The following is a 140,790-nucleotide window of genomic DNA, read 5'->3' on the forward strand; positions in this document are numbered from 1 at the left end:
TAAAGACTTGTCAGCTTTAATAAACACTTACATAAAATGCATATCCCATTAAATGCAATTTTGGAGCATGTTGCCTGTTTATACTGAAAAGTCTCATCCCCTGTTATCCCCCTGGAATAAAAAATAAAAAAATCAATAACTTATCAATGTAAGGTATTGTTACACTCACTAACTGTGTAGGGCTATGCCTTATTAACATGAAGAATATGAACACCCAACTTGCCAACTGTTAGAGGGATTAAGGAGGAACATTTCTCCTTGTGGAGAGTGCAAAGCATGAGGAGACATATAGGCCATGTAACGCTCTTCTGGAAAATTGCATGACCTATAAGTCACCTTACACTAGCTTGTCACTCTCCATAAGGGGAAATGTTCCCCTTTAGATCCCAGTCAAAGGCCTTTCACTTAGCCATATCAAACCTCCTGCTTTGCACTGACAAGGGGCAAACACTCCAAAATGTTTGTCTAGATTTGCTTTTATCTTAATAACAAAAAACTATCTGTAATCTCCAAACAGAAACCAAGTTTGTACAGGTGCGAACTAAGAGTAGTGGAAGCGAACCCGGTAAAGCCACAGGTCCGCAATACCGCACTAAAGAGTGCAAGCAAGGAGTCAGCAAACACAACCCCAAGACTCAGGATTGAAGTCCGATGAGACCACTTGCTGACACAACACCGCAACTGGGTGTGTTAGGTAACTATTATTATTAGAGCACCGAAGTGCGAACTGTGCCGTGCTGGCAGACACCACTAAGCACCCAGACGTGGGTCAGGAAGCGCACTACTGGCGCGTGGCGCCGCACTGGCGGACACAGCAATAGACGCTGATACGTGTGTGACACATTGAGTGGTTAGTCGGGCGCTAGATAGCAGCCATACACCATACGCGAACAGTCATACAATAGGGTAGGGGTATTTAATGAACGACTTGCACTCACAACAAACACACGTATACAATTGTACACTAGCGCATGGCCATGCGGTCATGCGAAGCTTATATAGCTGTAGTACTTTCAGGACCTTCCAATAAAGGACCAATGGGCAGCTGCCACAGAAGTTAGCCCTTTCAGGACCTGCCAGGAGGACCAATGGGAACCACTGCAGCATCTGAGCATGTGACCCTTGATCTCCAACGGGAGATCTCACCCTGGGCATGCACAGAAGGGAAAAAGGAGGACTTAGTCCCAAAAGCGTCCGCTCGCTGCTGCCCAGCACTGGCTTTAATGGCAAAAGCTGGAGAAGCAACAGCAAGCCTAAGAACAGAGTGAGACTGAGCCAGACGCAAGGACCGACGTCTCCGCTGAGCAGGTTTACCTGCAGCAGGAGAAGAATGGGAGACCGCAGCAGAAGCGGCCCGAGATTCCCCCTGTGCAGAAGCGGGAACTCGACCCCTAACAGAAAGCCTATTAATTTTTTTTTTTTTTGGTTTCTAAATTCTCCCTGAAAAAATAAAAAAAAAAAATCAGTGGGAGATTAATATTGCCCTTTCTGCTTGTGTGCCACTTCCTGACTCCTGGGTGTGCCATCTCTCTCTCTCTCTCTCTCAAATAGTGGGCCATAGAAAGCTTTTTTTTTTTAATTGGGTTTCTATATTCTCCCTGAAAAAATAAAAAAAAATCAGTGGGAGATTAATATTGCCCTTTCTGCTTGTGTGACAGTCTTGACTCCTGGGTGTGCCATCTCTCTCTCTCAAATAGTGGGCCATAGAAAGCCTATTTTTTTTTTTATTGGGTTTCTAAATTCTCCCTGAAAAAATAAAAAAAAAAAATCAGTGGGAGATTAATATTGCCCTTTCTGCTTGTGTGCCAGTCTTGACTCCAGGGTGTGCCATCTCTCTCTCTCAAATAGTGGGCCATAGAAAGCCTATTTTTTTGTTTTTTATTTGGTTTCTAAATTCTCCCTGAAAAAAATCATTTTTTTTTATTTGGGTTCTAAATTCTTCCTGAAAAAAATCATTTTTTTTTAAATTTTGTTTCTAAAGTCTCCCTGAAAAAAAAAAAAATCAGTGGGAGATTAATATTGCCCTTTCTGCTTGTGTGCCAGTCTTGACTCCTGGGTGTGCCATCTCTCTCTCTCAAATAGTGGGCCATAGAAAGTCATTTTTTTTTATTGGGTTTCTAAATTCTCCCTGAAAAAATCATTTTGTATTAATTTTGTTTCTAAAGTCTCCCTGAAAAAATAAAAAAAAAAGTGGGAGATCAATATTGACATTTCTGCTTGAGTGACAGTCCTGCGTGTGTCGCATCTCTCTCATTTGGTGCCACCGAAAACAGAGTGTGTGACATTGTGCCTGATTTTCCTTGCGGTCTCACCCACCTGTAAAGGGATATCTAAATCATACTGTAAGTTGTTTGACAGCAACAAATACCGTTACTTTGGTTACGTTTTTAAAACAATGAGGAAGTCTGGTGGAAGAGGTCGTGGCCGTGGGCGTTCATTGTCAGCTGGTAATGATGGTAGTGGTAGTGGAGCATCAGGTGGTCGTGGTAAAAAAAATATTGCACCTAAGTCTGGAGCTGTGGAGCCAGGTTCGTCGTCTGGCTACACAAGGCCTCGAACGCTCCCTTTTCTGGGAGTAGGAAAACCGCTTTTAAAGCCGGAGCAGCAAGAGCAAGTTTTGGCTTACCTTGCTGACTCAGCCTCTAGCTCTTTTGCCTCCTCTTTTGAAACTGGTAAATGTAAAAGCAGCGCGTCGTTAGTGGATGTTCACGGTCAGGGACAAGTCGCTTCCTTGTCCTCTTCAGCAACAACAGAGAAGGATGCAGCAGGCGACACAACGGGTTACTCCATGGAGCTCTTTACACATACCGTCCCTGGCTTAGAAAGTGAAGCAGTTAACATGCCATGCCCATTACAAGTTGAATCTGACATGGAGTGCACAGATGCACAGCCACAGCCAGACTACTATGCTGGTCCTTTGACTCAGACCACAACATTGCCCTCGCAGGGTACTGATCAAGAATCAGACCCTGATGAGACTATGTTGCCCTGTCACGAACGCTCTACCACCGACTTACATGGTGACACAGACGAAGTTGCGCACGAGCTAGAAGAGGAGGTTATAGATGACCCAGTTGTTGACCCCGATTGGCAGCCATTTGGGGAACAGGGTGCAGGCGGCAGTAGTTCTGAAGCGGAGGAGGAGGGGCCGCAGCAGGCATCAACATCGCAACAGGTTCCATCTGCCGGGTCCGTAGATGGGACAAAACGCGTGGCAAAGCCAAAAACTGTTGGAGGACAGCGTGACCATCCGATTAAAGCTCAGTCTGCAATGCCTGAAAAGGGATCCGAGGCTCGAAAGAGTGCAGTCTGGCATTTTTTAAACAGCATCCAATTGATCCGCACAAAGTCATCTGTCAAAAATGTTCAACTACCTTAAGCAGAGGTCAGAATCTGAAAAGTCTCAATACAAGTTGAATGCATAGACATTTAACCATCATGCATTTGCAAGCCTGGACTAACTACCAAACGTCCCTTAAGGTTGTAGCACCCTCGGCCAATGAAGCTAGTCACCAACGCTACATCCCTGCCGTCACTGTAAGGCCACCATTTTCCGCACCACCTGCAGTATCTGTGCAGGTTTCTTTGCCAGGCCAAAGCAGTCAGGGTCAGGGAATCACCAGTTTCATAGTAGGAAACACTGCATCTAGGGCACAGGCGGAAACAATACCGTCTCCAACCGTCTCTCAGTCTGCCATGTCCACCGGCACACCCGCTAGTTCCACGATCTCCAGCTCTCCAGTCCAGCTCACCCTACATGAGACTCTGGTTAGAAAAAGGAAGTACTTATCCTCGCATCCGTGTACACAGGGTTTGAACGCCCACATAGCTAGACTAATCTCGTTAGAGATGATGCCCTACCGGTTAGTTGAAAGTGAAGCTTTCAAAGCCCTGATGGACTACGCTGTACCACGCAACGAGCTACCCAGTCGACACTTCTTTTCGAGAAAAGCCATCCCAGCCCTCCACCAGCATGTTAAAGAGCGCATCGTCCATGCACTCAGGCAATCTGTGAGTACAAAGGTGCACCTGACAACAGATGCATGGACCAGTAGGCATGGCCAGGGACGTTACGTGTCCATCACGGCACACTGGGTGAATGTGGTGGATGCAGGGTCCACAGGGGACATCAATTTCGGGACAGTTCTGCCTAGCCCACGGTCTAAGAAACAGTTGGCTATAGGCGTTCGCACCCCCTCCTCCTCCTCCTGCAGAAGCGAGAGCTCATCCACAGATCGCAGTCGCCCAACCACTCCATCCGCAGCTGCCACTGTTGCACACCAGTTGTCCCATTATGGGGCAGCTACTGGCAAGCGTCAGCAGGCTGTATTGGCTATGAAGTGTTTGGGCGACAACAGACACACCGCGGAAGTTCTGTCCGAGTTCTTGCAGAAAGAAACGCAGTCGTGGCTGGGCACAGTAGATCTTGAGGCAGGCAAGGTAGTGAGTGATAACGGAAGGAATTTCATGGCTGCCATCTCCCTTTCCCAACTGAAACACATTCCTTGCCTGGCTCACACCTTAAACCTGGTGGTGCAGTGCTTCCTGAAAACTTATCCGGGGTTATCCGACCTGCTCCTCAAAGTGCGCGGACTTTGCTCACATATCCGCCGTTCGCCCGTACACTCCAGCCGTATGCAGACCTATCAGCGGTCTTTGAACCTTCCCCAGCATCGCCTAATCATAGACGTTGCAACAAGGTGGAACTCAACACTGCACATGCTTCAGAGACTGTGCGAACAGAGGCGGGCTGTTATGTTTTTGTGGGAGGATACACATACACGGGCAGGCAGTAGGATGGCAGACATGGAGTTGTCAGGTGTGCAGTGGTCGAAGATACAAGACATGTGTCAAGTCCTTCAGTGTTTTGAGGAATGCACACGGCTGGTTAGTGCAGACAACGCCATAATAAGCATGAGCATCCCCCTAATGCGTCTGCTGATGCAAAGTTTGACGCACATAAAAAATCAGGCGTCTGCAGCAGAGGAAGAGGAAAGCCTTGATGACAGTCAGCCATTGTCTGGTCAGGGCAGTGTACAGGATGAGGTAGCGGGCGAAGAGGAGGAGGACGAGGAGGATGATGGGGATGAGTATATTTTTAATGAGGAAGCTTTTCCGGGGCCACTGGAAATTGGTGACGTGGCAAGGCCGGGTTCTAGTATTTTGAGGGACACAAGTGACGTAGATTTGCCTGAAACTGCCCCTCAATCAAGCACAACCGCAGATTTGACAACTGGAACTTTGGCCCACATAGCGGATTATGCCTTACTTATCCTCAAAAGGGACACACGCATTACTAAAATGATGAATGATGACGATTACTGGTTGGCCTGCCTCCTTGGTCCTCGCTATAAAGGCAAATTGCAAAATATTATGCCACATGACAACTTGGAACTAATATTAGCAACCAAACAATCAACTCTTGTTGACCGTTTGCTTCAGGCATTCCCAGCACACAGCGCCCGTGATCGTTCTCACACGAGCAGCAGGGGGCAGCAGAACAGAAGTGTTAGAGGTGCAGAAATCCGAAGTGGCGTTGGACAGAGGGGTTTTCTGACCAGGTTGTGGAGTGATTTTGCTATGACCGCAGACAGGACAGGTACTGCTGCATCAATTCAAAGTGACAGGAGACAACATTTGTCCAGTATGGTTACTAACTATTTTTCATCCCTTATCGATGTTCTACCTCAACCGTCATTCCCATTTGATTACTGGGCATCCAAATTAGACACCTGGCCAGAATTGGCAGAATATGCATTGCAGGAGCTTGCTTGCCCGGCAGCTAGTGTCCTATCAGAAAGAGTATTCAGTGCTGCAGGTTCAATATTAACCGAAAAAAGGACTCGTCTGGCCACCCAAAATGTTGATGATCTAACCTTCATTAAAATGAACCACAACTGGATTTCGAATTCTTTTGCCCCACCTTGCCCGGCTGACACCTAGCTTTCCTATGAAAAGGTATTGCCTGTGGACTACTCTGAATGACTTTACCAATCTCGTAATTTGCAGCAGCTGATTGTCCAGCATACGACATGTTTACACCTCCCTAAATGGCCAAACTCCCCACACGGGGCCGTGGTATCGCCACTTGGCGCAAGCACCCGTGAGAGTGCTGTTTGTCTGAAGAGGTGGGTGTGCCCGCTTTTGGTCTACGGCATTGCCACTGGGTCCCTCATAGTACAATAAAGTGTCTCTGGTGGTGGTGGTGCGCACCCAACGTCAGACACACTGTTGTAACATGAGGGGCCCTGGGCATGTACCGCCGGCCACAAGAGAGTTCACCCACCCCCAGCTCAAACATTGCTCTACCACGTGCACAATTATCTCTCACAGTTACACCTATGTTTAGTCTATGCGCTGACATCCGTAAATTACTGCCACTGACAATACCATTGTGTTGACATGTATGATGGTACTTAACATAGTCAGGGGCAGTATCCTATATTTACCCAAGTAAATACTTTGTGCCAAATTACTAGGTCTGAAACTACGCAGAGGAGCCCAACCCTGTACCTAATGATTGCACCCTTTTGGTTTTTCTTTTTGTTGTAATGCGAGACATTAAAATGTATTGATTTTTTGGGACTACTAACTGGCAGACACTCATTACAATCGGCCGCCGCTGACAACACCAATGGTGCCCACTGCCTGTGTACCCCTGCAAGAGAATTCAAAGTGCCTACAGCCCAATTTTATTATGTTAGGCCTTCGAAGCCTGTCTGCGGTCCCTCCTTCCACTAGGCCTCCACTGACCTGTCTACTGCTGCCCGTGTACCCCTGGAACCAATGTTAAAGTGCCTACAGCCCTAATTTTTTATGTTAGGCCTTCGAAGCCTGTCTGTGGTCCCTCCTTCCACTAGGCCTCCACTGACCAGACCAATGCTGCCCGTGTACCCCTGGAACCAATGTTAAAGTGCCTACAGCCCTAATTTATTATGTTAGGCCTTCGAAGCCTGTCTGCGGTCCCTCCTTCCACTAGGCATCCACTGACCAGTCTACTGCTGCCCGTGTACCCCTGGAACCAATGTTAGAGTACCTACAGCCCTAATTTATTATGTTAGGCCTTCGAAGCCTGTCTGCGGTCCCTCCTTCCACTAGGCCTCCACTGACCAGACCAATGCTGGCCGTGTACCCCTGGAACCAATGTTAAAGTGCCTACAGCCCTAATTTATTATGTTAGGCCTTCGAAGCCTGTCTGTGGTCCCTCCTTCCAATAGTTCTCCACTGACCAGACCAATGCTGGCCGTGTACCCCTGGAACCCAGCTGAAAGTGCATGGAGCCTCCTTTTTTTCTTTGTTTTATATTTAGAAAGCCCAGATGAACTACGCTGTACCACGGTTAAAGCTACCCAGTCGACATTTCTTTTGCGAGAAAAGCCATCCCAGCCCTCCACCGGCATGAAAAAGTCTGCATTGTCATAGCACTCAGGCAATCAAACAGTAGAAAGGTGCACCTGACAAGAGACGCATGGACCAGTAGGCATGTCCACAAAAAGTTACGTGTCCATTACGGCGCACTGGGTTAATGTGTTGGATGCATGGTCCACAGGGGACAGCCCACAAAGTCTGTCTGCAGTCCTTAATTCAAATTGTCCTCCGCTGACCACACCACTGCTGCACGTGTACCCCTGGAACCAATTTTAAAGTGCCTACAACCTAATTTTGTTATGTTAGGCCTACTACGCCTGTCTGCGGTCCCTCCTTCCAATACTCGTTCACGGACCACACCACTGCTGCCCGTGGACCCCTGGAACCTATTTTTAATTGCATAGAGCATCCTTGTTTTAATAGTAGGCGTACAAAGTCTGTCTGCGGTCCACTATTGAAATTGTCCTCCACTGACCAGAGCAATGCTGCCTGTGTACCCTTGTAACCTTTTTTAAACTGCAGTGAGCCACATTTTTGGTTTAAGGCCTACTACCTGTGTCTGTCTGCGCCACTCAATACAGCTGTCCTCCTTTGAAAAAAGCAGAGCGTCAATAGTCTTGTTTTCAGCCTCTAGGAATTTTAAAACTGCATTGGGGCTACTACTTTGGTAGGGCCTACTAACGGTGTCTGCCGCTCCAAGGTGTGCCCCAGGTTTCCTCTCCATTGCTTCGATCTTCCGACTCTCGTTTAGTAGTTGTTGAAAACTACACTGCATTAGGCCTACAAATTAGGTATGGGGTGTAGAGAGACGGTGTGTTACACTCCAAGGTGTTCCCCAGGTTTCGTCCACATTGCTTCGATCTTCCTACTCTCGTTTAGTAGTTGTTGAAAACTACACTGCATTAGGCCTACAAATTGGGTATGGGGTGTAGAGAGACGGTGTGTTACACTCCAAGGTGTTCCCCAGGTTTCCTCTCCATTGCTTGGGTCTTCCGACTCTCGTTTAGTAGTTGTTGAAAACTACACTGCATTAGGCCTACAAATTGGATATGGGGTGTAGAGACGGTGTCTTCCGCTCCAAGGTGTTCTCCAGGTTTCCTCTCCATTGCTTCAATCTTAAAGCTCTTGTTTAGTAGTTGTTGAAAACAACACTGCATTCGGCCTACAAGTTGGGTCTGGGTTGTAGAGACGGTGTCTTCCACTCCAAGGTGTTCTCCAGGTTTCCTCTCCATTGCTTCAATCTTCATGCTCGTCTTAAGTAGTTGTTGAAACAAAACTACATTAGGCCTACAAGTTGGGTCTGGGTCGTAGAGACGGTGTGTTCCACTCCAAGTTGTTCTCCAGGTTGCCACATAATCGAAGCTGCATAGAGCCTATTTTGTAATTTTACGCCTACAAAGTCTTTCTGCGGTCCCTCCTTCCAATTGTCCTCCACTGAGCACAACAATGCAGAACGTGTACCCATGTAACCTTTTTTAAACCAGCGTCGAGCCAACTTTGTGGTTTAAGGCCTACTTGTAGTGTCTGGCTGCGCCACTCAATACAGCTGTCCTCTTTACAAAAAATGACCTACAATTATCTGGTTTTCAGCCTATCGGAATTTTAAAACTGCAGTGGGCCTACTAGTTGGGTTGGGGCCTTCTATCTGTGTCTGCCGCTCCTTGCTGTTCTCCTACAGTGAACAAAGCTGTGCCGCCTGTTTACTACTCTTGCCAATTTTGAACTGCATTTAGACTACTTACAGATTTGGGCCTACTCTCTGTGTCAGCCTCTCATTCCAGTTGTCCTCCACTGAACAAAACAATGCCCCCTGGTTAGTCCTGTTACCAATTTTGAACTGCATTTAGCCCACTTTATTCTTTGGGCCTATATCTGTGTTTCCTCCTCATCCTGCCCATTGCCCAGCCAGTGATAGATGAGTCTGCTGGTACATTGACCCATAATGCAACATTCCCCGTGCACGCTACACTGCAAGATTGTGACCCTGCTGAAAGTCAGGTCCCCCTTCCTGCATACCATACCACCTTACACGGGGACAAAGAGGAAGGTGCAGATGAAGGTGCAGGTTCCTTCATCAGGTGGGGGGAGGAATACTCGTTGCTGGCGACGTCACTGGCACAGGGCCCCTCATAGTACGCAAAAGTGTTGCTGCCGGTGGGAGGCGCCCCCGCCGTGCAAACACACCGCTGTACTTTGAGGGGCCCTGTGCCAGTGCCAATGCCAACGAGTGGGCCACCCCTGCTTGCTCAGGATCACAGCACTTGCAAAGTTGAAATACTTACCTCTCCCTGCTCCACTGCCGTGACGTGGTCCAGATTTACTGGGCCCACTAATTACTTGAACCAGCCCTACCCCCCACAACTTTAGCCAAATGACCCCCAATTTCAAATGCCTTCCAATTATTATAAGCTAAATTACGATTGACAAGCTTCTGTAACAAGAATGGATGTTTTTGCCATTAAAATGGGCAGTGTAGGTGTTTTCCTGGCCTCCACTCACTGCCGACTATGCTCCCCCATTGACTTGCATTGGGTTTCGTGTTTCGGTCGATCCCCGACTTTTCGCGATAATCGGCCGATTCCACTCGACTCGACTTTTAAGATAGTCGGGTTTCGCGAAACACGGCTCGACTCTAAAAAGATCAAGGTCGCTCAACCCTAGTTGCGGATATCTGGTTGCTTGTGCACCTTTTTCGAACACACATTTTCCTTCCACTCAACTTTCCATTAATATGCTTGGATACAGCACTCTGTGAACAGCCAACTTCTTTATCAATGAGCTTTCGTGGCTTACCCTCCTTGTGGAGTGTGTCAATAACTGCCTTCTGGACATCTGTCAAGTCAGCAGTCTTCCCCATGATTGTGAAGCCTACTGAAACAGACTGAGGGACCTTTTTAAATGCTCAGGAAGCCTTTTCAGGCGGTTTTGTTAATTATTCTAATTTATTAAGATAATGACTTTGGGGTTTTCATTGCCTGGAAGCCATAATCATCAACATTAACAGAAAAAAACACTTGAAATAGATCACTCTGTAATGACTATATAATATATGAGTTTCACTTTTTGTATTGAAGAACCGAAATAAATTAACTTTTTGTTGATATTCTAATTTTGTGAGAAGCACCCGTATCATACATACACTGTGAGCTTATTATTACCCATCATAATGTCATTTTATGGATTTTAAGTTTTGTTTTAATAAAGTTAACTTTTTTTTACCAAAGTACAGTAACTTGCTTTGTATGTTTTCCTAGATATAGATATTGATACAGTACATAAAAAGTATATTCCCATGTGTGAGAATCAAACCTAGCACAATGATAGCCTATGCTGTTAATTAGAAATGAGCAGAATAATTATGGAGGCATCATCAGGTCCTCTTAAAGGAAACCTAACAGCTGATACATGCTGCCCGATCCTAAATGATTTCAGCCATGCACATTGGACATGGTTGTCCAGGCGAGTACCGTGTGCTTCTCTCTGCCCATAGCCAGTGACTAACAGGTCTCCAGGGAGCGGACAGGAAGAAATCCCAGCGGCTCTTAAAGTATGCATGTAAGAGTCAATATTACCGAGCTGGAATCATATTGCCCATGGATCGGCCAGCATGTATCAGCTGTCAGGTTCCCTTTAACATTGAATCGAATGTATTTTTTAGCGGTAACGTTGCTCTGTATCTTCGTGATTATTAATAATGCAGGTTTGGCTTAAAGCGCAAACATGATAATGTGACTGCTAAAAGGATGAAATATGCTGTAAACTATAGAAGCGAGTCAGATGCTACTTTTAATGTCTTACAACAAAGGAGAACATAAAAGCAATTCATTAATGTTAATAATTAGGAAGGTGCAGCGTGAAATACCCTGTGGTGCAACAGCTGTTAATACACTATATCTTACCAAGTGAAAAGTCAGTGTTATGATACGATCAATGTGATCGGTGACATACATTAATTGCTCATGTCATATAGGATGCTGTGGCTCATCCTTAATATAATGCTCCAAATATTTGCAATGTCAATTCCTGTTTCAAAATTAATAAGGTCAAATTAATCATTACTAGTAATGAGCGAGTATACTCTATGGCTGCTCATACTTCTTTTGGGGGTTATAAAAAATCTCATGAATTTGGCACATTACAAGTTGGTGAAAACTTTTTAGACAATGTTAAGATGCTCAAGTAACGATTTACAAGACATTGTCTTTGCAGCTCGGCTTCACTTGTTAATGCAGCTGTCATGGCTCGGTTTGGGGATTCTATCCAGTGACCTACTGCTTCATGTCTGGTCCTTCTGTCTGTTGAGCTATTGCTCCTTTCTTTCCCTATCCAAATGCTGATTGTTCTTTTGTCCTTATTCTCCCTTCTTGATTTGCTCCTTTACATATGTTTTCCATTTTCCCATTTTAGTTTACCCTATCACGTTCTGGGTGGAGCTTGATATATTATCCCTTCACTGCACTTCCTTGCTGGCTATACTTCAAGGTGGATTTGTCCTGAGGAGTTCCAACGAGGGATTTACCCTGCTAGACTTATACAGCTTATATTCTTGTTGTGTGTCTGTTTGTCTACCTTCCCAGCACCTTTTCCTTTTACTACTTTTAGGTTTTGTGGAGGTTATTCTAGTTTCATTTATTTTTTGGTTCTCCTTACCATTCCTTCACTTCCCTTTTATGAACATGCTTTAAAAGGGGTTGTGCCATGAATAAAAGTATACTTTAATCAAAAGATTAAAAAAATGTTTTTGTGCTGAGATAATCTTATAAACGTGCCCCTGTGTGATGGCTGTGTTTGACCGTGCCATGCTGGAACATAGTCGGATATACTACAGCTACTGACCAAGGGAAGGAGCAAAAGACTATACAGACAATACAGCATGGGATCACAGCCAATTCTTTCTTTGAGGTAAAATATTGCTTAAAAGCAGGTCTGGGTATGTTTTACACACAAAAAGAATTAGTTGTGATCCCATGCTGTAATGTGTGTATACTCTTTTGCTTCCTCCCCTGCCCAGGAGATGTGGTATGACCAGACCATATTCCTGCATGGTGAGACACAGCCATTACACAGTACACAGCAGGGGAACATTTATAAGATTATCTCAGCACAGGAAGATTTTTTTAAATTACATCCAATTGTGGAGTTTATTTTTATTCCAAGATTAGTTGATTAAAATAGACTTATGTTCGTGGCACAACCCCTTTAAGTTCCTCACCCTAAGTCCACCTGCACCCCTTACTTTTCCATTGTTAGCAGGGTGTTGTGGCCTCCCCTCTGGTTCCTCAGGAGGCATGAGAAGCTCCTTGATGGCCTTTTAAGAAGTCAGGTCCGGGGTGGTGTTTTTAGTTGTGCCTACAGGGATTGCCCAGAATGTTGGTTGTAGGTGTGGCTTCTCTCTATAGCAAGTCTCCTTTAACGCATGTGTGAGTGTGGTATGTACATAACAGCAGCCCTCCAAGATAAAGAAGCACTTGACCTCCTATACCAAACTACTCCCGAAGCTGTGGAGGGACTAACTGTTATCAGGGTTGTCCTTAACTATCTCACAAATTTATGTGGATAAAACGATTCTATTCAAAACAAATGTAGGTAGGTTGACTAGTATACTGCCAGTTATAATACCCACCCAAGTAGGACTTTTCCACTAGTAGAACAGTCTTGGTAATGGTGGATTGGATCCAAGATAAGGGAGATGCGGAGTCTTTTAGCCCGCGTGAGTGTAACTACTGAGTATTAGAGATGAGCGAACATCGTCTGCTCCCTCCTTATTCGGCAGGCTATAGCGCTTACCGAAGAAGCTGAATCGGTAAACTGGCTACCTGGGACGCTCCCGATAACCTACTGTCTGGGGCCGCAGCTGCTTGTGTCGTGGCTGTGTGGCAGTCACAACACAGGCTATCCTTGCATATGTTGTGACTGTCGTGCAGCTGTGGTGCCGAACAGCTGATTATCGGGAGCGCGCAAGGTAGCCGGGTTCCCGATGCAGCTTCTTCGGTAAGCGCTATAGCTTGCCGAATATGGAGGGAGCCGATGATGTTTGCTCATCTCTACTGAGTATACACTCAAGTTTTTTTTTTTTTATTTACCTCATTTAAGATAATCTATTTGAATGCATTCAGGTAGGGGATCATCAAGGAGAAATATGGACATAGGAATACACAACATCTGCAATATTTGCAAATTTAAGTATTCTGAAAAAGCATATCCTTAGATTTAACTAAGGAATAAATGTGACAATTACAGCTATTTTAATTATATATTTTGGCCCCAAAATACTTAAGAGTCTAATCAACCTATCGGGAAGATTAATCATCTTGGTTGTCTATAATATTGCACTTTGAAAGTTGGCCACCACAGCTCTCACATTTGCTGTTGAATAATTTATATGTTGTGCCTACAATTATGAATATGATTGATTGCAATAATTACAGTGAATTGAATAAGTATTGAACACATCACCAATTTTCTAAGTAAATATATTTCTAAAGGTGCTATTAACATGGAATTCTCACCAGATGTCAGTAACAACCCATCCAATCCACACAGGCAAAGAAATTAAACTATTATTATCAATAAATTCGGTTATGTGTAATAATGAGAAAAGACACAAGGAAAAATGTATTGAACACAAGGAAAGAGAGGTGCAAAAAGCCATAGAAAGTCATGACACCAGATGAAATCAATCAGTAATTAGAAGTCAATCCTACCACTTAGTGAAAATTAATATCTGCTGGTTCAATGGATGGCCTAAAAAAGTGTCTCATTACCAAGGTGCCAAACATAGTTATCTCATGATGCATAAAACCAGTGAGCTGTCTCAAGTCCTTCACAACCTTATTGTTGCAAAACATACTGATGGCATTGATTACAGAAAAATTTGTAAACTACTGAAGGTTCCATTGAGAACTGATGGGGCCATAATCCAAAAGTAGAAAAAACATTTAATTTCACCATAGACCGGTCACGACTAGGCGCTCCCCTAATTTCAAACAAAGGAGTGAAAAGAATTATCAGAAGAGTTGTACAAGAGCCAAGGACCACATGTGGAGAGCTACAGAAAGGAATCAGCAGGTAAAATTGTTTCAAAGTAAATGATAAGTACTACGCTCGACCTCCATGGCCTGTATGCACGCTCACTACGCAAGACGCCATTACTGAACAAAAATCATACTCAAGCATATTTAAACAAACCTGTGAAATACTGATAGAACATAGTCAGATCAGAGGAGACCCACATAAATGACAAACAGTGCAATTATTTATTGAATAGTACATGTAGACTGTGTTTTTCTATGCCGGTGACATAGGTGAAAATTAGGCTACATGTTACGAGCAACCAATACAGTAATATAGGGGTTCTGTGATGTAAATATGCAGGGCTGACAATGCACATCACCTTCTAGTGCTGATTTCACAAGCTGCACAGTTCGGGAGCGGATTGGCTAGACATCCAAAGGGCCGCACAGACTAGCTGGTTCCGTGAAAAGATTAGGGAAGTCATTCTCTTTAGTATATAATGCATCATACAAGCACTAATTATCTGGCATGTGCAATAATGCTCCACAGCTGTATACTTCCGGACTCTGTGTCGGACTGGGCTGCCAAGAGCCCCCCACTAACCAACTCCCATCTTTTCAGCTACATGCACATGTGGCATTATCCTCAATCACAAATGTATATAACAATGAACTGGGTAGATTGGTAATAAATAAGATGCTGCCTTTGTCTGTACATAGTGATTCAAGTATATTGTGCCAAGTACTGCTCACATAAGAGGGGGCCCACCGGAGGATTCTCCTGTTCTCCTGTGGGCCAGTCCAAGCAGTCAACTCCAAATTTCACATGACTGTCTGTTCTCCTGCTCATTTCCTTTCCCCAGCAATTATTTTTCTAAGCATCTTGTACTCTTTGCATACTTACCTGTAATGTTTATCAGCATATTATTTGATGTTTCTAGAATTTCATTGCACGTGCCTATTTAGATATTATCATCTCATTGGCGTCATTATTTAAAACAAATGTATTTTTTTGCTTTGGGTTTGACAATGTGCACCCCCAATGTGGATATATATACACTCAACATCGAAATTGCAAATGCGCCAAAATGGAAAAGTTATGAAGGTATTGAAATCTCAGGATGGAGAGATAGGTTAATGATGTGGAAATTCTGAAAAAATGGAAACAACATTTTAGAAATCTCTCGATATATTCAGTATCGAATGTGCAGAAATACAGGCATTTAAAGCCTTGCTATGCTATATATGAGATTATTAATGGCCGTCAGAGGGAGGTTCGGCCACGCTGAATGCATTTGGGCACGTAAATGTCTTTCGATCCTGACATTTCCATAACGTCACGACTTTTTCATCTTGGTGTTGCAATTTCAATATTGAGTATTGGAGTTGAATACTCATTCTGGGGCCAAAACATTTGATGCAGAAGTTAAAAAAAGGTAGCTCAGCCACTTAAAAAGACACTAGTACTAAAGGTAGCACATGGTAGGTGATCCCTCTTATTATATTTTCCATTGTATCATAGGAGCTTTATGTTACCCCATGTATTGTGTTTTTTTAAACTAATAATATTCTGTATTTTCAAACCCGTTTCCAAGCTTGACATGTCGTGAAACATCTACATTCGTAAACACCACCATCTAGCGACTTTCAGACACATCACAAGCTTTGCACATTTCTTGTATTAGATTACCATCTAGTGGTCAGTTTTCATTATACAATATAAAGTTACATGTTCGGGTCTTATTTTTAAAATCAAAAGGAGAAGTTATAGAAAGTACAAGTCAGAAGATTTCTACTTCTCCTTTTGTATCTATTCCTGCGTTTGACTGCATGAGATCCAGGCCATAGAATTGTAACTGAGAATCAAGTTGCAGTTTTTGTTTCTTTTTTTTTGTTTTGGCAGATAATGTCTACAGTAAGTCCCGTTGAGTTTTAAAATAGACAGCGCAAAGTTAAAGATTAGTGATGAGCGAATGTGCTCAGATAAGGTGTTATCGGAGCATACTAGTGTGCTAACCGAGTATCTTCAGCGTGCTCAAATAATAGGTTCGAGTCCCCGTGACTTCATGTCCTATTTCCTAGGCAATCCCGGTTGTCTAGCAGCCACAAGAAATGGAGCCGCGGGGACTCAACCATATTTTTCGAGCATGCCAAAGACACTCGGCTAGCACGCTCCGATAACACCTTACCAGAGCACCTTCACTCATTACTATTTACCCCCTTTGATGTGGGCTCCGGAGCTGAGCCCACATCTTTTCCCGCACATGTCAGCAGAGTTTGACAGCTGACATGTGCCCCTAACAGCCACAGGTGGAATCGCGATCTATTAACATGTCAAATGCCGCTGTCGACCTCTGTCAAGATTAGGTTTGCCCCATCATGGTATTAAGTGTAAAGTTAATGTTTGCTACACCTGTGTGCAAATATATAGCTAAAGTGAATGGCTGGCAATTAATAAGTTGGATAGCTTACACTAGAGGGTGAAGCATTGACTATGGACGCATTTGGCTCTTTCTGTTGTCGTTTATGGGAGTTACTCCTTTATTTTTCATTATCTACAATGGAGTACTGCCCAAATGCATGCGTTTCACGGTCAAACAAAACCTCCAACTATCAGAAATTTATGGCATATGCTGCCAATCTGGACAGTGTGATCATACAAAATTATAATCCCCACCTTAACGGCATTTGTACACAAAAATGTACCTGATAGTGATGGGCGAGCGTGCTCGGTACTGAACGATACTCGATTGAACATCAGGGCACTCAACCAAGTTTCAAGCAGTGCTGAGCATCGCGTGGTGCTTGGGTTCCCGTAAGCAGCTCATTTGAATCGCGCGCTGGGGTATTCCTCTATCAGCTGAACTCTTTGTGAGCTGTAAAATGAGAGATGCTGGCGTTTCACATTCACGTCCGTTATGCTCGCTACTCGAGTTGAGCATGTCCGAGCAGCCGACTTGCTGCATTAAAGTACCAATCATTTGAGCATTTCAGTGCTCGATCACAACTAGTACACATTTCTCACCTAGCTCAGTAATGCTTGTAAATATATGATTCAAGGGAGTCTGATGATGGGACTCCTACCGATCAAAAGAACAGTGGGAATGGAATTGTGGTAAGCATGCCTGGCACCATTCCATTTACCTCTATGAATCTTTTTGAAGGAGATCTCTTGGTCTTGTTGATAGGTGATAACAGGGGCGGAGATATCATTGGTGCAACTGGACAGGTTCTCATACCCAGAACTATTGGACTACAAGAGGTCCATATGCTGTTTTTGCACAATGGCCCTTTCCTGTATGTGACCGTCACTGGATAACAAATGTAGTTGTTGGGATAACATGTTTAAATATTATTAACCTGTTGCAAATTGTATCTTTCAGCAGAATCATGAGCATTCAGAAATTGTGTGAATTAAACATTTTACTTGAGATATAAAGCAACCATTATCTACATTATCTCAACACGGAGGATACAAAATAAACCAGAAAAGTCATAAAAAGGGAACCTAGAGTAACTACATGCACTAAAACAAGATCAAGTAGTATAAGCCTGCAGCTGTTGTATCCTCCAACAACTTCATAATTAGATGGCAGAGAGGTGATTGATTGTCAAAAGTAGTTATTAGCCCGTCATAATTACATAGAAGAACATTTGACACAAACGCTTAGGCCAGTTTACATATGTGAATTCATCAGATTTATTGGATGCAGGATTTATAAATTGACTACAGACAATGACAATCACTGTATGAAAAAGATATAAGACTAAAATATATCAGAACTTAAGATATTTGCTATAAACGTGTTTTTTTTGTTGTTAAGAAATTGGATGTAAGGAGATATTATATCCTGTCATCATTGCTACAAAAGATTTACTTTTAGCTGGCAGCAAAGAATAATTTTGGTTATGTTGCATAGCAAATGTATATAGAAAATGATGATCAGGTCATTGGAGTTGTGAGGAAAACTAAACACGGTCAACGGAGGAGTGGTTCATACTGAAAAAAGGCACATTGATACTAGAGCATCGAAATACAAAGCATATGGAGTCCACATTATAAATGATAAAGGGGTTGTCCGATGAAAATTTGCTGATCGGTGGAGGTCCAACCACGGACTACATTAATCAGCAAAATATGGAACAAAATGGAGCTGTTATATGGACGCCCCACTGTCGCCCCATTAATTCTTTAGGCCATGTTCACATCTCTTGATTCACACCTCTGTAGCGGCAAAGTCTCTAATGTAAAGGTATATGCCACCTTAACAGTGAAATTCGTGATACATTGGGCTTTATGTTAAAAATTGCGGCATACATTTTTTTTTCAGTGGTGGCAAACAGTATAGGACTTCGCTTAGCGATACAATTAAGAAGTATACCTACATATACTTGGTCCTCTGATTGCTACTTTCAGCCCTTCTGACACCGACTCCTAGGACCACCGGCACATGACATGGTGGTTAGTCCGCATGCATATCCTAGACATCAATAACATGTATGCGTGGTGTGTGGAGGGACAATGGAGGGAGGTGACAATTGAGCGGAGTACAATATTTAATGTTTTAACTCTGTAATGATTGTAAAAAAAATATTCAGCAAAATGACGAACAGGTGGCCACTATTGTGCTGTAATCATACTAAGTGAATGGCAAAAAAATAAAAAATATCCCATTTTGCCAATTTCGGTTTGAATACTTTGCAATGCGTAATGTAAACTCTTAATATTAGGGCAATATAGATATTGTCATCGCATGCTGAACAATACGCATGGGAGTATGTCTTAATATATGTCGACTGTACAGACAGAATGCTGTGAAATTTGCCCAATGCGGACCATTTTTCATCTGTGGTTTTGTTTTTACCTTCCGTGTGTTACACATTTTATTCCTAATCAAAAAAAGAAAAATTGGGTGGATGTTTAGTAAGTAGATATGAGCAAACCTAAACTGTTAGGATTCTGGTTCAAGTTTGGGTACAGTTCTGGTATCCGAACCGAACTTTGGAATAAAGATCGGGACAGATACAAGAAGAACCTGGACTTCCAAGCGGCAACTCAACCCTGTTCCTAAGCCCTCCTGAGCAACCGGTCAGTGAAAAATGGACACCACACAATACCCTTCCATGTGCTGTTTATTTTTACTCTTATTTGAATTGATGAGTTTTGCTGCAAAACAGACCAGAGTTGGACACACTATATATATTTATTTTATAATATAAGTATTTGATACTCTGCCAATTTTCCAAGTTTTCCCACCTACAAAGAATAGTGAGGTCTGTAATTTTTATCGTAGGTACACTTCACCTGTGAGAGACAGAATCTAAAAATAAAAAACAGAAAATCACATTGTATGATTTTTACATAATTAATTTGCATTTTATTGCATGAAATAAGAATTTGATCATCGACCAACCAGCAAGAATTCTGGAGCTCACAGACCTTTTAGTTTTCCTTTAAGAAGCCCCCCTACCCTGCACTTATTACCTGTATTAATTGCACCTGTTTGTACTCATTACCTGTATAAAAGACACCTGTCCACACACTCATTCAATCCCACTCCAACCTATCCACGATGGCTAAGACCAAAGAGCCGTCTAAGGACACCAGGGACAAAACTGTGACTTGCAAAAGGCTGGGATCGGCTACAGGACAATAGGCAAGTAGCTTGGTGAGAAGGCAACAACTGTTGGCACAATTAATAGAAAATGGAAGAAACACAAGATGACTGTCAATCTTCCTCGGTCTGGAGCTCCATGCATGATCTCCCTCTAAGGGCAAGGTAAATTCTGAGAAAGGTCAGGAATCAGCCCAGAACTACATGGGAGGACATGGTCAATGACCTGAATTGAGTTGGGACCACAGTCTCAAGCATTACCGTTAGTAACATTCTATGCCGTCATGGACTAAAATCCTGCAGGTCACACAAGGTCCCCCTGCTCACACCAGCACATGTCCAGGCCCATTTGAAGTTTGCCAATGACCATCTGGATGATCCATAGGAGACATGGAAGAAGGTCATGTGGTCAGATGAAACCAAAATACAACGTTTTGGTATCAACTCTACGCCCCGTGCTTGGAAGAAGTATGAGCACAACCCTAAGAACGCCATCTCTACCATGAAGCATGGTGGGGGAAACATCATACTTTGGGGGTACTTTTCTACAAATGGGACAGGATGACAGCACCGTATTGATGGGAGGATATATGAGGTCATGTATCGCAAGATTTGATGCAAAAACCTCCTCCACTCAGTAAGAGCATTGAAGATGGGCCGTGGCTGACAATGAACTGAAACACACAGCCAGGGCAACTAATGAGTGCTACCTTAAGATGCATTTCAAGGTCCTGCAGTTGTCTAGCCAGTCTCCAGATCTGAACCCAATAGAAAATCTTTGGAGGGAGCTGAAACTCAATGTTGTCCAGTGACAGCCCTCAAACCTGAAAGATCTGGAGAAGATCTGTATGGAGGAGTGGGCCAAAATCCCTTCTGCAGTGTGTGCAAACCTGGTCAAGAACTACAGGAAACGTCTGACCTCTGTAACTGCAAACAAAGGTTTCTGTACCAAATATTAAGGTCTGTTTTTCTATTGTATCAAATAATTTGCATTTTATTGCATAAAATATGTAAAAATAATACAATGTGATTTTCTAGATATTTTTTAAGATTCCACCTCTCACAGGTGAAGTGTATCTAAGAAAAAAATGACAGACCTCACCATTCTTTGTAGGTGGGAAACCTTGCAAAATCGGCAGTGTATCACATAGTTATTTAGTAATTTTTCCCAGAGTGTATATATATATATATATATATATATATATATATATATATATATATATATATATATATATATATATACACACACACACACTCATTTCTCAGGTTTGTCCAAAAAAAGACTGGTTTTATTAATTATCCACAGCAACCAATCAGAGCTCAGCTTTCATTTTGGAAACCGCTCTGATAAAATGGAAGCTTTACTGTGATTGGTTGCTATGGTCAATTTAGACATTTCTTCTTAGAGTCTGTGTCTGGATGGCGTTTGTGGAAATAAATGGATAGCACACAGATGACACTTCTATGTGAATAACACCTAAAGCGAGATGTTTTAAATGAGTCACACATCTCTCAAAGTTCACGACAGGTGACAAACACACTGCAGTAGGTATTAAAATTGGAGCTAAGAAAAAGTGAAGCTTTTGCCCATAACAACCAATTAGAATGCAGCTCTCACTTTCCAGGGGCCTATTTGAAAATGAAAGAAGTCATCTGATTGGAGGTTGCAGGAAACTGCTGCACTTACCGGCAAAATACAGTTCTTGATTTGTTAGCTTTTACATATTACACGTTGTCTTTATTGCATGTCAAGTATGGTCTACTGAATGCTCGGTTTTGCTTATTTTAACAGTCATGCAAAATAGGTTGTTGGTATACAGTTCACAATAATAGTCCATTATATACATATCGATAATTTAATATTTGCTGTTTTGTAATATAAATTAATTGCTTGACGTACTATGCGAGATTAAAAAAAACTAAAAAAAAAAAAGTGACCATTGCATACAACATAAGGTAAAAAATCAAATCACAAAAAATAGTGTATTTCACAAAAAAAAAAAAAATATATATATATATATATATATATAGGCTGTCAGCTGAATCCCAGAAACTTGGAAATTGGAGTTAGGCCTCATTCACATGTCCACTTTTTTCACGTATGAAAACGGGAGTTGTCCGCTTTTGTGGACGATTTATTTTTCCCCGTTAACTATATGGGAGGCAAACAGTGCAAAATTTTTAATGAAACCCAAATGAAAGAAATTTAATTAGCCCTATTTGCATGCACATAAGAAAAAAAATTGTCTCTAGAGGTGGACAACCCCTTTAAACAGCACAATAGATACTGTGCTTTTCGGCTAATAGTACCTAAAAGGGTTATAATGGACTCCTAAGTACATTTAGGAGGGCACCGATCCCCACTGCCCAGAAACCCCCCACTCTAGGGATGACAGACCTTCAGTCAATGGTAGGAGGAAGGGCAAAATGTAGGGGCAGTGCTACCCTCATGAATTCAGCCCATTTCTAAATCTGCTATGGCCATGCCCATGAGATAGATGTCAGCCAAACCTTTGTTCTGCAAACTCTTCCATTTCCCCAATGAACCTGGGCGTTGACGTGTTTTCGATGGTCAAGGAGGAGAACGCCACATCCAAACCCCTCGAAAATTAAAATTCCCACTGCCTGATCTTTCTCTCTCCCAACATCATCCGTCAGGGAGAGTAGGGAGGCCCTCAAACTCAACAGATTTTGGGCCAGTTGACCCAAAATTGGTTCATATGGCCAACTTTCATCTATCGAGTCAAGTGTATTCCTTTTTTTAGGTGCTATTGGCCAAAAGTACAACATATCGTTGCATTGTTTTATTGAATTTGGGATGTTTAGTTTACCTTGCATCAACCATTTTCATTCAGACCACACATAGAGGTAGTTTTTTTTTTTCTATCTTTTTATGTGAAGGTAATGAAACACCATCATGTATTTTTTTTTATTTTTTAAACCACTTTTTCATCCGTCCCAGCAAATACGTTACCGTACTAGTGACATCTAATTGTCAGAAATTTTGAATAAACATTTTGCAATTAAAAAAAGGAATTAATGTTGGCATTAAAGACATATGGGAAGGAGTCAGCTTCTCTTAGGCCGTTTGGATGGAAATTTGGATAGCAAAAAAACGGAGGCTTTCCCAGAGTAGCCTCATTGTCCATCATCTGTTTTCTATCCTATAGTCAGCCAATGTTTGAGCTGCAAGAAAGTACATACCGTCAATTAGGATGGATTCGTTCGTAATTTATTACTAATTTCTCAATTTCATAGCAAGCTGACATTTTTGATAAATGGTTCTACAAGAATTCAAAAGGGGAGTGCTTAGCAGAGAACTTTAAGAGGTTGTCCACTACTTTTTCATTGATGACCTACCCTTAGAATAGGTCATCAATGTCTGATCGACCGGGGTCCGACACCCGGCACCATCAGCGGTTATCGGTGGCGGCGGCCACAGGATGGAAATGCTCACTTGCGGAGCTGGTGGTCTTCTGATATCAGCCCCAACAGGATACTACACATTCACCTCCTATGGATTTGAATAGGAGGCGGATGTGTAATACCCGGCCGTGTCCTCTACAAGAAGACGACCAGCTACGAAAGTGAAGTACTTCCGGCTGGCGACCATCACCGATAACAGCTGATCAGCGAGAGTGCCGGGTGACGGACCCCGACCGATCAGACATTGATGACCTATCCTCAAGATAGGTCATCAATGAAAAAGTAGTGGACAACCTCTTTAAGCTCTGTTTTATAGAGATCAATGAGGCAGCACCCTTATCACTAGTCATCATAACTTCTGTCATTTTACTATAACATGTAATTAGCAACTGTAGTGAGATACTGTATGCCTTATGCCGATAGTGGCGTAAGGAGGCATGGAGCAGTCTGCTACTTCTTGTGGCCACAATTCTGTGATGGTTTGGAAAATTGGACAGGCAAGGGAAAGTAAAGCGCAGCTTAATTTTTAGAACAAACTGCAGCTCTAGGACAAGGGTTTTCCAAAACCAGAAAAGATCTTTAATTATTTTGTAGTCACCATTGCAATCTACTTTAGCTACCATGCAGATAATTTTTCTGGCCTCCGATCAATCTGCTTGATTGCATTTAAGAAATTGAAATGTGGAAAGGATAAAAACCTACCTTGAACTGCCTGATGTCTCCTTGAGCAACAAGATGATATTCATTTTCTGGGGTGATGCAGTATGCAAGTCTCTAAAAAATATTGAAGAACATATGATATCACTTATCGGTAACCTGTATGGGTACATATTCACATGCAATTCCGATAAAGATGGGTTCTTTATTCATGATCATCATCTCTTGGACAAAGTGAAGACCAGCTAGGAAGGCCTTTCTTGTCCCGCATTGCTCTAACAAGCCGTTAATTTTAATAGTACTTGTGTAATACTTGAAGTGCCACCAAATGAGAGACAGAGAGAGAGCGTGAGCGAGAAGACAGAGAGAGAGGGCGAGCGAGAGAGAGCGCGAGAGAGACAGAGAGAGCGAGAGAGAGAGACAGGCAGAGCGCGAGCGAGAGAGCCAGAGAGCAAGCGAGAGAGAGAGAGACAGAGAGAGCGAGACAGATAGAGAGCGAGCGAGAGAGCCAGAGTGCGAGCGAGACAGAGAGAGCGAGAGAAAGCACGAATGAGACAGAGAGAGCGCGAGCGAGACAGAGAGCGTGAGTGAGGCAGACAGAGAGAGCGCGAGAGAGACAGCACAAGCAAGAGAGACAGAGAGAGCACACGCAAGACAGAGGGAAAGCGTGAGTGAGACAGAGAGAGAGCGCGAGCAAAACAGAGAGAGCGCGAGTGAGGCGGACAGAGAGAGCGCAAGAGAGAGACACAGAGAACGTGAGACCGACAGAGGGAACGCAAGAGAGAGCCAGAGAGAGCAAAAGCTGAAGACAGAGAGAAAAAGACATAGAGAGAGACAAAGACACAGAGAGAGGGAGACACAGAGAGAGACAGAGACACAGAGAGAGAGAGGGAGACACAGAGAGAGGGAGACACAGAAAACAGAGGGATAAAAACATTGGGCAGAAGCATAATCCAATCAAACGCACTGAAAACTTTCCATTGATATTCATTGGTTGAGCGTAAACGAATGACAATAGTCACCCATCTAATCTAAAGCAGGCACAGGACTTAGCCTTTCATTTGTTTGGCTCAAAGTTCCTACGCAGGGGTCTTGTGCTGTTTCGAACCCTGACTGTGCTCCTTGTCTGAACCCTGGGTGATTATGTGACCCTCTGACCCAGGCTCGCAATCGATTCTCCTATCACTTAATGAACGAGATAGACCACCATTTTTCTAAGGCATTCTGTAATTGACGTTTATTATCACTTTGCTGAGACCATAAGAGGATTACAAAGTTACAAAAATGAAATCTAAACTAAATTCAAAATAAATAACATTTAAAAACACCAACATCTTTTTAGGTAACGCATCTTCTATACATAGTATTTAAAGGTTTACCTTTTTAAAAGACCCGCTCACTGTCAAAAATTTGTAGATAAAATAGATAGGCACTAATAACATTGATGACAAAGCAATGGCCCATCCAGTCCGATTAGCCCATGGAGGAAAGTGGTAATCTTCGTAGTTCAACGGTTTGTAGGTCACAATACTAGTAATCACGACAAACTTTCAGGAGAGATACAATAAGAGACATCGGTTAATGGAACTAAATTATTGGGAAACTAAAACCTCAGCATACTCTAAAAATGTACACTAAATTTAATCCGAGTAAATGAAACTACTTATCCCCTATAACATTCAGTATACCATTATATGTTGCACTTAATTAATTAAAAAATGTTAAGTAAGTATGCTATTATTTATAGTATATTATAGTATATTTTGTTGCAAATGAAGTGCACAAAAGAGAAATAATCAATTTTGCCTTGATCAATTCTTCTAGGTATATTTGCACACAGTTTTTGAAGGAACTTGGCAGCAAGGTTGTTCCAAATATCTTAGAGAGCTAACCACAGATATTCCGTGGATATACGGCAGGTTTGCTCAAATCCTTCTGTCTCTTCATGTAATCTCACACACACACACTCAATGATTTTGAGATGAGCTTTATGTTGTTAAAGTGGTTGTCCGCTACCAGGGCAACCCCTTTGCAATCTGAATGTTTGCCCCAATTAAAATAAAAACAATCATACTTGTCTTCTATGCCGTTCAAGCGGTGTTGGCACTCGCGTTCCTGGGGCTCAAGGGAGGTTGCTACTTCACATCTCCCCAAGGCTGCTGCCATTTCTGATGCTCAATATGTCCATATGTGGCGAGAGTGAAGCTGGGGCTAATTGGGTGCAAGGCTCACGTGACAATCTCACGAGAGCCCTTGGGACTCGAGTGTTGACACTGCCAGAATGGTGCTATCACTGGACATGTATACAAGGGTTTTTGTTTTAAAGGCGGTAACTTTTCAGATTGTGAAGAGGTTGTCCTAGTAGTAGACAACTCTTTTAAGAACTCTCTCTATTATAAAAACAGAGCAAGGATTCCTGTAAGTGATGATACAGTCACACATCATCCAGTCTGTCTGGGATTAGATGAAGAGACAGAAGGATCTGCACAAGCAACATCCACAGAAGATCTGTGGTTAGTTCTCCAAGATGTTTGGAACAATCTCCTTGCCGAGTTCCTTCAAAAATTGTGTTCAAGGTTACTTAGAAGAATTGATGAAGGAAAAGGGCAATCATACCAAATATTGATTTGATGTATATATTTATTTTATGAATTCCATTTGCATTTTGATAATTGATAAAAATAAACTATTAATACTTCTATTTTTTTTTATGCCACAAACACATTAAATTGGGCCCACAGTGTTAACTCCTATGTACTTAAAAGGTTAACAGAAGCAGTTTTACATATAAAATGTGTACCTTTTCCAACCTATTACTATTGCTTGTGGAAGATCACGAGGTTAAAAGCTACAATACTGAGCTCACGGTAGAATATATAGCTTTAGGCCACTCAACCTTGTATCGCTATGGAGCAAAATATCTGAATTAATTAAAAACAAAATAAGAGATGTCTAAGGCCACCCTGCAAGAATTGATAAGAAATTGTTAAAATATCAAAAATGCTAAATCTTTTCCGGCAGGTGACCACTCGTTGGTTGAGGTCATGGAAGGGACAATAATATGATGTATTTATCATTTTCTGTAAAACCTGCAGATGTATAGTTTAAAAGGAATCTTTTACCAGGTTTTTGTTTGTAATCGGAGAGCAACATAATGTAAGTTCAGGGACCCTGATTACAGTGATGTGTCACTTACTGGGCTGTGTTTTGCTGTTTCTATGAAATTAGTGTTTTATCAGAATGAGATTATCACTGGAGGACTAGGTGGCTCATGCCTCCTAGTCCGACCATGCCCTCATCACTGATTGGCAGCTTTCTCTGCATATTGAAAGAAAGCTGCCAATCAGTAGTGTGGGCGGATTTTGACACAAAGCTCTGCTAGATCTGCAGCAGAGCAAATAGGAATCTATCACAACTTCTGCACCCAGTGTACCAAGTGATACATCATTGGAATCAGGGTTTCAGCCCCTACATCATGCTGCTGTCAGATTACATAGCAAAAACAAGGAGACAAATTCCCTTTAAATCAAAAAAGTATTCCGTAGACCATGTTGTTTTTTTCCAGTGCAAATCAAAAATGCCAGATTTTTCTCCCCAGTGCTTTACACGGGAATCTCAATATTTGTAAACCTGTCATGACATCAACCATGGTCGTTTAACCCACTAGATGTTGCTGTCAATAGTGACATCGACATTAGATGGTTAAAAGAATGTGAGGGCTCCCTACTTAACCCCATCAGCACCCTGTGGTCTTGATGGTTGCAATGGAAATCCCAAAGCCAAGTGATGACCATAGAGTCTGCCAGCTACAGTGGCATGTTCAGATGTTAGCAACAGTTTAGGGGTGAAATTTACTTTTTCTTTCCAGTCATTCCATTTTGCGTTAATTCCTGAAAACGGTTAACAAACTACCTTACAGCAGTTTTAAATATGTTGAAGGGTGCCATTTCTGAAACTGCATCACTTTGGAGGGTTTTCCAATTTATTGATCCCCCAAAAGTCACTTTAAAACTGAACAGGAAAAAAAATTAGTTTTGAAAATTTCCTTGAAAAAAATGAAAAATTGCTGTTAAATTTTTAAAACTTCTAACATCCTAACAAAGTAAAAGAACATTTGACAAATGGTGATGATCAGGGCCGTATTTACCACTAGGCACTTGAGGGCACGTGCCTAGGGCGGGACGATGTGGGGGGGTGGCACCTGAGCAGGTTTTTTTTTTCATAAAGTCCGGGCCGGGGTCACCTTAAACCCCGCCCGCCCGCCCGCTTGCCTCCTTGAAGACATGTCGCATCATACAGTATGATTCATACTCACCTACTCCAGCGATGCCTGGTCTGCTCTCAGCGACGGCAGCTCGTCCTGTGTGAGCGGTCACGTGGTACCGCTCATTAAGGTGATGAAAATTGCTATTTTCCTTTACATTTTTGTCACAATTTTTGATCTTTTCATAAATTAACGCAAAATATATTGCCCTAAGATTAAAGCTATAATAAAGTATAAGATGTCCCCCCCCCCCCCAAAAAAAAAAAAAAACACAAAACACTGGGATATGTTGAAATATTTCAGTTATTGCCACCTAAAGTGATATGTCAGATTTGGAAAATTTGACTTGGTCACTAAAGATTTTCTACTTAAAACTCTAAAAGTAGAAAACCTCTTAAGTTAACAAAAAAACGTGTAAACTATACATTACAATATAAGGAAAATTATATGTAGGCAATGCTATTTTGTAATACATTAATAAACACAAAAATAAAAACAAAAATGGCGGGGAATTTATCAAGACTGGTGTTTTGTACCACAGTCTTGAACTAAAGCGTAGTAAAGTGCACCAATTTAATTTGAGGCACAAGTCTCAAATTTGGCACATCTTTGGGCTGCCCATACACCAATGAAATATATGCCAGCCACAAGCTGCGGTTGATTTCGGCAAGAATGTTTGCCAGTTTTCTGCCGTACATTATAGTAAATCTGTCGTACAGTAGTAGACAATGTCCCTATCGCTAAACCCTATCTGCGATTCGAAAAAGTGCTCAAAAGGGCAAAAAGTTGAAAAAAATGTTGGGAACACCATCTTTGAAAAGTTTTGCAATTTTTTAATAGTTTTGCATTTTTCCTTTACTGCTGCCATATGGTCATAAGAAAGCTCAGACAGAAAATTACTTCTTGGCTTTGGCTTCTACGGGCGTGTGTTGTGGCCATAGTCTGTGACCCATGTAGAGGTCAATGTTCTAGGCAGTGGAAAACAAGACCTGCAATCGTCCTCACCATCAATGGTGACATCTGAACTTGTTTAGGAGTTAGGAGTTACCGTACTTTGCAAAATTTGTACAAATGGCCATTCTTGGGATGTTTTTTGGGTTTTCTTAGGAGGATCTTAGACGAAGATGAATGGGTATGGAAATATTGGGAGCCATTCCTGCCTTTGATGATGAGATGCCTGCTGAAATGAGATCTCCAGAGAACCAAACGTGTGACTATATGGTGAAGATTAGTGTTCAAAGTGAAAAATCCAAGATTTCAGAATTTACGTCAAATTAGGAAAAAAAAAATAGACAACCCAGCATATCAAACATGCATATTTTTGGCAAATGTTGTAGATTAAAGGGTAAAATAACTAGAAAATGGATCTAGAGTTTTTCCTGCTTATTAGTTTGTATTTATACTAACCAGGAGAAAAGCAGGACTGACGAATTTCCAGCATAGCCTCCAGTAAAGACCAGGCTTAAAACCAAGCATCCTGTAAATGTCATCGCTAAATCGGTCCACACCTAAACAGAAGAGACAGTCCGGTCATAAGGTTACATTGCATTATGAAAAAAAAAGCACAATTCCTTGTTACATTAAAAAAATGAATGAATGCATTTGGTTATGGCTCTGTTCACACTTATGGGGTCTGTTGTGCTTTTGAGTGTTTTGACGACAAGAATTTACGCGGTAACATTTCTCTTTGCGGAGAGCGACATGCCAATGTGAGGAGACTTAAAGGCCATGCACGCAAATTGCCTCTTCATAGAGAAAGAGGACTAGAACACTAGTGCCACCTACTGGAAGTAGGAAGCCTAAAAGTCAATATCTACGTTTTAACAAGCCTTGCAATATAGCATAAGATAAAAGCCAAACCAGGCACGCGTTTCGGGGAGTCTGGTTAGAAAAGAAAAATAATTATGAGGAAATATACTATACCATAAAACCACGACACTCCAATGGCCTCTATTAAAACTGCAAACAAAATGGATGTCCCTGCAGCAAATGTATCCAGAAGGGTGACGACATAGATTCCACCCTGTAATTATAGAGAAAATAAGTGTTCTGTACTTATTGTATATTAGGTATATCCTAGTTTCTCATGTATCTATAAGAGCCAGAGCTGTCAATCAAGGATGAGAGGGGAGGAGGTCGGAGATCAATGCAAAACAAGTAGGTGCACTGAACTATTTGGTCAAGCCAAGGGTACACCGAATGTCTGTGCTTGGTTTGAGCAGTCACTTTGGGTTGACAGGTTCCCTTTAAAGGGAACCTGTCACCCCGTTTTTTCAGATTGAGATAAAAATACAGTTAAATAGGGCCTGCGCTGTGCGTTACAATAGTGTATGTAGTGTACCCTGATTCCCCACCTATGCTGCGAAATACATTACCAAAGTCGCCGTTTTCGCCTGTCAATCAGGCTGGTCAGGTCGGGTGGGCGTGGTGACATCGCTGTTTCTTCCCCAGCTTTCCGTTGGTGGCGTAGTGGTGTGCGCATGTCCAAGTGCCGAATCCACTGCGCACAGGTGAAGAAAAAGCACGCGATCTGCGCTATTACCCTTGTCATCGGTGGGGGCGACCATCTTCCTGAAGCCGTGCGTGCGCAGATGGAGTGCTCTGCTGCACGGGGCTTCAGGAAAATGGCCGCGGGATGCTGCACGTGCGCAGATAGAGATCGCGGCGGCCATTTTCCCAAAGCCGAGTTTGCATCTCGGCTTCAGGAAAATGGCCGCCGCGATCTCCATCTGCACACGCGCGGCATCCCGCGGCCATTTTCCTGAAGCCCCGTGCAGCAGAGCAATCCATCTGCGCATGCGCGGCCTCAGGAAGATGGCCACCCCCACCGATGACAAGGGTAATAGCGCAGATCGCGCGCTTTTTCTTCACCTGCGCGCAGTGGATTCGGCACTTGGACATGCGCACACCACTACGCCACCAACGGAAAGCTGGGGAAGAAACAGCGATGTCACCACGCCCACCCGACCTGACCAGCCTGATTGACAGGCGAAAACGGCGACTTTGGTAATGTATTTCGCAGCATAGGTGGGGAATCAGGGTACACTACATACACTATTGTAACGCACAGCGCAGGCCCTATTTAACAGTATTTTTATCTCAATCTGAAAAAACGGGGTGACAGGTTCCCTTTAAAGGGAATCTGCCAACAGGTTTTTTTTCTATGTAATTATAGAACTGCCTGGTGTAGGGTCTGAGACACTGGTTCCAGCGATTTATCACTTCCTGGTCGGCATGCTGTTATTTTTAAGCAATCAGCTGCAGATCTGGCAGTGCTCGGAATGCTGAACTGTACATAACCCCTCCCACATGACTGATTGGCAAACTTCTGTGTACACTGTATATTGACAGAAAGCTGCCAATCAGTGGTGGGTGAGCAGTTGGACCAGGAGGGACGAGACATCTAGTCCTGTAGTAATAATTTCCAGCTGACAACATTGAAACAGCAACACATAGCCTAGTAAGTGACACATTACTAGAATCAGGTTATCAACCCTTATATTGTGCTGCTCACAGATTACACAGCAAAAAATGCTGACGGATTCCCTTTAAATGGGGTTACTTTGATATTGATATCTACTTCTTAAGATAACCCATCTATATCAGAATCTTATTGATGCTCTTTATCAGCTAAGAACAGGATCACCTTTATTAAAATATTGTTTTTTTAATTATTTTAATGAAAGAAAATCGGTTTCATTACTTACATTAGTTATACACAGCAAAGCAAAAAGGAACGTAATAAAAGCAACTAGCAAAGTAAATAGTTTCCGGTGCCTCTTCAAAATCGTAATGTCATCTGCTAAGCCGGTGATCACTGCCTCCATACCGCCCATCTGCATAGCAAAAAAAAGGATAATTAACGTATTAATGTTTCCTCACTAGGCAGTAAAGCATTATGTAACATCATGGTCAGTTTTTCTGTTTAGATTTTGACACAAAGAGCAGAGTCATCTCATTTTCAAAAAAATGGCCAACAGTAAAGATTGCTCTGGCTGGAAACCTAGATAAAAAGTAGCATAGTGATACCATATGCAGCGGGTGCAATAAAAATTTAACATGTCATCAATTTTCTATGTAAATTTATTTAAAGGTGCTATTCACGTGAAATTGTCACCAGATGTCAGTAACAAGTCATCCAATCTACACAAGCAAACAAATCATATAATAGATGCCCATAAATAAAGATATGTATTATAATGAGAAATGTCACAGGGGAAAAACAATTAAATTTCAGTAAGCATGTTCAATAAATACTTCGTATAAAAGCCTTTGTTTTTTATAACAGCTATGAGACGCCTCCTGTATGGAGAAACTAGTCGCATGCCTTGCTCAAGTATGATTTTGGCCCATTCTTCCACACACGCTACGAATACTAAAGGTTTCGTGGGCTCCTTCTATGAACTCTGACGTTTAGATCCTTCTGTAAATTCACAATTGGATTCAGGTCAGGTGATTGGCTTGGCTAGTCGAGCAACTTTAATTTCTCCTTTCTCTGAAACCAATTGAGAATTTCCTTGGCTGTGTGTTTGGGATCAATATCTTGCGGAAATATCCACCCTTGTGTCATCTTCATCATTTTGGTAAATGGCAGCAAATTTTTGTAAAGAATGTCTGGGTATATTTGTCCATGCATCGTTCCTTCAAAGATATGAAGCTTGCCAGTGCCATATGCTGAAAAACAGCCCCATACCATAACCTCCAAATTTCACTGTTGGTATGCTGTTTTTGTGGTGATATCCAGTGCCTTTTGGCCTCCAAACATAGTGTGTAATAAAGTATCCAAAGAGTTCAAATTTTGTTGTCTTAGCCAGATTTTATTCTCCCAGTATTTCACAGGCTTATCTAAATGTTGTTAAGCAAACTATAAACGTGCTTTGGAGTCTTGTGTGATGACCGTGCAAACAGGCCATGGAGGTCAAGTGCATTACTGACAATGTCGGTTGAAATAATTGTACCTGTTGATTCCAGGTCTTTCTGTAGCTCTCCAGAGGTGGTCATTGGCTTTTCGGACAACTTTTTTGATCATTCTTTTCACTCCTCTGTGAGAAATCTAACGAGGCGCACCTGGTCATGCCCACTTTATAGTGAAACAATTTTCTTTACACTTCCAGATTATGACCCCAACAGTGCTCACTGGAACATTCAGTAGTTTAGAAATTCTTGTGTAATCAATGCTATCAGTATGTTTTGCAACAATAAGGCTGCAAACGTCTTGAGACAGTTCACAGGTTTTACCCATCATGAGATGCTTCTTGTGTGGCACCTTGGTAATGAGATACCTTTTTATAGGCCATCAGTTGAACTAGCTGATATTTTTCACTAAGTGACAAGACTGCTTTTTAATTACCGATAGATTTCAGCTAGTGTCATGATGACTTTCTATGGATTTTTCCACCTCTTCATATGTTCAATACTTTTTCCCGGTTTAATTTCTCATTATTCCGCAACTTAATTTATGGAAATGTCTGGTTTGATTTCTTTACTTGTGTGGCTTGGATGGGTTGTTACCGACAACTGGTGAAAATTTCATGTCAGTGGCACCTTTACAAATATATTTACTTAGAAAATTGATGACGCATTCAATACTTATTTTACCCCCTGTAAACTGGCAAGGGTCAGTATTCATCTCCTCTGCTTTTTTTAAGAAATTATGGTAAATGGGTGGTTAAATTGCAAAAATACTGTTTGCAATTTGAAATGGCATCCGAGGCAAGATGACTGCCCCATAATCACTTTAAAAAAATATAATAACAGATATGCAATGAGAAAATAAGAACTGCTTAAAGAAAAAAAAAGATTTTAAATTATATTTCAAATTAATAAAATAATATGGGTTGTACAGTCTTATTGGAGATGAATGGATCTTCATTTTTGAATTTGTCAATTTTCACAACAGTTTCTGAAATATTTGATTAGCAGCAAATTGCAATACTGTAAAACCTGCAATTGCCCCAAAAGTTGTAACACTCTAAGGTCTCCTAGGACTTTATCCAACCTCTAACACATAAACAGCTTAAGTAATATCAAAGTGACCTCACTATAGAAACTATCAGTAACCTAATTAGGAACAAACAACCTATTTAATTATTACAGCCCACAAACAGACATGTTCTTTTAATTTAAAAAATTATCCAAAAATTGAATTATCCCTCTTAGTCATTTGTGATCATGCAGATCAATTTGTGCAGCACACTGACTCAAACTGATGGGGTCACTGTCAGAGGTAACAACATCCTGCTAATACTGAGAATACATACACTATGTTTTGTAGAGTCAAGAGGAGTCCACTGTGCAAACCAACAGGTCCATAAGGTGTATGTACGGCTTTACATATTTTGATTCTAATAAAAACAGCCGTATCATTTATTTTTTTCTCAAATATACTCACGGCACTGTCAATGCCAAGTGTCAGTAGCATAATGAAGAATACTATTGCCCAAACTGTCGATCCTCGGAGCGTAGATATAGCTTCTGGATATATAATAAACACAAGTCCTGGTCCTGAAAAAAAAAAAAAGTAATTTCTAAGGTTTACAAATGTGGGAACAATTTAATATATGCGGGAATGGAGGCACGACCACACCAACCACTCAGGATCGGTGGGTCTTTGGTCACATAGTGACTTAAATAGGACACGTTATTTGCAAATTTACACCCTTACTTTTTGTGTCCTGAATGTAAATTTAGTCTAGTTAACTAAGGGGTGTGATCCTCAACTCTTCATTAGGATTCTTCTTACCTAATAATCCAATATTTGCATATTGGGTGCCAAAAGGAAGAGGATGAGGGACCAGGTCTCATTAAGGGAGGGGCACAAGAACAAAAAATGAAAAGCTAAATGCTACATTCAGAAACGCAATGGTCAATTACACCACAAAAGAATGCATATTTATGGTGAGAGGTCCTCTTTGTCCCGCCCACAAGTGGCACATGTGGCCCTTGGACCACTGTACCGTGGAGCTAGAACTGCCTGGTATTTACTGGAGCATCTGATGGTGGAGCCAGACTTAGCTGTAGGTAGCCACCAGATACCACTCCTAGGCAGGCACTGGTACTGCAGCTGCAGATCCCAGGGGTCGGATTTGGGAGACGTGACCAGGCCACCAACTAGCCAGAAGGGAAAATTGGCAGACTGTATGGACAATGTGGATGTAGGAGATATCTACGGGTCTGAAAAAGAACCCATCAGGAACAGTTCTGGAGCTGGCCGCACTATGACCAGAAACAACGGATACAGGACTGGCTGCTCCAGGACCAGGGTTCAGGTACAGGTACTGCACCTTGCAAGAGCACACGTTAACTAAATGCCTTGCAGCTGCTAGCTGGGGCATTTTAACATGTGCGCACTGCCCTTTTAAGAACATGGGGGGTGGCCACTAGGCAGGCTGCCTATACACAATGCTGCGCACACAGGTAAACAGAAGGGAGCACGTAAGGTTCACGTCGGGGCGGTGAGTAAGCCAGCATCCCTACATGGAGGTGGAAGAAGACACCATGCAGTGACACAGGCCTTAGTACAACACTCTTTATGGACCATTGTGAAGGAATCAGATGACTGTTGTAACCCCTTTACCTCCAAGGATTGTTTGCATGTTAATGACCGGGCCAATTTTTACAATTCTGACCACTGTCCTTTTATGAGGTAATAACTCTGGAATGCTTCCATGGATCCTGGTCATTCTGACATTGTTTATTCGTGACATATTGTACTTCATGTTAGTGGTAAAAACGTATTTGATATGACTTGCGCTTATTTGTGAAAAAAATGGAAATTTTGAGAAAATTTTGAGAAAATTTTGAACATTTCGCTATTTTCCAACTTTGAATTTTCATGCCCTTAAATCACAGAGATATGTCCTACAAAATACATAAGTAACATTTCCACATGTCTACTTTACATCAGCACAATATTTGAACCTAATTTTTTCTTTTTCTTAGGAAGTTATAAGGGCTAAAAGTTGACCAGCGATTTCTCATTTTTACAACACCATTTGTTTTAGGGACCACATTACATTTGAAGTCACTTTGAGAGGTCTATATGATAGCAAATACCCAAAAGTGACACCATTTCAAAAACTGCACCCCTCACGGTGCTCAAAACCACATTCAAAAAGTTTATTAACCCTTCAAGTGCTTCACAGGAATTTTTGGAATGTTCAAAAAAATGATCATTTAACTTTAATTCACAAAAAAATTATTTCAGATCCAATTTGTTTTTTTTTACCAAGGGTAAAAGGAGAAATTGGACCCCAAAAGTTGTTGTACAATTTGTCCTGAGTATGCTGATACCCCATAAGTGTTGGTAAACCACTGTTTGGGCGCATGGGAGAGCTCGGAAGAGAAGGAGCGCTGTTTGACTTTTCAATGCAAAATTGGCTGGAATTGAGATCAGACGCCATGTAGTGTTTGGAGAGCCCCTGATGTGCCTTATACAGTGGAAACACTCCACAAGTGACATGATTTTGGAAAGTAGGCCCCATAAGGAACTTATCTAGATGTGTGGTGAGCACTTTGAACCCACCAAGTGCTTCACAGAAGTTTATAATGCAGAGCCGTAAAAATAAAAAATCATATTTTTTTCACAAAAATGATCTTTTCGCCCCCAATTGTTTATTTTCACAAGGCTAACAGGAGAAATTGAACCCCAAAAGTTGTTGTGCAAGTGTCTTGAGTAAGCTGATACCCCATATGTTGGGGTAAACCCTTGTTTGGGCACACGGGAGAGCTCGGAAGGGAAGGAGTACCGTTTGACTTTTTCAACGCAGAATTGGCTGGAATTGAGATCAGACGCCATGTCGCGTTTGGAGACCCTGATGTGCCTAAACAGTGGAAACCCCCAATTATAACTCCAACCCTATCCCCAACACACCCCTAACCCTAATCCCGACCATAACCCTAACCAAAAACCTAACCCTAACACACCCCTAACCCTAATCCCAACCATAACCCTAATCCCAACCGTAACTGTAATCCTAACTTTAGCCCCAACCCTAACCCCAACAGTTAGCCCCAACCCTAACTCCAATCCTAACCCCAACCCTTACCCTAACACTAATGGGAAAATGGAAATAAATAAGTACATTTAAAAAAAAATTATTATTTTTCTGTAACAAAAGGGGTGGTGAAGGGGGGTTTGATTTACTGTTTATAGCGGGTTTTTATATTGGGTTTTTATGTTTGGCAGCTGTCACACACTAAAAGACGCTTTTATTGCAAAAATTAGTTTTTGCATCACCACATTTTGAGGCCTATAATTTTTCCATATTTTGGCCCACAGAGTCATGTGAGGTCTTGTTTTTTGCAGGACCAGTTGACGTTTTTATTGGTACCATTTTTTGGCACATGGCTTTTTTGTTTGCTTTTTAATCCAATTTTTGGGAGGCAGAATGAACAAAAAACAGCAATTTATGAATTTCTTTGGAGGGGCGTTTATACCGTTCCAAGTGCGGTAAAATTGATAAAGCAGTTTAATTCTTTGGGTCAGTATGATGACAGCGATATCTCATTTATATCATTTTTTTATGTTTTGGCGCTTTACAATAAAAACTATTTTATGCAAAAAATAATTATTTTTGCATCGCTTTATTCTGAGAGCTAAAACTTTTATTTTTCTGGTGATTGAGCTATATGGCGGCTTGTTTTTTGCTGAACAAGATGATGATAAAGCATAGTTTTTTGCCTTTTTTAATGGAGTTCACTAAAGGGGTTAACTAGTGGGACAGTTTTATAGGTTGGGTCGTTACGCGTCACGCCGCAGAGTCTCCGATCCAAAGGCAGAGGGGCTGTCAGCTCCTCTGTCGGCTCCAGAACACTGCGATCATGTTTGATCGCAGTGTTCCAGGGGTTAAAGTGCTGGGAACTGCCGCTCCTGGCACTTAGTGTCAGGTGTCAGCTGCGAGAAACAGCTGACATCCGGACGCAATCAGCCGCGCTCCCCCGTGAACACGGCTGATTGCCCATGACGTACTATCCCATGCATGGTCAGATGGGCCCAGGGCACATGGACGGGATAGTACGTCCAATGGCAGGAAGGGGTTAATTAAGCGAGTGCTATCCATGGTTTTTATGGATGGCACTTGTACCCATGTTACTCTATGTGGCAGTGAAGAAAAAAATTGCAGCATACACGATTTACCTCTGAGAATTGGATGGCACTCGCATATTCAACTCTATGGGTCCTTAAAAAATTAATTTAAAAAAAAATTGGACTGCATTTGGATGCGTCGGAGTGTCATCCGATTCTCACGGACTGACTGAATGTATACGGTGGAGAATTTTTTTTTCCTTTTTCTCTCCACTTCTGACGAAATCAGATCCCACTCTGATCAAACTCTGATCAGAGTCTGATTAACATAATCAGTCAGACTCTCTCGAATGGAGAGAAAACAGTTGTGTGACCCTAGCCTAGAGAGCTTTTATCCAGGGGCGGAGATATGTTGGTGCACAGGATGCACAATGAGGGTTATTTTTTTGTGTTTCATATGTAGAGAAAACTTTGCAGAGACAAATCATGGCTGGGAGAAATGAAGATTTGGAGTGTTTGAAAAGGAGAAATAGAATGATTCCAGCCAGAGTTGACATCACATATGAGTCACTGAAATGTAAACCGAAAATTCTTAAAATTTGAGAGTCCTCAGTGGTTGATACCCTTTAGTGACCAACTGAAAAGATGGTAAATTGCAAACTTTCAAGACTACTCTAGTCTCCTCATCAGGTATAGAAGCTTCATGAGGAAGATCCCTGAGTAGTTTCGAAAGCGTGAAATTTGTTACCTTTTAATGGCCAACTAAAGATGACGACTCAACTTTTAATATTTGTACAAAGATATATATTTTTTCTGTATCTGAATGTAAATATTCATTTTTCCTTTGACTACAACAGATTAATACTGTAGTCGAAGTATGGTCACTGAATAATGATGGGTAATAGAATCCTTGTTTGTGAAGCTAGGAGGTTATACACAGTGGAAACCTATATACACCAGCTATATATACAGGTAAATAAAAAAAATGAAAATAAAAATAAGAATGTGAATACAAAAATTACAAATATATATATATATATATATATATATATATATTACAGAATTACAATAATCATACTTAGTGAGCTAACAAAATAAACATTAATGACCAACAACGTTATCTATCATTAAATTCAGCCCTTCAGGGGCCAAAGTGCCCAATTTAAAAATCCAATAACTTTTTATATTAATGAGACTTTGTTTGAGAAGTCATACTTCATACATCATACTGACCAAAGAGTCAACTACATCATACTGACCAAAGAGTCAACTACATCATACTGACCAAAGAGTCAACTACATCATACTGACCAAAGAGTCAACTACATCATACTGACCAAAAATTGTTGTAATAGATGAAATAGTAAGCAGCACACCAAACAAGACAGGGAGAACAGAATATACTACACTGCAGATACAGTATTATAAATCAATTTTAAGATTTGTGAATCTAAACTTAAAATTCATATACTGTATTTCGGTTTATAAAAAATAAATCCTGTTGAATGAAGACATATAATGTTTTTAACCCTTTACGTTTTCTGCTTTCAAGCCACACGAGGGCAGTAAAGCACAGGATTCTGCACGGTTTAAATTCCCGTCCTGCTTTCTATTACAAGCGGAGATTAACAAACAGCCGATCATGACTACAAATTACAGGTTCCCATAGCAAAGCTTTATGTAGACCACCCTGCATGTGGTTACTATTGACTTTGGCTTATATATTACTTATACTATTACAAGCGTCATATTACAGTCTCAAGCGTGTCCCAGTAAGCATTGCCAAATGGCATGGTCAGTCTTGTTTATTATAACTTTTGCTCACTTCTTACCCCTTGTACTGAACGCCAAAACAACAGTGGTAATATATGTAATGTATAAATGTATACACGTAATATTGGGTTATGGTAAGGACCTACTGGTAAAATTGTTTATTACGGGCTCTATTCTGGATTACAAAGATGACACTGAATTTTTTTTTATCTGGTTATTATCTAATGTGAAATTATAACAAAGAAAAAAACAATTACTTACCTTCTGTAGCGACATCTTCAATTCTCACGTTGTTTTTTTGCGCCATGTACCCCAGTATGGAGAAAATGGCAAAGCCAGAAATGAAGCTCGTCACACAGTTCACGGTGCTGGTGAGTAGAGCGTCCCTATGATAAGAATCATAATACAGATGTAAAATTTGTTCTTTCTGATGTTTTGGCAGCAGTATAAGTATATAGTACAAATAGAAGTAGAGACACTGAAACTGATCCACGGAAATCTTGATCCACTTTGTGCCAAAGTCACCATTTACGAGGGCTTGTAAGACACCATTTCTTTCTATTGTAGTATTCGTTGACTTTTTTCCCCCAAATTCGTTAAAATTACACATTTCTTTCTTGAATTTTGCATAAAATAAAAAAAAAGCTCATTATTTTTGTCTTTGACCCGTTACGACTGTTTAGCTCAAAAAGTAACGCGTTTTGCTAAATGCCTCAAAATTTTCATGCGTACGTAAAAACTACATTTGCGACTTTTTAAAAAGTTGCAATCAGCCCAAAACATCTGGAAAACAAAAACCCTGTCCACAAATGGCACAAATAAAAAAAAAACAAGCTAACACATGTGAAATAGATTTAAAGAAGGATTAAATTAAAAACAGGCACAAAAAAAACACTAAAAACTAGACAAAAAAACAATGCAAATACTATAGTGAATTTTGGTGTGTGTTTTGAAAGTTCAGTTGTCTTTAATAAAGTTGCCATTCACCATTATGCAATCACTGTATGGTAGTATTATTGGGCACTGCGCAGCAGTATTATTTGGCAATGTCTATTACAGGTCAATTCGCGGGACTCCATTCTAATGTCCAGGTCAGTTGTACTTGGTGGCTAGATGGGAGGCCCACAAATGTCTTACCTTTCGACATCCCCGACTCTACGTTTTATTTGTCAGGGCTGGTGCAACGCCATCGGTAGGACGTGACGCACAGATGACATCGCACCAACCCTGGCTGATCAAAAACCGTGCCGCTTAGCAAGAGATTAGCGGGTGTCCAATAAAGCCGCCAGGTCCCGCTGACCTGGGCCCTGGAGCAGAGTCCTGCGAATCGATCCACTCATGTCTAATAGACATTGCCAAATAATACTACCATACAGTGCCCATTAATACCACCTTCATTATATTCCCATACAGTGATTGCATAATATAGTGAATGTCAAATTTTTCATTTGCTCCTAATTCTTCTTTTATTTTGCATCTTTTTATGTAATATTTGGATATTGTGTAGTTGTATTACCGTCACTATAATATTTTACACTGTATAGCAGTATTATTTTGCATTCTAATGCTGGTTTAAGCAATTCGTGGCTGCATTTTTACAAGTGCTGTGTTATCATATTGTTAGAGCTATGAACAGGGCCGACAAGCAATTTTATCACTCTAAGGCTATGCAGATCTTGTGTCCTAGTAACACCCCTGACAAATACCCAGATCTAAGTGGTTGAAGAGATAGATTAACCTTCTATGTTATGTACTGTGCGTTGGTAATACAGCAAAATGATGGGTGCACGAAATGACAGAGAGCCATCAATTTACGAAACTGTGGGAAAGTAGACCATAAAAATAGACCAAAATGAATGTTGATGGACTTGTAGTACTGGAGGCAGCGCAAAGAGAAAAATTCTCTAAAATACTAATAGTGCTGTACGTGGCTACAACACTGCAAATGATCAGTCAAACAGGTTTATGGAACTCATAAAAGGAAAAGCTAAAGCGCTTAAAGCTTAAGTTCAGGCAATAAAATATGGTCTTCAAACCAGAAACGATGCATAAAACCTAATCAGGTTCTGGAAATACAAATGTTTTATTTCCAATCCATCCCTCAAGCAACCAGACTAACATTTTTTCGTACCTGAGCATCACCAGATGGAGTTCACTCCAATCCGACTGACTACGTTTTCTATGACATGCAATGGAAAAGCTTCATTTTAATAAAACACATATCCTGAAGGAGAAAGAGAAGCAGATCACGAAGTTCAGATGTGCACTCTCCAAATGGAGGGCAGACCTCGTGATACTTCAGGAGGTTATCAAAGGAAACATCCAAAAACGGTTTCAGATGCTCGTCCCAACTGGTAAAATTAGACATCATTTTTGAGATAAAAGAAAATATGCACCTTTTTAATTGAAAAAAAATGTAAAAAAAAACAGTGGAGTCAGAGATTAACGCTGTCAGTTTTGCCTTTTGCGACATGTTGGCTTGTGAACCTCCTCCTAGTTCAGAGCTCAGATGTTCCTTCATACTTTCTTTCCCCTTCATATTTTCAGTTCACTAGACTTTAGCTTCTAGAAAGTTTGTGGCATGAGTCTAGGATAGGGGTGCACATCCTGTGTCTTCGGGGGCCACATGCAAATTGCGATACTGTTTTGTTTGCGCCCATCAATCTGAAACGCTCACCTTCACAATGGTGGTCTCATTCTGTTAAGGTACCTTCACACATAACGATATCGTTAACGATATCGTTGCTTTTTGTGACGTAGCAACGATATCGTTAAGGAAATCGTTCTGTGTGACAGCGACCAACGATCAGGCCCCTGCTGGGAGATCGTTGGTCGCTGAGGAAAGTCCAGAACTTTATTTCGTCGCTGGACTCCCTGCAGACATCGCTGGATCGGCGTGTGTGACACCGATCCAGCGATGTCTTCACTGGTAACCAGGGTAAACATCGGGTTACTAAGCGCAGGGCCGCGCTTAGTAACCCGATGTTTACCCTGGTTACCAGCGTAAAAGTAAAAAAACAAACACTACATACTTACCTACCGCTGTCTGTCCCCGGCGCTCTGCTTCTCTGCACTCTGCACTCCTCCTGCACTGGCTGTGAGCGTCGGTCAGCCGGAAAGCAGAGCGGTGACGTCACCGCTCTGCTTTCCGGCCGCTGTGCTCACAGCCAGTACAGAGAAGCAGAGCGCCGGGGACAGACAGCAGTAGGTAAGTATGTAGTGTTTGTTTTTTTACTTTTACGCTGGTAACCAGGGTAAACATTGGGTTACTAAGCGCGGCCCTGCGCTTAGTAACCCGATGTTTACCCTGGTTACCCGAGGACCTCGGGATCGTTGGTCGCTGGAGAGTGGTCTGTGTGACAGCTCTCCAGCGACCAAACAGCGACGCTGCAGCGATCGACATCGTTGTCGGTATCGCTGCAGCGTCGCTGAGTGTGAAGGTACCTTTAGGACTGGCGGAATGCACCAAATATAAATAAGAGGCAACATAAGATGCATTCGCAGTCCGGGGTCCACCGTGCAGAAAAGACACCTGGTGCTCGATAATGACGGACTATATGGCGGTATTAGGCCGGGGTCACAATAGCGAGTTTTACAGACGTATGAGAGGCGCAAAAACTACGCATTGCACACGGAGCAATGATTTTCTATGGGGCAGCTCCTATCTGCCGTATATTTTGCAGCCGTATTTCACGGCCGTAGAAAATCGTTTGTCAGCGTATTGGCAAAAAAATCCGCCAATGAAAGTCTATGGGGGTGAGAAAAATACAGATTACACACGGACCAGCAGTGTGACTTGCGAGAAATACGCCAGACATCTCCAGGTGCCAGGAAATGTGCCAAGCACTCAATCAGGAAACTCAGACATGCTAATTAGCTGAAAAAGCCAGACAGACATCCCGGAAGTCTGGCGCTCGCCTCCACGGAGTTGCAAGCAGCATGGCAAACATCATAAATGTCGATATGCTCCTGGTCCTGGTCCAGGAAAGGCCCGAAATTTGGGACCAACGGGATGCCAATTATGCCAACCGGGCTAGGAAAGAGGCTGCTTGGAGGAGCATTTGTGGGATCCTTTTCCCAGAATTTGACCAGCGGTCACATGAGGTCCAGAGTCAAATGAGTAAGTACACTCATGTTTATCTGTTCATTAATATTGGAAACTGCATTACCTACATGATTTGCTGAGTATTGTAATTTACATTAACATTATTATCATTTATTTATTTAGCACCATTAATTACATGGTGCTGGACATGAGAAAGGGGTTACGTTCAGAGTTTTATAGATGTCGTTTACATTAACCAAATATACAATGACATACTGCTACAGAGGGAAGAGGACCCAATCTTTATGGCCTGAAATTCTTGGTATTTTGCATTAGATCATGTCAAAGTTACAATTTAAATTACTTATTCTCATACTTTACTAACAGAACACAGTCCAACCTCACTGAGAGGGAGACCGGCTCAGACTCGGAGGCCATCATAGATCTGGTTGGGGAAGGGGAAGAGCTGGCTGGCCCAGCTTCACATCCTTCCAGCGACATCCCTCCTGCAACATCTTCAGTTGCACCTGAAGATCCGGCAACAACTGGAGAAGAAACTGCACCACCACCCACAGCAGCACCACATCCAGTAAGCCAGGAGGAAGCAGGAAACAGTAGCAGCCCTACTGTTCCTCTGGAGACATCCCCACAGCCTGCTGTCCTTTCCTGCCGTGGCCGCAGGAGAAGAGTGCTGCAAGAAAGTCGCAGGAATGTGGACACTGGGGTCCTAAATTATTTGGCCAGGGCTGCACAGGATGATGGTGGAGAGGCCTTTGCGAGGAGCCTGGCCCGGTACCTCCATCCCATACCCCGTGAGGCAAGGTTACGTGTGAGGGGGTGTATTTAAATACTTATTGATGCATGCACCTGCCCAAATGATCCATATGAATTGTTTGAGATCATTGAGAGGTGGCAGCTCTCATCACGTAACCTCCTGCACATTCCATCATCTCACCAGGTGCATGATCAGCAAGTATTTGAAGCACCCCCTCCACATGTGCCTACACCTCTACCCCTTCCCACCCAAAACCAACCAAGGCCATCACATTACCATAATCCGACATTCCATCAACCTTCACAATATGGACACTTGTCCAGACTCAGTGCTGGAGGCTGGTCCCAACCTGGTTTTGGACGACATGGCCATATTGGGTGGGGTTATGAGCCAAGGCCTTTTTTTCCACCTCATGAGGGCCATACTCAAAATACTTATTATTCTAGCCAATACCCAACTGGCCAATATGATCAAGGGCATCATTTTGAGCATGGTCAAACATCCAACACACAGGATGATGTACAATTGGCCCAACAAAAGCCACCTGACCAGGACCCTGAGCTTCCACCATCTTCTCAGACATGTTGCACAAGTAACACCACAACACCTACCCAAGCACAGCAACAAAATGGCCATATGGGAGGGTGTCATCTGTTGTTGAGGCCTTAAATAGGATGAGGCTGATGATTTAAATTATTTTCAGGCCTCAAAACCGTTAACATGTCCAACTTGTGAGTTTGCGTAAAAAACGCATTACGGATGGCATACGGATTACATACGGAGGTAAACATGCATAAAATACGCTGCCACACCCTGCCTACGGATGACATACGGATCACTATTTTGGGAACATTCCTGCGTATTACGCATGTAAAACACGGACCATATTTCCCTTCACTGAGTGTGACTCCGGCCTTAACAGAAGACACACATGGGTTAGCGTCACCCAGTATGAAGGAAGCGAACCCTGTTGCGTCACAGGGCCGCGATACTGCACAGAGAGTGCAAGCAAGGAGTCACAGAACTCTGCCCCAAGACTCAGGGTAAGAGTCCCTCTAGACCTCTTTTGCTCGACACTGCTACAGTGGTGTCAGGAGTAAGCTAAACTTAAATAGATTTAGCGCACTGAGTGCACGCAGAGCCGCTCTGGCGGACACCACTAACTGCCCTAACTAGAGACTGGAAAGCACACTAGTTGCGCAAGGTGACGCACTGGCTAATGCTGCTAACAGACGCTATAAGATCGTGCCTTGTGCTTGATGGCACTAACTGGCGCTAGACACCTCCAATATTCGCAAACATTCATCAACACTAGGAATGGGTATGATTCGAAGCTTTCACTAGAACAGGCATACATCCACACACACACAATAACTGATATATACTAGAGTAATGCCCGTGCGGCCATGCGATCCTTTTAAAGCTGTAGCTCTCCAGGACCTTCCCAGTGATCCAATAGGAGCCGCTACAGGACCTGAGCATGTGACCCCGGACCTCCAATGAGAGGTCAACACGTGGGCATGCTCAGTAGGGGAAAAGCAGGACATAGTCCCTGGAATGTCGGCTCGCCACTGATCAGTGCTGGCTACAAGGGCTGAGCCTGGGAAGGCAGCATTAACCAAGCGCTCAGTATCAGCTTGAGCCAGACTCTGGGATCGACATCTCTGCTGAGCAGGTTCCACTGCGGCTGGAGGAGAATGGGAGACCGCATCGGATATGGTTCGAAATTCCACCTGTGCAGCGGCGGGAACTCGACACCCAACACATGCGTTCTCCATATTAGGCTGGGTTCACAAAACAGTTTTCTCTCCATCCGAGAAAATCTGTCAGATTATGCTAATTGGACTCTGATCAGCGTGGGATCCTATTTTCTTGGAAGTAAAGCAAAAGAAAATCTCCACCTTCTCCATGCAGTCAGTCCATAAAAATCGAACCACACTCGGATGACATTGGATGGTTCGTTTTATTATCACGGTCTCAGATTTGAATGGCCAAGTGCCATCCAACTCTTGGAGGTAAATCATGCATGCCGCAATTTTTCTCCTTGGACCACTAGAACCAAGGGAAAAAGTTGTACATGTGTGCTGCCTCATTCGATAACATTGGTCCGAGTGTTATCCGATATTTTGCCGGATAGCACTCAGACCACAAATACAGTCAAAAATACATCACCCTTACGCCGGGGTCACACTTGCGTGTGCATTTCGAGAAATTTGTGCGAGTCTTTTGCATCAATACATGGCACTGCCGCTGGCACTCAGGACCGGAGCGTTTAGCTGATTGTATTTCTATACAGCCGCACGCTTTGGTCCTGAGTGCCGGTGGCAGTATTGATGCGAGAGACTCGTGTGAGTTTCTAGCATTGCACATGCAAGTGTGACCCCAGCCTTAAAGAGAGGAGAAGAGGCACACAACTCAAGAGCTGGCTTGGGTAATTACTAATGGTTCACTTTTGTACCACTATAAGATTTCAGGAAAAAGCAGTCCTTTTTTTTTAGGTACAGAAAATCCCCCTAGATGTTTTCTTTTACACCTTTCACAAATGACTCCCTTTACTATTAACACCTTGATCGATGGGGTAAAAGGTCACCTAAAACTAAACTGTAATGTGCAAAACTCTCCCAAAACTTACAGAAATTGAGCAATAGATCTACAAAATTCTTGCTTCAACAAGCATTACAGAGCCACTCGGGAGCGATGAATCAGGAATTTCACAATAAAACCTATGTTCCAAGCATGACAAAGTCATTAACATCTAATTCTTATGCCCTCTTCTAAGACTTAGCCAAGCTTTTGACTTAGAGCTTGAGAAGGGATATACAGTGTGTTCTTAAATTATGAAGACATTGTCCAGGGATAGCTCGAAACCTTTGAGCTTCCAGACTAATTAGACGCTGCGCTTTGAAAAACCGATTTAATGGTTTTCAACGTGTATTAAAAATGTTGAGTCCATTTTTCTAATTCCTAGATGGAATTTGAAGTATCCAAAACAGACCAAAGACTAAAAGGCAACATGATACCCCCAGGAGGCTCAAATACAAGGAGAGAATCCATGGAAACAAGTACTAGTTGAGAAATTAAGTGGACACACTTTTGCATATTAGAATTTTACAGTCCGACTGAACTTCAACTTCAGGAACATTTGATCTACAGATGGTTTCTGTGTATGAAACCAGATCTCCTAGTCACCAGAAGTTGCCCGTTTGTGTGATTTTCCAGACCTTTGTTTTCAGACATACTGCATAAATGCGAAGACATAACTCAAAAATTAATACTTGAATTTAGATGAACATTAGTAGTCCTCCCTACTTATTAATCCCTAGTATTTTCTGCTTGCTCCTAGTAAGTCAATCTTGTGGAAATCCTGCTAAGAAAAAGGGTTAATCTCTGGCTGATCAGTTATATCTTTGACTGGTGGCTGGCTTAAGCCTTCTCCTTAGACAAGAGTGTGGAAGGTGGGTCTGATCTATTGGTGACCTACTGTAAATCGAGGAGGAGCTGGAGGATTCTGGTGCAGCCAGTTGTCTACAGCCAGACACAGGACAGTGAGGAGTAGAAGGTTGACATGGCTGAGTTCCTGAGATACACAGAATTTTCTTTGATGTTTTTATTTCTTTAACTTTATTATTGCTCAGATTGTATTCTACTATAACAAATAAGAGAATCAAAAATAGGAAGAGATTAAGGGGGAAGGTTCTGGGATATTTTTTGTACATTTTTGTGTTTGGTGTACTTTCAGTCTCAAAGCCTTCAGTAAAAAAAGCAAAACCATTTTTTTCCTAAAAGCGGACATAAAATAACCGAAATGTTCCCCATAACAACAATGTTTTGTTTCCATTTGCATCAGTTATGTAATGGATCCATTTTTGACATTTGCTTGTTTCTCCCTCCCTAAAATTAGAACAGGCAAGATAAACATCAAAACATAAGTGTGAATGTAGCCCAACGTATTTGCGGAGACAGAATACTCCCTAAGGCCTACTTCACATGTCTGTATAAAAAACGTACATGAAAAAACTGTACCAATGTCATCAGTGCTTCATTCGGAAGGAAGCTTCTCCTATACTTCGTAATGATTAACACAGACAGCATATAGATGGTACAGGGATGGTATCCATGTGCTGTATGTTTTTTTCGCTTGCGGACCCATAGAATTGTATTGGCCCTTGTCATCCATGCTGCCAGAAAAAACAGACATGTCTCCTTGAGGTTTGCACGGTGTAGGCATTCACGCTCTCAGGTGGCCAGTAGAGTTCACACAGGAAACGGATTTGTGTGTCCAAGCAGTGTGAGGTTTATTGAACTTCATAAACCTCTAAATGAAAACAGCCTTTTTCCAGCATGCACCTTCTAGCAAAAATCACACTCATTTTCCAGTAAAGGCAAAACAATTCAGGTCCAGCTTTAGGCTCAATGAGCTCACATTCACTGGCGACTCAGACTTGGCTGAGCTAGTCCCAGTTTGGTCAAACAAAATGGCTATAGTCCATAGTAGTCACTGATACTTGCAGTATGGTGCACACGGGCTGTGCAGTCTCCTCTCAGAAGGATTCTGGCTTGCCGCTCTCCAGCTCCAACATGAATCCACTCTGGTCAACTTTCCCCAGCTGACTGACCAGTGAACACATGGCCTGGCTCTGGTCATAGCTATCCAGGTGCACCTAATCAGAACCTTATGTGCTTGGATTTAACCCTAGCCTACCTGGCTTTCCTACATCCTACAAGGTCCATGTAAAAACTGACATGTGAGCAGCCCCATAGGTTATAATGGGTATATGTGGGATCCATAAATAAAATATGACACACATCCTGGAAACGCCTCATTCAGATGTCCAGGTTTGTTTACATAAGTAAAAATCTGGTACAAGTGTCATCAGTGTTTTGGATCCAAGCTTCATCAGTGTTTGGTCAGTTGTCAGTTTTTATCGTCAGTGTTTTTCACATATGAATAAATAAAGTGCTAAGCTTCCGCTATTCATTGCAATGTTAATCACGAAGAGCACATAGGTTGTAGACTGTGCCACCCATGTGCTATAGGTAATTTTTGTGGTTTCATCAACTTATTTGGGCAATTTCAATCCATGATGCTGAGAAAACACAGACATGTTCCCATGACTTTTTTTGCTTGGACTAACAGCTACTTTGTGTGTAGACCGCTTTCAAAAAAGTTCTTACTATATAAGGAGTTGCTTTCGGTGGGAAACTTCATGTTATACGCTGGATTAATGGGATATTTCCAATTTAGCCATTCATAATCGAGATGGTAATGATTGATTTTCAGGTACGTTTCGCCAACAATGGTTGTTATCCTACTGAGCGATGTCTTGTTCGTTGTTCAGCATGTTTTCAGAGATTTAGTATTTTAGCAGAGCTACAGCACCCAGGAGTCATCACTAAATGATGGTGCTCTGCGCCATACCTTGTCTACATATGGAAGTGGAGGTGCCGGTTGTCAGAACCCCAACTTTGATGACCTATTCAGTGAATAGATCATCAACAGTATTGTGGTGGAAAACCCCTTTAAAAACAAATTATTCTGATTTTGCTGACAGATCTCTTCTTGCTTACATTCTATGGTGGTCTCACATAACCATGACTTTATAAATTACCTATTTCAAACTTCGGTAAAAAGTTTTTAACAAGTTATTACCAATCAACAGAATAGGTAACTACTGGATCAGTTGGGATCCAACCGCTAAGCCCCAACTCAATCTCTATGGCACTGTACAGCACTATCTCTGCCATTCTTGTAGAGATTGAATGGTACTGCCATGCATATGCTCAAAGACATTGGCTGAGTGCAGGTTTTAGCAGTTGGACCCCCATGGTCTATTAGTTATCGCCTATCCTCGTGGAGTCCACAGAAGCCAACATATTCATGCACCACATGGCATAATAGAAAATGTTTTTATGAAGCGCAGATGAGTCCCATATTTATCTGACATTTAGGGGGTTATGCTTTCGATAAGCTATAAATGTCCCAGATAAGCCAGACATGTCCCAGATAAGGCATACATGTCCCAGATAAGGCATACATGTTCCAGATAAGGCATACATGTTCCAGATAAGGCATACATGTCCCAGATAAGCCAGACATGTCCCAGATAAGGCATATGTGTTCCAGATAAGGCATACATGTCCCAGATAAGCCAGACATGTCCCAGATAAGGCATACATGTTCCAGATAAGGCATACATGTCCCAGATAATTCAAACATGTCTCATATAAGCCAGACATGTCTCAGATAAGCCAGACATGTCCCAGATAAGGCATACATGTCACAGATAAGGCTAGCCTTTTTATGATCCCAGTTTATGCAAGCTTTCCTTTTGCAACTCAATGAACTGTAACTGCAGAAATTGTGACCATTGCCATCAGTCTAATTTTGCTAATTTAATTTACCAAAATTATGTGCATTATTAGTCTAGAGCTTCCTCTAATAATATCGAAAAAGGTTTCGCTGTAAAGAACGTCAGCTTCTATCAACTGGAGAAGGTAGGTGGTTTCTCTCTGCACATGTGTATTTCCCGTGCAGTGCCACCACTGAAGAAATAAAGCATTACACAGTTCCTATTGAAATCAGTGAGCTTTTCATGTAATGAATGGATATTCTGGGTCCTCCAGCATAAGAGACGCTCTTTTTTGCAGCTTTGTACTTCAGATTACAGATAATATTATGCAATACCACTCTATTAAATCAGAATTCCTTACCAGGGTGATTGGAAAATAGTTTTCTTTAAAATGGATCTGTCACTAGATTTTACAATACAAGCTACATAACTTAATATATAGATTTCTAAGCCCTCATGAGGAGGGTATACCTACTGTGAAAATGTAGGGCAGATTGCCTGTATAACTAATTGAAAGTCCATCTAAAACAGTGAGAGAGTACAATTGTATTCAGTCTTCATCCATGTAGCCGGAATGACAGTTGCAGCTTGTACTGAGTACGGTAAGATCTCAGCAGTGGCAGGAAGGAGGAACACTGAGGATTCGTTCTTCAGGTTAGGTGGTTAGAGATTTAGCAGGGAGAAGGGACACTGAAGCGGTTCATTAGGCTAGGCTAGTGAAGATTTAGCAGGGAGGATGGACTCTGAGGTGCGGTTAAATACGCTAGGCGAGAAGATTTAGCAGAGAGGAGGGACACTGATGAGCGGTTAATTAGGCTAGGCAAGTGAAGATTTAGCAGGGAGGAGGGACACTGAGGAGCGGTTAATTAGGCTAGGCAAGTGAAGATTTAGCAGGGAGGAGGGACACTGAGGAGCAGTTAATTAGGCTAGGCGAGTGAAGATTTAGCAGGGAGGAGGGACACTGAGGAGCAGTTAATTAGGCTAGGCAAGTGAAGATTTAGCAGGGAGGAGGGACACTGAGGAACGGTTAATTAGGCTAGGAGAGTGAAGATTTAGCAGGGAGGAGGGACACTGAGGAGCGGTTAATTAGGCTAGGTGAATGAAGATTTAGCAGGGAGGAGGGACACTGAGGAGCGGTTAATTAGGCTAGGCGAGTGAAGATTCAGCAGGGAGGAGGGACACTGAGGAGTGGTTAATTAGGCTAGGTGAATTAAGATTTAGCAGGGAGGAGGGACACTTAGCAGCTGTCAATCACTAGGTGGGTGTAGATTGGGTTTGAATTAGAAAGGACTATACAGCCATCCGGACATGGATTTTCAGAATAAGTATACCAACTTCATCAGGTATATATATCTTACAATTTACATGTACTATTACTACCTATTTACTCACAATAAGGTACATGCTCATTTTTTGTTCTTGGGTTTTGTCTGTGAAAATGGCCACAGTGGGAATGTGATCTTACACATTGCATGTATACCAACTTCTTCTCTGGCTCATTTTTTTGGTTTTGCTGTAGTTTATTATACCTTGTACAAACAAGCATTTTGGCAGACATTTCATCTACATAGTTTCCCATGGGCAGGTGTCTGAACAGTCGGGCCCCTGTCCTGGTCTGCCCTCATCTTTATTGAGGTCGGCTGACACATGGTGAGGTTTTAATACTAAAGACAGGATAGAACCGTCCCAATTTCCATACTCCTCATGGTGGGGTGGCATTTAAGCATTTTAGCTGTTAACTGAGTATTACAGTATGTTATTTACATGCACTGTTACTTCTCAGTTACATATTTTCTACAGGGAATATGCTTATTTTGTTTTTTTCTTTGGTTAGGTATCTAATAATGTATGCAGTCGAGATTATAAAATCTTGTGACAGATCTTCTTTAGTTTAAATTGTAAAAGGAATTAAATTGTAACCTACCTGTAACAGTTGTTATCAAATTTGTTATAACTGGCAAATGCAATGAGAACCCCAAATCCTGCGCCAAGTGAGTAAAATATTTGTGTAGCAGCATCTATCCATACCTAAAAAGAATTGAAAGAAAATATAAGCTACTCACAAACAGAATCACATCATTTGAATTATGAGCCATGTACTCCTGACATGTCTGTTTAAATGGGTTGTCCACTACCCATACAGACTCTTTATTATAATATTCAGACATGTAAAATAAAAAACAGCCTATATTCCCCTCCAGTGCCAGCGCTGTTCCAGGTATGCCAGTCCTGGGTCTCTCTCCCGGCGTTCTCATGACATTATGTCACATGAGGCCTGCTGTCAATCAGTAGCCACCAATGGTACACTTCACCCTCACGATCTTCAGATAAAACTAACATCTGGAGGATGTGAGCAAGCAGCAGTTTTCACTTGAAGATGTCAATTTCTTAGGAAGGAAGGTAGGAAGGAAGGAGATGTGCCCCATTTGTGGTAGCTGATTGGCTGAAGGACTCTTGACATATTAATGTCATGCGAGCCCTGGGAGACCTGGAGTCAACGTGGTCTTACATCAGAAATCTTACTTCAGGTGCTTCCTAGAGTAAGATTTGTGAGGGGCCCAGAGAGGCACACACCACTTTTCAGACATACCTGATTAATGTTACTTAAAGGGGGCTCTTGGGGTTCTCCAGCACCGGGAGCAGGTGGGCACATGTAACTATAGGCAAATTGAATGAGGCAGGACACGACTAGTCCGAATGTGGCTGGAAGTATGCAAATCACGTACTTGCAGTCAGATGAAAACCCGTTCCCAGCGCCGGAACCAGAGAATCCTGACAGTGTGCGCTGTGCAAGTCTGCAGGTACATAGAGTGATTGCAGGCTTGAGCCCCAAGCCTGGGGAACCCCTCTAATGAATCAGGTCCCTCTGACTCCATCACACACACCCCTCATCAAGACCAGCGTGAATAATGCCATTCTTGATTAATCATGGCCAGATGAATGAAGATGGTGTATGAATAAAGATGGTTGGTACAGAGGAAGTAGTTGGCCATGATTGTGAGGAAGTGGTGAATCGATTATTAAAAGACGATAAGAATATAGGATATCTAGTGTACTTCCACAATAGTGATTACGTTGGTGGTCGCATTGGTTGTTTTGCACCGAAATGAGTATTTATGTCTAATGATGGAATGTCCGTCTTCAATAAGTATCGAAGATATCGAAGTGTACTAACAGATCCATCTTATTGACATTGGCAATAATTAAATAATTTCCTGTGGGAATAACCAAAGGCATGGCAAAATGCCGAGTTTTAAGAAAACTATTTTACAGGAAACACAGTTACACAAGAACAGTGCCTTAAAAAATTATTCATGCCCCGTGAACGTTTCCACATTTTTTCACATTACACCCACAAACTTAGATGTATTTTCTTGGGATTTTATGTAATATTCCAACACAAAGTAGCAATTATTTGTGAAGTGAAAGAAAACGATACACGATTTTCTGAAAAAGTGACGTGCATTTGTATTAGACCCACCTGTATTCTGACACCCTTAAACTATTGAATGACCAATTCCCTCCAGTCACATAATTTGTAGTCCACCTGTGTGCAATTTCTTCTCAGTATAACTACAATTGTTCTGTGAAGGCCTCAGAGGGCTGTGTTAGAATATTAGGAATTAAACAGCATCATGAAAACCAAGGAACACACCAGACAGGTAAGGGATAAAGTTGTGGAGAAGAGTAAAACAGGGTTAGGTTTTAAAGAAACTAGCCCAAGCTCTAAACATCTCATGGAGCACTGTTCAACATGGAAGGAGTATGGTACAACTGTAAACCTTCCAAGACATGGTTGTCACCTAAACTGACATCCCAAGCAAGAAGTGCAATAATTAGAGAAGCGTTCAAGTGGTCCATGGTCACTCTGGAGGAGCTGCAGAGATCCACAGGTCAGGTGGGAGAATCTGTCCACAGGACAACTATTAGTTGTATACTCCACAAATCTGGCCTTTGTGGAAGAATGGCAAGAAGAAAGTCATTTTTGAAGGCAAGTCATTAGAAGGTCCGTTTGCAGTTTGCATGTAAGGAACACAGTATGTGGAAGAAGGTGCTATGGTCTGATGAGACCAAAGTAGAACTTTTGGGCAAAATTCAAATCATCATTACGTGTGGTGAAAGACAATGGTGGTGGCAGCATCATGACCTGGGGAAGCTTTTCTTCAACAGGGACACCTTCCAGCAGGACAACGACCCTAAACATACTGCCAGAGCTACAATGAATGGTTTAAATAAAAGCATATTCATGTGTGTGACTGGCCAAGTCACAGTCCAGACCTAAATCCCATTGAGAATCTGTCACAAGACAGGAAAAATGCTGTTCAGATGCCTCCATCCAATCTCACTGAGCTAGAGCTAGTTTGCAGAAAAGAATTTGCAAAACTGCTAGAGACTGACCCCAAAAGACTTGCAGCAATAACTGTATCAATAGGTGGTCCTACAAAGACTACAGGGGGCTGAATACAAATGAACGTCACCATTTTCAGATTTATATTTTTTAAATAATTAGAAAACCTACACTTCACAGATTCTTGCTACTTTGTGTTGGTATATCACATAAAATACATTTAAAATTCTGGGTGTAATATAAAAAATTAGAAAAAGTTTACTGGGTATGAATAATTTATTTACATTTTCAAAGCTTACTTGTACCTATGAAATCGCAAAAATAATAGAATCAATAGAACAGAGTGACTGCAGTATCCGACTACACAGGGTTTGTTTGTTGTCTGTTGCCACGGAGATACAAACATCTGCATTGAAGCTGTAGCCAGAAACTTGAAGATTTCCATCGAGAATTATTTTCATAGTTGCTTTATATTTTTGGTGTCTTTAGACAAGAAAAACGTTACTACGCTCCTAACCCATGCAGAAGAGAAATGTTTTCTAATTACAATATTTTGACTACAGAAACTGTTAATTGCAACTGTGTCTAACGAGAGATTACCCCAAATTATAAATAGCCTAGATGGACACTCACCGTAGATTCCTTTAGTCTTTTGAAGTCTATATGAAGGTAAGAACTTACGCCTTTGGAAGACCCGGGCAGCGTTATACCACGTATAAGGAGTACAAATAGCACCACGTATGGGAGTGTTGCCGTTATCCATACTACCTAAAGAGAAATACGTGAAGGAGTTCAATAAAAAATTTACGGTAAGTTAACAAAAGTAGCAGACATTCAGTGACCACTATATAAGATGTATTTGTTTTCTTTGCTTTATTGTGACTCAATGTGTCATCTCTATTATTTTATTCTGATAAATGTATGAAATGGGGGAGTTCCAGCACATGCAGTGCTGGATCAACGCTGATGGAGCAGAACTACTGAATCAAAAGGATAGAATGGCAAGGTACATGATAGATTGTCTTTTCTACCCCAGCGTATGGTCTTTAAAATAAAAGACGATACACTGGGCTAGGAAACAGGCAAATTCTCAGGGAGATCTATGTCCCTCCCATAGATCTTAACGGCTCATTTACATATTAAGAAAAACATGGATTTCTTGGGAATAAAACATTGGATCACAGATATAAAGGCATCATTTTATTCAACTTTTTATGACCCATGTATATATTTTAGGACGATAGATCCTTTAAAGAGTCAATCAGGACAACCTCTCAGAGAGGTGTCATGCATAGTCTCAATGCCCATTATGAAATGACAGATTTCCCTTGTTCGTGGTAACGCTAAATATTTTAAACTTTTATGGCAGTTCTAACATTAAAAAGAATCTGTCAGCAGGTTTTCCCTATGTAAGCTGGGAGCAGCATGATGTGGAGGCTGAGACCCTGATTCTAGTGATGGTCACTTGCTGGGATGCTTGCTGTCATTTTGATAGAAACATAGTTTTCTCTGCTGCAGATCTAACAGAGCTTTGACTGCTGAGCTGTGTATAACCCCGCTTACACCTCTGATTGGCTGCTTTTCTGTGTACCCTGTATACTGACGGAAAGCGGCTAATCACTACTAGGGGCGTGGCTGGACTAGGAGGCACGAGACACCTAGTCCTGTAGTGATAATCTCCTGGTGATTTTTCTACTATCCACCCTCTTTAAGAATAAGTTTTGCATTCACATACTTTGCCCGACGTCTTCACTCCTTTCCAGAGGCTGAAAAAAAGTACTATAAGAACAGCAACCAGGCAAATCGTTAGCTGCCACCGTGGTTGTCCAATGTTATGTAATCCAGTACTTTCATGTACATGCAGCACCCCACGTCTATGGGAACAGATATAAAAAAAATGCATCCATTTGTAATATTTTTTTATATTCTGTACATTACATGCCATATATTCTTCTAGATAGTATTATTACATTATAAATGTACTAGATGGTGGCCCAATTCTAACGCATCAGGTATTCTAGAATATGCATGTATGTATATAGCAGCTACGTAGTATATAGCACAGGCCACATAGTATATAGGAGCCATGTAGTATATAGCAGACAAATACTACGTGGCCTGTGCTATATACTATGTGGCTGCTATACACTGTACATACATACATATTGTAGAATACCTGATGCGTTAATACAAACCACGCAGTATATAACACAGCCCACGCAGTATATAACACACAGCCCACATAGTATTTAACACTGGCCACGTAGTATATAACACTGGCCACGTAATATATAGCACAGCCCACATAGTATATAACACATATAACACAGCCCACATAGTATGTAACACTGGCCACGTAATATATAACAGTGGCCGCGTAGTATATAGCAGCCACGTGGTATATAACACAGCCCACTTAGTATATAACACAGCCCACATAGTATGTAACACTGGCCACGTAGTATATAGCAGTGGCCACGTAGTATATAGCAGCCACGCGGTATATAAAACAGCCCACTTAGTATATAGCAGTGTGGGCACCATATCCATGTTAAAAAAAACTATTTAAAATAAAAAATAGTTATATACTCACCCGCCGGGATCCAGCGAAGCTGTGCCGATGCGCGCGCGGCTGCCGCCATCTTTCATTCCCAGGATGCATTGCGAAATTACCCAGATGACTTAGCAGTCTCGCGAGATCGTGAAGTCTTATGGGTAATTTCACAATGCATCTCTGGGAACGGAAGCTGGCGGCAGGCGCAAGTGCATCATCGGACGACGGAAGGTGAGAACAGCAGGTTTTATGTTTTTTTATTATTTTTAACATTAGATCTTTTTACTATTGATGCTGTATAGACAGCGTTACCCGCGGCATAACACTGTTGGTTAACGCTGGCATTAACCCTGTGTGAGCAGTGACTAGACGGGAGTATGGAGCGGGCACTGACGGCAGGAGAAAATGGAGCGGGCGCCGGGCAAATGACTGGACTGAAGTAGGGAGTGCCCATCGCTGATTGGTCGCGGCAGCCAGGACAGGCAGGCGAGACCAATCAGCGATGCAGGATTTCCGAGACAGACAGACGGAAGTACCCCTTTGACAATTATATATATAGACTAGATGGTGGCCCGATTCGACGCATCAGGTATTCTAGAATATGTATGTAGAATAATACATTGAATACACAGGATTTGGCCGGCCGCAACCAATTAGCGAAGCGTGGTTCAACTCCCGTGCCAATTCACGGCCAGACTGCGCCTGTCGCTGATTGTTCGCGGCCGGCCACGTAGTATATAGCACAGCCACGTAGTATATAACAGCCCGAGTAGTAAATAGCAGAGCCACATAGTATATAGCAGAGCTCGTAGTATATAGCACAGCCAAGTAGTATATAACACAGCCCACAGAGTACATATCACACCCACATAATATAGAGCACAGCCCACAGAGTGTATAACAGCCCACATAGCATATAACACAGCTCACGTAGCATATAACAGCCGACGCACGTAGTGTATAACACAGGCCACGTAGTGTATAACACAGGCCACGTAGTGTATAACACAGGCCACGTAGTGTATAGCACAGGCCACGTAGTGTATAGCACAGCCCACGCAGTACATTGCACAGCCCACGCAGTACATTGCACAGCCCACGCAGTACATTGCACAGCCCACGCAGTATATTGCAGAGCCCACGCAGTTTATTGCACAGTCCACGCAGTATATTGCACAGTCCTCGCAGTATATTGCACAGCCTGCGTATATATTGCACAGCCCGCGTAGTATATTGCACAGCCCGCGTAGTATATTGCACAGGCCGCGTAGTATATTGCACAGCCCGCGTAGTATATTGCACAGCCCGCGTAGTATATTGCACAGCCCTCGCAGTATATTGCACAGCCCTCGCAGTATATTGCACAGCCTGCGTAGTATATTGCACAGCCCGCGTAGTATATTGCACAGCCCGCGTAGTATATTGCACAGCCCGCGTAGTATATTGCACAGCCCGCGTAGTATATTGCACAGCCCGCGTAGTATATTGCACAGCCCGCTTAGTATATTGCACAGCCCGCTTAGTATATTGCACAGCCCGCGTAGTATATTGCACAGCCCGCGTAGTATATTGCACAACCCGCGCAGTATATTGCACAGCCCGCGTAGTGTATTGCACAGCCCGCATGGTATATTGCCCAGCGCGCGTAGTACATTGCACAGCCTGCATTTACATTGCACAGCCCGCGTAGTATATTGCACAGCCCGTGTAGTATATTGCACAGGCCGCGTAGTATATTGCACAGCCCGCGTAGTATATTGCACAGCCCGCGTAGTATATTGCACAGCCCGCGCAGTATATTGCACAGCCCGCGTAGTATATTGCACAGCCCGCATGGTATATTGCCCAGCGCGCGTAGTACATTGCACAGCCTGCATTTACATTGCACAGCCCGCGTAGTATATTGCACAGCCCGCGTAGTATATTGCACAGCCCTCGCAGTATATTGCACAGCCCTCGCAGTATATTGCACAGCCCTCGCAGTATATTGCACAGCCCGCGTAGTATATTGCACAGCCCGCGTAGTATATTGCACAGCCCGCGTAGTATATTGCACAGCCCGCGTAGTATATTGCACAGCCCGCGTAGTATATTGCACAGCCCGCGTAGTATATTGCACAGCCCGCGTAGTATATTGCACAGCCCGCGCAGTATATTGCACAGCCCGCGTAGTATATTGCACAGCCCGCATGGTATATTGCCCAGCGCGCGTAGTACATTGCACAGCCTGCATTTACATTGCACAGCCCGCGTAGTATATTGCACAGCCCGCGTAGTATATTGCCCAGCGCGCGTAGTACATTGCACAGCCCGCATTTACATTGCCCAGCGCGTGTAGTACATTGCACAGCCCGCATAGTACATTGCACAGCCCGCGTAGTATATTGCACAGCCCGCGTAGTATATTGCCCAGCGTGCGTAGTACATTGCACAGCGTGCATAGTATATTGCACAGCCTGCATAGTACATTGCACAGCCATCGTAGTATATAGCAATGTAGGCATCATATCCCTGTTAAAAAAAAAAAGAATTAAAATAAAAAATAATTTATATACTCACCTTCCGTTGGCCCCCGGATCGAAGCGGTTACCGACTCTCCTCGCGCGCTCCGGTCTGAAGAGTGCATTGCGGTCTCGTGAGATGATGACGTAGCATACCTTTGGGATCAATCTTTTTTTTCTACCTAAATGCATGCAATTATGGCTTAAAACTAGGGTTGAGCGAAACGGATCGTTCATTTTCAAAAGTCGCCGACTTTTGGCAAAGTCGGGTTTCATGAAACCCGACCCGATCCCTGTGTGGGGTCGGCCATGCGGTACGCGACCTTCGCGCCAAAGTCGCGTTTCGTATGACGCGCTTGGCGCCATTTTTTTCAGCCAATGAAGGGGCGTGGGCAGAGTGATGACATAGGTCTTAGGGGCGTGGACGCCTATCGCCATGTTGTTGCTTGTGCGCTGTAGCGATTTGCACTGTGTAACACCGAGAGAGAGAGAGAGAGAGAGAGAGAGAGAGAGACCATAGTTGACCATAAAACTTAAAGGGGTGGTCTGAAGTCCAAATTATTTTTCCTCCCAAATTCCTATTTATTTAATGACATAATCTAAACTATTTTCTAATGGGATTCAAAATTCCCTAACTACCACTATCTAACAGCTATTTTTTTCCACTTCCCTTTCGAAGGCGCTTTGTTTGGGAATCCCTAAGTGCATGTGGTCATCAGGGGGCAGAGGCTGTGTGCAGTTCTGGACTTCAGAACATAATAAAACCTTAGCAGGTGTAACACCGCTGGGTTTATACATTGTTTCTTCGGTGTTACTCTGCATGTCTCTGCGTTAACCCTTGCTCCTCTCCCCCTAACTTGCAGGGATACTGTTGTCTGTTACCTGTATGGATGCTGCTCAGTTCCCTGCCACCGCTGCATAGCTGTACATGTGCTGTGATGTCTTTGCTCTGCTGCATGGCCACTCGCATGTGCGGTCCCTGGCAGCCGCTGTGGAAGCTAGCCACGGCTTGCGAAGTCCTCTGCAGCTGGTGCATAACTTTCCACGTGTGTCCAGGCTAGCAGTCGCTGCCAGGTGCCCTAAGGCAAGCCACAGTTCCTGTACTATCTGTGCTGTAATGGTTTCTGGTTGTGCTTAGGGTGCGTGCGGCCACACCTACCCTGCTTTTATCAGGGTTTGAGTGTGCACCTGTGTTGCTTTCCTCAGCCTATCGCTGAGGGGAAGCTTCTTTATAAACTCCCTCTTTCCTGTTGGGCATTGCCAGAGCATTGCATTGCGTTTCTGTGTCTTGACTAGTGAGTTAGGTAAGCAGCTCCCGTTCGGTCAGCAGTCTGTTCTGGGAAAGCGGATACCTGTCTACCGCCTGTTCTGGGGGCAGAGTACCCAGATCCCACCTTCTCTGGAGGCAGAATACCCAGATCCGTTTGTTTCTTGATTTTTTCTGCCTGTTCTGGGGGCAGAGTACCCAGATCCACCTATCCTGGAGGCTGCATATCCAGTCCGTTTGTGTTTTCTGCCTGTTCTGGGGGCAGAGTACCCAGATCCGCCTGTCCTGGAGGCTGCATATCCAGTACCTGATCCTGTCTGAACTGTGTCCTTTGTGTTATGTTCCTGATGTCCTGCCTGTGACCTGATGTTCTGCTTTTGTCCAGATGTCCTGCCCATGACCTGATGTCCTGTTTTGTCCTGATGTCTTTCCTATGTCCGATGTCCTGATGCCCTGGGCTGCCACGCCAGTGTCCCAGATGTCTATCCAGTGTCCGATGTCCTGCCTGTGGCCTGAGGTCCACCCTGTGACGACGTCCTTCTGGGTCAGTGTCTGATGTTCTCCTGCTGAGCCTGTGCTATGCCTGATGCCTGAGAGAGAGGCCGTTCTAGTAAACCCGTGCCAGATGACCCTGGACTGCATCAACTCCTGCCATCGCTGACGTCTGAGACTTGTACCCTTCCTAGACGTGTGGAATCGGGATCCTGACATCATTATGTTTTGTTATTTACTGTGCTTTCATTTAAGTAAACTTTTCTTCATACCTGAAGTTGTGCGGTGTAGTCTAGTTCTGCATATCAACATCTAGTTCACATGCTCAGCTGCCACAGACCCTGCTCGCTGCCCTTCCCCAGTCTGGGTAGGTCCAGGTTACTCTATGTGGTCCAGTGGGTCCACATTGCATCCCTTTTTGGGACACTCGCCCACACCGTCCTGGTCAGGCGACATGGAGGCGTCGGCTCGGCCGCATCTGCAGTCGTAGCCGTAACAGTAGGTGAGATCAACCAAAACAATGAACAGAACAGCTAAACTATAAGTACCCAGAAAGATAAAAATTTAAGATTACTTTTAGAAGAAAGAAGGTTGAGAAGTTACCAGTGAAAATATACAATGGGTGAAATAAGTATTGAACAAGTCACCAATTTTCTAAGGTAATATATTTCTAAAGGTGCTACTGACATGAAATTCTCGCTAGGGAATCCCCACATGTACTTATGCTGGCTAACAGATGTAAATCATTCAGCTGCGGCAAGAAAAACAAAGTCGCCGAGCACTAAAAAATACTCGGAGGACCCCCGAGCATGCTCGAGAAATCTCGTGTAACGAGTATATTCACTCACCACTAGTAATAACGAGAAGTGACACAGGGAAAAAGTATTGAACACACTTACTGAAATATATTTAATACTTCATAGAAAGCCTTTGTTGGTAATGAAGCTTCAAGACTAGGGTTGAGCGACCTTGACTTTTTTAGGGTCGAGCCGGGTTTCGCGAAACCCGACTATCTCAAAAGTTGAGTCGAGTGAAATCGGCCGATTATGGCGAAAAGTCGAGGATCGACCGAAACACGAAACCCAATGCAAAGCCAATGGGATTTTTTTTCTCTCTCTCTCTCTCTCAAGCTGGTGTTACACAGTGCAAATCGCTACAGCGCACAAGCGACAACATGGCGATAGGCGTCCACGCCCCTAAGACCTATGTCATCACTCTGCCCACGCCCCTTCATTGGCGCTTCATACGAAACGCGACTTTGGCGCGAAAGTCGCGTACCGCATGGCCGACCCCACACAGGGATCGGGTCGGGTTTCATGAAACCCGACTTTGCCAAAAGTCGGCGACTTTTGAAAATGAACGATCCGTTTCGCTCAACCCTATTCAAGACGCCTCCTGTATGAAAAAGCTAGTAGCAGGCATTGCTCAGGTGTGATTTTGGCCCATTCTTCCACACAAACTCTCTTCACATCCTGAAGGTCCCCAGGGCTCCTTCAATGAACTCTGAGCTTTTGTTCCTTCCATAAATTTTCTAAATTCAGGTCTTGTGATTGGCTAGGACATTTTAGCAGCTTTATTTTTTTGCTCTGTGTTTTGGATCATAGTTTTGCTAAAATGTCCACCCCAGGGGCGGACACTAACAGCTTGGGGCCCCTGTGCAAGAAATGTGTCTGGGCCCCCCTCCCTGCCCGGTATGCTGCGTAGGCCGGCGTCAGATGAGCGTATGGCATCGGATGCGATATGCTAATGACCCCCGTCTCCTGCTCTGCTGCGAGCAGGAGCCGAATGTCATGCGTCTGTGCTCCGAGCCTCTCGCACAGAGAGAATCGGAGCACAGCTGCGGAGAAATGACTTTCTCCATCTCCTCCATTGCCGGGGTCAGCGTATATCGCACAGCACTCGGATGATATATATACCGTGCATACATACACCTTACATACATATACCGATATACCGTACATACACAGATACACATACCGTGCATACATACACCTTACATGCATATACCGATATACCGTACATACACATACCGTGCTTACATACACCTTACATACATATACCGACATACCGTACATACACAGATACACATACCGTGCATACATACACCTTACATACTTATACCGATATACCGTACATACACATACCGTGCTTACATACACCTTACATACATATACCGATATACCGTACATACACAGATACACATACCGTGCATACATACACCTTACATACTTATACCGATATACCGTACATACACATACCGTGCTTACATACACCTTACATACATATACCGATATACCGTACATACACAGATACACATACCGTGCATACATACACCTTACATACTTATACCGATATACCGTACATACACATACCGTGCTTACATACACCTTACATACATATACCGATATACCGTACATACACAGATACACATACCGTGCTTACATACACCTTACATACATATACCGATATACCGTACATACACAGATACACATACCGTGCATACATACACCTTACATGCATATACCGATATACCGTACATACACATACCGTGCTTACATACACCTTACATACATATACCGACATACCGTACATACACAGATACACATACCGTGCATACATACACCTTACATACTTATACCGATATACCGTACATACACATACCGTGCTTACATACACCTTACATACATATACCGATATACCGTACATACACAGATACACATACCGTGCATACATACACCTTACATGCATATACCGATATACCGTACATACACATACCGTGCTTACATACACCTTACATACATATACCGACATACCGTACATACACAGATACACATACCGTGCATACATACACCTTACATACTTATACCGATATACCGTACATACACATACCGTGCTTACATACACCTTACATACATATACCGACATACCGTACATACACAGATACACATACCGTGCATACATACACCTTACATGCATATACCGATATACCGTACATACACATACCGTGCTTACATACACCTTACATACATATACCGACATACCGTACATACACAGATACACATACCGTGCATACATACACCTTACATGCATATACCGATATACCGTACATACACATACCGTGCTTACATACACCTTACATACATATACCGTACATACACAGATACACATACCGTGCATACATACACCTTACATGCATATACCGATATACCGTACATACACATACCGTGCTTACATACACCTTACATACATATACCGACATACCGTACATACACAGATACACATACCGTGCATACATACACCTTACATACTTATACCGATATACCGTACATACACATACTGTGCTTACATACACCTTACATACATATACCGATATACCGTACATACACAGATACACATACATATACCATACATACACAGATACACATACATATACCATACATACACAGATACACATACATATACCGTACATACATGCACACACTGTACATACATATACCATACAGTCACAGATACACATACATATACCGCACATACATGCACCTTACATACATATACCGATATACCGTACATATACACAGATACATACATATACCGTACATACATACACACAGTACGTACATATACCGTACATTCACAGATACACATACATATACCGTACATACATACACCTTACATACATATACCGATATACCATACATACATACACTTTAGATACATATACCACGCCGCATGTGCGTATGCACAGGTCTGCCACCTGCGTCTTTGTACGCATAGTGGGGATGGAATTTCCCCCACTATGCTGTAACATCTGCAGCTGTGGATGAACGCAGTGTCCAATCTGCAGCAAATCCGCCATGTGGAAACACACCCTTATGGTCTATGTGAGATTGCAGCGGACAAAGACCAGGCTGGTGCTGTCACTATCGGGCCACTGTGCACTGAATATGAGGATATGTCACTTTCCTTAGGTCTCTGACATTAGTGATGAGTGAACGTGCCCAGATAAGGCATTATCCGAACATGCTTGTGTGCGGAGTGTTTTTGGCGTGCTTGAATAATATTTATTTTTGACTCCCCACCGCTTCATGTGGGCTGATGCAGGGGTTGCCTAACAAACAGGGAATCATTCCTGCTTGTGTTGCGGATGTCAAAAAGCCACGAATCGTGCAGCAGCGGAAACTCGAACATATTATAAGACAACGCCGAAGATGCTCCATTAGCACTTGAGCATGCTCAGATAACACTTTATCCAAACATGCTCGCTTATGACTATTGATCACTAGGGTTGAGCGACCTTCACTTTTATAGGATCGGGTCGGGTTTCACGAAACCCGACTTTTGGAAAAGTCGGGTCGAGTGAAATCGGCCGATCCTATAAAAAAGTCGGGGTCGGGGTCGGCCGAAACTCGAAACCCAATGCAGTGCATTGGGTTTCCATGGTTCCCAGGGTCTGAAGGAGCGGAAACTCTCCTTCAGGCCCTGGGATCTATATTTAAGTGTAAAATATAGAATTAAAATAAAAAATATCCTTATACTTACCCTCTGACGCGCCCTGGTACTAACCGGGAACCTTCCTTCCTTAGAATCAGCCTTCCAGGACCTTCGGTGACGTCGCGGGTGACGTCGCGGCTTGTGATTGGCCGCGCGGCCGCCCATGTGACCGCTCGCGCGGCCAATCACAAGCCGCGACGTCACCGAAGGTCCTGGAAGGGCTGATTCTTAGGAAGGAAGGCTGTCGGAAGGAAGCAGGGCGCTTCCGAGGGTGAGTATATTCCTATTAGGTATATACTCACCCTCGGAAGCGCCCTGCTTCCTTCCGACAGCCTTCCTTCCTAAGAATCAGCCCTTCCAGGACCTTCGGTGACGTCGCGGGTGACGTCGCGGCTTGTGATTGGCCGCGCGAGCGGTCACATGGGCGGCCGCGCGGCCAATCACAAGCCGCGACGTCACCGCGACGTCACGGCAAGGTCCTAGAAGCGCGGATTCGAAGGAGGAAGGCTGCCGGTTAGTACCAGGGCGCGTCAGAGGGTAAGTATTGCAATATATTTTATTTTAATTCTATATTTTACACTTTAATCTGAATTCCGATACCAATTCCCGATATCTTAAACATATCGGGAATCGGGATCGGAATTCCGATTCCAGATTCAAAAGATCGCCGACTTCATGGCCGACCCCCCACTGGGGTCGGGTCGGGTTTCATGAAACCCGACCTTGCCAAAAGTCGGCGACTTTTGAACAATTTCGACCCGTTTCGCTCAACCCTATTGATCACTACTCCCAACATAGTTCATATATAAATAGTTGTTGCTTTATTTTTCAAAACAAAACTGTATACTTACAACATTTCCACCAGGCAGCAAAGATCCTGTCAGCCTGGTCCACACTCGTCCTCTGCGCTGAGTCTGCAGCAGCTCCCCGCTCCAAGCTGCGGACTCCAGAGCACAGACACTTGAAGATCATCCCTGAGGTAACGATGCACAGATGTCACTGTGCACTCCATGTAATCTTAGACATTGTACCGGGGGATCGCCATCCCATCCCCCTATATACAGGTCCTTCTCAAAAAATTAGCATATAGTGTTAAATTTCATTATTTACCATAATGTAATGATTACAATTAAACTTTCATATATTATAGATTCATTATCCACCAACTGAAATTTGTCAGGTCTTTTATTGTTTTAATACTGATGATTTTGGCATACAACTCCTGATAACCCAAAAAACCTGTCTCAATAAATTAGCATATTTCACCCATCCAATCAAATAAAAGTGTTTTTTAATAACAAACAAAAAAACCAACAAATAATAATGTTCAGTTATGCACTCAATACTTGGTCGGGAATCCTTTGGCAGAAATGACTGCTTCAATGCGGCGTGGCATGGAGGCAATCAGCCTGTGACACTGCTGAGATGTTATGGAGGCCCAGGATGCTTCAATAGCGGCCTTAAGCTCATCCAGAGTGTTGGGTCTTGCGTCTCTCAACTTTCTCTTCACAAGATCCCACAGATTCTCTATGGGGTTCAGGTCAGGAGAGTTGGCAGGCCAATTGAGCACAGTAATACCATGGTCAGTAAACCATTTACCAGTGGTTTTGGCACTGTGAGCAGGTGCCAGGTCGTGCTGAAAAATGTAATCTTCATCTCCATAAAGCATTTCAGCCGATGGAAGCATGAAGTGCTCCAAAATCTCCTGATAGCTAGCTGCATTGACCCTGCCCTTGATGAAACACAGTGGACCAACACCAGCAGCTGACATGGCACCCCACACCATCACTGACTGTGGGTACTTGACACTGGACTTCAGGCATTTTGGCATTTCCTTCTCCCCAGTCTTCCTCCAGACTCTGGCACCTTGATTTCCAAATGACATGCAAAATTTGCTTTCATCAGAAAAAAGTACTTGGGACCACTTAGCAACAGTCCAGTGCTGCTTCTCTGTAGCCCAGGTCAGGCGCCTCTGCCGCTGTTTATGGTTCAAAAGTGGCTTTACCTGGGGAATGCGGCACCTGTAGCCCATTTCCTGCACACGCCTGTGCACGGTGGCTCTGGATGTTTCCACACCAGACTCAGTCCACTGCTTCCTCAGGTTCCCCAAGGTCTGGAATCGGTCCTTCTCCACAATCTTCCTCAGGGTCCGGTCTCCTCTTCTCGTTGTACAGCGTTTTCTGCCACATTGTTTCCTTCCAACAGACTTACCATTGAGGTGCCTTGATACAGCACTCTGGGAACAGCCTATTTGTTGAGAAATTTCTTTCTGGGTCTTACCCTCTTGCTTGAGGGTGTCAATGATGGCCTTCTTGACATCTGTCAGGTCGCTAGTCTTACCCATGATGGGGGTTTTGAGTAATGAACCAGGCAGGGAGTTTATAAAAGCCTCAGGTATCTTTTGCATGTGTTTAGAGTTAATTAGTTGATTCAGAAGATTAGGGTAATAGGTCGTTTAGAGAACCTTTTCTTGATATGCTAATTTATTGAGACAGGTTTTTTGGGTTATCAGGAGTTGTATGCCAAAATCATCAGTATTAAAACAATAAAAGACCTGACAAATTTCAGTTGGTGGATAATGAATCTATAATATATGAAAGTTTAATTGTAATCATTACATTATGGTAAATAATGAAATTTAACACTATATGCTAATTTTTTGAGAAGGACCTGTAGTGGACCATTTTAGTACCCGGCCCTTCTCCTACCTAACCCAGTGATCCCTCCTCAGCCCCTCTCCCCCGCATTCTCATGTATCCCAGTCCCGACTCCCGACCCGAGGGATCACTGGATGCGCACGTGCACAGCAGCACAGGGACTCAAACAGAGCGGAAGCTTCAGTGAGTCACCGACACCCCCCCCTCCTTCTCCCTGGCTCCTCTGTTCCAGCGTCTGCCGTCACCATGGCTACCGCACCAGTGACAGCCGGACAGCAGCATAATGAATACTAACAGGAGAGGTCAGCAGGGGGGCCCTTTTGAAGTTCATATCACATGCGTGCAGCAGAGCGGCCCCCTGCTTCTCCTGTTAGCTGTCATTCACCGCCCTGCTTTCTCGGTCCTTCGGGGCCCCCTCCCGCTCCGGGCCCCGGTGCAGTTGCACAGGCTGAACCGGCGGTATGTCCGCCCATGGTCCACCCTCATTTCATCTTCATCACCCTGGTCGATGGCAGCAGATTTTTATCACGAATGTATAAGTACATTTGTCCATTCATTTTTCTTTCAATTATGTGAACTTTCACAGTGCTGTATGCTAAAAAAAACAGCCCCCACCATGATGTTCCAAACTTTACTGCTGGTATGGTGTTGGGAGATATGCAGTACCTTTTGACCTCCAAACACTATGTGTATTATGACATCCAAAGAGTTCAATTTTGGTCTGATATGACCAGACTATATTATCCCAGTATTTCACTGTCTTGTCTAAGTGTTATTGAGCACATTTAAAAAAAAAAAAAGCTTTAACACGTTTTTTGTTCAGCAATATAGTCTTGCTTGGTGAGCATGCATACAGGCTGCAACGGGTGTGGTGGAACCAGTGTTTCATGGTCAGAGAAAATCCTGGAAGGGTATAACTAGGCGATTACCTAACTCTTCACCAGACACCCTGTTGGTGGGGTTAGACTTGGCTCCAGATGGACATCAAGTGCTACACTAGGAAAGACCATGGACACACGGCAGCTGACCCCCAAGGGGCAGGTAGCTGGAATGGCCCAGAAGGAGAGTACAGTTGATACAGGCAGGCACAGCAAGAACCGCAGGTGCTAGCGGGAACGGCTGGTATACAGGCAGGCACTGGCAGGTGCTGGTTGGTATACAGGCAAGCATGGCAAGCACAGGCTGGTATACAGGTGAGCACGGTAGTTGCAGGCAGGTGCATGCTGACACGACTGGTATACAGATGGGCAAGGCAGGTGCAGGCAAGCATGGCTGGTATACAGGCAGATACTAGAAGACAAACTAGAACAGGAAACCCGAGAACTAGCAAGCATGCAACAAGCAGAGGGAACATGTTGCTCAGGCACCTCCCAACAGGTGGAAGTGCCTTAAATAAGTGTCTCCCAGCCATTGGCTGGGGACACTTTAGTACGGTGTGCAATGTCCTTTAAAGAGGGCTGGGGCATACCTTAAGCACAGTGCCTGAGGATCTGTGGGAAATGTGCACACCCCAGCAGTAGCCGCAAAAGTGAGGGACGGGGGCCACAGGGGTGAAGTAAGTTCATGTCCACGTAGGGGGAGGAAGGAAGCATGCAGGGACACAGGAGCTACACAGACCATGGAGGTTGAGTGCATTACTTATTGTTTTCTTTGAAATAATTGTACCTGCAGATTCCATGTCTTTCTTTCACTCTCCATTGGTGGTGCTTGGCACATGGGCAACCCTTTTGATAATTCTTTTCACTATTCTGTCTGAAATCTTGTGGTGAGCACCTGGGCCTTGATGGTTTATGTTGAAATTGTGATTTTTCCACCTTCAAATTATGGCCCCAGCAGTACTCACTGGATCTCTAAGTAGTTTAGAAATTCTTCTTTAATCAATGCCTTCAGTATGTTTCACAACAATAAGGTTGTGAAGATCTTGAGACAGCTCACTTGTTTGCACATCATGAGAGATTTATTGGGTGGCACCCTGGCAATGAGACACATTTTTACAGGCCATCAGTTAAACCAGCTGATATGTTTCACCAAGTGGATGGATTTCTTTCTAATATCTAATAGATTTCAGGTGGGGTCATGACTTTCAATGTTTTTTTGTACCTCTCTTCCTTCATGTGTGCAATACTTTTTCCCCCGTGTCATTTCTCATTATTATGCAAGTTAATTTATGGATATATGTGGTGATTTCTTTGCCTGTGTGAATTGGATGGGTTGTTACCAACATCTGATGGCGATTTCATGTCAATAGCACCTTTAGAAATAAATTTACTTGTTTTACCTGCTGTATCAAAGTCAATACAGAGATCTCTCCCATAATATATTTATACCCAGGATTGCAATTGTAACAAGCGGGAATGTACTTTTTACTTAACTGTAAGAGAAGCGAGACTATAAAAGTAAAAGATGCCATGATGAATTCCCTAAACAAAGTTAAAAAAGGTTGATAGACGAATAACATCAGGGGCAAACGCAAAAAGACTGTTTCTTATTGCTTGATGTTTTCAACACATGGAGCAAGAAACACCACAGGTCAAAAGTGCCCTAATCCCTATCCATGGGGTAAATTCCAAAGTACTTGGTAGGTTTAAAAAAGCAGTTTTTCTGGAGAGAGGAGATCGCTGCTTGATCAGCTTCTAGAAAATCATACTTGGCACAGAAAGTGCAATACTGAGTAATAATATGGAACCCTTGTAAATCTTTGTGATTCTCATTGCTTTTGCTGGTACTGTAAAAAGGAGCTTTTAATGTGTATGAAAAAGTCTTACAAAAACATTGCGTATGAACATATCCTTACAGCATGAACCGCATGCTGTCAGAATTCTCCAGGGTTGCTGCTGAGATTGGGCAGTCTCATGACTGCAAGTATGCAATTTTCATACATTCATTCACATTCCTACTAGACTTGCTCAGCCACGCTCACTTCAGTTGTGTTGAATGAGGTCGGGCACGTCTAGTCGGCATGTGACCGCAAGTATGCAAATCGCATAATTACGGTCATTTAGCACCCAGTCTTGGCAGCAACCCTGGAAAATAAACAGAAAGTGCTGCAAGGATTCAGAAAACCAGACAACCCCTTTAAAGTTTCTTAAAGTATAGGCGTGTAATAGAATAAAGGGAAAACTAATTTCAATGTTACATGTAAATCGCCCAGTATTAGCTTCCTACATTATGTAGTTTAGAGTTGTGAAGTTTGCTTTGTTCTTTGCAAAATAAAAAAAGCTAAAGTAAAAAGTGTAAAGAAAGATGAAACAAGAAATACTCTATGTTCAATAATGTATCAATAGATCCAAAAAGAAATAAATCACAGATACAGTCTTAAAAGAGAAACTTACTCATAAAACTGAGCAGCTGGCGTTAGTTTATACTTGGCGTATGTGGTCCCGTTACTAAGAGAGACGTTCAGTTGATTCAGGTCTGTGCAGTCTTCATTGTTCCATGGATTCCCACATTTGGTCCAAGGAAGCTCCGAGGTGAAGGACGAAACAAGATAATATAATGACCACGCAATGATGACGTTGTAGTAGAAGCCCACATAGAGCGCGATTAATATCACACTGTATCCCACACCTGGACGGTGGAAAAAAGAACATCAGTAACGAAGATCTGTTTGAAATTTACTACAAAATTGTACGGCTGCTTTAAGTCATAGAAATTGTCACCATTGACTCCGAAATGTTGCACAAAGAGTGTACTTTTACTTACAGTATTATATGGTTCATGATGGGCTATTAAGGGCTACTAAAAACCAGGTGAAGAAAACGTCAACTAAAAGTTTTTGGCAACATCAACATACAATATTGTTGCCTGTCTTTTGCAAGTCTTGGATTGCTATCATACTTGTACCGCCGATGGTTTTTTTGGATTTGGGTCACTATATGTTCTATAATAAACCATCTTTGGGTCATTTGACTAATGGGAGTTTTTGGTATGAGCCATAATATTGCTGCTAAAACCACTGTGTTTTGCCAAAAATGTTGCAAAAATCACTTCAAAAACTGCAATACAATTACATCATGAGGACATGGCACTAGGCTTCCTGTACATCTCAGACATTCATAGTATGTCCGGCGCAGAACCTCTTTAGAGGGTTATTCTAAGGCGAATAAGGGACCATGAGGGCATGGTTCTGAGATACTCCATCGCTCCATTCATGGTTGATGGAGTTGCCATAAATGGCAGTGTAGAGCACTTGGCTATCTCCAGCAGTCACATAGATATTGAATGGAGTGGAGCTGCCCATGTGCAGCCAACGTTCCATTCTAATGGGTCATTTCAGGGACCTGTTCTCTGGATTGATGGGGGTGCCAGTCATGGGGTTCCTGTGGATTGGTAATAACTTGGGACTGGTCCTTTCGAAGGGTTGTCTGGTCTAAATCAACAAGTCTTTAGTCATTATGTAACTGTAGACTTGTGGCTCCTCACAATGCCCGCACGGTGAGGATTCTCCAGTGTCACCGCCGGGAATGGCGGTCATGTGACCACAAGTATGCGATTTACATACTTCTGGCCAGAATCGAACTAGTCTGTCTCCAGCCTCACGCAATACACGTCCATTGAGTGAGGCCAAAAACAGTCTAGTCAGATTCTGCCCGGGAGTATGCATCCCACATACTTGCAGTCACATGACTGCCATTCCCAGCGTTGGCACCAGAGAATCCTTACAGTGTGTAGAGTGCTCTATGTAAGGATTCCCAAGTCTGCCATCACATAGAGTGCAGGCAGACTTGTTTTAGACCAGACAACCCCTCTAAGGTCTCATGCATCCTTCCATAGTATTCACCCATAATAGGACATCAGTAAACAACAGTGAGGCTTTATTATCATTCCGTAGGCCTCCAAAAAGTCAGGTTATGTTCACATGCAGCTTTCGGGCTCTTTCTGCAGCCAAAACCTGTTTTTTGGCAGTAAAAACTGCATTCAAAACTTTCCTGCTTTTTGTCACATATTTTCAGGGGCAGATTTCACGAGTGCTTTGTCTACAGAAAAATATTTAATAAATTTATTAAAAAGAACTCGAGTTTTTTTACAGTGTTTTTTTTTTCACTGAAAAAATTGTCATGCTGAAGATTTCAAAAGTCCTTCAGTTCTCAAAATTCACTCAGGGGGGAAAAAAAATTCAATCAAGTGCGTGCAAGAGATTCCTGAAATCTCATAGCTTTTACTGATACAGTAAAAAGTAGCTTTCAATTTGCACAAAGAAAATGCAGAATTAATGCTGCATGTGACGGTAGAATTGCCCTTTGAGCTCCACCCCTTGGAATCACAGGATCCTCAGGGGCATGTCTTTAGGCTGCTGTGCATTACTACCTTTTGAGTTCCACCCCTTGGAATCACAGGATCCTCAGGGGCATGTCTTTAGGCTGCTGTGCATTACTACCCTTTGAGCTCCACCCCTTGGAATCACAGGATCCTCAGGGGCATGTCTTTACGCTGCTGAGCATTATCACCTTCTTGGAAGAAGACCCCCTTGAAAGACCATTAAAATTTGCACTAAGGAAAAAATACTGTTTAACAAAAAATAAAAGACTAAATACTCAGGGGGAGTAGTTGGAATAAAATAAGAGCAAAAACTGGAAACTTTTGGCTCAGTTCACATGTATAGATGATATGTGATTTTATTCAAGTACACTTATATACACACATGGTGCCATATTTCTTTCGGCCTTTTTCCATATGCTGTCCATTAGGGTTTGAGACTTGCTTTGTACAAGCTCTACATTGGTAGCATAAGAAAGTTGATGAAAAACGCCTTTTCTGATGATTTTCCTATTGATACCTAGAGAATTTTTTTTTGGCTTCCCCCACTCAGGCTGTGCCACACAAACTGCATGTAGAAAAAAGTTTTTGCGAAAAAGAGAACATTTCACAAAGGAAAGGAGACCACCGCAAAATATAAAGTATAAGGGCTTGTGCAGAAGACTATAGTATCGGTCCAAGGGTAATCCGTCAATACATCGGATCGCACTCAGACTAACGTTGTTCTATAGGGTCGCGCATGCCTGATTTTTTCTTTTCTCGGACCCAGTTGGGAAAGTCATAGCATGCCACAGTTTGATCTGATATTCGGATCGCACTCGGCCATCCAAGTCAAGAAGTCTGTGGAACACATCAGACTTGGAAAACATCTAAGTCCATTCCGATTTCCACCGAATGACAAAATAGAGAAGAAGCAGACATTTTTTTCTTCATCTTCTCCTCATTTGAAAGAATCGGGTAACACTCTGATCAAACTCAGCATAAAAGTGAGGCAATTCTCTCAGGTGAGAGCATACACACTTGTGTGACCCCAGCCTAATTATGTGGATGAAGAGAAAATCCTCTATTAGTTTAGGTGAAAGTTCATGACGAAAGACCCTTGTAAGAGGACCAGGACCTTACTGCTGAAAATTCTGAGGATAAGTAGAAAATCCTCTGTATTACTTTACTCTAATATGTTCTTTATTTGAACAGTTTTTATTTTTTGCTAAATAGAAGTATATCCAAAATTTTCAGCTATTAGGTCCAGGAGTTTGGGATAAAGGAGCTCTGTCTTACAAAAGGTCTTTCGTCACTAGTTTGTAGCTCTAAGATCTTTGCAATTCTGAAGATTAAGGTAAGGTTATTGTCCGATGGCTTAAAACTTTTACTTGGACTGTCTTACGCTTATGTGCTACAATCTCATGACCATTAAGTCTTAATTCCACCCCGAGTGATCATGGAGACAACCTGGTTTATAGACCTTTACAGTTGAAAACCCAATGAATTGGTTGTAGTTTTACAGCCTTAAAACATAAAATACCAAAAGATAGGAATGAATAAAGTGTAAACCTTAGGATAATCCTCTTTTATTTTCCACTTGTTCAACCATACAAAAGAATAAAGTTGACTACTTGCCTTTGAAACAGGGGCAGATCTTCCATACAGTGGCCGCTCCTTCTCGGTTATATTGTCCAAGAGCTAATTCCATGTAGAATAGCGGCATTCCGGCAATGATTAGGAATAATGTGTATGGGATTAGGAAAGCACCTGGAAGAAAGAAATAACTAATGACTAACAAATACTTTGAGTCAGGTTTCCAAATTGCATTCATATCCCGCAGACATTGCGAGTCACAAAGCTTGTCATTGAGTTTTGCCGGTTGAGGACATGGAAGCCAACAATGTGCAACGAGATGGATTTATGCAATTAGTTGTAAATAGCTGAAAAATGGCAAAAAATAAAAAGTCACATTCTAGAAGAACAAGTATACATATACAAGTTGTACACAGCAATAAGAGACAATTAGCATTTAGAGGGCCCTACCCAGGGGTGGACATACCGTTGGTACCATCTGTGCATCTTCACAGAGGCCAAAAAAAAGCTAAATGGGCCCACTACCACCTCCAAAAACATCAAGTGGCTTCTCCCAGAGACGCAAAAGTGCCAGCATACTGTTTTTGCAAAGGTGCCCTTTTCGGTCTGTATATGACCCCATTGTACCTTCACAGGGGACTTTATGCATCATATTTCTTTGTTACCGGTCTCTATAGCACAACTGGCCAATAGTATAACACTGCACAGTACAATGCTTCTGTGTATTAACAGTAAGAAGGGGGAAAAAAACAAAACATTTTTTTCTCCACTTATTTTAGTCAAACCAGTATGGATCAATCTGATTTGAATCCATAGCTTTATTTTTTTTAAAAACGCACAACATACTAAATCTACATGCCCTTGCGTGCTTTATATTTTTTTTATATCTTTTTTATAGAGGGGTTTACTTTCTGGAAAACTTTTGCTCAATATTGAGTATTAAGCAGTCTTTTTACTTAGTTTATCATCCCGAGACTAATGGGCAACCACAATGTATGAACCAAGAAGTAGAGCAGTATTTGAGAGGTTTTGTCTACTCAAGAAGACCGAGTGGAATTCCTGCCCCTTGTTGAATTTCTCTAAGTAACCATACCTCTACAGCTACCTGGACCTTTTTTGTTGTGGGGAGGGGGTTTTCATCCAGTATTTGGGAGCTATCCACCATGCAAGAGTAGGAGAGATCTTCTTGGTGACTTATTAAAACCTGGAAAGAGGTCGAAAGGGGTCTTTTGGTAAACCGTGACCAGACCAAAGAGGTACCAATCGCAAAAGTATGTAAGTTCCTGTCTTTATAGCGGGGGGATTTTATGTGGATGTCCTCAAAAAAAATCTACCTTTAAAGATCTAGAAGGTTTGCAGGTCCTTAGGCATACAATTTGATTAAGATCAAAAGGGTGAGTTAGCGACAGAAGTACATGAGTACCTTTAAAAACATAAATTTAGAAAATGAATAAAATGCACCCAATAAACCCCTGTGCATAGTGAAAAACAGAGTTTATGTCTACGGTAAATTAGCAATACTCTCTTGTAGACATAATAGAAAATCGGATCCTGACAATTTTTTGATATTCTATAAATGTGAATCTAATAAATTCACCATAAAATGGTTGATGACTTATCATAGATATGAATAATTTCTGTGTTATGTATCGGATCAGTAATGCTATCCCAGGTGATATATCACAAAAATGGACCTACTTATCCCTAGGATGTCCGCTAGGCTGTTCCTACCTAGCAGCAAAGGTTGGCACCCTTGTATTATGGGATTTGGCGCCCCAGCTCGCCCTAACTTGTCTAGTTTGGCCCTAGACATTCAGATAACATAGAAAGTAATCTAGTCTAGACAACATTAATAATATTGTTAAAAAGGCATTTAAAGCACACCACATATAGAAAATCAGATGAAACTTATCATTTCGTAGTTCATTCATAATGTCAGTCTGTGACTCATACCTCGACGCGTTTCAACATTTCTGGATCATCAGGAGGCCCAATTATGAAGTTACGAGAGAGAAAGATAAGAAGATGCCGGATAGTAACATGCCCATTGTGATATAGTAATTTTGTAGGTCCTTATAAGATTAACGTTTTTGATCCTGTGACTGTTAAATTGCAAATCCCTGTGGCTTGGAGGATCAATAACTCTTTTCATGCTTCACTTTTAAAAATATTTGAAGAGACACCTGGTCTGACTCCTCAAGAAATATATGAGGTGGCTTTGGAAATGGTTTGCATCAGCCTAGAGTGTGCGATGAATCTCTTCATATACAAGTGCTACTGACAAAATTAGAATATCATAAAAAAGTTAAATTATTTAAGTTCTTCAATACAATAAGTCATTATATAGAGTCATTACAAGCAGAGTGATCTATTTCAAGTGTTTATTTCTGTTAATGTTGAGGATTATGGCTTACAGTCATAGAGTTCACCGCCGGTCATTGATGCCGATTTCTCACACTTCACTGTGAGCGGCCAGATGAACTGTGTTTACCTCAAGGAGATCATCGTGAGCACCGTGAGAAAATTCTCATGGTGATCTCATTCACCCATGGTTTTCAGCCTGGACGGTCGCATCATGCCACCGGCCAGGTCGTAAACCACATATCGCACACATGGATTACAGTGTGGGACAGTATTGTTAATCATCACTTTGGACAGGTGAGTAATATGGCTGTTTTTTTATTTTATTTTTTTTTTAACAAGGAGGCAAGGGCTTCAATGGAATGGGCATCAGGTGAGTATTCTGGTTGTTTTTTTCCATTTTTTTTAACAGGGGAAAAGGGCTTCAATGGAATGGGCATAAAGAGAGTATAATTTTTTTAAAAAATATTTAAAAATAAAACAGAGTGTGGAATTTTATTTCCAATAAAGGTCTTTTTTACAATATGATTATTGGGTTAGTAATGGATAGGCATCTTATAAACGCCTCTCCATTTCTAACCCGTGGGATTGATGTCACCTGGCTACACAAAGATGACATCAACACCACAAATATTGCCCCACTTGCCACCAGGGGATATGGCAGTCAGGATGAATGACGCAGCCAAATCCGTCACAAAACAGAGGCTCTGTATGCTGCCTGATACAGCAGAGTCATCCATCCTGGCTGTCATATCCCCGAATGAGTCCCAGGAGGGATGAAACACATTGGGAGGCGCTGATCTTTTATAATGACATCATGGTCTCAGTCCATGGTGTGGAATGCTAAATAGCACCTTGGATGCTTGCAGTCCCACATGAACACTGGAAGACAGATGCCAGAGGTCCATTACTTACCTACACTGGATGAGACCATTCAAAGGTCTTTTATATGGTTATTGACCTACATTTCGTGTATGACAACCTATTAGGTTTCCTTGCTCAGATGGTAGTGGTGCTGACACAATTAGCCATTTACAGCAAACTATTGCTTCAGCCGGGCCTGTATACGAAGGGCAGGCCTATCTGGGTTCTTATCCAAATGTCTTCTTTTGCCTTAATATTTTAATTATATATTAAATGTCAAGTTTTATTATCCCCATCTTTGCTTACACCAATCCGGTTATTTGCTTGACAGTAATGAACACAAGACCTTCAAAAAAAAATATCCCCCATTTTCAATGGCTATAGTTAAACTAAACTTTTAGGTTTTTTTAATACCTTAAAACAAACTTAAGGATATGTAGAGGGGAAATGTTAAAAATGGGTATTTGGGAGTAGAAGTCCTCCTGTACATCTGGAGATAAACACTCTCTATCCCGATGACTGTCAATTATTTCTTTATTCGTGCTGTGTGTACCGTCATATGTAAGGCTACTTTCACACTTGCGTTGTGTGACGTACGTCGCAATGCGTCGTTTTGGAGAAAAAACGCATCCTGCAAAGTTGCCCGAGGGATGCGTTTTTTTCTCCATAGACTTGCATTAGCCGACGCATTGCGACGTATGGCCACACGTCGCATCCGTCGTCGTGTTTTGGCAGACACTCGGCACAAAAAAAGTTACATGCAACTTTTTTTGTGCGTCGAGTCTGCCATTTCCGACCACGCATGCGCGACCGGACTCCGCCCCCTCCTCCCCGGACATTACAATGGGGCAGCGGAGGCGTTGAAAAACCGCATCCGCTGCCTCCTTTGTACATTTTTTTCACAACCTGCGTCGGTACGACGGGCCGACGCTAGTGTGAAAGTAGCCTTAGTCATCTGGAAAACTGTAGTCTGTGCAGACACCTATTAATTCATTTGTAGGGAATACTACTCCTAATATGCTAGTTTAAACCACCAGACTAGCCTTTAACCGATTGACTAAAAAAATGATCCTCAAGAATATTTTAGCTAATAGTTGAATTGCCACAAAATAAAATTTTTTAGACTCTGTTCACACCAACATTTAGGATTTAATTTTCCCTGTTCATGAACAGAAAAAAAAAAGAGGCCAAGAGATTCATCACATACTGGACACAAACAATGACAGATAGTCGTCATTGCCGTTAATGGGGTCTACTCGTATCCCATCATGGTGACTGTCATTTTATTGGAAAAAATAGCACAGCACTAGGTAAAGGTGTCACAGAAATGGCCTCAAGTGAGTAATATTCCTTCTCTACTAAAAGAGCCATAAATGATCTTACAATTGTAATGTAGATTTGTCAGAGGTCACTTGTCAGCTCTAAAATGGGTAGGCGTAGTGCAAGCTACTCCACTTACCAGATCTCAGGGGTTGCCCTGGACTTCACCCTTTAACACCTACAGAAGGATCTGCATTTAAAAACATGGGGCCCTTGAGCTGGAGCCACTGAATAAGCTGCTGTATGGTGGTGCAGGCTGGCCAGAGTGGTCAGGTAGTCGGATCAGAACCAAGATGGCAGGAAAAGTACAAAATCAGAAGAAGCAAGAATAGTGAAAACAAGCCACGGTCAAAAACAGGAAACATATACCCTATACTGGAGCTAAACAAACAAGATTGTAACACAGGAGCACTAGACAATATCTGGCAGCTTCCAGTAATAAGCTGGAAGCTTATTTAGGGTGTGGTGCTAATTGGCTGGAGCAGGGAGCTCACACCATACTGCCAGGGTGACCGGGACTGCAGGAAGTAGCCACCTTAATCTTAGTGGCTGGACCAAGCCTGAATCATCCATAATAGAGACGTTGGAACCAAAATCTACACCAGCACCAGCCGTAGAATGACTATGGCGGTGCTTGGCAACAGAAGCAGATGTTGCAGAGTAGGTCCTCGTGGAGATAAGGCAGCAATGTAGAGATGAAAGGGTCCAATACACAAATTTCTGCTGTTGCCAACGGTACCCATTTACCATCAGAACTTGGATTAAAGCTGATTTTTTTTTTTTTTTTAGATCAGAGAGTGATTTCTCGACTTCCCATGGGTGTCCTGGCCTGAACTTTCTAACCTCAGAGACATGTGATTATTGAAATCAAGTAAGAAGACTTGTAGCCAGTCTGGAAATCACGGTATGCACACAGACAGTAAAACATGGACATGTAAATGCAGCCCAAGACTGTTTTGGGCACTATGTTGCATGGGTCCATGTCGAAAGTTTAAAGATGTTGTCCACTTTTGCAGAACTCCTGCTTAATTCCTTCAGTGCCCCATATAAAACAAAAACAATAAACATTCATCTCCCTCAGCGGCACCATGCCTGCGATGTTGGCACGGCTATTCACAGTGGGTAACATAACATTGTTGTGTCACTTGCTGCAGTCAATCATCAGCCAATGATTAGATGCAGGCCTTTACTATTGCATCAAAACAGTCATCTGCTCGAATTCCAACTGCAAAATTAGGGGCAGTATGGTGGCTCAGTGGTTAGCGCTGCAGCCCTGGGGTCCTGGGTTCAAATCTCACAAAGAACAACATCTGCAAGGAGTTTGTATGCTCTCCCTGTGTTTGGGTGGGTTTTGTCCGGAGTCTCCGGTTTCCTCCCACATTCCAAAGACATAATGATAGGGAATGTAGATTGTGAGCCCCAATGGATTATAATGTCTGGAAAGTGCTATGGAATATGATAGAGCTATATAAGCAATGCATAATTAATTAATAATAAGCCGATTAGTAAAGGCTGTAGTCGGTTAGCAACTGTTCACTGGCTGCAGCAGTCAAGTGGCACAAGATCACTCATTAAGAATAGCAGCGCTGATATAGTAGGTCACTTGCTGCTGTGGGAGGCAAAAGATTTTGTTTTATTTTGGTTTATGCATTAGTCTCTTTGCTTTATTTTATATAGGGCTCATACTCCTCAAAGAAAAAAAAACATGGCACACGGACCACGCATGTGCCATCTAATTTGAACTTCATCTCTTAGAAAACCCATCAGCCGAGTACAGTAGTGCCAATTCTGACACTTGGCCTCAGCTCTTTCCTATTGCCTCGATGCAGGAGCAAGTGGGGTAATATTATGGGGGTTGATGTCAGCTTTATAATGGCAGTTTCCAATACAATGCTGCCATCAAACCCAATACTATTACCCCACTTGCCACCGCACCAGTGAAAGTGGGAAGATTGAAGGATAAATACCACAATTGGCGCATCTTAATAATGCGTAATTTCTGGTGAGACTGAGAGCTGATTTTTCAGTCTGTCAAAGGGCAAATATCCACGACCCCTTCTTAGCCTATTAATATACCAGCCCGCAGCTGTCTGTCTAGCTTTTGCTGGTTATTAATTATAGGGGGTGGCCACGTCAATTTTTTTTGGAGGGGAGGGTCAGTCATTTTAATAAACTGTAAAGGCTAAGTATATAGATGTGAGCTGATATTAATAGCCTGGGAAGCTCCATGTTTATTATCCCCTTAACAGGCTATGAACAGCAGCCCCCAGCTGTCGGCTTTCCCTCAGCTGGTTATTGAAATTTCAGGGGAACCCACACCATTCTTTTTCCCTATCATTTATTTTTTACTTAAATACATATATAGTAAGCTACACATGCAAAGCAATGATTAAATATCTCACTTACATATTTATATCTGTTTTTTGAAGAATATTTTGTTAGAAAAACTCTTTAAATGACAGTTTTACTCAATGTAAAGCACATGCTAAAATTGCATTGCATACGCATGTCATACAGATGTGACCGACTATGTAATAAACAGACATCTGTCGTGATGCTCCATGTATCAGCGTGGCTCTCCGTGCATGTATTTGGACTTTACAATTTAATTTGGAACAGGTACAACATCTCAGAACGTCCCACACCAAGTGGTGACGACAGTGGTAAGTGGTCTCAAGAAAGCAAGGAGACTGGTATGGTGCAGCTTAAAAACCATTATTGACAATATATGTTTGATAGATGGATGTCTTACCTTCAGAAAAGGGTCTCTTGAGCAGATGTTTTTGTGACTCCGAAAGAAGTGAATGGAGAGAACAACACACGGCCACCTTTCCATTTTTGTGGAGTAAGACAGTAAGTTCCGAAATAGGTGCCGTTAACAGGGATGAAACCCAAATCTATCAGACATTTAAGGCATATCAATTTAGTATATATTATGTAAAAGTCCATTCTGCGTTTCTGTAGTTCTCTAAATTAAAGTGCCCTGAGATCTTTCTTAAAAGACAGTAGGCACAGTTGATATTTAAACACTTTTTAGGGCACAGAAACTCCTTTGTAAGCCTTTATACTGCCAAATCCAAAGAGCAGGAACAAACAGAATGTGGTAAACGATGAATAAATAGATACATTCCCCCAGTCCATGAATGTCACAACATTACTCTACGTAATATAATTAGACGCAGTTAGGGCTGGCAGACGCAGAATAAATTTCATTTTGGTTACATCGGCCCCAGTAACTAATAGTGCTATATACTGATTATTTTATTCTGCCTGCAAGGGTTTGCTCTGTAATGTCCCACTTTAAGATTAAAAGGTGATTTTATTGATTGTTTCTGGAAATTTAATTTTTTTTCCACAAAACTAAAAACATCCACAATTAGACAAAATTGGCAATGATGTTAAGGATCTATGTGGATTCAGATTAGGAAGGGCCTCAATCAACAAACCAAGATTGAGTTTACAGATCTTCGAGTATCAACAATCTACTTTTGAAAACACATTGATCTTAAAAAGATAAAAAAAGGTATACTTTGATAAATATACCATATACAGTAGGGCAAAAAAGTATTTAGTCAGTCAGCAATAGTGCAAGTTCCACCACTTAAAAAGATGAGAGGCGTCTGTAATTTACATCATAGGTAGACCTCAACTATGGGAGACAAACTGAGAAAAAAAAATCCAGAAAATCACATTGTCTGTTTTTTTAACATTTTATTTGCATATTATGGTGGAAAATAAGTATTTGGTCAGAAACAAAATTTCATCTCAATACTTTGTAATATATCCTTTGTTGGCAATGACAGAGATCAAACGTTTTCTGTAAGTCTTCACAAGGTTGCCACACACTGTTGTTGGTATGTTGGCCCATTCCTCCATGCAGATCTCCTCTAGGGCAGTGATGTTTTTGGCATTTCGCTTGGCAACACGGACTTTCAACTCCCTCCAAAGGTTTTCTATAGGGTTGAGATCTGGAGACTGGCTAGGCCACTCCAGGACCTTGAAATGCTTCTTACGAAGCCACTCCTTCGTTGCCCTGGCGGTGTGCTTTGGATCATTGTCATGTTGAAAGACCCAGCCACGTTTCATCTTCAATGCCCTTGCTGATGGAAGGAGGTTTGCACTCAAAATCTCACGATACATGGCCCCATTCATTCTTTCATGTACCCGGATCAGTCGTCCTGGCCCCTTTGCAGAGAAACAGCCCCAAAGCATGATGTTTCCACCACCATGCTTAACAGTAGGTATGGTGTTTGATGGATGCAACTCAGTATTCTTTTTCCTCCAAACACGACAAGTTGTGTTTCTACCAAACAGTTCCAGTTTGGTTTCATCAGACCATAGGACATTCTCCCAAAACTCCTCTAGATCATCCAAATGCTCTCTAGCAAACTTCAGACGGGCCCGGACATGTACTGGCTTAAGCAGTGGGACACGTCTGGCACTGCAGGATCTGAGTCCATGGTGGCGTAGTGTGTTACTTATGGTAGGCCTTGTTACATTGGTCCCAGCTCTCTGCAGTTCATTCACTAGGTCCCCCCGCGTGGTTCTGGGATTTTTGCTCACCGTTCTTGTGATCATTCTGACCACACGTGGTGGGATTTTGCGTGGAGCCCCAGATCGAGGGAGATTATCAGTGGTCTTGTATGTCTTCCATTTTCTAATTATTGCGCCAACTGTTGACTTCTTCACTCCAAGCTGGTTGGCTATTGCAGATTCAGTCTTCCCAGCCTGGTGCAGGGCTACAATTTTGTTTCTGGTGTCCTTTGACAGCTCTTTGGTCTTCACCATAGTGGAGTTTGGAGTCAGACTGTTTGAGGGTGTGCACAGGTGTCTTTTTATACTGATAACAAGTTTAAACAGGTGCCATTACTACAGGTAATGAGTGGAGGAAAGAGGAGACTCTTAAAGAATAAGTTACAGGTCTGTGAGAGCCAGAAATCTTGATTGTTTGTTTCTGACCAAATACTTATTTTCCACCATAAAATGCAAAAAAAATTATAAAAAAACAGACAATGTGATTTTCTGGATTTTTTTTTCTCAGTTTGTCTCCCATAGTTGAGGTCTACCTATGATGTAAATTACAGACGCCTCTCATCTTTTTAAGTGGTGGAACTTGCACTATTGCTGACTGACTAAATACTTTTTTGCCCCACTGTATATATACACTGCTCAAAAAAAGGGAACACAAACAACAGAATATGACTCCAAGTAAATCAAACTTCTGTGAAATCCAACTGTCCACTTAGGAAGCAACACTGATTGTCAATCAATTTCACATGCTGTTGTGCAAATGGAATAGACAACAGATGGAAATTATTGGCAATTATCAAGACACACTCAATAAAGGAGTGGTTCTGCAGGTGAGGACCACAGACCATATCTCAGTATTAATGCTTTCTGGCTGATGTTTTGGTCACTTTTGAATGTTGGTTGTGCTTTCATACTCGTGGTAGCATGAGACGGACTCTATAACGCACACAAGTGGCTCAGGTAGTGCAGCTCATCCAGGATGGCACATTAATGCGAGCTGTGGCAAGAAGATTTGCTGTGTCTGTCAGCGTAGTGTCCAGAAGCTGGAGGCACTACCAGGAGACAGGCCAGTACACCAGGAGACGTGGAGGGGGCCGTAGGAGGGCAACAACCCAGCAGCAGGATGGCTACCTTAGCCTTTGTGCAAGGAGGAACAAAAGAGGAGCACTGCCAGAACCCTCCAAAATGACCTCCAGCAGGCCACAAATTTGCATGTGTCTGCATAAACTGTTAGAAACAGACTCCATGAGGATGGTCTGAGGGCCCGACGTCCACAGATGGGGGTTGTGCTCACAGCCCAACACCGTGCAGGATGCTTGGGATTTGCCACAGAACACCAGGATTGGCAAATTCGCCACTGGCACCCTGTGCTCTTCACAGGTGAAAGCAGGTTCACAATGAGCACATGTGACAGACGTGACAGTCTGGAGAAGCCATAGAGAGCGATCTGCTGCCTGCAACATCCTTCAGCATGACCGGTTTGGCAGTGGGTCAGTAATGGCATGGGGTGGCATTTCTTTGGAGGGCCGCACAGCCCTCCATGTGCTCACCAGAGGTAGCCTGACTGCCATTAGGTACCAAGATGAGATCCTCAGACCCCTTGTGAGACCATATGCTTGTGCAGTTGGTCCTGGGTTCCTCCTAATGCAGGACAATGCCAGACCCCATGTGGCTGGAGTGTGTCAGCAGTTCCTGCAAGATGAAGGCATTGAAACTATGGACTGGCCCGCCTGTTCCCCCGACCTGAACCCGATTGAACACATCAGGGACATCATGTCTCGCATCATCCACCAACGTCACGTTGCACCACAGACTGCCCAGGAGTTGGCGGATGCTTTAGTCCAGGTCTGGGAGGAGATCCCTCAGGAGACCATCTGCCGCCTCATCAGGAGCATGCCCAGGCATTGTAGGGAGGTCATACAGGCACGTGGAGGCCACACACTACTGAGCATCATTTCCTTGTCTTGAGGCATTTCCACTGAGGTTGGATCAGCCTGTAACTTTACTTTCCACTTTGATTTTGAGCATCATTCCAACTCCAGACCTCCCTGTGATATTAGTTGTGATTTACATTGATCATTTTTAGGTTTTATTGACCTCAACACATTCCACTATATAATAAATAAAGATTTACAACTGGAATATTTCATTCAGTGATATCTAGGATGTGGGATTTTAGTGTTCCCTTTATTTATATATATATGTATATAGTTATAAACTGTCGGAATAAAAAATAATTGAAAACTTTTTTTAATGTGGAATATTGTGACTACAGGTGAGATTACTCCATACGACATCCTAATTTTTTGTACTTGACCAATGCTAAATTAATTACCTCCAAGTTATTAAGCAAATCAAGTCACTGATTACATAAGAGTCCTTTGGCACACCTTAGAGCAACTATGAAAATAAATGTAATTCGTCAGTGTCTAATCCGGTCAATGTCATCAAATGTGAAATGTCCAAAAGGAAGATCCACAAAAGTTTAAGAGATTTCAATTAAATCAACTCAAATTAATGATCAGAACATGATCACCACTGAACGACTCAACCAGTAAGGATGAGAGAACATACTCTGTGATACTAGGTTATCATTCAAAATATCACAGTGGTCGGATGTGCTCGTTACTCGGCGATTCTTAAGCGGTGCTCAATGTAAGACTTGAATACCCTCCCCACATCTTTGGTGCCTGTTTTGCAGTCAATAAGATTCTATGGACTGCCTGAGAGTCCCTGTAATGCTGTAGCCATCTTGGTTGTGGCATTACTATAATTGGCTGGCCATGTGACATGATCAGAGGTTATAAAAGGACAAGCACTGCCCGGCTCAGCAAACTAACACCATTGTACAGCTCTGTGACACTTCGTATTGGAGGGAGAGAGTGCTTGTCCAAGTGTGTGTGTGCACAGTATAATGAATCAGAGACTTGTAGTATTGATACCAGTGCTGAAGCTGAGCCATCATACTAACAAACATTCTAAGGGCTAATCATTTGCTGCACATACAGTCTGTATTTAGCCTAGGGAGATGGAGTGTAGTAGGAGCAGAGATAATGACAGAATCCAGTCTGTAGACAGGGATTAAGCCTGTGCATTTTGTTGGCAAATATATAGCTGCAGTTTTTTCTGTGGGTGCAAGAAAAATTGAATATATTTTTCATTCATCATGTATTATGTGCTTTGGAGGTCCTTTTTTGGATTATATAACACAGTCAAAAGTCATTGAAACATTTTCCAGGGCTACATTTCTCAGTCATACGGTATTCCGTAGTGTGGAGTACATTTCTGTGATCTCTAAAACTGAACAAAAGCTTTTTAAAAGGTTGTGGGCTTCCATTTCTCAGACATACTGTGTTACGTGATCTGTGAACATCTCTGTGAACTCTAAACCTGAGAAAAAGCATTGAAACATTTTTATGAATTAAATTTGATTGTCATTCATACACTTTTGCATTCTCTGTTACATTAGTTGACCACTTTTCTTTTATTACAAAAACTTGGTTTCAAGAGACCTAGCAAATAAAAAATGCGCAAGGCGTGTATGAAGGCATGGGTAAGTGGAAGTGCTGCAGCACCACCCAGTCTTCCACACAATCCAGTGTCAGCAGCCTAATGTCTGGATCACTTAATTCTCACATTGATCCTTCTTTCTCCCACCATGTTGAATCCCAGGAGACTAGTGACCCCACACTACATTTCTTGAATACGGCCTCTCAACCTGCATACTCCAAGAGGGACAGGAGTACATGCTGTTTATTGATGCACAATACTTAGAGAGGCCATGACCACAAGAACAGGACGGTGGGGAATTGCAAATTTAGAATAAGGAGGAAGATGATGATAAGACACAGTTGTCGCTAAGTCTTGTTATTAAGTCACGAAGTCAGGAGGACCAAAAGACGGTGGTGGAAGTCAAGTTTGGTGGAGGAAGCCTGGTGATAAGGGGTTGTCTCACAGTCTAAGGCATTGGATACGTAACCAGGATCAATGGTGGTCTCAGTGCTGAGCTATGTGTGAGTATCCTACATCCACTCAAGACTATGGGTACAAAAAGGGCAACAGTGTTCCAGCACGACAATGACCCAAAGCACACGACAAGATTATTGAATAAATTTTTCAATGACAATGAAATAGAGATGCTGGATTGGCCCCAATGGTCAATCAAACACTTGTGGGTAGAGTACCCAAGTGAGTCAACCAGTATGCACCAACTTGGGAATGGGTAGAAGAAACCTTGAATCAGATTTTGTACAAGACATGCTTGAATCTGATTGTTAGCATGCCCAGAAGGATTCAGGTAGTGTTGAGAGCCAAAAAGGCTGGATTTACAAAATACTAGCAAAATAATCAATATTAAAATTTAGATTTTTAGGAGCAAAGGTAACAATGCAATGACATGACAAGAATCTGCATAACTAATCACATGCAAAAGAGTTAAAATCATATTTATGTATGAAATAGCCAAGATGATTGTTTATAACATGATGGTAGTCTAAAGTTCGAAGCAGTAGTGGAGAGTGAGATATGAAGCCTGAAAATCAAAAGTTCAAAACATTGGTACCCTTTTGCGCATCAATGTAACTAAGTATTGTAGGTACGTGTAGTCTTGTAGTCAGATGTTCTATTGTTACTGAAGTACAATTAGCATTTCATATATTTTTAGACTTTTACTGACAAATACATAAAGTTTATGCTGAGACTCAAATTTTACAGGGTTCTCCCTTATTTTTCAAGATTTCTGCCCTTTACCATGGAAGCTAGATATCATCTTCTTGGCAAAATCCTGACTGTTGACAGGCTGCCCATTCTACTATAGCTTGGAGATTATCAACATTTGTGTGTTTTTGTTTGTCCTCCCATTTGAGGATTGACCACAGGTTCTTAATGGGATTTAGATTTGTGGAGTGTCCTGGCCATGGACCTAAAATTTCAATGTTTTGTTCTTTGAACCACTTCGTTATCAATTTTGTCTTGTAATATGGCCACCGTCATTCTAGAAAAAGCATTGTTCAACGCCAAATTGCGCTTGAATGGTTGGGAGAAGTTGCTCTTGAAGGATGTTTAGATCCTATTCTTTATTCATGGCACTTTTCATTGCAAGCGAGCTCCCCCATGTATGAATTGGAGGAGATCTGGAGGGATTCCTGGGCAGATTCCTGCACAGACCGACGCTGGAAGGCGGGGAACCTGGGGGAGCGTCTGACAAGCGCAGTGCGCATGCCCAGGAATCCCAGCCCCACACTGTACATAATGCATAACACAGTGCGGGGATTCTGTAACAGAGTGGCCGCCCTGCCCGCACAGGCGCAGTCAGGAACCCGGCATCTGAGCTATGACTGCCAATTCTCAATGCACCTGCCCCAGGCAGGCACGCACAGTGCAGGCGCCGGATTTAAGAAGAACAGCGCGCAGGGGGCGGTGACCATCGCCCCATAAGAGATGAGTGACGGCAGTTGGGCGCTTCACAGAGGAGGCTTCAGACCCGCCTCCGTGGACAAAGATAGGTATTTTGAAAAGTTTCAAAACGCTTTATTTTAGTAATACATGAACACAAAACTAAAAGAGCCACCTTGTTAGAATGCAGCATTACTGCTGCACAAGGTGGCTCTTTTAGTTTATAACGGCTGGAGGGGGGTGACAGTGGCCCTTTAAAGCAACTGCTAAGTAATCAGTTCAAAAATCACATGTACGTCAGTGCATACTGATTATGCTTTCCTGCAATTTTCTCCCTCAGTGCTTGTTGCTTGTCTAAATTTTAGCACATTTTCATTACAACACAGTTATATGGGGCTACATTGTGTGGACACGGTCTACTGGGAGTCTTAGGAGGTCTGAGCCACACCTCCTGTCTCATCATTGGTTCAGGATTCTGCACTATCCCCTCCCACTGCTGCTTTGCTAGTGCCGATTGGTTGTTGTGTATAAACACAAGCCCACCACCAGATCACCAGGAATGAAATGCATGGAGAACCATGATTGACAACAAAGGCATAGAGTTACACATGCCGATAGATTCCTATGTTACAAAAAATTGTTCTGTAGGCTTTTACCTTAGTGCTCTCTCTTTACAGAGTAGCACTGTGGTATTCTCCACCATCTTTGATAGAAACCGATTTTGGCCTCCATTTAGTTAACATAATAATAATCTTTATTTATATAGCAAGCCTTATGGTATATATATTCTGGTAACTTTCCTACTTTGCGTTTTTACCTACACTGGTGACATAAGTGTTGCCTTATAGAGCCCGAGACAACCTCCTCAGAGGGATACTGGTGTAGTAAAGTGATTTTTCACAGTCAAAGCAACTCAAATATGAAGTTTATCATATGTATTAGGTAAGATTTACAATCATCTCGCCCTTGACAAGTGGTAACATTCCAGTAACAAAGCTAATCTCTTCAGTCAAGAAGCGCATACCAGATTAGGAAAGTGGAAAAAGAAATCTATGATTTATGAATGTTGACTTGAATTCTCTGTCAGTAGATCAATACTTTTACATCATAGCGGATGAATTTCCTGTGTATTACGGATTTTTTTTTTATTTTGAAAAACACAACCATCATATCTGGATTCATGAGTGGCGACTCTATGGCTTGTTCTCCTCCAAAGCCCCCAAGTGAAATATTGTCTATTACCTCAACAATTAGAAACTTTCCCAGAAAGTAGACTCCTGGGAAATTAAAGGATATATCCCCTGGATTCCCAGAAATGTAGGCATATTTCCTGGATACTTTGACATCTCCCCATTCCTGTGGTCATTCTATCTCCCAGGCATCAATGCAGACAACATCCTCATGATACTTATCCAAAAGAAAAAACAGCAGTGGCTATCCTCTTGGGTAATACCAGCAAACGAAGTCCAAGATGATAAAGAAGTAAACAAGTGTAATACTTACATAAATGAGAGATGATCAGCAAACAAACTTCATTTGTCTCAAGTTTCGAGGTTCGGCGGCCCAAACTACATCTCAAACAACATTGGACAATATTAGTCATAAAACCAACACTTGTGTCTTAAAGAGAACCTGTCGACAGGATTTTACTATGTAAAGTTACACTACCAGGGCCATATTAGTGCTGTAATACTGAATAAAATGATACCTGCTGTGAAGAAATCAGTTTTGTGGTTCTTGGGTAATGACTTTTTAAAGTTTTGATGTAATCATGTCTTCGTGCATCGTGACGAGACTATAAGCAGTCTATTTTCTTGGTGTTCTGGCCTCTCAGTCTGCATGACATGTCACTGATCCATCAGTGACCTGCCTCCTATTTTAAATATCGTGCCTATGCAGTGCTTTATTTTGTGTCAAAAAAATATTAAGTCTCCCACAAAATGGCGCCGGCGCATGCATCTCAAAGTCTATATTAAGTCCCAATCTTCGCATGTGCCACCCACAGTTCCCAGAGGACCAGCGCGATGTTTCTGGTTTCCTCTTCTGCACCATCTCCTCTTCTGTGTGCTCTCACGCTGGTCTTCTGGGAACAATGGGCGGCACATGTATAGATTGAATATTAGTTAGTATAGACTTTAAGATGTGACCTCCCCGTCGCAATTTTGTGGGGGACCTCATTTTTTGGGGATACAAAATATAGTATTGCACAGGCGCGATATTTAAAATAGGAGGAAGATCACTGATAGATGAATGACCTTGCATTCAAAACAGGAGGCAGACAGAGGGGCCAGAGCAACCAGAGAATAGACTGTCCTTAGTCCCGTTCCATAGTCCCTCTCCAGTGAACGAAGACATGATTACAGCAAAACCTGAAATACTCATTACACAAGAACCACAAGACAGATTTCTTCACTGCAGGTATCATTTTAAATCAGCATTACAGCACTAATATGGCCCTGGCTGTAGTTTACATAGCAAAATAGTGCTGACAGGTTCCCTTTATCTTGTCACTATATCTTGCCTCACTCCCTCCCAAATACGTTTGTGCACATACACCTATTTCTCTCGGAATATGTTCCTACATATTGACATATGAAATGCTCTGACACCTACTGTATTCATTCTTCTAGTAAATTGTTAATGTCCCAACAGCAGCCCTAAAAGAGTCAAAATGCCAGTAATCCTTGAATATCATATTACCCCAAGAAAAATAATTAGTAAAATTTGCTTAAAAATTTGACGCAATCTGGTTTCTGGATTAGAGTTTGATTCATGCAAAGCGTTCAATGCACAAAAATTAGAAAATATAAAAAAGGCAAAAATGTGCAGACAGGACTCTTAGGCCTTTATCTGTGCACAAATCTACAAAAAAACACCAGAATTGAACCAAAAAAGTAGCGGCTCCCTATCTATACAGTCAACCACCAATCCTGGAGCCAGTCACTGGGCAGGTGACCACATAGATAGAACATTATCACTTCCACTTCCAGGATTGACTATAGGGGCAGCTGCACTGGAATTTGGACTTTATTTTTTTTTAACAATTTTAGCAATCGAGTTTTGCAGAAGCAGTGGGAACCTTCTCTGACTTAACTTATGAAAACCCTTAAAAGGATGTCTTGTCATTAGATCCATGCTGCTTAAACTACCTGCAACACGAATTTGGACCTGGATGCGGCATTTCAGGGAAAACAGATTGATAATCCATCCATTGATTATGTAGGAATGATAGGAAGAAACCCAACTACAGTAGTCCAATGGTTCCCCTGTGGGTTCTCACTGCCCAACAACCATTGATTGACAGCCCTCTCCCTATGTACACACATAGGAGAGACCCATCAATCAACTCTAGTGAGTATGGAGCAGCTGGCTGGGGGCCATATCAGGTCAGGTCTGTCCCTTTATTTTCACAGAAACGCCATAGCACATCAGAATAAAAAAAACATACCTGGCAATCACACAGCCAGACTTTAAATTAAAGAACCACAGGCAACAAGAATCCAACAACAGCTGCCCTTTAAAAGCAAGTTGACAAGCCAAACCCCATAAACTTCATAGAAACTAGGCAAACTGGTAAATATGCAAGACCACAATGCTACAGCTATGCAACAAGTAGTGATTACCATATTTTTATTTTTCAAGACTTGCATAAAAATTGAACGAAGCAGATCTTTTGTCAGCAAAATTTAATGTGTTAATTTTAAAATATATACTCTACATTTGCACCCCAATGGGTCAGAAAATAACCAATTCAAAGAGTTAATATTCCCACGAAATTCTGCAGGTGGAATTCAAACATTTTAAACCAGTCTTCAGACTTGCAAAAAAATAAATAAAATTTTTTGCACAACTTTTTGCCTTTTTTTTAACCCAATCCTTCAACTTTTCAACTTTATTAAGAGGCATGTACAGTCATAACCACCATCATCCAACCTCATGACAAAATTTAAAAAAAAATGGTTCCAAGAGAAGGCTAGCACAAAATACAATTATTAAAATTTAATAAAACAAAATGACTGTTCCAAACAAGCTCATTCGCTCAGGTGCACTCTTAGAAAGGCTGAGTAGTTCATTACACCTTTCCACCTACTTGTTTTTACCTTTAATCACTTATTTGAAGTTTTCTGCTAATTAGATTTTAGTGTACAGGGGCTGAATTGTGCGCTGTGTCACCTCCCTGTCTGCGATTCCGCGGCCCTTCTGACGGCCTCCGGTCTTTGAATGGCCGGCCTCCTCTTCTTGAAATCTCAGCATTGACCTGTCATTCAAAAGTCAGAGGTAGGTGGAGGGGCTGGAGAATCACAGACCGGAAGGAGTAGACCCAGTGCACAGTCCAGCCCCTGTACGCTAAAATCTAATTAGCAGAGAACTTCAAATGATGGTGATTAAAAAAGAACCACAAAGTGGATTTCTTCACCAAAAGCATCAATGTAATCAGTATTACAACCAGGTCTTTATTTTATATTACAAAATTGTGATAATACTTTCTCTTTTAGAATGGAAAAGTAGCATTTTTCTTTATGCAAAAAAATATAAGTGTTAACTGGAATTGCTGATTCACCTTAAAGGCTAACTCAATGCAGAATGTAATTGTAGTATACAGTGCTTTTATAAAAGGGACATGACAGGTGATTAAATCAATTATATTGTGATGCCTATAACATTTACCAATGATTTTCTATATCCCAATTCTGGTCAATTAGATCAAATAACATTTTTTTTAATTAACACATCAGAAATTATTGTTATGAAACATGGCAGTTTATTGAAATGGCCTGCGAATGCTAAAGGTTTGACGTTAGATTGCTTCCCTCATTAGATCTCAATTATCAGCATTTAAATTAATTATATACAATAACTTATAAAGATTGCAATAAAAGACAACATTATAAACAAAGTCTACCCTTGTACAACATTTTTATTTTTATCTAAAAAGTTTATAAATTATTGTATTAACCCCTAAATGACATTACAATTTTCCAGGGTGTTTTTTTTTTTGCTTTGCTTTCGCTTTTTTTTCCTTGTTTTTTGTGGGGCAAGCCGTACTTTTGAATGACATAATTTCATCATGTAATGCACTGAAATACAGGGAAAAGATTTCAAGTGTGTTAAAAGTGCAAAAAACTGCAATTCCACAATAGGTTTTTGCATTTTTTTTACCATGTTCACTAAATGGTAACACTGATATAGCAATATGATTCTCCAGGTCAGTACGAGTTCGTAGATACCAAAAATGTATAGTTTTTTTTTTTTTTTCGGAAATTTGTAAGACAAAAAAAAATTTTGATTGTGTCAACTTTTTTTGAGAATTGTAATATTTTCATTTTTCATGATCTATGGCTGAGAGGGTCTATTTTTTGTGGCTTGAGCGAATGTTTCTATTGATACCATTTTGGATTAGATACTATATGTTTGGATTGCCTCGCGTTGCATTTTATTAAAATGTTGCGGCGGCCAATATACTGTAATTCTGGGGCTTTGATTTTTTTTTTCCTCGTTAAGTCAGTTACCGATATAAAATAACATTATATTATTTCAATTTTAATAAATTGCACTTTTACAAACACAGTGATGCCAAATATGTGCTTTTTTATGAGACAAAAGGGGTTTGAACTTGTGGGAAGCTGAGATAGTAGTTGGTGCTCCCAGGCTCGAGTTCATATGAGGACATCTAGCAGAGGGCGCATCACCGCGAATGAAGGTAACTATAGGTCATTGACCTACATTACCTTCATTCCCCGGGGTTTTACAGCCACGAGCACAGCTGCATTAGCAGAGCTCCTGCCTGTAAAATATTTTAACCCCTTCAGATGGATTTACAGCGTGGGACATTACAGATCATCGGAAGGTATGTATATTGTTGGTTTATTGTTTTTCCTTTGTTACAGAGTGAGGGTCTTCAGGTGGATTGAGAGAGCAATAAAATATTAAAACAACCTGTGTGTTTATTTCATTAAAATAATTTTTAATAATGTGTGTGTGTTTTTTTAACCATTTCATGCTATTGGATTAATGGATAGGTGTCATAATTGACGCCTCTCCATTATTAATCTGGTTTAATGTCACCTTACAATAGCAAGGTGGCATTAACCCTTCATTACCCCATATCCCACCACTACACGGGAATGGGAAGAGAGTGGCCATGTGCCAGAATAGGCGCATCTTCCAGATGTGCCTTTTCTGGGGTGGCTGGGGGCAGATTTTTTAGCCAGGGGGGGCCAATAACCGTGGACCCTCTCCAGGCTATTAATATATATAATATATATATTATATTAATATATATTTACCACTCTGGCGGAGAAAATAGTGCGGGAGCCCATGCCAATTTTTTCCGCCATTTAACCCTTAAATTTAATAGCTAGAGCGCCCAAATTTTGCACATACACACTACTAACATTAGTAGTGTGGAATATGCAAAAAAAAAAATGGGGATATGAGATGGTTACGGTATGTAAACCATGTCTCATATCATGTCGGATTTAGGAAGGAGATAGCAAAAGCCGGCAATTGAATTACCGGCTTTCTGCTATATCGCGCTGAAGTAAATATAAATATATATATATATGGGTCTCAATGACATTATATATATATATATATATATATATACACAGTATATATGTTTTTATGATTTTTTGAGAACATGGATCCATTGTATGTCCGTATGTCGGTTTTGCAAGCCTGCGAGAAAATCTCGCAGTACAGATGCCATACGGATTACATGCGGAGGATGCCATGCGCAAAATACGCTGACACACCTTGCCTACGGAGGAGATACGGACCACTATTTTGGGGACTTTTCTGTGTATTACGGCCGTAAATTACGGACCGTATTTTTATACGCCGAGTGTGACGCCGGCCTTACTGTTGGCATTACACAGGAATCGTGGTAGTGCTTACCTTTTCTCCTCTGGACAATCATTCTTTCATAGAAAATAACTTTACTCTAGTCCTCTGCAGTTCAATCTCTGCAGAAGGTCAGTCTGTCCTTGATGTTTTTCTTGGAGAGAAGTGGCTTCTTTGCTGCCTTTTCTGAAACCAGACCAGCCTCTCAAAACCTTTGCCTTACTGTGCATGCAGATGCACTGACATCTGCCAGCAATCCCATAGCTGAATCCTTTTAAAGGAGATAGTCCAAATACCAGTTCTTTCTTCACCACTCTGAATCCTTTTTTCACAGCAGCTGAATTTCTTTCTGAAGTTCTTAATTATATGATAAATGGTTGATTTAGGGGCAATCTTACAAGTAGCAATGTCCTTGCCTAGAAAGCCCTTTGATGCGAAGCAACGATGACTGCATGTGTTCTCCTGAATTTAACCGTGGTTAATTGAATAAGAAAAGATCTCAAACACCAGCCTTCTTTTAAAGCAAAGCAACTAGTCTTCTCTTATTGAATCAGCATGACAAAATGTTCACAAGTCAGAAGATAGGTCATTGTGGCAAGGTTGAAAATCAGTAGAAATAGGGTTTTTTGTGATCACCGTATTTTTCGGACTATAAGACGCACTTTTTCCCCAAAAAATGCGGAGGAAAATGGGGGTGCATCTTATAGTCCAGATGTCCCTCTTCTGGCTGTGGTGGGGAGGTGGGGGGAGTGTGGCGCCATGGCTGTAGCACCACAAAATGCCTGCATGTGTTATATACTTTTATCTCTATTGCCAGCTATGATGAGGGCTAAGTTCTCTGCTGTGACAATTGCACACATTTTACCCAATCCCTCTTACTGGCAGATTGTACATCTTTGCCTGAACCACGAAGTGTGCATGATCCCTAAGAGGAGGGGAGGGGTTTGAGTAGTTGTAGTTTTGAGGAAGAAGGACTGGCATCATGGAGGTCCTGCATGTAGAGAGATGCAGCATGCTCTCTGCAAGGACAGCTGCATAAGGCAGGGTACCAGTCCCTGGAGTACAGAGGCTTCTAGAGTCTGTGCTAAACTGTGAGTCTGCTCAGTCTTCATATAACTAGCAGAAAAGTGCTTATTACCCAGGAGTTCAGCAACTGCATGGAATCAGGGACACTGTTGTAAGAAGTAAGTGTTCTGACAGGATTCACATTGCCTGCTCACTGGAAGTGATCACTGATCTAATAAATTTCTATCTTGGACCCCTGGGAATCCAAAGAATCATTTACCAGAAGTATAATTGGCAGCAGGAAGGCTACACAACCTCACAACAGAGAAACTGAACCCTCACCAGGCCGATCTGAACAGCACCCTGCATGTGATTGTATGGAAGCTTCTGGGACTGTAGAGCTGCAGTAAAATATACAAACTGATCATCACCCTGTCTAATGCTGATTATTCTCTGCTGCACCATCCCTGTTCCAACTCCAGTAGGAGCCAGCCCTAGTTGGGAAGGGGTTAATCATCTGGCACTGTCCATCACCACCTAACTCCCATGGACCCTCATCAGTGCCTGGCCATATTAGGCCGAACATCCCAACTGGCATCACAAACCTTTTTATTATGTTTTTATAAACCCTTACAATTGACAAAGACTGGCATACGCACTCGGAACCACCGTGCACCAGTACCATGACTGCTGGGGTGGCTCAGGAGCGGCAGAGGTGGGGAGGTGGGCAAGAGCAGCGGGTCACAGGAGGCTGGAGCCGGCTGCTGTGGCTAACTCCTGTGCCCACTGCTAAGGAGAAGTGAATATTCACTCCATTCCATGTCCATGGGAGTGGAAAAGAGTGAATATTAATTTCTCGTTATTAGTGAGCTCCGTGTTAGCAGCAACAGCCGGGTTCCTGCAGCTGCTGGGCGTTCTAGTTTGTCGGCTAATTAAGGCAATGAATATTCACTACATTCCACTCGGATAGGCATGGAATGCAATGAATATTCCTTCCCTTTAGTAGCGGCACATGTGAAAGCCGGCAGCTGCAGGGACCCGGCGGCTGCGGCTAACACTGCTTGCTAAAGAGCAATGAATACTCACTGCTCTCCACGCACATAGTCCCAGCGTGAAGAGTTGTGAGTATTCCGGCAGCTGTCCTCTGCGGCTTGTAAGCAGTGCATGACGTCACTGCCATGCGCTGCTTATAAGCTTAAAGCAGCTGCTGGCACTGGAGCAGGACACTGTAAGGGCATGCAAGGAAGGTAAGTCGATTTTTTTTTTCTGATGGAGGCCATGCATACCATGATGAGTAAAGGTGCCAATCACACCAGGATAAGGATGGGGCCATGCATACCAGGATTGGGAAGGGGGCCAATCATACCAGGCTAAGGATGGGGCCATGCATACCAGGATACAGATAAGGGAGCCATGCATAAAAGAATGGTCGATATTAAGTATAGAATTGACCACATTTTTTGCTTCAAATTTTTTTTAGAATTTACTCCTCTAAAACCTAGGTGCGTCCTATGGTCCGGTGCGTCTTATAGCCCGAAAAATACGGTAAGTTAATTTTCAAAGAAAGATTTTATCATTTTTTTCTGTACTATTCCACCAAAAGACTGTTTAAGCATTTTCATCTATATAAATATTGTAAAGCGTACGTGTCTTCTTGAAGTTTGAACTATAATGCTTAGTTGTCTCTTTGGAGCAAACGTACAGTTTGTTTGACTCTGGAATCTGTTGATGTGACATTTCTTCAGGGTTGACCACATTTTTCTTTGTGGAAATGCAACCCATTCTGTTATCATGCACCTTTTTAGTTTTTGGTGCCTGTACTTTGCTTCTACTACTGGCAAATATACCCTTGGAGCATTACCTGGTCAGAGTCATGGACAGAGTAGGTCTTCATGAGACAACTATTTAGGTTTTTTGGATGAAATCAGTTTTTGTAAAGCGCATGACTATAAGAGTACCAAGGTTGTAGACCCTTGCACCTTGGAGCCAATGGGGCCTTCCCTACTTGAGGGGACCAGTATTATAAAGGATATTTCATAATTGTTGGGGGGGCTGTCCTGTTCAAGTTTTTACATTGGAGACTGGGAAATACAAGGTACTTCTTAGCATTTACTACAGCAATGTGTTCCATAATATACAGTATATTAGAGAAACAGACATGCTTCAATATATTTTCCAGTCTTAGGAATGCATTTTACACATAGGACTCAGTGAGCTGAATCACAGACATAACACATTCACATAAATTGTTGAAATAGTTGTCAAAACCAACAGCTGTTGATAGTATTCTGCTGAACTTCCACAGCCTCAAAAATGTTTATGGTCTCCTCAATGAAGTTTACTATACAGTATGTTTTGAGGTTTTTGGTTTTGTTTTTTTAGCCATTTACAGGAGAGGATACTTTATTTTTCTTTAAGATTTTTGGAAAAATAGAAGTGTGGATATAATCAAAAACTTTGCATGAAGCAGAATATTTAGTCAGCCTAGAAGAAGCTTTTAGGTGTCCATTGCCATTTTTCCTATCAGCTTCTTCAACGTTGAAAAATCGCATACAAAATATTCCAAGCTGAAAAATACCACCCCTTAAATGAGCACATTAGAGGGAACCTCTATAGTCCGTGGAGTACAGATCCAACACTAGACCAAGGTATACGGTACGCTAAATCCCGGCCAGGCTCAATGGCCCTAGTACACCTGTGCATAGAGAAGGACCGGATTCTCGTTCTCATAAGATCCATTCAGAAACCTGCACAGTGGACTTGCTAGGGGAGCATTGCAACACAACAGTGTCTTGACAACATCTGAACAAAGGCTGCGCAGATAACAGCATAGGGACAATATGTTTGGGTGTGCATCTAGGACTTGTGAGATACTTCCCAATATTAACTGAATATGGAGACTTCACCAATTGATCTGGACTATATATTTTAACTGTTCACTAAACTGCCTATAATTGACTTGCATACATGCGGTCACGTGCTGACAATTTGGGCACAGCTTCACTCAATGCAAGTGAACTGAGCGAGGCCAGACACGTAAAATCACATACTTGCCATCACATGGCTGCCCTTTGCCAGCACCGGAGAATACTCAGAGCTCGCACTGCGTGACTGCAGACTTCTAGCTTAAGACCGGACAATATCTCTAAGAGTAAACATGGATGTTTGCAATATGGTTTATTTCTTGGTGCCCATGGTTCAGGAAGTACAAAGCTACCATCAGGTTCCACAAAGTGATTTTTAATGTCTACTTGGATCCCATTTTGTTTCTTTAGTGTCTTTGATCGGTTGGGTCTTTTATATGGGAGATAATCACCTTAAACATTCCTTTGCACTGTTCAGTGTATGGCCGGCCATACACTTTACACGGATGTTGGCCGAACAATGCTTTATTTGACCGACAATCTCATCGGACACTCCAATTCATGGAAGCGCTCCTGTGTTTTTTGAGAAAGACATCAACTGACACTTCAGCTGGCGGCGTATCTCAGAAAGAACAAGGCAGTCCGAAACTGGACATGTGCATTTGCCAGGTACTCCAACCATCAGTAGACCCGCTCCTCCATACACATTTTGACTGTTGGCAAAACCTGTCGATATCGGCAGCTTCAGCTCACATTAACTTCATGCATATGGAAGCCTTAAAAGGCTCTGGAATGAAAAAGTAATCAACGCCACACTTGATTAAAGTAGATTATATCTTTTAGGCGGCTTTAAAATTATTCTTGGTTGGCAGCACATTCCTCGGTCAAAACAAAGATGTGCTACTGAAAATCGTGAAAGTGAAGGGGTTACTTTTGGGCAGGCCAATTACCTATAATTTGAAATTCCAAATGTCCCCAACCAACAGCACTAAATGACAGTCTATCAGTAAACATTTACCGATGAGCAGTCATTTACTAGCATGTTTACACAGCCAAACCATGGAAAACGATGTGGACTAGATGAGTTGTAGAAGATCGCTCTGTGCTCATAGGCTGCCATAGTTCTCAGCAGCATGTCTTGTTTAAAACAACAAAAGGCGCTGCCAAGTACAATTATCTTTTTATGCTGCACAAAAAGATTCCAATTTTGAAAGATTTTTATTAAATAACAGCAAAGAGAAATTTTGGTCAAATTTGGAATCAAGGGTTTGTGGTCCAGTGGAACGAAGTATCTGACCAATATGCCATTCTTAAAATGTAATTTGGGAATCGTAAATAGCTCCAAAATTGAAGGCACCCCACTGAGGGATAATAAGATGCTAAGATCCAGGACACGTGGTATTGGAAAAGAGTTTGGTTAAACATTTATTTAAATAAAAGGAGTATATTCCAATTAGTGCTTTGGAGACAGTTTGGGTAAATTAAAGGACTTCACTTTCAACATGATTGTCCACTACAAGGACAACCACTTCTTGATCTAAACCTCCCGTGTCGGCATTGTTCCGGAGGTGTCGGCGCTCGCTCTCCCCGGGGCTCTCATGTGGTTGTTATGACACATAACATAGCATACTTAACATTTGGTGATAACTTATCTCCATTGAACAATACCTTTTCAGTTGCATTCATTGTTCAGAATTTATAACATTTTATTGTAGCATACAGTTGTGGCCAAAAGTATTGACACCCCTGCGATTCTGTCAGATAATACTCAGTTTCTTCCTGAAAATGATTGCAATCACAAATTCTTTGGTATTATTATCTTCATTTAATTGTTCTTAAATGAAAAAAACACAAAAGAGAATGAAGGAAAAAGCAAAACATTGATCATTTCACACAAAACTCCAAAAATGGGTCAGACAAAAGTATTGGCACCCTCAGCCTAATACTTGGTTGCATAACCTTTAGCCAAAATAACTGCGACCAACCGCAGTAGGGCCCAGTGTGAGAAAGCTGGGTCTCTCTCAGAGGTCATGGGTTTTCCAGCAGGACAATGACCCAAAACACACTTCAAGAAGCACTAGAAAATGGTTTGAGAGAAAGCACTGGAGACTTCTAAGGTGGCCAGCAATGAGTCCAGACCTGAATCCCATAGAACACCTGTGGAGAGATCTAAAAATGGCAGTTTGGAGAAGGCACCCTTCAAATATCAGGGATCTGGAGCAGTTTGCCAAAGAAGAATGGTCTAAAATTCCAGCAGAGCATTGTAAGAAACTCATTGATGGTTACCGGAAGCGGTTGGTCCCAGTTATTTTGGCTAAAGGTTGTGCAACCAAGTATTAGGCTGAGGGTACCAATACTTTTGTCTGGCCCATTTTTGGAGTTTTGTGTGAAATGATCAATGTTTTGCTTTTTGCTTCATTCTCTTTAGTGTTTTTTCATTTAAGACAAATTAAATGAAGATAATAATACCAAATAATTTGTGTTTGCAATCATTTTCAGGAAGAAACAGAGTATTATCTGACAGAATTGCAGGGGTGTCAATACTTTTGGCCACAACTGTACTTTTTTCTACTGGGGCCCAGTCTTTTTTTTCTATTCTATATTAAGCATTAAAAAAAGCTTAAAACAAATATATATTTTAGATCTATATCCTTGTAGGAGATTCCTTTGGGAATATTAATTTAATTTCCAGTCCAACATTCCAGAATATGTTGTTTTCTTCTAATGGGTCACGTTCCCGAGCACAGTAGGTTATGCTGTTTTGACATGGTATCAGATTTTCCTGACTTTAATATTTTTATTAGACTTCACACAATTGCTTTGATTGTAATGGTTCCATTTCTTACACTCTATACAACATTATCTAATGTCATAACGCCTTATAACAAATGGGGTCCCGGGTTGGAGTCAAACCCCATGGCAGAATCTGCATGTACTTTGTAGGTTTTCCCTCTTCAGGGTTTCCTTCACAGACAGTGCCTTGCGAAAGTATTCGGCCCCCTGGAACTTTTCAACCTTTTCCAACATATCATGCTTCAAACATAAAGATACCAAATGTAAATTTTTGGTGAAGAATCAGCAACAAGTCGAACACAATTGTAAAGTTGAACGAAAATTATTGGTTATTTTAAATTTTTGTGGAAATTCAAAAACTGAAAAGTGGGGTGTGCAATATTATTCAGCCCCTTTACTTCCAGTGCAGCAAACTCACTCCAGAAGTTCATTGTGGATCTCTAAATGATCCAATGTTGTCCTAAATGCCTAATGATGATAAATATAATCCACCTGTGTGTAATCAAGTCTCCGTATAAATGCCCCTGCTCTGTGATAGTCTCAGGGTTCTGTTTGAAGCACAGAGAGCATCATGAAGACCAAGGAACACAACAGGCAGGTCCGTGATACTGTTGTGGAAAAGTTTAAAGCTGGATTTGGTTACAAACTGATTTCCAGAACTTTAAACATCCCAACGAGCACTGTGCAAGCGATCATATTGAAATGGAAGGAGTATCATACCACTGCAAATCTACCAAGACCCGGCCGTCCCTCTAAACTTTCATCTCAAACAAGAAGAAGACTGATCAGAGATGCAGCCAAGAGGCCCATGATCACTCTGGATGAGCTGCAGAGATCTACAGCTGAGGTGGGACAGTCTGTCCATAGGACAACAATCAGTCGTACACTGCACAAATCTGGCCTTTATGGAAGAGTGGCAAGAAGAAAGCCATTTCTCAAAGATATCCATAAAAAGTGTAGTTTAAAGTTTGCAACAAGCCACCTGGGAGACACACCAAACATTTGGAAGAAGATGCTCTGGTCAGATGAAACCAAAATTGAACTTTTTGGCAACAATGCCAAATGATATGTTTGGCATAAAGGCAACACAGCTCATCACCCTGCACCATCCCCACTGTCAAATATAGTGGTGGCAGCATCATGGTTTGGGCCTGCTTTTCTTCACCAGGGACAGGGAAGATGGTTAAAATTGATGGGAAGATGGATGGAGCCAAATACAGGACCATTCTTGAAGAAAATGATGGAGTCTGAAAAAGACCTGAGACTGGGACGGAGATTTGTCTTCCAACAAGACAATGATCCCAAACATAAAGCAAAATCTACAATGGAATGGTTCACAAATAAACGTATCCAGGTGTTAGAATGGCCAAATCAAAGTCCAGACCTCAATCCAATCGAGAATCTGTGGAAAGAGCTGAAAACTGCTGTTCACAAACGATCTCCATCAAACCTCACTGAGCTCGAGCTGTTTGCCAAGGAAGAATTTCAGTATCTTGATGTACAAAACTGATAGACACACACCCCAAGCCACTTGCAGCTGTAATCACAGCAAAGGGTGGCGCAACAAAGTATTAAGTTAAAGAGGCCGAATAATATTTCACGCCCCACTTTTCAGTTTTTGAATTTCCACAAAAATTTAAAATAACCAATAAATTTCATTCAACTTCACAATTGTGTTCCACTTGTTGATTCTTTACTAAAAATTTACAGTTGGTATCTTTATGTTTGACGCATGATATGTGGGAAAAGGTTGAAAAGTTCCAGAGGGGCGAATACTTTGCAAGGCACTGTACACTAATAGGCAGCTAACAAAGATACATGGTTGCTTAATGTAGAAAATTGTCGATTCTCTGGGAGAGACCTGCAAAAAGCACAGAGTCCAACATAGTGGTCATTACTATGGATACCTAAGATTCTGATATGCCCTGCTCTTGGGGTAAGCGACATAGCTTTTCTGATAAGCTATACTACAATTCTGGTAGAATACCTCTTTAAAAGGTATTTTTTGGCTATAGTCTTTTACAATATTACTACTGTTGTAAAAGACATCTTTGTGGCGCTTTCACCATTTCAAGCATCAAGCCAGATACCAAGGTTTAGGATTGTTAGTTTATTCAATAAAAAGCTTTACAAAGTTCATGCCTTTTGAGGCATCAGTACCCCTTCATCGGGCCAATAAAACATACCAAAATAGAAATACAAGAACTTTAAGTGGCGCTATTTCATAGTTAAGGCCACTTTCACACATTCAGTATTTGGTGAGTTTTTTACCTCAGTATTTGTAAGCCAAAACCAGGAGTGGGTGATAAATGCAGAAGTGGTGACGTGTTTCTATTATACTTTTCCTCTGATTGTTCCACTCCTGATTTTGGCTTAAATACGGAGATAAAAATGTCAAATACTGAACATGTGCCCGTGGCCTAAGAGTGGTTATTGGAGAAGTTGGGTCGTCAGGACTGACAAGTGTGTTAAAATATAATTAGAGTAAACATAAAATCTGAAATAAAAGCAGAAACCGTATAAAATAATAAATGACCTTGTATAATGAACAATAAATGGAGAATAAATGAAAATGCAAACATAAAAAAACAGAGTTCCTTCATCAAATGGAAGAAGTATTCTGGATAACTTTTACTTTAGATATTTTACAGTCATGAGGAGCTTACCTTCCGGAATATGTCATAGTATAAAACGTGTGCCACTCGATTTATGGTGAACGCTGTCTGTTATGATACGGTGGTCTAGGAGCAACATGGAACGAGCTCTGAAGGAAGTGGTAACTGTACTGACCGCAGTCCCTAAGCTCAACACAACACTAGAAGTAGCCGTGGAATGCTCCTAACTCTCCCTAGGCATCTCGTCACAGCCTAAGAGCTAACTACCCCTAAAGATAGAAGCAGGAAAGCTATCTTGCCTCAGAGAATATCCCCAAAGGATAGATTAGCCCCCCACAAATAATGACTGTGAGTGGAGAGGGAAAAGACATACACAGAATGAAACCAGGATGAGCACAGGAGGCCTGTCTAACTAAATAGATAGGACAGGATGGAATACTGTGCGGTCAGTATAAAACACTACAAAAATCCACGCAGAGTTTACAAAAAATCTCCACACCTGACTAAAGGTGTGGAGGGCAAATCTGCCTCCCAGAGCTTCCAGCAAGACAGAATTAATTCACACTGATAAGCTGAACAAACATAGAAAGCACAGAATGGATAAGTCCACAATCTATGGACAGAAAAGGGCAGCAAAAACTTAGCTTAGCTGAACTGGTCAGGATAACAGGGAACTCCAAAGAGATGTGAATCCAACCAGGAACCATTTACAAGTGGCACTGGCTGAAGATAGAGCCAGACTTAAATAGCTGAGTAGAAGAGACGATAAGTGGAGGCAGCTGATGACAGCTAACTCCAAGGAGCAGCCATACCACTAGAAACCACAAGAGGGAGACCAAGAGCAGAACTCACAAAAGTGCCACTTACAACTACCGGAGGGAGCCCAAGAGCGGAATTCACAACAGCTGTCTATACAAAAACCTAAAGGAAAGATGTGGTATCTCATCTACTGTATCATGCATGCATAGTTGACTGGTCATAGAACACGGCATATGGGATTTGCCATAGATATGTAAGATTGGAATATTCCTGTAACTTGAGGTCAGAAGACAAATAAATAAATAACGACAACCTGTTTTTTTTTTTTGCTTTTTTTTACTTGAAGCCAAGACAACCCCATTTTAAATTAAAGCTACCACAAGGGTAGCTTGAGGAACCATTAGAAGTAACACGTGCCTCCAGTGGAAGTCGAAGTCCGCTATGCAAGTCTATTACAGAATATCCAAAAATCCATAGGAACCAGAGGATTATCATTAAAAAGTTAGATCTTTATTCCATAGTATTAATAGATCACAACAATAAGAAGACAAGTCAATGTTTAGGCCAAATCTGGCCTTTCTCAAGTGTCAAAATACAGCTTTGATAGTTTAAGGATGACCAGATATGGCCAAAACGTTGACTTGTCTTCCTAATGTTATTGTTGCTGTTTTTTTTTAATTCTATGGAACAAAGATAGAACTTTTTATGGATTATCCTCTGATGCTTTGAGATTCTTGGATATTTTACCGTTCTTGGGTCTAGTGGGACACCCTACCGAGCAAGCACAGGATTTGTCGATGGTGCATGGGTCTTGGGACAATGGATTAAGTAAGTCTCTAACTGCAATTCAAGAAAATGTATCTAACCATGTAATACGAACCAAGAAGCAAACAACATTTGTAAGTTGTCTTAGCCCATGGATAATAGAAAAGTGGTCCCAAGTAGGGGACCAACCACCGTGATATCCATCTTATCGAACAGGAAAATGGGGTGAATTAGTGAAGCAACCCCTTTAAAATCCCTGTTCATTTATAAAATATATCTTCTCTATACAAATCAGCCTTCACTTTCCCGGTATATGCAATATACGGGACATATTTTTCTCTATATTTTCAATATTGCTGCATTCTTCTGTTTTATGGGAAATTCCATCTTCTCACTTACAAAAGGAATTTGGCATACATATGGTACACTTATGGTAATTTCGCATTTGCAATGAAATCGAGAATTTTACAAGAAATGTGACGGGCACGATCAGTATTTATTAAGGCTCTAATATTACAGTAGTCAAAAACTGACATAAAATGCAGTTTTTTGAGCAAGTTAAATAACTTATTTCTGTTAAAAATATTTTTTTAAAAACCTAAGACTAGAAATACAACTAGAATTTTGTTTCTTTTTGTTGGGCATTTTATTCCCCTTTTCAAGCTACTATAGTCTCCTATACAAGCAGCATTGTAGATGATAATCATCAAATCGTCTGCCTAATAACAATAGCCTTCTTTTTAGAGATTAGCAAATCAATTCAATGCAAACCAAATTTCTGAAGTTTAAGAATTTGCCTATTGCAAAAATTGCTTCCACCATTTTATAGATTTCATTAGAAATTATCAGAGAAAGCTCGCATGACCTCAGACGTGATCGCGCAGGCTTCCCTTTTATGCCTTCCAGGAAATAATATGGTACTATGGTCATAATCTGCATAAAAGCAAAGGCAGGAAATGCAGCAGCCATTATGTGGTGAATCTGGATAGTGAGAGGATGTCACAGCTCATAGACTAGTCAGAGATAGGAAGAGAGCGCCATAAAACACTTAAACTGCACTGATAGTGTGTAACAGCACAGCAATGAATACCGGATATTATACCTTCAGAGAAAATCACAAGGAAGTATTGTAGCATGTATAAAAGCAAAGGCAGGAAATGCAGCAGCCATTATGTGGTAAATTTGGATAGAGAGAGGCAGTCACAGCTCACAGCTTAGTCAGAGATAGGAAGAGAGCCATAAATAACACGAAATGAACACAAGGGAGTATTGTAGCCTGTATAAAAGTAAAGGTAGGAAAGGCAGAAGCCATTATGTGGTGAAGTTGGATAGTGAGAAAACATGACAGCTTAGCCATAGAAATAGAGAGAGAAAGCATTAAACCGTGAAGAAACAGTTCAGAACTAGCTAATCACATTTAAACTCATGTTAATAAAGAGGTTAGTAAACAGCTGCCATCACTTACAGTGATTTTGATAAACTACATATAAAGTTTGGCTAAAGAGGATTTTAATGCCATTTTCTAAGTTACATTTTATATCAAAATCCAGAGTCGGTGAACAGCTTACAACACAGCAAAAGGATCTCATTGCTGAAAGTTTTCAGTTAAGTGAAGGTACAAAAATGTCCAATGCATTAGATATGCCATGAAATACTGAAGATGTCATGAAGAAGTGGCTTCAATTTGGCACAACAATGACATTACCTAGAACTAGACGTCCCTCATAAATTGATTAAAAGACTAGACAAATTAGTCTGGGAGGCTGCCAAGAGACCTATAGCAATGTTAAAAGGAACTGCCAGAATTTATGACAAGTACTAGTTGGGTACAGCATATGACAACATCTCCTGTATTCTTCATATGTCTGGCCTGTGGGGTAGGATGGCAAGAAGGATACATTTTCTTACAAAAGAAAACATCCAAGCCTGGATAGGTTTTGCGAAAACCTACATCAAATCAGTCAAAATCACCTGATGATTACTATACCCACAGTGAAGCATAGTGGAGACAGCAGTATGTTTTGGAACCTGTTTTTTTGGCAGCTGGAACTGAGGCTTTAGTAAAGGTGGAGGGAATTATAAACAAATCCAAGCATAAGTCAATTTTGCAACAAAAACCTTCAGGCCTTTACTAAACAGCTGAAGATGAAGAGGAATATCACCTTTCAGCACCACAACGACCTTGAGCATACCTCCAAATCAACATAAGAATGACTTCGCTGGAAGAAGCTTTACGTTTTGAAATGGCCCAGTCAGAGGGCAGACCTGAATCCAATTGAAGATTTGTGGGTGACCTGAAGAGGACACTGTACACAGGAGATGCCCTCGCAACCTGACAGATGTGGAGATACTGCAAAGAAGAGTGAGCAAAGATTGCAAACACTAGTTGTGCCATGCTGATGTTACCCAAAAAGGTAATTCAAAGGGTACATCACCAAAGTATTAGTTTAAGGGTATACATATTTATGCAACCACATAAATTTATTTTTACTTTTCCACCAGAAAAGATTTCAGTTTATTTTTCATTGGATTGTATTTTAAGCATGGGGTGTGTAGACCTTTTATATGCACTGTACATGATACTATTATTATTATTGTGAACTTTTCGTAGCATGGATCAGAGACCGGCTCTAGCATTACAGACATGAATGTTTGCTGATTTTGGAGATGAGTCAGAGTAAAACATACTTCATTTTATTTTTTCTGCTTCGTTTTTAGTTACTTTTTTTCTGACAAGGTCTTGAAAACTGCACCGTGGAAAATTAAGATGTCACAAGTTGCTTCTTTGATGTGCATTTTTTGCGAACTGCATACCAAACTTGATATTGAAATCATAATGCTACAATCGAAAGATGAACAAAATGACACGGATTTCCGACATGGATAAATCTTTAAAACCACAGCAGATTTTTCCACCTCCAAAAAACTGTGAACATACCCTAAACCTAAAAGGTCCAGCAGAAGGCAACCCATTGCAGAGCTACCTTTGAAGCCAAAAAACCTGTTTGTTACGCCCAATGGTAGCACACATGGATTTGTGGTCCCACGGTGCCACAGGACCTAGCCTGCCTAGGAAAGGGTGTAGCTAAGTGGCTACCAGATGGTCACTGGAGCTGCTGATGGTGGAGACAGACTGGGCTGCAGGTAGCCTCCAGGTACGACTCCTGGGCAGATCCCGGTAGTGCCGCTGCTGAGGTTCGCTGACACGGACCAGGACTATGTTCAAACACACAGTTCTAGGATACTGAATCGGGCATTGGAACCAGGGGGCAACGGTCAGTCACAGGACGCACCACAATCAGGATGCTGGCAGTACCGGGGACCAGAGATATGGCTTCAGAACACTGGCTACACCAGGGACCTCACAACTGCACTGGTAGAACACCAAGTACCTAATGACTCAACTTGTTGCTTGCCGACTCCCTAAGGAAGAAGGAATCTAATACAGGATGACTCCCAGCTATTGACTGGGAGGCATCTTACAGGTGTACTAATTATGTTAAATGCCTCTCAGCGGTAGCTTGAGGGCATTTAGCAAAATGCGTGCGCTCCCTCTAAGAGCAGAGGAGCACATGCGCACTAGGCATGCCACCGGGAGGTGTGGCGCGCACACCAAAAGGAAGTAGGAAGCAAATCTGGGACCACGCTGAGGGCTAGGGTGGTGAGTAAGCCAGCATCTCTGCATGGAGGGAGAAGGCGACACTATGCAGGGGCGCCGGCAATACATTGTCTTGATGGTTTATTTCTTATGGGCCGATTCATAAAATAACCTATAGGGACACTATGGATGATAAGCCCTTGGTTCTATATGGATTGAAAGTGGTCCTCAGAATCATTTAGAGCCAAATTCCAACATATGCTTATATTGCCCGTTGCACTACAAGTTTTACCAGCAGCACAGGTTAAAAAAAATAATATATGTTCATGATTAGTCAGCAATGTTGCATGCGTGACCATCTCTGAGGGCCTCTAGATCACGTCGGCCTTATGTCAGTATTTACTTGCCCTCTGTAAATCTTCCAAGTTTGCGGTTAATGTCTTGAAGACCAACTGGAGGACCGGAAGGTCAGCCTGCGTTAGCTCCGAGCCTGCTGGTTGTCACATTGATATATCGCGTGGGTTGTTTTTTTTTATCTGCGGGTTTTCATCTTTTTACTGCATTTCTACATGTTGCACATATTATGGGTATTTTTCCAATTCAACTTTGTCTTTCCTCCTTCTAACATCAGTTTGAATTACAGTCTTTCTACATTTCCAGTTAATAACCTTTTTATTGGTCAAAGGGGCATCCGTGGAGCATTGTCAGAGCAGAAAATTACAGTTTAGCATTACCGATGGGCGTGTAGTCTTGTCACAATATGAAATTATATAGAATAGCATTGAATTACTTTATTTTTTTTTCAATTTTATACCCTTAGAGGGTTTACATAGAATGAGGCTTTGGTCTTATTTTTTTCTAAAAAACGTACCAATCCTGTAAATTGTCTTTGTCTGGACTTTACTACCTCGAAGTGAACAGGTTAAGTGAAGTTGATTTGCGGTACACACATTCATATAGATGTAACCTGCGCTGTAGTCAAGTTTCGTTGTGGGCACTATGGGGTGTACGCTGTTAACATTTGTAAGAAAGTAGCGAGAAAAAATATCCTTTCCATCATTTTCTTTTGCCTTCATATGCCCCCCCTCGATAAATTTACTATTCTGTACTCTTGGGGATTGACTTTAGGCAAAATCAGTTTCCTTCCCCTTCTGGCAGCTGAAAATATAAATTTTATCTACAGAAATTGAAGGTAATATGGAAGCTATGCAATAAATGGGATATTTATTGGTAGAAAAACCATTTTCAGCTTTTATAGGTGTCGGGATTCAATGAGCAGTTCACTTGACAGGTAGACAAGCGTTCTCCTACTCTCCTTTGTAACAATATTTCTCTTAAATCCCACAAAGTGATAAAAACCAGACTGCCTGCTACTGGATTTAAATGGCCTCAGCAGCCATTTCCTATTAACACATTATCCTAAAAACTACATACATCTGGATACCATCTACAACCCTAATGGAGCAGACTCCAGAAGTTTCTAAGAGAAAATAAGAAAATTAATAGCATCAATAGAAAACTTCCATTCCTATCAAAATAGCATACTTCTTGTAGTGTAGTAAAGGTCTTAGCATGAAGGCAAAAAAAGAAGACTGGGGGTAGATTAGCTTTTGACACCACTCCGATAACCATAAACCAAAAATCCTAAGTAGCGTAGGTCTATTCCATCGTTACCCAGCTAAACGAGAGGTCACCATGCCTATGACATAACCTTCTTCCCTTCTTCTAACAAACTAAATATCAAGCATCTACCCAAGACCTATCCTTCTGCTGCCATGACATAATATCCTCTGAGTCCTCACACCTGAAACTCCAATTTCGAACCCCTTTGCGAAACGTAAGGTGGGATGCTGGGCTATACAAGCCAAAGGAGAAGGTACATACCCCACTGCCTTTCCTTGGCATCATCTGTAAGGCATCCCCACTCTGTATCTCTTCCAGTACTCCTCCACCATAACCCTACAAACCCCTTAGTCTCCCTGGTGCTCTGGACTGGGGAGTTAAAGTGTGAAATATTTGGCTGTAACAGAAGGCAGTTCATTACAGAAGGCCTGGAAGTGTGAAGCATGGTGGAGGGTCAGCAGGCAGCAGTGAAGCATGGTGGAGGGTCCTGCATATTCAGGGCTACATTTCAGCAAAAGGAGTTGGAAATTTGGTCAAGATTAATGGTGTCTTCAATGCTGAGAATACTGGCAGGTACTTATCCATCATGCAATACCATAAGGGAGGCATATAATTGGTGGTCTTGGCATTAGTTGATACGTTAACTGGTTTAATAAATGTAGGTTTATTTGGAATTTCTGAATGGAGGCACTCTTGCCCTGCTCCATAGATGCATTTAGAAGCAGCACTTAACCCCAAGTATCATAACTTTAAAGTTTTGGCATGGCATGGGCGCAGAGGTTTGAATCATTTGTGGTGAGCAGGCATGGATGATAAATATTACACTATGGAAATGGGCGAGTTCCGCCCCCCAAAAATCTGCAAGCATTAATATAGTGATACATCTATATTTCAATCTATAGTCATAAACATTACAACAAAAATAAAAACAATAGTTCAAAAATGCAAATTTAAATATTTTGTGAGTGATGTTAACAACAATAAAAACACAATATCTGCTGAAAAAAATCTACTAGAAATTGTAATTAAAAAATTCTACAAATATACTCAGTAAAAACAAACAATACACAGTGTCAGTGAAAAAAGTAAAATGTGCGGGCACATAGATCTTTATTTTAAACACTATTATTCATATCTTCTCTGCAGCAAACGCTGCTTCAGGGAAGATATGAATCGGGGCTTCAGCACCAGATGCTGGTACATGTGGTACCCAGCACGGTGCGTGTTGTACCCAGTGGGCACACGGGCGGCACACGTGTGCCACACTGATGTGCCACAGAAACGTAGGGGAACACGGACACGGATAATTCCGGTACCGATTTTTTCCGGTACCGGAGTTATCTGGACGTGTGAAACCGGCCTTAAACAGTGTAAATTTATTTTATCAGTGCAAGGGTTAATCTGCTCAGTTGAGAGCACCTGGAAGCTTTCCTGCATTAAGGCTCTCAGCTGTGCACTGTTGTCCACTCCCATCATCTATATAATCTGGGTCCTGGCTAGCACTCATGGTCAGAGTTAGCTTAGGCTACATGGCTGGAGGTTGTTGGTGGTTATTATTGGAGAAGGCATTCTGTTTATCTGTGAGTGTTGCTAGGTTTTGAGTGGGTGAGCATTCCCTTTGTTCTCCTACTTTGGTTTAAACCCATCCTCCACTTCCGGGTGTATACCTCGGTTTGTGTGAGTATATTTGATTATATATGATTGGCATTTTCCTTTACTCCTGTTCGTATTACCTTATTAATGTGATTGGTGTATTACGGTACACTATTACTCCCCTTTTCCCTTGATGGGGGGAAGGGTACAGACAGAGGGTGGATTCAGGAGCTAAGACAAGGTACGTGGCCCCATCATTTTCACCATCAGAAGAAATTCAGGGAGACCCGACAGAGTCTTGCCAGTCAGATTTTAATCACATACACCCAATGGAAAAGAGAAGAATTAGCTAGGTAGAAAGGGAAAATGAGCAATTGTAAGTACACAGTGCTGTATAATATGATGATTGCAATATATTAAGAGGATAATCATGTTGATGGGATTGCTTCTTTAATATCAGTGGAAACAGTGTAAAACTCCATTTTCCTGTGAGGGAAATAAAATACTTGCGTATATACTCGAGTAGAAAAAACTATATACATATAGTCTGGGAGAAGGGACAATTTATCCGGCTATTAATATCAGTCCACAGCTGTCAGTTTAACCTTTGCTGATTTGAAATTATGGGGGAACCCTAAGCCATTTTGTTCTTGGATCCCCCATAAAAATAACCAGCAAGGGCTAACTAAATAGTTGTAAGTTGGTATTAATAGCCTGGAAACATTTAGGGACATTACCCTCCTTCCCAGAACATTAACATCAGCCTTCAGCTTTCCCAGTGCTGCTTATGAAAATCTGAAAATTACCTGGGACCCCCATGCATTTTTCTGTTATCAGTGGCAGCAGGCCGATGATGGTAGTACTCCCTCTTCAGCCGACGCCTGTGACCAAAAGTAACCTTATTACAGACAGTCACAGCTGCTGGCTCATGCCGTCTTACACCCATCAGAGCTGACGGCACTTCTCACGCTGTCATGCAGATGATAGTGTGGGAAACACCTGGTGTTTGGGCAGCCGAACCCAAACACAGACAGACTTCCTGAGAAGTCCATGATCACGACCCATGCCCGAACACTAGGTTTTCGGTACAGACCCCAAACTTTTCAGTTTGGGTTTGCTCATTTCTAGTTCGTGTGTTCAACCAAATATTTTGAGTTACCTTCTCTAGAAAATCTTAAAAAATAAAACTTACACAACTATTTTATTTCATCAGGTGTCCATTTCTCCCGAATGCCAAGCAATTCTGTCCAGTAAAAACAATGGAAATCAGAGACATAATGAATGTGGTCGCAGAGGTTGTGACTGGGCCCATACCGGTGGAGGCCCGGTGATGCCAACAGAAGCTTCAACTAGAAGTGTGACTTGAACGCACACTCAGTTGAAGAGATTTGTGGTGCACAGACCCATCAGGTCCGTGCACAGCAATGCATGCTGCCAGCCAATCAAGGGCCAGTAGATGACAACTACGTGCTCGTGACTGGGGGCAAATGGCAGTGATGAAGTCAGCTGCCAGCTTCGGAAGAGGATGCCATAGGGCAAGGGAGCGGATATAAGGAGAGTACAGTTGTTTTGGTTTTTTTTCTATGCATTAAAGAACAATGGTATAATAGAGGACATATTACCAGGATAAGGGACATATTTATATAATATCTTTGTTTCATTGCAGCCATTTGGTAAAGTTTATTTTTTCTCATTAATGTAATCTCTGCATCCCATCTTGACTGAAAAAAAAAACAAATGTAGAAATTTTTGCAAATTTATTAAAAAAAAAGAAAAACTGAAATATAACATGGTCACTCCTTCATTGGAGTCCAGCTGTGTTTAATTAAACTGATAGGACTTGATTTGGAAAGACACACACCTGTCTATATAAGACCTCACAGCTCACAGTGCATGTCAGACCAAATGAGAATCATGAGGCCAAAGGAACTGGACAAGGAGCTCAGAGACAGAATTGTTGCAAGGCACAGATCTGGCCAAGGTTACAACCGAATTTCTGCAGTACTCAAGGTTCCTAAGAGCACAGTGGCCTCCATAATTCTTAATAGAAGACGTTTGGGACCACCAGAAGTCTTCCTAGACCTGGCAGTCCAGCCAAACTGAGCAATCATTGGAGAAGAGCCTTGGTGAGAGAGGTAAAGAAGAACCCTAAGATCACTGTGGCTGAGCTCCAGAGATGCAGTAGGGAGATGAGAGAAAGCTCCACAAAGTCAACTATCACTGCAGCGCTCCACCAGTCCAACTTTTATGGCAGAGTGGCCCGACGGAAGCCTCTCCTCAGTGCAAGACATATGAAAGTCCTCATAGAGTTTGCTAAAAAACACATTAATTTCTCCCAGACTATGAGAAATAAGATTCTCTGGTCTCATGAGATGAAGATAGACCTTTTTTGGTGATAATTCTAAGCGATATATGTGCAGAAAACCAGGCACTGCTCATCACCTGCCCAATACAATCCCAACAGTGAAACATGGTGGTGGCAGCATCATGCTATGGGGGTGTTTTTCAGCTGCAGGGACAGGACGACTGGTTGCTATTGAAGGAAACATGAATGCGGCCAAGTACAGAGATATCCTGGATGAAAACCTCTTCCAGAGTGCTCTGGACCTCTGACTTGACTGAAGGTTCACCTTCCAACCAGACAATGACCCTAAGCACACAGCTAAAATAACAAAGGAGTGGCTTCAGAACAACTCTGTGACCATTCTTGACTGGCCCAGCCAGAACCCTGACCTAAACCCAATTGAGCATCTCTGGAGACACCTGAAAATGGCGTCCACCAACGTTCACCATCTAACCTGATGGAACTGGACAGGATCTGCAAGGAAGAATGGCAGAGGATCCCCAAATCCAGGTGTGAAAAACTTGTTGCATCATTCCCAAGAAGACTCATGGCTGTACTAGCTCAAAAGGGGCTTCTACTCAATACTGAGCAAAGGGTCTGAATACTTATGACCATGTGATATTTCAGTTTTTCTTTTTTAGTAAATGTGCAAAAATTACTACATTTCTGTTTTTTTTCAGTCAAGTTGGGGTGCGGAGTGTACATTACTGAGACGAAAATTGAACTTTTTTGAATTTACCCAATGGCTGCAATGAAATAAAGAGTTAAAAATTTAAAGGGGTCTGAATACTTTCCGTACCCACTGTAGATCATGATGTGGCTGGGGGTCCTGTTCAAATCTTGCACTGGGCCCATCAGACTCTAGTGACATCACTGATGTAAGCCCATAATTGAAATAGAGAGATCATAACAGACACGTCACAGGCATCATGTATTGATATACAAGTTTGCTAAATTATTTTAAAAAAAACTCATTCTGGACTTAGCAGTCAAATGGGCGGTCCTTGTCAGCAATATACAGTCATCCCTGTCTAAGTGTACATGCAGAGATGGATATCACTCATTCCTATATATCAATGATTTCAGCTTCCCCTGATCCAGAATGCAGCCCGTAGATCAGTAAATCAGTGGTGGGGGCAAAATTACACAGAGAAATTACCTAGGAGGCACACAACACCTGGTCCTGTAGTGATACTGATAATCTCAGTAGGAGATTATCACTACAGGACTAGGTGTCCCGTGCCTTCTAGTCCTCTTGCTCTGTATAACCCCACCCACACCACTGATTGGCAGCTTTTTGTAAATATACAGTCTACACAGAAAGCAGCCAATCAGCGGTGTGGGCGGGGTTATACAAGCTCAGCATTCAGGGAAATGCTAGATCTGCAGCAGACAGAACAGGGATTGTATCAAAGTGACAGCAAGCAGACCAGCAAGTGACACATCGCTGGAATCAGGGTCTCTGCCCCAACATCATGCGGCTCTCGTATCACATAGGAAAAACCCGATTTCAGATTCCCTTCAAAGCAATATGAGCTAATAGTTAAGCAAGGTCACAATTCTACATAGAAATGAGAAAAGTTTCTGAACTTTAGAACTAGTAACATGCAGCTGTCAGTATATTGGGAGTTGTAGTCCCCCAACAGCTGGAGAGACGCAGGTTGAGATACCGATATAAAAAGGACCAACGAGAGGGAAAAACCCAACAGCGTTCGCGAAGCCGCACAATGAATTCCTTCACAGAAGAAAAATATAGTGTGACCGCTGGATTCGAATAGGTTATGCTAAATATGTGAGATGGAAGGCAAAGATTTCCCCAGTGTATATTTTTATAAATGTAGAGTAAGGTTCCTAGGAAAACATTATTTTCAGGTTTCAGCTGTGAGGCTTAAAGGGACCAAACAGGATTGAAGAATCAGTCCTAACAACTGTGTAGGTGAAGACATATTTTAATGCATAAAGGGGTTGTCCACCTTGGGATTTTTTTGTTTTTAATACTTAAATACCTTAAAAAAAAAATTTTTTGTATTTAGGTTTCTTCAAAATTTTTGCACCATTTGCTTTGTTTCACTACACGTTTTACTTTGACCTGGTCATTTATCATAAATCAGCTGAGAGGAGCTCAGAAAAAGACATAAAAGAGACAATCATAGGGAGCTCGCTGATGGACGCTCAGTTAACTCTTCATATGCAGCCAGCAACGGACAGTGCAGCCTGAAGAAACTGAAGGCAAATGGCGTTTACTTGGTAATGAAACCCAATTGCAAATTAAAGAAAAAAAATGTAAGAAATAAAATATATATATATATATATATATATATATATATATATATATATATATATATATATATATAATCTCTACGTCTGAGAATATAATCAAAGTTTCTAAGATTTTCTTTATTATTAGAAAGAATAGCAAATATCACTTAGGGAATGATCCCCCAAAATTATAAAATTTTATGCCTATGTATTGTATAAAAATGTACAAAAATGATCATTAATGGTTTTCATTCAAATTCTGAAAGGTCTCATTCTTACCTCCTCCATTTTTATAGCACAGGTAGGGAAACCTCCAGACATTTGCCAGATCCACCGAAAACCCAACCACCGATAGAAGAAAGTCTATTTTCTTGCCCCAGTGCTCTCGTTCCTCCTCTTCTTCCTGGACCACGGGGGTCTCGTATTTCCCAGAGGCGTCGGGGTCAATGATTGCGTTATTCGTGTACTGGACTCCGTTCTGTTCCTTTACAAGTATCAGCTCGACCTCTTTCTTTTCGGGGACGGTCTCTTTGATGGGGACCACCGCTGACAGTTTATGGTCAGACTGACCCGGCTTGAACATTTTGGCTGTCAACATCTGTCAAATTGGAGCTGGGTCGATATCACCTGCCTGCGATGGCCAACGCGGGGACTTTATGATCGAGCGGTTTACCTTTTTCTAAAAGAAAAAAAACAAACAAAAACGATTACTAAAGTTATTAATCCATAGTGAAGCAGAACATTGCTCAGAAAAATATTAACAGCGACTTAACTACTATTCCCACCGTGATTTTTTTTTTTTTTCCCACTTTTTTCGAGAGAGAAAAAAAGGGAAGAAAATCTGCACCATCAAAAACTCACCGCGGGAATGTAGAATAAGGCTAAGTTCACGCTATGCATTTTCTCAGCTTTGGTTTTTTTACTGCAGCAAAACCTGATCTCTTGGCAGGAAAGATACTGGAAAAAAAAGTGTATTTTCCTTGTTTTTTCACCACCCACTCAAAGTCAAGGGATGAGAAACGCTGAAAAAAGTGACGTGCCCTATGTCCAAAAAAACATGCAAAGCACAAAATACTGACGACAAAAAAAAAAAAAGTGTGCGCATGAGATTTCGGCGTAAAATGCCGCTGAAAATTTGCAAAAATCAAAAACCTGCAGCAAAAACACTTAGCTTTATCCTTAAACTTCGATACTATATAGCGTGCAAACTTACCAAGTTGAAGCAGGTAGATGGTCGAATTCAGTCATTTGTGTGCTGTACCTTCTACCCTTTCTAATTCCATCACCATTTTTTTTTTATAGGTGACTTTTTTTTTCCTCTCCCTCCAACGAGTGGGACGCTAGTGATTCCTCGGAGAAAACTGCGAAGAATAGAAAAGATGCCAGCTTTTTAAACCATGCTCCTCTCGACGCACGTGCTGCCTGTTAAATCAAGACACCCACTGAAGACATTGGAAACTGAGCAGTGCCACCTGCTGATAATAAAGCAAACGATAAGCAGCCGAGAGACGTTTCGTTGCGTTTATAAAGTAGGGACGGAAAAGAAAAAAAAAAAAACAATTTTGGGGATTTCTTCATTACGAAAAAGCAATCAGGAAGTAAATGAAGGAAATTGTTCTGTATCTCTCAAGCATCGTGCATTACGGGGACATATAGGCAATCTGGCATATGTAAAACAGCGTGCCCTAAGGGGGTCTTGGCCAATTGCTTTAAGAAGGAAGAGATAGATGATCTGGCTCATTTCAAGGATAATATATATTGACAGCCATAAAGCTACCGCCAAGCAGGAATCAAGCAATATTTCAATATTGCTAAAAAAAAAAATGATATATATGTTTTCGATAGGAACGGGCTATACGGTGCCGTCTTACCGGAAGATGCGGGATGCATTCGATGATCGCCCCCATTCTTGTGTTGCTTCTTGAGCTTTATGATGGCGTAGATAACCATTCTAAGCACATATGCTATAAACTCATAATAAATACATATGCTCAGTCATAATTTAAAGCAGATCCTCCCCTGGAGACTGTGGGAGAATTAGAGAACATCTTGCAGTTTTCTACTTTTGGATTTTTTTTTCATCTCTTTTCTATATATTTCTGATGCCGTATATCGATTCAAGAATTAACTGGTTGTATATCGGAACATACTTTATAGCAAGTTATGTTTTTAATGGCCATAGTGTGAATTGTCTCTGAATGGAGTGCTCCGATTTGTAGCTCTACTGGTTCTGTGATGACTTGAACAATTTCAGGGAGGTCCTTCCCCTGAACAGATGAGGCATTGGACGGGAAAACGATACCGATCCACCATGGCTTGCTGTAGAAAATGTTCCGCTGCACCAGAGTCAAGGAAGGCTGTTTTGTTGAAGCGGACACCTCTAAAGGACACTGAAACCTTCAAAGTCAGTGGTGAAAAACCTCCTCTCACACCTAGGGAAGCTTCAACCACAGGCCCTAGGTTTAGGAATTTTGACCTTTTAGGACAGTCACAATTAAAGTGGTCCATGCTACTGTAGCCGAAGCACACTCCCTTGGCATGACCACTCTCTGGCTGCTGCTCTGCCAGCCTAACACAATTGACCTGCATGGGTTTGGCCATTACAGATGTTTCAGGAGGCTGAGAAAAGAGTGGTCTTTGGAAGGACCGAGCTAGACGTGCCAGTCTCCTCTCACAAGCCACCTCTTTGGTTCACTCTTGAAACCAGAGGTCAATTCGGATTGCCAGGGAGTTTAATTCGTCCAGAGAGGTTGGAATGTCACGTCCTGCCAACTCAGCTATCATGGCGACTATCAAAGCATCATCTTTCCATCCCAGCTCGGAAAACAAGGTGTGGTACTGGACGGCATACTGGCTCACAGATTTCTCCTTCACGTATTCTCAGTAGAGAGGATGCAGTGGAGGAAGCATGATCAAGTTCGTCAAATACCTTCCGAAAAGTCCCAGGAAGGCCAGAAGGTTCATTGTCACAGGATCCACTCTCACATACAAGTGGTTAATCAATGCTAATGCTTCTCCAGCAAGGTGGGACATCAGGAATCTCACCTTCACCCAATCAGTCAGGAATTGATGGACCAAAAGTTCATAATGTATGGTGTACTGGTTCAGGAACCCAAGACACTAGTGATGAGCGAGTATACTTGTTGCTCGGGTTTTCCCGAGCACGCTCCAAGTGATCTCCGAGTATTGGTTATACCTCGGAGATTTAGTTTTCATCACCTCAGCTGCATGATTTACGACTGCTGGACAGGCTGAATACATGTGGGAATTCCCTAACAAACAGGTATTCCTCTTATGTATTCAGCGTATCTGGCAGCCGTAAATCATGCAGCTGAGGCGATGAAAATGACATTTCTGAGCAATAACAAATAATCGGAGATCACCCAAGCGTGCTCGGGAAAACCCGAGCAACGAGTATACTCGCTCATCACTACAAGACACTCCTTAGGGTCTCTGTTGAATCTTGGTGGAGCCGATAAACAAAGATTAGGTCCATGGGTATAGATCACAGGCATAGTAGATTTGTCCGTAGCAGCGACACTTTGAGCTGGAGCAGAAGAAGCGGCCATGGTTACAGGCTTACAGCATCAAAATGGCTTTTTACAGTCCTTAGATATGACAAAAAAAATTCTTGCTGATCATGCTGATGGGAGATCTCTTGATAGAGCTCTGCGGCCTGGGTAGTCTTGACATCAGTGGGATTCATGGCCTGAGCAAACTAACGCTCCTAGGTGGTGCATGTGGTTCATGGAAACACTGTGGACCCACAGACCGGACTTACTCTGGAGGGGCATGATTAAGCAGCCACTTTGGTTTTCCCTAGATCATCTAGTGGTGTGGTCAGACTTGTGCAGCTGGTACCTGCCAGGTGCCACTCCAAAGGGAAGACGTTCTATCAGATTCTCAGACAAAGCAGGCCAGCCACTTGGGATAAGTTCTCACTGTGCGCTGCCAGAAGGCCATTGGTACAGGTTCTCCCTGTGCAGATAGGGTGGCCACAGGGACAGATTTGCACAGTGCAGACTTGAAGGTCACAGGGATAGGATCACAGTTCTGGCCTCTGTATTCAGGCCCATGAGTGACAAACAGGTGCCACCGATGCGGCCATGGAGTACAGGTACCACAGACACTGTTTAGAGATTTCGACACCACTAAAGCAATCACAGGAAACAAGGACTAACTATGGTAGACTAACACAGGATATGGGATACAGGACACTAATAGACTAGGGAAGGGGGACCTGGCAACATTGCACACCAAAAACACCTAACCGAACTATAGGGGTTGCTCAGACACCTCCCAATAGGGGAAGGTGCCTTATATATAAGATGTATTCAAGCTATTGGCTGGGAGACACCTTGCAGGAGAACACACATTAACCTAAATGTCTCCCTGCAGTTGCTGGGAGCATTTGCCATGTGCGCATGCTGCCCGTTTAAGAACATGGGAGCATGCACATATGCGCCCTAGGCAAGCCGCCAGGACACAATGAGGCATGCACAGAGGATGAAGGAGGCAGGAGCATGCCGGGACCACATCACAATGGGGGGGCGATGAGTAAGCCAGTGTCCCTGCATGGAGAGAAAAGGGGACAGCAGTATAGCACTACAATAGCCACAAGGCTATGAAGCATTTAAGACAACATTCCAGATCATATGACAACAGTATAAACATGTTATGTGTGGGATGTAGACACTAGAGTCAACAAATAAGTAATCAATTCAGTAATGCTCAGATAAACAGGTAAAAGCTGTTCAGCACAAAATATGATGAACTCCTATCTCACTGAAGTATTTATTTATACTTGTCTATTAAAGCCTATGGAGAGTGAAGACGGAAGAGCAGAGTGAGAATATGAAGAGGCGAGCAGATGGGGCTGCAACTAATAGTGATAGATCACATCCCAGTGCAGGATTCACAACTACACTGCTCAGTACTGTTGTATAATCTGCTCTATACTGCTGCTTGTCTGAACATGTGCTACACAGAGAAAGATGAGCAAGGTTGTCCTTCTGGGATATGGAAATTATTGAGATGGGTACAAGGCTACGGACCCTCATGTATAGCATGGAGTAAAGTGTCACTGTAACAGTAACGTTTCTCCTTGTGTAGCGTGACATACCAGCTCTGGCATGCCAATGTAAGTAGCGGTGCAATGCTCCTCTGGGAAATTAAATATGCAAATTGTCTCTTCAGAGAGGAAGAGGTCTAGAACTCTATAGAGCCTCCGGTTGGAAGCAGCGATTCTACAAGTCATAATCGACCCTTTAACAAGCCTTGCAATATGACGTAGGATAAAACCCAAATCAGAATCTCAATTTTCAGACACGGTGTTTCTTTTTTTTTCTTCTTTTTAAAACCATTCAGGTTAGTTATAAACAACTCATTTTAAGCTCATCTACTAAAACGTCGTTGTTTCATCTTCTCATCCTCATGGTTCATACTTATTCTAGTATAACAAATCAAAGGTATACACCAAAAAGACATCCTAAAATCTCTAGGAAAAACAAGACCCTATCGCTAAACATCAATTAACTCACTGATACTTCATCAGATGACGCCATTTTTTAAACTTCCAAATGCCCTCTGCATCAGAACCACCACCGCCTTTGCTGTCTAATTTATAAATCAAGGATAACCTAGAAAGACTCTCTCTCAAGTTTCTCTGTTTTACTGCTCCAGAGAAAGGTACGGTACTGTAAAAGCTATCTTCTGTACTCTTGATTTTTCGAGCAGACGGTGGAAAATGCTGTCGTAATAAAAAGCAAAATTGGCAGAATCTCCAATTTTATTATCAAAATCTTCATAGAATCAAAGAATGTTAGACTTCGGAGGGACCTCCAGGGTCATTGTGTCCAACCTCCTGCTCAATGCAGGATTCAATAACCCATCTCAGACAGATGTCTGTCCAGCCTCCATCCACACTCCACCCAGCTCTCCTAACCTTCAAAATCCTTATTAAATAATACCCCCGCACTTTGATAGCACCCTCCTCACACTTTAACCCCTGTATTTTAACCCTGTCATCCCAGAACATTTAAAACTCCTTTTATTCTAATTCACTCTAAAGTCAGACCCACCACAGAAAAAATCCAAAAGCAACTTAACCTTACTCATAGACGCAACACTTACATTCACATCTTCCATATATCCAAAAACTTTAATATGTTTACCAACCTTCCCAGATACCAACAATCCTCGCATCATTTTATCACGTCAAACATAACAAAGGTTCAATCCCACATACAAACAAGACAGGGGACATGGGACACCCCTGCCTTACATCAGACATAATATTCACTTTCTCACTCATCCACCCATTAACAAGAAACTCACTTGACACATGATCATACAAAGACGTTATCCCAAATCACAATTTTTTTAGGAAAACCCATTCTTTCCAGAACCTGCGAAACCCTATCAGATGCCTTCTCAAAATCAATTTAAAGAACCACACACTTCTGTTTCCTCACCATGAAGTCTCCAATCACTCATACTCCTTCCAGGCAAAGCACACACTTGATCCTCAACCACAACACGACCAATCACCTCACGCATATGATTTTCCAACAATTTGCTGTGGATTTTGTAATCTGAATTCAACAATGTTATAGGTCACCAATTCTCTAATCATTTTCTCTCACCTTTCTTACACACCAGCACAACCACACCCTCATAGATTCACACATTATTATTATTATTTATTTATATAGCACCATTAATTCCATAGTGCTGTACATGAGAAGGGGTTACATCAAAATACAAATATCACTTACAGTAAACGAACTAACAATGACAGACTAATACAGAGGGGAGAGGACCCTGCCCTTGCGGGCTTACATTCTACAGGATTGTGGGGAAGGAGATAGTAGGTCGGGGGTTGTAGTAGCTCCGGTAGTGTTGAGGTGGTCATATGGTCATTACAGGTTGTAAGCTTCTTTGAAGAGATGGGTTTTCAGGTTCCGTTTGAAGGATGCAAATGTGGAGGATAGTCGGACGTGTTGGGGCAGAGAATTCCAGATGATGGGGGATATTCGGGAGAAGTCTTGGAGGCGGTTGGGTGAGGAGCGAATAAGCGTAGAGGAGAGGAGGAGGTCTTGAGAGCACTGGAGATTACGTGAGGGAAGATATTGAGAGATTAGTATGGAAATATGTGGAGGAGAAAGGTTATGGATGGCTTTGTCGGTCAGTGTTAGTAGTTTAAACTGGATTCGCTGAGGGAATGGGAGCCAGTAAAGGGATTTGCAAAGAGGGGAAGCAGGAGTGTAGCGAGGAGAGAGATTAATTAGTCGGGCAGCAGAGTTAAGGACAGACTGGAGGGGTGCGAGAGTGTTACAGGGTAGGCCACAAAGGAGGATGTTGCAGTAGTCAAGGCGAGAGATGATTAGGTCATGCACAAGCATTTTGGTAGAGTGAGGGTTGAGTAAAGGACAGATTCTGGAAAAAATTTTGAGCTGGAGGCGACAGGAGGTGGCGGGAGCTTGGATGTGCAGCTTAAAGGACAGGGCAGAGTTAAAGGTAACTCCGAGGCAGCGGATTAATGGGACGGGGGAAAGTGTGAATTAATTTATTGTGATAGATAGATCAGGTAGGAAAGATGTGCGAAATGGAGCAAAGATAATTAGTTAGGCTTTGTCAACATTGAGCTTGAGGAAGCGAGAGGAGAAGGAGGAGGATATGGCTGATAGACATTCTGGGATTCTGGAGAGCAAAGAGGTGACATCTGGGCCAGAGAGGTAGATCTGAGTGTCATCGGCATATAGATGGTACTGGAAGCCATAGGATGTTATGACTTGTCCCACGCCAAGGATATAGATTGAGAAAAGAAGAGGTCCTAGGACAGAGCCTTGAGGGACACCAACAGAGAGGGGGCGAGATGAAGAGGTTGTATGGGAGTAGGAAACATTAAATGTGCGGTTGGTGAGGTATGAGGAGATCCACACATCTTACTATTCTCCCACATTCACTTACATATCTCAGTCATATTTTCCCCCAGAACATCTCTTGCTTTGACATAGAATTCTACCAGCAATCCGTCTTTACCCGGTGTCTTATTCTTTTTAGCACTCTTCATCAAGTTTTCCACTTCATCCATAATCGTATCCTCATTCAATATATTAGATTCACCGCTATCCAACTTATTCTCTAACCCACTCAGCACTTCTGTAACAAGACCAGAATCAATCATTTTTTTTATCAAATAACTTGTTATAGAAGCCATTCACTTCCTTTATCACATTCTCATCTGACACACACAAACCGTTCCTATTCAGGACTTCAATCATATCAACATTCTTCCCATTCATTTTCTTAAAAAAGAACCTTGTATACTTCTCATTTTTTTCAAGATGTTCTATTTTGGTACAATAAATAGTTTATTTTCCTTTTTCATCCATAACGCTTTAATTAATTCTTCTTCTCAACCAGCACGTCAGACACATTTATCCCACTTGCTCCACACTTTCTTAACCTGTTTAAATCTGTCACAAAGCATTTTGTGGAAGTTGTGACAGCTCTGGTTCTGCTTTAATTTAAGCATGGATTTCCCTTTTGGACAGCAAGGGTTAATGTCAGTTTCCTTGCTGGCAGCTGCTGCGCTGCTGGTCAGCTGATGTGGGTGGTGACCACTCCCACCATCCTTTAAATAGTCACCTGATGCATCAGCTGACTGTTGGTGATAGAGTTTTCCATGTAAACCAGCTTTGCAGTTGCAGCTCTCTGGTGTCAGCGCTGAATCTGCTACTTTTGTGGAGTTCGGGGTCTTGTTTCCATATCCTCTGCAGTGTGGAGCTTGGCAGCGGAGCCTGGAGCTAAGTTACATGTTTATTTACCTTGTCTGTCTCGCGTTTGTCACTATCCCCTGTGTTTGTACCATCTGCAGTGGTGAAGCTAGCCTCCTTGCTGAACAGTGCACTAGCCAGGGTTTAGTGAGGTGACAACTAGGGACCTGGTACGTGATGGCGGCAGGGGGAAGGACCCACATAGGGAATTAGGGGAGCCTAGGGATAGGCACAGGCTTGTTCCTTAATATTAGGGCCTTCCTCCCCCTTTTCCCGTCCCCTTGTTGGTGTTTGTTGTGCCGTCCGCTGGACTGACCCTTGTGGGTTGTGACAAAATCATTAAATCTGCTATAAAATAGCAAGTTTTTATAGCCCCACTGTTTGAAGAATTTTTTGCAACATACCTTAACCCAGTCCCATCATTGAAGCACACATGTAAAATTTCTCTTACACCCTCTCCACTCTTATACTTTATTTTCAATTCATTCATCACATCCTCATCTTCTAACATTCTTCAATTCAACTTCCATACACCACCCCCATACACACGGTCATCAACCGTACTAAACACACCGCTCAAACACTCATGATCAGAAAAAGGTGCAACATTTTGTTCAAAATTCATACGCAAAATATTTTTGGAAATTAACATTTAATCTATTCTGGATACAATACCACACCTATGAGCATGGTATGTCAGTGGTGGTTGGATGCAAGAACAACAGCATCTAGTAGGGGGAAATCAGAAATGGGATTGGATAACTTTTTACCAGTTATGTCACAATTCCCTTCTGTGTTGCAATTAAAGTCCCCAACTAAAACTGTAGGCATTTTGCCTGGGAGAGACAGAATTAGTTTTTTTAAAAAGTGCCAGACTCTCCTTTTTTTGTCCTTCCCTGATGGACAGTACACATTAATAATTCTAAACCACCACCTCCGATAGTTAACATGTGCATTTGTACATCTACCCACTTCTACCACCGTGTAGCTATCTAATCTAATCTTCCTGTCACCCATTAATATCCCTACACCATCATTTGTATTAACACATGAGCCGCACCATACATGCTGTCCGTAAGTGTACCGTCACACTATACGATTTACCTATGATCACGACCAGCGATACGACCTGGCCGTGATCGTAGGTAAGTCGTAGTGTGGTCGCTGGGGAGCTGTCACACAGACAGCTCTCCAGCGACCAACGATGCCGAGGTCCCCGGGTAACCAGGGTAAACATCGGGTTACTAAGCGCAGGGCCGCGCTTAGTAACCCGATGTTTACCCTGGTTACCAGCATAAAAAAAAAACAAACAGCACATACTTACATTCCGGTGTCTGTCCCTTGCCGTCTGCTTCCCGCACTCAGTGACTGCCGGCCGTAAAGTGAAAGCACAGCGGTGACGTCACCGCTGTGCTCTGCTTTCACTTTACAGCCGGCAGTCACTGAGTGCGGGAAGCAGACGGCAAGGGACCTGACGGACACCGGAATGTAAGTATGTGCGGTTTGTTTGTTTTTACGCTGGTAACCAGGGTAAACATCGGGTTACTAAGCGCGGTCCTGCGCTTAGTAACCCGATGTTTACCCTGGTTACAAGCGAACGCATCGCTAGATCGGTGTCACACACACCGATCTAGCGATGACAGCGGGAGATCCAGCAACGAAAGAAAGTTCCAAATCCCTGATCGCTGCTTCGTGTCAGACACAGTGATATCGTATGGATATCACTGGAACGTCACGAATTGTACCGTCGTAGCGATCGAAATGGCACTGTGTGACGGTACCCTAAGGCCAGTCCTTATCACTTGGAGAGTCCACAATCCCTCATTCCTGAAGACAAAAGATATGAGCATTCATCTGTTTGATGTAATCTAGGATCATTTCCCTCCTGGGATTGGATCTAATTTGCTTGACATTCAGGGACACAATGCCCCAATCAGCTTGGGGAGCCATAACATGATGGTGTTATATACATGCCGACAAACAGGCCACTTCTTCTTCTGCCATTTTTGTCTTCCATCTGGTATTGCAACTCCTCAAATCTCTTTACGTCTGCGAGAATGCCTAAAAAGCATTGGTGTCAGTAGAGAAGACATTCTGTGGGTAACTGCGTTCACTCACCAGACTTGCACAATCTTCACCTGTGTCTGCTCAATCTGTTCTGGGCTTCTTACAGGAAGTTTCTGGGCTCCTTGACTTTGGAGGACCTCGCCGAAGTGAAGGCACCTTGACCTCCAAAACTGTCCGACACTGAGGGACTTACCAAGAGAAGCGTCCAACTCCCCCTCCCCACAGACATCATTCTGATGAGGGAGCTTAGAATCAATTTCAGCAAGTTCCAAACTCACCACCTCTGGGCTGGGGTAGGACCTTCTCATGTGCATTAATGATTTCAGGAGGCTGAAGTTCCTCATTGAGGACTCTGGGACTGTAACCTGTGGAATGTCAAGAACAGCAGCAGGGGTCACTGGCGCCCCACCTGAGACTTCAGCATAATATCTAGGACTGGTGCTGGCCTTTCAGTCCCGATACTTATGGCCCTCCTCACTGCAAGCATTGCACATAATAGGATTTGTGCAGTCTTTCGCCATATGGCCAGAACCATTGCAATTCCTGCAAGTTGCCATCTCCCGCAACTATCCTCGGTATGCCTGATATTCTTACACCTCCTGCAGTACATCGAGGCATCCAGGAAAAACAAAAAAACATTATTCTTCCCAACTGAAAAATTAATTGGGGGGTAATGGATGGCCTCCTGGAATTTAGGGATCCATCCCAAATCTCACAAAAAATTGTACTTCCCGGTCTAGAGCCCTTCTCCATTCAGGACCCTGTGGGAGTACAGAACATGAATGCAATGTCTCTTTAAAAATAAAGTAATGTCATCCAGGGAAACAAAAGGATGTGCATAAAAACGACAAGTGGGTACCTTAGGGTATGTTTCCACATGGCGTACCGGCAGCGCTTTGAACGCAGTGGATCCCCGCTCCGTCCAAAGTGCTGCCGAGTTTTGTACGCGCAGTGAACACATGCGGAATCACTTCATCCTATAAATAGAATGGTGCAATTTATCTTGAGGAGCCCATGCATCTCCGCAAGATAAATAGACATGCTGTGGTCTATAAAGACGCGCAGCATGTGCGTAAACGCAGGTCTGCCACCTGCGTTTTTGCACGCATACTGGAGATGGGATTTCATAAAATCCCATCCACTATGCTGTAACATCTGGACACGGCGGCTGTACACCACATAGAAACATACCCTTAGAGTAACGCACAGTAAAGGTAAGACCTTACAGCAAAGGATTCGCAACTCCATTTTTCAGAGCAGTAAACAAATTTTGGCAAGCAGCCATAGAAAATAGCACCAGCACATACCTGCCTTCCCGCCTGAACTCCTACAGGCATATCTCAGGTTTCTGAATCTTCAGGATGTCATAAAATACCATGTTGACCAAATATCCCCGAGAAAAATGCAACTTATCTTATGTTCAGCTATATCAATCCTGAATCCATTTTTGACCCGGGTATCACCGGTCCCAGAGAATTGAAGCTGGTCTCCCATCATCCACAGCTTCCAGGATCTCCCTCGTAATCCCTCCTGGCTGTCCCCCAAAAGCAGCAACCAGCTTAAGCCACCGGAGTGGCAATGCCAGAAGGCCAAGAGACAGCACTCAAGGTGTTTCAGAGTCTTTGCACCTTGTCGATGCAAAGTAGAAGAAACTGATTTGGCTACGTAAGAGGTTCTGGACTGAGGTCTAAGGGGTAACATTTTCTACTTGTGGTGGAGAGTGACATACCAGTCCTGGCATTCCAATGTAAGGAGGCTTATGCTCCTCTTGGAAATTTAATATGCAAATTGCCTCTTCAGAGAGGAAGAGGACTTGAACTCTATAGCACCACTTATTGAAAGTAGTGATCCTACAAGATCGACCCTTTATGGAATCTTTCAATATGACTTAGGATAAAAGCCAAATCAGAATCCCAATTTGCAGACACGGTGTTTCGAGTTATTGTCCCTCTCCAGTGCAAAGTATAAGAACTGATTTGGCTAGGTAAGAGGCTCTGGACTGACATCTAAGCGGTAAGGTTTCTCCTTGTGGAGAGTGACATACCGGCCCTGGCATGTAAGGAGCCTTATTCACCGTGCAACGTTCCTCTGGGAAATGTAATATGCAAAATTACTCTTCAGAGAGGAAGAGGACTTGAACTCTATAGCGCCAACTGTTGGAAGCAGCAATCCTACAAGTCCATATCAACCTTTTAAGAAGTTTTGTAACATGACTTAGGATAAAAGCTGGTATGTCACTCTCTACAAGTAGAAACATTACCCCTTAGACCTCAGTCCAGAGCCTCTCACCTTGGGAAATCAGTTCTCATACTTTGTACTGATGAGGGGCAAAACACTGAAACACTCGTCTGCAAATTGAGATTGGCTTTTATGCAAAGTCATATTGCAAGAGTCGTTAAAGGGTCGATAGTGACTTGCAGGATTACTGATTCCAACAGGTGGCGCTATAGAGTTCAAGTTCTCTACCTTTCTGAAGAGGCAATTTGCACTGTAACAGTAGTTCCTCTTTGGCCATTTTTATACTACATGGTTTCCCATTCAGTGAATGGCTGTTGTTGTGAAATAGTACACTTCTGCATGAGCAGCTGCTCCAGGATTAAAAGAGCAGGACAAGAAGTGATCAATCTTCAGGCAGCTTCATGACCAGCTGCGACAACTCCGTAAGCTTTGGAGAGTCTTTTGGGAATTGTCATTAACAATTCCAGTGACAGGTAAGCAGATCCCAGACTAAATGTACAGTTTTCACATAGCCATGATTAGAATGTTCCTCTGCAAAACTTGAGGGATATTTTCTGGTTCTTAGCTGTGCCTCATGTATTCCTAGGTTAGATGTTTAAATTTGATGACAGAATTAATATACACTTTTCAACACAAATTACAACACCAAGGAGGAAAAGTCTGGGAATTATGGGAGGATGGATAGGCATGTTAATGATATGCAAATGATGAAAAAACGGAAGCAAAAATGTCATCTATATATTCAGTATTGAGTATAAGAGCCACAAGCAGAGACCTGCACTTACATCCTTGGATAGTAATAAATGAGGTTAATAATAGTTTTCTGAGGAATGTTCTGAATTTGGGCAAATCATCAAGATCTGCTGCCAGCAGCTCCCTGTGCAATTGCAGGAGTGGGACAGGTGGGACTTTTTCTTGTGAATGCCTCTTCATGTCGTTACCCACATGGTCTCCAGATGGAGAAAGGAGGCTGGAATAGAGCAGTGGGAGCGATGATAACAGGAGGTTGGTCTGGAGACCACGTGGGCAAAATCATGAAGATGCCTTAACCCCTTTACCCTCAAGGGTGGTTTGCACGTTAATGACCGGGCCAATTTTTACAATTCTGACCACTGTCCCTTTATGAGGTTATAACTCTGGAACGCTTCAACGGATCCTGATGATTCTGACATTGTTTTCTCGAGACATATTGTACTTCATGACAGTGGTAAAATTTCTTTGATATTACCTGCGTGTATTTGCAAAAGAAACTGAAATTTGGAGAAAATTTTGAAAATTTAGCAATTTTCGAACTTTGAATTGTTATGCCCTTAAATCACAAAGATATGTCACACAAAATACTTCATACGTAACACTTCCCACATGTCTACCTTACATCAGCACAATTTTGGAACAAATTTTTTTTTTGTTAGGGAGTTAAGGGTTAAAATTTGACCAGCAATTTCTCGTTTTTACAACACCATTTTTTTTTAGGGACCACATCTCATTTGAAGTCATTTTGAGGGGTCTATATGATAGAAAATAACCAAGTGTGACACCATTCTAAAAACTGCACCCCTCAAGGTGCTCAAAACCACATTCAAGAAGTTTATTAACCCTTCAGGTGTTTCACAGGAATTTTTGGAATGTTTAAAAAAAAAATAACATTTAACTTTTTTTTTCACAAAAAATTAACTTCAGCTCCAATTTGTTTTTTCTACCAAGGGTAAAAGGAGAAAATGGACCACAAAAGATGTTGAAAAATTTGTCCTGAGTACGCCAATACTGCATATGTGGGGGTAAACCACTTTTTGGGTGCATGGCAGAGCTTGGACGGGAAGGAGCGCCGTTTGACTTTTCAATGCAAAATTGACTGGAATTGAGATGAGACGCTATGTTGCGTTTGGAGAGCCCCTGATGTGCCTAAACATTGAAACCCCCCACAAGTAACACCATTTTGGAAAGTAGACCCCCCTAAGGAACTTATCTAGATGTGTTGTGAGAGCTTTGAACCCCCAAGTGTTTCACTACAGTTTATAACGCAGAGCCGTGAAAATAAAAATTCTTTTTTTTTCACAAAAATATATTTTAGCCCCCAGTTTTGTATTTTCCCAAGGGTAACAGGACAAATTGGACAACTTTTGGGGTCCAATTTCTCCTGAGTATGCTGATACCCTATATGTGGGGGGAACCACCGTTTGGGCGCATGGCAGAGCTCGAAAGGGAAGGAGCCCCATTTGGAATGCAGACTTAGATGGAATGGTCTGCAGGCGTCACATTGCATTTGCAGAGCCCCTGATATACCTAAACAGTAGAAACCCCCCACAAGTGACCCCATATTGGAAACTAGACCCCCCAAGGAACTTATCTAGATGTGTTGTGAGAACGTTGAATCCCAAAGTGTTTCACTATAGTTTATAACGCAGAGCCGTGAAAATAAAAAACCTTTTTTCCCACAAAAAGGGTTTTTTAGCCCCCAGTTTTGTATTTTCCCAAGGGTAAAAGGAGAAATTGGACCCCAAAAGTTGTTGTCCAATTTGTCCTAAGTACGCTGACACCCCATTTGTTGGGGTAAATCCCTGTTTGGGCGCACGGGAGACCTCGGAATGGAAGGAGCACTGTTTTACTTTACTGTTTTAACGCAGAATTGGCTGGAATTAAGATCGGACGCCATGTTGCGTTTGGAGAGCCCTTGATGTGTCTAAACAGTGGAAACTCCCAATTCTAACTGAAACCCTAACCCAAACTCACCTCTAACCCAAACACACCCCTAACCCTAATCCCAACTCTAACCATAACACTAACCACACCCCTAATCCGAACATGCCCTTAACCCTAATCCCAACCTCACCCCTAACTCCAACACACCACTAATCCCAACCCTAACCACACCCCTAAATCCAACACACCCCTAACACTAATCCCAACCATTACCCTAACCAAACCACTAACCCTGACACACCCCTAACCCTAATCCCAACCGTAAATGTAATCCAAACCCCAACCCTAACTTTAGCCCTAGCCATAAATTTAACCCCAACCCTAACTTTAGCCCCAACCCTAACTGTAACCCTAACCCCAACTTTAGCCCCAACATGAACCCTAGCCCCAACCCCAACCCTAGCCCTAACCCTAGTCCTAACCCTAGTCCCAACCCCAACCCTAACCCTAGCACCAACCCCAACCCTAATGGGAAAATGGAAATATATACATTTTTTTAATTTTATGATTTTTCCCTAACTAAGGGGGTGATGAAGGGCGGTTTGATTTATGGTACTTTTATAGTGGGGTTTTTAGCAGATTTTTATGATTGGCAGCCGTCACACACTGAAAGACGCTTTTTATTGCAAAAAATAGTTTTTGCATCTCCATATTTTGAGAGCTATAATTTTTCCATGCTTTGGTCCACAGAGTCATGTGAGGTCTTTTGTTTGCAGAACGAGTTGACGTTTTTATTGGTAACATTTTCGGGCACGTGACATTTTTTGATCGCTTTTTATTTCGATTTTTGTGAGGCAGAATGACCAAAAAACAGCTATTCAAGAATTTCTTTTGGGAGGGGCGTTTATACCATTCCACGTTTCATAAAATTGATAAAGCAGTTTTATTCTTTTTATATATTGTTTCCATTAAAAAAACACACAATTAAAGTACACATATTTAGCATCTCCGCGTCCGTAATGACCCAACCTATTCAACTGTCCCACGAATTAACCCCTTCAGTGAACACCGGGGAAAAAAAAAAGAGGCAAAAAAACCCGTTATATTATCATACCGTCAAACAAAAAGTAAAATAACACGCGATCAAAAAGACGGATATAAATAACCATGGTACCGCTGAAAAAGTCATCTTGTCCCGTAAAAAACGAACCGCCATACAGCATCATCAGCGAAAAAATAAAAAAGTTATAGTCCTCAGAATAAAGTGATGCAAAAATAATGATTATTATATATTATACTTTTTTTTTTTTTTTTACATATCTGAATATTTTTTTTAGACTATAACATTGCCCCAGGATGGGCATCATGTTATAGGGTCAGATCGCTGATCTGACACTTTGCACAGCATTGTGTCAGATCAGCGATCTGACGTGCACTGCTGCAGGCTTACCAGTGCCTGCTCTGAGCAGGCGCTGGAAAGCCACCTACCTGCAGGACCCGGAAGTAGCCCGTGGCCATTTTGGATCCAGGGCCTGCAGGGAGAAGGAGGTAGGAGACCCTCGGAGCAATGCGAGCACATCGCATTGCTCCAAGGATCTCAGGGAAGCACGCAGGGAGCCCCCTCCCTGCGCGATGCTTGTCTATACTGCTGGAATGCTGCGATCATGTTTGATTGCGGTGTTCCGGGGGTTAATGTGCCAAGGGCGGTCCGTGACAGCTCCTGGCACATAGTGCCGTATGTCAGCTGCGATAGTCAGCTGACACCCAGCTGCGATCAGCCACTCTCCCCCCGTGATCACACATGACGTACAATCCCGTTGGTGGTCATACGGGCCCACCTTGACGGGATAGTACGTCATATGTCAGAAAGGGGATAATGAAGGAATGCCGCACTGGTCCTGCTCCCCTGATTATGATGTCGAATGACACAAGGTACAATATTTAGTCCTCTCTCGTCTTCACTCCAGGTTCACTAACAGATTCATCTTAGAAAAATATTTGGTTTCACAACCAAATCAATGTTTTTTTACTAATTTAGCTCAATGAAAACACTTAATTTTTTTTTTTAGCAAATCTCTGCTGGCTTAATAGTTTCAGAGTACTGAACTTCCTCTGGCATTAACATCAGCATAAACACTATGCAACAGGAGCTTCGTGGCCGAGCATCTGCATGCAAGCCTTACATCACCGAGCCCAATGCCAAGTATTGGATGGAGTGGTTTAAAGTCACAATCACTGGACTCTGGAGCAGTGGAAATGTGTTCCATGGAGTGACCGATCACACTTCTTTCTTTGGCATCTGATGGAGGAGTCTGCATTTGGTGAATGCCAGGAGAACATTACCAACCTAACTGCATTGTGCCAATTGCAATGTCTGATGAAGAAGAAGTAATGCCATGGAGATGTTTATAGGGGTCATCCTAGACCCCTCAATTACAGTGAACCTTAACAACTGTAGCTTTTATCTTTGTGGGAACAGCTTGGAGAAGGCTCTTTTCTGTTGCCAATGACTGTGAAACACTTTAGAAAGCAAGGTCCCTAAAGACATGGTTGGAGCAGCTTGATGAGGAAGAACATGACCAGCCGCATAGAGTTCTGACCTTAACCCGATCCAACACGTTTGGGTTGAACTTTAGCAGAGATTTTGAGCCTGGTACTCTATTCCAACATCAGTGTCTGACCTCACAAATGCTCTTCTGGATGAATGGTGTAGGGATTCACGCTCTCAGTAACATGAAGCACTTGGAACGTGAAGCCACAACATTTTTCATATCACACACGGAATAATGTTTGTTTCCACTGGTTGTACAGTACCAAAAACAAGACCAGAAACATAAAAGCCCTAGTCTTATTCAGGCACTAACTCAACAATAGAGACAGAGTGGCCTTCCGGAGATGGATCCTAGGAAAGAACGCCTAGCCACGAGACCTTGGGATTATAGAGCATAAGGTAAATGGGTCTTAACAGGACAGAGACTGGGACTAGTGAAGAATCCCGAGTGGGAGTTTCAGGCGCCAGTAGTGAAAGAAATAGAATGTGGAACCACTGAACAAGTAAAGGAAAATTGTTAATCAGGACTGTAGCATTAAAGCCTGGTTGTGGTGAAGTAGGAAGGAACAGTGGTTGTAGAATGCCCTGGAATGTCCTACAGAGGAAAGATACTGTGTGGAGAAGGCGTCAAACTGTAAAATATCCGCTATCCCTTGTACATATGTAATCCTTGTTAAGTTACCGTTCAGTAAAGAGTTTATCTTTGGATGGTGGTCTGTCTCGTTGAACTGTGAACCATCTGGTCCTGGCAAAAAAAATGTTGAAAATAAGCACCACATCGGCCTTGTGCCAAGCCCTTGGCACTTTACTGGTCACTAGTCTAGTTTTTCCTCCGAGAGTTTTTCCTTCCTCTTTTGTTCTTTCCCTTACCGTTTTCTCACTGATTTCTTTTTCTTCCTCTTTTCTTCTTGATTTTCCGTGATTATTTAGCTGCACAGTTGGCCTCTGCACTATTTTAGTCTTTGCTAAACAAAACCGAAAACTCCACAAATTATCGTTGACGTTCTCTTCACTCAACCACATTCAAAGGTCTTATTGCTCAAACTAAGTTTCCTTTTCTTTATTTAACAGAAAGTACATTGTGATCTTATCTGTTATGCAGGGAAGCTCTGCTTTGAATAAATGTTGAATATAAGATTGTTTTAAAAATAAAAGTGTTCATAGCTTATTTTAATCACTTGAAAATGCAAAGTGTTTGAACAAAAGAGAAATCTAAAATCACAATTTGGGGTGACTGTCCTTTGCCATCAATTGTTCTAGGTACACTTGTCACTTGCACACAGTTTTTGAAGGAACGTAGCAGAAAGATTGTTCCAAACATCTTGGAGAACTGACAGCAGATCTTCTGTGGATGTCGCTTGGATAAATCCTTTTGTCGCTTCATGTCATCCCAGACAAATTCTTCTTTACACTGGAAATAGTCTTCAATGATGTTGGCTGGATGTTTGGGGTTGTTGAGTTGCTGCAGAATAAATTTGTAGCCCATCAGATGCATCCCTGATTGTTCTGCATGTTGGATCTGCCTATATTTCTTAGAACTGAGGACACCATCAGTCCAGAGCACTTGTTGTAATTTATCAGCACCCCAGGCCCTATGTTTCATGCATAGTTGAGTCTCTTGACCTTGGCCACTATTCTACCATGAACTGGCCAGACTTCTCCAAACGGTAGATGGTTGTAGTTTGGTTCCACTGTCTGCTAACAGTTCTGAGCTGATGGCCATCTTCTGATTTCAACATGAAGTAAGCATGATGTGTCTTTCATCTGCTGTACTAGAGTTTCCTGGCCGATCATTATGTCTAATGTCTTCAAAATTGCTTCTTTCTCGATGTTTCTCAAAAAAAATGTGAACAGCACATCTTGAAACCCCAGTCTTCTTTGGAAACTTTTAAAGAAAGACACCTTGCTGCTGCAGACACTCAATATTGTGTCTTGTTTCTGTGACTAGTCTTGCCATGCTGTATGACCTGTAACATGTGTATTAGTAGTAATTTAAAGAACAGCACCAGTTCTGCTGTATCACGTTTGTAGATTGTTCTTCGTCTACATTGCTATCACTGTACTTACACATAGAGATAAGATATTTGAACAAGCACATAGCTCAGGACAGTGAGAGTCATGCTGAGTGCTGTGAATTGTGATTCTACAGGATTCTACAGGATTGATAAGAGCAAGATTTATAACAGCATCTTGTCAGCAGCTGAGTGAGGAGGAGACAGGTAACTGCTGTATGGAAATCAACCTGATGTAGAGAGCTGACAAGTATGTTAAGAGTTAACTCCTCTCTTGGAATGCAACTACTGCAAACACTTGGCCAGGATCTGGTCACATTTTGGTGGTCAAGCTCTATGGAAACCAGCTAAACATTATGAGGAATAAAAGCTCTCATTGTAAGAGAATGAAAGCAGATGGAAAAAAACAAGTTAACTGCAAACTCCTTTTTTTGCAGGCTGCCTAGCCAATTAAAACAATTTAATAACTTTATAATATCCCTTTAAGCTTGACAACAGATTATTTTTACACTATTTTT

General features: G+C 42.1%; 1 protein-coding gene across 1 annotated transcript; it reads right to left on the reverse strand.

The window, feature by feature from the left end:
• Positions 1 to 22,889: 22,889 nt before the first annotated feature.
• Positions 22,890 to 121,483, reverse strand: SLC6A2 (solute carrier family 6 member 2). The gene is made up of 15 exons (XM_069738590.1): positions 121,198 to 121,483; positions 120,264 to 120,663; positions 76,497 to 76,628; positions 72,956 to 73,190; positions 57,397 to 57,535; positions 56,295 to 56,429; positions 53,238 to 53,341; positions 40,405 to 40,529; positions 34,735 to 34,847; positions 32,051 to 32,179; positions 30,267 to 30,366; positions 29,751 to 29,851; positions 25,459 to 25,626; positions 24,125 to 24,196; positions 22,890 to 23,182 (listed from the first exon to the last, which is right to left on the reverse strand). The coding sequence occupies exons 2-15, from the start codon at positions 120,580 to 120,582 to the stop codon at positions 23,156 to 23,158; spliced, it is 1,899 nt and encodes a 632-aa protein (XP_069594691.1). The 5' UTR covers positions 120,583 to 120,663; positions 121,198 to 121,483; the 3' UTR covers positions 22,890 to 23,155.
• Positions 121,484 to 140,790: the final 19,307 nt, after the last annotated feature.

This window comes from Ranitomeya imitator, chromosome 9 (genome assembly GCF_032444005.1).
Source record: "Ranitomeya imitator isolate aRanImi1 chromosome 9, aRanImi1.pri, whole genome shotgun sequence".
Lineage (NCBI taxonomy): Eukaryota > Metazoa > Chordata > Amphibia > Anura > Dendrobatidae > Ranitomeya > Ranitomeya imitator.

Bases quoted from the DNA above. Each gene is read 5' to 3' on its own strand.
- SLC6A2 (XM_069738590.1), bottom strand. From the start codon at position 120,582: ATGTTGACAGCCAAAATGTTCAAGCCGGGTCAGTCTGACCATAAACTG. The intron at 73,191-76,496 runs GCAAGTAGTCAA...TCCACCGTCCAG, and splicing joins GATCTGCCCCTGTTTCAAAG to GTGTGGGATACAGTGTGATA. The intron at 56,430-57,396 runs GTATGTGAATGC...ATTTCTCTTTAG, and splicing joins GAGTGAAGACGTCGGGCAAA to GTAGTATGGATAACGGCAAC.